Below are 144,179 nucleotides of genomic sequence, written 5' to 3'. Positions count from 1 at the left end.
ACCCAAATCAACAAAATTGTTAGGATCAGAAAATGAAGGAGAAGAACAAGTATTTGAATTTCGGGGATTTTCCCAAGCCTTTGCATGAACGTTGAGACTTGGTTTTTTCCCATTTTTATTAGTTAAACCTGAAGAGGGAAACCCATTTTCAACCACCTCTGAGAACGATAAACAACGAGTCTGGGGCGCAGAATCAGCCCAGGTAACATTAAAATCACTTCGGGTATTACCCAGCCGTGATTCCAATGTAGGCCGAGGCTGACCGCGAACAGGCAGGTTGTTTGCCGGTCTGACGTGTGAAGACGAAAAAGAGGAAGGAGGAGAAGAAACTTTTCTGGAAACTTTGGGGTTTTTCCTAGAAGCAACAATTTTTGCCCTAACGGGACAATCTAGAGAATTCGAGGAATGATTACCTGCGCAATTCGCACACTTAAAAAATTCTGTTTTTGGCTTATCACCACCAAAAAGGCATTTAGATTTTTCATGATCGAATGAGCCGCAAAACATGCATCTGGCATTCATTCTACAATTTTTAGTGCCATGACAAAAAGCTTGACAACGACGACATTGCGTAATATTTTGAAGAAAATTGGTAGAAGATTTACGAAAAGGTTCGAATTTGACTCGACAATGAAACATAAGACGAGCCTTTTCAAGAATTTGCAAATTATTAACCTGATCCTTTTTAAAATGGATCAAATAAAGTTCAGGAGCAAAACCAACACTACTGGTATTATTCGTGTTGGTTCTTTTCCTCATTTGAATTACTTGAATTGGAGAAAAACCTAACAAAGAATTTAATTCAGCTGTGATCTCATCCGGTGTCTGATCGCCAGTGAGACCACGAAGTACAACTTCAAATGGACGATCACTTCTAGTGTCGTACGTAAAAAATTGGTGTTTTTTATTATTCAAATAATTTAAAACCTTTTGAAAATCATTAAAAGATTCCGCCAATATACGAGCAGTTCCCCTTCGACCGATCTGAAAAGAAATCTTCACATCCTTGACGGAAGTGACGATTTCTTTTCGAAAGGCATTGAAGTCAGGAATCGTGACCGTTATTGGTGGAATCTTTTCGTTTTTAAGAGTATAAGAAGAAGAAGGTTTCTTAGTACTCTTATCAGAATTAAATATGAATATTTCCTCATCACCGATGTTATGAAGGACATCTAATGAATTGGAAATTTCAACTTTTTTGGCAGATGGCCCTGGATTAGGTTCAGCAATCCGTTTTCTCCCGGCCCTTGAGCCGGCCGAAGACTTCCCCATGCTGGAAAGAAAAGAGAAAAATATGAATAAAAGAAAATAAAAATAATTATAGCACTGAAAAGTGCTGATTGAAAAACAGGTAAGGAAAAAATAAATAATGTAAAAATGTTCCTGCAGGTACACAGCAACGATACGATGCTCCGGCGTACGTGTTGACGGCTCAACGGTACAGATGGAAGTGGAAGAGAGAACTCGTGTTTAGTTAATGCACTTCATACTTTATTTTCTCTTGAACTATTTACACTTTTTTACTATCACTTCTTCCACTTCTTAATCGACGAGCAACGCTGGTTGCTGCTTCCTTCTGGTGGCCTTGATGCAGCCCACTGCTGGCTGGCTCTCTTTCTTAGCCGCTCTCTGCTCTCTCGGGACGATGTTGCTCGCGCGACGGTTGGATCAAAACTCACCCGACAGTTTTTTTTTTCCGGGATTTTAAGCATCTATGGCTTATTCATCCCATAACTCACCCGACAGGAGCGTGACCGCTTCTTTTTATAGCGCTCACTACTCGGGCGTCGCGCATTGGATTTTCTCCGTTCTCGATGTTTCTCCTGTTCTTCAGTCCGCTGGGTGGACTGAACAAGTTTAATCTTTTATTTTTTAAAATTTCTAATCTGTATTCTAAATTATGAACCTGAATTAAAAAATTGAGCTTTGGATCTGTATCCGAATTTCCATTCGATTTCGAATCTTATTTCACATCTGAATTTTATGAGCCAAGTTTTAGAGTCTACGTTTATGAACCTTCAAATTATTTATATATTGTAGTTAAAGTTTAATCTGAATTCACTATTTAAATAATTTATTAATAATCTGTATTGTGGGTCTAAAAAGAACATGAATTTCAAATGATCTGAATCTGAGTTTTCAATTTAGGACTGCCATTTCGAAGCTTTAACTGTTGAATTTTAACTTAATTCTTGTTTAAGAACTTTAAATTTGAAGGTTAAACAATATTTCTTTGCCACAACTATTATCAAAATATTGAAAATGCATATGATCTTCAAAAACATGGTTCAAATTTGATATGAAATGCAAAACCAAATTTGAAGCCAAACTTCAAAGCAGCTTTTCATTTTGAGTTTCTTATGATTATTCGAACTGTGCCAAAATTTTTAACTAGAGATGAGTTTCTTGGGTTTTGCATTAGTTTTTAGTCAAGACTGTTACTCTTTATTAACATTACTCTATTGTCATAAATTGGTTCTGAATTAAAAGCTGTCTTGCACGAAAGGTGTGTATGTCAATAATTTGCCAAGGGAGTCGAGCGTCTAGGTCTTGTGATTTAGCTCAGTTGGCAAGTAAATTGCTTCCTGGGCCGATGTCAGTGAGCTCGAGCCCAAGAGTAAACATCGATCACATTTGTACTGGATAAGTTTTTCAATGACTGTCCGCCAATTGCATCGTTGGTATAAGGCGTGAATGACAGAAAGATGTTAAAACGACTATAATCGAGGGAGAGGTTAAACCAAGGTTGCCGAAGTCACAGAAAAATCTGTTATTTCACAGAATGTTGAGCAAATTTTCATCACAGAATCTGTGTCACAGAACACAGAATTTTGAAATATTCACAGATTTTACAGAATTTTTAAATTTTAATTTATTTTTTTAATTGTGATTTTTTGGCCACTATCAAGTTTAGATTTCTTACTTTGAATAAGAACAATATGATAAGATTGGTAATGGTAGTTGATGTTGCCCAACTAAAATGTGAAAAAGACCCAATTTATCATGAATTTTCTTCGAAATTCAAGGAAATAGCATCACCAGAAAACTATCACAGAATTTTTGGGTAAAATCACCAGAAATTCAAAATTTATTTTCTCAAAACACAGAATTTTTTTTGGCAACCTTGGGTTAAACCCTTAACCCACTCTCCGTTCTGTCCCTACGGTTAGTTTTTATGCATGGTATGCATTTTCAAGCAAAAATATCATAGAAAAAATTTTGTCACCAAACCCCCCTCCTCTCCAATAAGGCAGTTCTCCTTCGGCCCTGATAGGGGTAATATAGTGATTATCTGTTTCAATGTTCAAATGTAGTTTCAAATGGACATCATTGAGCAACTAGAAGTTCCAAAAAAACCCTGTTTCCTTACCTCTCCAATGCTGGCAATGTTGATGAAACATAAATTCAAATTAAATTTACATAATTCCATCAACTTGTTTTCGCCAGGAGGAAGAAACATGGTCCGGAAACATCGTCACTTGTCGCAAATCACCGGCATCAGTCTGTCGAAAGACTGCACAATTGTGTCAAATAGCACTTGTACTGTCAGAGTCTTACCATTTAACGTCAGTCACTTTTCCGGACTTGTTTCTGCCTCCTGGCGCAAATCAAAAACCAAGTCCGAGCCCATTTAAGGCTTTTCTGTCGGCCTCGGTGTCGGTCTTTGTGTCGTCAGGGCCTTAAAGATGAAAGCCTTCGAAAATGAAAGAAAAACATCAGCTTGATTCCAGTCCGTCCGTCCATCCGAATCGTTTTCCATCCCAAAACGAAAAACAAGTCCCACCCGGAGAGAACTTTCTGTTTATAGTTGGTGGTTTTGTGTAGGGGAAGGATCTTTTCCATTTTTTTTTTTCGTTTTCTCTCGTCAGAATCATCCCGCCACCATTCGGAGTCATGATTATTTTCATTACATCAGCTGTGACTCGTTGTAGTAGTTGCTCGGTTAGATTTTCCCGCCCTCAGCCTAGGACTTACAAACAGTCTAGGGCTAGGATGCTTTGAACCACTTGGAGACAACAACCCGAAAGACTTTGTTCTATTTTCCAGGATGTTTCACCGTAAGTTATGGAGCTTGTAATTCTCAGAAGTAGAAAGAAAAATTAGGAAAAGAGGGTGGGACAGAAACGACATAACAGCAGCCACCAAGTCTATGTCTCTCTTTCTCCAGATAGTACGGAGATATTTCAGCCTTTCGAGATTGTACAGGAGTCAGCCAGCCGAGGCGAGCAAAAAGTTGGTGCATGTTCATTTTCGCAGTTTTCCATGTCTTCGGGGGTTGGAAACTGTTTTTCCGTCCTGTCGCCTGTTATGAGTGGGCTGATTTTGTGTTTTGTGTTTCGCTAGCTGGATTTTCCGAAAGGTGTTTGGGTTTTTGAATTCATGGGTTCTCGTTCTAATGAGCGCCTCCCCGAACTAACTTCGCTTCGAAACTCACCTCCCACATCCCTTTTCTGTGGCTTGAGGTTTTAGTAATGATTACAACCGGGAAGGATGCGCGTGGTTTTGTTGAAAATAGAATATATTTAGCACCACGTGAACAAGGTTGGTAGCGGTAATAAAACCTAGAAGGTATTGCTCTTTTGACAGCGGCAAATGTGAGGCAGTACATTGTATGTAAATATAATTTATGACATCGTGTTCCTTGCTGTTTTTCTTAATTAAAGACAGATGTTCAAAATAAACGGTGCGTAAATTTTGAATGCATTATGATTGTTGTTAACTGTCCACTGGTCTAAATAATCGAATGAATTATCTTTGTTGATAATGAAGAGTAAACTGGGTTTTAACAAAATGTTTTGTTACCCTCTTTAACCTAAGTTTTTTTTTGTTTCGCTGTAAAATTCGTAGAAGCTTTGTTTTATGATTACAAACAAATTTTGTTCTATGAAAAACTTTATAAATGAGGAAACTTACTTACTTACTTAATGATCCCGCGCCGATTCTCCGGTGCATAGGGCCGTGGTAAAAGGCCTCCACTGTCCACTGTCTTCACCTGGTCCCAGTTCGGATTTCAGCGCTAAACTAGGCTTCGCCGCCACGAGTTTCTGGGTCTGCCTCTTCTTCGACGTCCTTCTGTATTTCAATCTAGCGCCTCTCAGCAAATCTCGTTTTCATCTTTTCGCAGCGTGTGCCCAATCCATCTCCACTTACGTTCCCGAATCTCAATTTCTAGCGCCCTTTGATGATACCGGCGATGTAGTTCCTCATTCGAGATTCAGTTGCCAGACCACCAAGCGCGGATGATATTCCGCAGTCAACGGCTTTCAAATAATGGGTGATACGGTCAAAATTTGGTCAATATCAACTTGACGTATTTCTTTCAATTTTGCATTTAAAAAACCTGAACACCCCTAATTTTGAAGCTGTGTGTGTGTAGAATGCTGCTCCTATTTTAATTTTGAAATTCACTCTTCATTTGTCAAAACGCCGTCCTACGAACAAGAGCAGCGTTACCAGATTTTGCTCGCGCATCGCGATAAATGTAATTAAAGTGTTTGGGGAACGTTTGTCGACAGCCGGAAAGTTTGGATCGGGTGGAAATCGAAAACCGGAAGCCGCTGAGACGACAAAGAGAGTTGCCGGTAGTTTCAAGCGAAACCCTAACCTCTCTCTCCAAGATGCCGCATATAAACTGGGTGTATCGTCGACAACCGTGCATCGAGCTAAAAAACGAGCCGGACTATCGACTTACAAGAAGGTTGTGACTCCAAATCACGATTATAAACAAAATACGACGGCCAAAGCGTGCTCCCGGAGGCTTTACACGACGATGCTGACGAAGTTTGACTGCGTAGTAATGGACGACGAAACCTACGTCAAAGCCGACTACAAGCAGCTTTTGGGACAGGAATTTTATACGGCAAAAGGAAGGGGAAAGGTAGCAGATATTTTCAAGCACATGAAACTGCCAAAGTTCGTGAAGAAATATCTGGTTTAGCAAGCCATCTGTACCTGTAGCTTGAAAAGCAGCAACCAACCAAGAATTTTACGTGAAAGAGTTTTTGAATAAACGTCTGCTGTCTTTCCTGAAGAAACACGGTTGTTCCGTACTGTTTTGGCCGGATTTGGCATCTTACCATTATGGTAAAAAGACCATGGAGTGGTACGCCGCCAACAACGTGCAGGTGGTTCCCAAGGACAAGAACCCTTCCAACACGCCAGAGCTCCGCCCAATTGAGAAATACTGGGCTATTGTCAAGCGGAACCTAAAGAAGACCAAAAAAACTGCTAAGGACGATCAGCAGTTCAAGGCAAACTGGCTTTCTGCGGCGAAGAAGTTGGACAAGGTGGCTGTACAAGGTGACCCGGCAATTCGAATTTGGAAAAGCGGAAGCCTAACTGAATATTTTTCCTGAATTTTATACTAATTAAACTTGAAAAATAAATTTAATTTGATTTTTTAAATAAACAATTTCATCGATTTATACGCGTTTTCCCTTGACCAAATTTTGACCGTATCACCCCTTATTGGATATTCCATCCCAGAAACAAGAAAATAAAAACAATCACAGTGCCGTAGAGAAGAGAGAATCGAACTCACATCACCATTTTTATATCGTCTAGCCAATCCGACATCTAAACCAATGTACTACATCATTAGATGTAGGACAAGGGATATTTATCCTAGGCTTTCTGCCACCGATCAATCACAAAAAAACGCACAACGGTGGCTTCCTGGCTTTTGGCTTTCTTTCAAGTTACATCATTGCTCTGCGAAGTAGTTCCACCTCCTCATGGTGCAGAGTGGAAACGTGTCTACATTAACCTGCAGATGTACGGCCGAAAAAACTTCACCCCTTCCCCCATGAAGCATGAAGACCCTTGCAAACGTATTCGGATTTGAACAAGGGAACATTTATTGGAAAACTACTCCTTGCTGAACCGTACCGATGTACCTGGAAGGCTGGCGGATCGTTAAGTCACCCCAGTCCCAAACGGTTGCCTGTGGAGCACTAGGACACACCCCACAGTATCCCAGCCCTTGATGCGCTAAGCAGGTCACTGCATGGCGCAGTGGAACCTTTACTTACCTCGCGACTCTTGGGATCAAATATGAACTCTAATCACAAAAATAAAACGCGGATGGAAGCGAATGAGTTGGAGAAGGGCGTCTGTTGGCCAGGAGCGGGCTAAGGTGCTCGACGGTTAGGCATCTTGCCGAGCCGATGAGGACACCTGTAGACAGTTGAGAGAGCGGAGACCTCTTCGCTCAAGTCCAGCAGGCAGTCGAGGAACTCCTAAGCTCTCCGGAGCTTTAGGACCCTGAGACTCCTGCTGAGCTAACGGTCGCTATGGCGGGCGTGCAGGACCTTGTGGACTGTGTTAGAAAGAAGTTTAACATACACAAGGAAGTGCGGGAGAAACTCGCCAACGTAATGTTTGTTAAGGCGAACCGAGCGGTGGTGAGCCTGCTCACCGCACCGGAGTGCCAGAAGAATGCACGTGAAGACGTGGTGACCCCTCTAGGGTTGGATACCATTCAACCAAAAAAGGTCAGCGTCTGCGAGGAGGAGTTTGCTGGAAAAGGCAAGAGAAAGAGAGGGTCTCCAGGAGATCCGGGCGAAAAAGAAGTCGATGGGAAAGGTCAAGTTCCCGAAGCGCCAACTGGGTGGCAAACGGTTGAGCGCAATTCCGGCGAAAGCCAAACCCAAGTTGAAGCCCAAACCCAACCGGATCAGCGACAAGAGGGAGGCGCTGGTGGTGAAGGCACCGGAAGGTTCCTATTCCGATGTCCTCTGCTAGATGAGGACAAGCAATAGGCTGGTGGGCTTAGGAGGGGATGTCAGGAGAATCAGCCGAACACGTTCCGGCGAAAAGATCCTCGTACTCCGACGTGGTTCAACGCTGAAAAGCGCGGAGTATAGTGCGCTTACCCAGGAAATAGTTGACGAAGCTGCGAAAATCCGAGCCCTGAGCACCAAGGTTAAAACCTCGACGAGATAGCCACGGATGTTGAGGTCAAGGATGCGCTGAAGGATCTGTGTAAGCGGGAGCGAGTCCATCATTGACGTCACTTTCAGTAGTCCGGGCTGGACGTGCGACTGGAGGGTAAGCGATGCGTTCACCGATAGCGGCGGGTAGAAGAGGTACGACAACAAGAGGTACGCTTCGACCGGAACGTCTTCGGAAAAGGGGTAGGCTTAAAAGCGGCACGTTATCCAAAAAAAAAAAAATGAAAATTGTACCTAGGGGAAATCGCGGACCAGCGTACTAGCTGCCTACGGGCTGGACGACATATGCAGAGAGCGAGGTCCCGGTCAGCGATAGCGGAGCGAAGAATGCCCAACGCAATTGCGAGGTCTACCTTCTGCAGGGCAATCAAGACGAGCAAAAAGGCAAGATTCAAGCAACTCTGCGAGGACGCCAATGACAGCCCCTGGGGCGACGCTTACAGGATTGTCATTCCCACAGCACGGGGAAGTTACATGGCCGAGGGCCGAGTTACGAATGTGATACGAGTTAAGAGGAGCAGATTTCGCTGGAGGAACTGCGCGACATTGCTATGTCCCTCCAGTTGAACAAAGCTCCGGGTCCGGATGGCATCCCTAATGTAGCAGTGAAGGTCACGCTCATGGAACATCCTGAAATGTTCCGGTCATCAATGCAACAGTACGTGGATGAGAGGGTCTTACCAGACGTGTGGAAGCCCCAGCGATTGGTGCTCCTGCCAAAACCGGGAAAGCCACCAGGTGACCCATCAGCATATCGCCCGTTATGTCTTCTAGATACTGCAGGAAAGGTGCTAGAGGAGGTGGTCCTCAGCAGGAACCACCACTACACCGGAAGTGTGAACGGCCTACCCGATAAACAGCTCAGTTTTCGGAAAGGTGGATACCATTCGACGTGTCATCGACAGACGAAGCCAGACTGAAGAAAAGGAGTGGAGACCGGTTTTGCACAGTGGTCACCCTCGACGATAAGAACGCCTTTAACAGCATCAGTTGAGCAGCTATTGAGTCATCGCTCATCAATATAAGGATTCTGGCATATATCTGTAGGATGGTGGAGTGTTACTTCCGTAACCGTCAACTACAGTATATGACCAGCGAGGGACTGGAAACAGTGAGAGTTTCGGCAGGGGTTCCACAAGGATCGATACTTGGACCAGTATTGAGGAACTTTGACTTGTGGGACGACGATGTGGTTCTCCTGGCATCGGGTCCATCAACCGGAGAGGTCCAGCTATTCGCCACAGTAGCGATTGAGAAGGTGGAAAGTTGGATGCGCTCCAAGAGCTTCCGTCTGGCTTACCACAAGAACGAAATGATGCTGATCACTAACCTGGTTCCAGCACAATCAGGGACGATTGCAGCTGAACCGTGATTAATCGAATCCAAGCGTGCGATCAAGTACCTGGGGGTGATGATCGACGACCTGCTGAGCTTTACGGCCCACGCCGACTACGCCTGTTAAAGTGCGGCGATCCGCTGCAGCAAAAGGAGGTTCCTGACGAGTGTGGCTTCGTCCATTTTGCGGTACGGAGCGGCAGCCTGGAAGGCAGCCTTGAGCAGGCAGTGTAATCTGCAAAAGCTCTGCAGTGTGTAGCGGCTGATGAACCTGCGAGTAATCAGCGCGTACCGAACGGTGTTCTCGGTAGCTGCTGATGTTGTGGCCGGGGTCATGCCCATCTCGGTCTTGATAGAGGAAGATATCTACTGCTACGAGCACAGGCACATGCTCGATGTGCGGAAACATGCCAGAGAGGAGTTGATGTTCAACTGGCAGCACCAGTGGGACAGCTCGGAACGTGGCCGGTGGACCCATCGCTTGATCACTAATGTCGAATTCTGAAGGGATCGGAGACATGGAGAGGTAGATTTCTGCATAACACAGATCTTGACTGGTCACGCATGCTTCTTGCAGTACCACCATTCGGTTTGGACACGTGGCCTCGCTATTCTGCCCAACCTGCGGTAACACAGTAGAGACACCAGAGCACGTAGTGTTCAACTTTCCGAGGTTTGAAGGGGTACGCGCTAACATGCTTGCCGCCTGCGGACCAGACACGGCAGCCGACAACATCGTGCGGAGAATGTGTAAGGATGCCAATACTTCGCGCGTGGTCAGCGATGGGTTCGACCGGATCATGACTGCCCTGCAGAGGATCTGAAACCAGCACCAGTCCGTGACTGGTTTAGGGTGACTCCTACGTCGGGGAGCATCTGAGTAGCGTGCGTCCGAACCTGGTAGTGAAGCATACAAAGATAAGACTCTACCTTCTGCGTATGCCGAGCTGCCAGGTACGTCGCGCGTCTGTGTGTAGGATATCTCCGACGCTACCGTGACGGAGTATCCGAGTCGAACGCGTTTTCTGCGACAGAGACTGTGTGGAAAAGACAAGACCTTATCCGCAGTCGAACTCGTAGGGGGAGAGTGTTCACGTCGCGGAATACTCTCAGGAAGAGTGGTCTCACGTCGCCGTTGGATGATCCACTCGAGTCGGGTAGGATGACATTACCGTCGAGATTCATCAGAGTCGCAAGCGTTAAAGACCCATACGTGTGCTGTGACAGGCGCGAGTCCAGGGTAAGCTGCTCTCGATTCGGCACACGGCGGGCAAAAAGCCTAGATCGGCCAGCACCAAAGTTGCTAGCCAAAAGGAGGAAGACTGGAGCACGGTCGGAGTGCAATGTCCTTTCGGCTGGGGCATTCGATTAATGTGCGTCCGATCCTAGCAGTTAAGCATACAAAGATTAGACTTTACCTTCTACGTATGCCGAGCTGTTAGGTACGTCGTGAACGTTGTGTAGGATACCTCCACCGCCGCGGGGTATCTAAGTAAAACGCGCTCCCTACGACGGAAGCTGCGGGGATAAGACTATAAGAACTAGTAGGGGGAAGAGTATTTACGTCGTGAAATACTTTGGGTTAGGGTTACTTCACGTCTGTGTAGGATGACGTCTTCGCCGAGAATCATCCGAGTAGTTTTGTAAGGACCCGGACGTGTGCTGTGACAGGCACGTGCCCAGGATAAGCTACTCTCGATTCGCACACGGACGCGCAAAGAGGAGAAGGCCTCGAGCCAAACCAAACGGAGCCAAGATCTCGAGTCGTTAGAGGAGAGGTCATTGGTCTCTAGAGTGGTCTCGAAAAGAGGCGGAGCGCACGATAGCCAAGCAAGCCTCGAGTTACAAGTAAAGGCCGAACCTCGAGTCGTCAGAGGAGAGGTCCTTAGTCTTGAATCGTACCAAGAGGCAGGGATAAATATGCTGGAGTTTTGACTTTAATTTGAGTAAGCCGATAAGCGCTTAAGCGCGGACTCCCATCTCCGGTTACAGCCTTAGATGCAGGTCCGGATAGGAATTATGACCAGAGGCCACAGGAAGAGTATCTAGAGTCGACCAATTGCACCCATGGACCCAGGGAAGCAAACTAGGGGACGCGGTTGCTCGCCGTGCCTTGGAATGCAATCCGTAAAAAGGATTTACCACCTGGGGGATCAACTAACAAAAAATAAATAAATAAATAACTGGCTGAAACTTGAAAATGTGTATGTATAATCCATCCAACGACCCCCTGAGCTGCCAGGTATGTTATGCAAAAGAGCCAATGTTATTCTACTTGATTAACATTGTTCAATCGCGGGTGCTGGTGGTGTTAGCTCTATTGAAATTCCAGTAACCCATTTCAGAATGGCAACTGCACATCCCGAGGCTACTTTCATTGCCAATAATAACTGGCTGAAACTTGAAAATGCATTTTAAATTTTGTTTTTCTAAAGCTAAAAATCCGTCACAAATGATGCATAATGAGAACCCCCCTCCTTGAGCAGTACAAGTACCATTAATCGGGGCACGATGAGCAATTTCTGACGTAGAAGCTAGCAGTGAGTTCAACTCGAAGAAACCAACTGAATTATAGAGCTACAGCTTGACTTGTTTCATCCCACGATTTTGCCTTTTGATAAGTTGTCGGAGAGATAATGAGAGGTCTGTTGGACCCATGGAATTGGAGGAATATTGTTCATCAGGTTATGTCGTGAGATGGAACACTATGTAAATAATTTAAAAAAAAATCAGTAAATATATTTTACAATAACCATAAAATTTACACATGGTGTACCTCAGAAGCCACATTATCATTCGAAGTTATTCTAAGACAGTCTACCAAATGCTGCCAAGCTATTAAGTTTCGTGGGCTTACGTATTATGTAATCAATATCTTTCCATTGCAGTTGTGTAGCTAAGCAATTGAAGGGTGATACGGTCAAAATTTGGTCAAGGGAAAACGCGTGTAAATCGGGGAAATCGTTAATTTAAAAAATCGAATTTAATTTCTTTTTCAAGTTTAATTAGTATAAAATTCAGGAAAAATATTCAGTTAGGCTTCCGCTTTTCCAAATCCGAATTACCGGGCCTTACGCTAAACCCCTGCCATCAGATTTTGTACAGCCACCTTGTCCACCTTCTTCGCCGCAGAAAGCCAGTTTGCCTTGAACTGCTGCTCGTCCTTAGCAGTTTTTTTTGTCTTCTTTAGGTTCCGCTTGACAATAGCACATTATTTCTCAATTGGGCGGAGCTCTGGCGTGTTGGGAGGGTTCTTGTCCTTGGGAACCACCGGCACGTTGTTGGCGGCGTACCACTCCGTAGCCTTTTTACCGTAATGGCAAGATGCCAAATCCGGCCAAAACAGTACGGAACAACCGTGTTTCTTCAGGAAAGGCAGTAGACGTTTATGCAAACACTCTTTCACGTAAATTTCTTGGTTGACAGTCCCGGAAGCTATGAAAATGCTGTTTTTCAAGCCACAGGTACAGTTGGCTTACCAAACCAGATATTTCTTCGCGAACTTTGACAGTTTCATGTGCTTGAAAATATCTTATACCGTTCCCCTTCCTTCTGCCGTATAAAACTCCTGTCCCGGAAGCTGTTTGTAGTTGGCTTTGACGTAGGTTTCGTCGTCCATTACCACTTCGTCACATTTACTACTTCGTCAGCATCGTCGTGTACAGCCTCCGGGATCGCGCTTTGGCCGTCGTATTTTGTTTATCATCGCGATTTGGAATCACTACCTTCTTATAAGTCGATAGTCCGGCTCGTTTTTTGGCTCGATGCACGGTTGTAGACGATACACCCAGCTTATTTGCGGCATCTCGGAGAGAGAGGTTAGGGTTTCGCTTGAAACTACCGGCAACTCTCTTTGTCGCCTCAGCGGCTTCCGGTTTTCGATTTCCCCCCTTCCTGGCTGTCGACAAACGTTTCCCAAATACTTTGATTACATTTGTAACGGTTGATTTGGCAACTTTTCACGATTTTGCCAGCTTTGCGTGCGAGTAGCTCGGATTTTCGCTATGCGCGAGCAAAATTTTGATACGCTGCTCTCTTCCTTGGACGGCATTTTGACAACTGAAGAGTGAATTCCAAAATCAAAATAGAAGCAACATTCTACACACACACCTTTAAAATGAGGGGTGTTCAGGTTTTTTAAATGCAAAATTGAAAGAAATACGTCAAGTTGGTATTGACCAAATTTTGACCGTATCACCCTTTAAAGCACATAACAATAGTGAAAGGTTAAATGCAGTTTACATTATTTCTAAAATGTTTTGTTCATGTCTTATTACACAGGCACAAATAAATAAGATATTCATCTATCCCTTGTTTAGAAATGGCCAAGAGATCAGTGAACACCCTCTTGAAAAGGCTTTGACTGCATTTGAAGCCAAACGCACGACCCTCATTATGTCACTTCAAAGAATTTCTACGAACTATCGATAAATCACTTGGGACCGGAGTTTCGGTTTACTGGCTCATTTAGTCATCAAATCAACTGACCAAATCCTATCAATTATCTTCGGCCTAACTAAGGTGCACCAACATAACACACGCACACATGTATACGTAGATAAAGTACAGTCATTAGCTAAGCAAAAATTATCTAGCAGCAAAAAGTAGGTACCCATAGGAAATCGATAAAAAAAAGGGCGTATGGAAATCAACCATCCTCAAATAATCAGGCTCAGGCTGGCCAACGGTATGGAAAAGTGCACACCTAATGAAGCTAAAAGTGCAAACCTCAAATTTGTTTCAGGATGTATGGCGTGTGCTGCTGGAGATGTATGGCTCTCGTGTGTGTAAGTTTGTTTATGTGTTCGTATGTATGTATATATGTGTGTGTTGGTGGTTCGTTACCCTACTTATATTGATATGTAGGTAGCGTTTTACAGTTTTAGGGGGTCGCATAGTCCAAACCGCCGCATCGGGCCAATCGCATTATAAAATATATGACCCGGCACAAATTCACCTCTCGATAAGCGCTTAATGTTGCGGACAAAATTGGACAGCTCCCTGCCATCGACCGAACTTTGTGTGAATTTTCCGTGATTTGCTAGTTTTTCCTGGAGGGGAATTTCCGGTGCAAAGGTTTCGGATGCACTTTCTGGTAGCAGCTTCCGGGCTTCCGGGGTACCGAAAACGTTTGTTGCTATCCGGAGACGAAAGCTCGCTATAATTTAGTGCAAAAGCTAGCAAAACCCAAAAAAAAGTCAAATTCTCCTCGTGTGGAAAGGGATAGCAAAACGAGGAAATCACCCATCAGCCCAAATGATTTACAAACCCGGAGATAAGGGAGAAAGATTTAATATCATTAGCAAATGAATGCTTCCCAGGGGAATTTTTGAAGAGTGTGATTTGTTGGATGTCACTGTGACCCAAAAGTGGCCCATAGATCGGGTTCAATTAAAATAATAGGTGTCTGCTGCTCAACACCGATAAATCATGGGATGGTCATGATTTTTTTTTATTTAGAGGCTATAAATTACATCAGCTGGTTGGAAGCGAACAAACACCCAAGTTGGATACGCCATTTTCTAGAAGCAGGAGCTTTGAAAAACACTTCTGATGCAGCTGAGCCATCGTTCATGCCTTTTTAGGCTTGGACGGTGATAATTTTACAATTATCTTTTCTTCGAATGGCTCGTAATAATTCAGTTATGATGCGGCTTGTAACTTTCTTCGGGTGCATTCAAATAACACAATTTCTTTGGGGACCCTCAATATATTTTTGGAATCTTAAATTTTGCATTATTATTATTTTTAATGGACACACCCTGAAAGCCCAGGAACACACTCCAGCGAGGAGTGTGTTAATTTGACACTCCTCGCTTAAAACCGCTATATCTCTCTTGTTTCTCAACCGATTTTTACAAAATTTATTGCATTGGAAACCTCGTAACGTAGGTCAAATATATTTTCCATACAATATTTACCTCCAACACTTCAGTTTTACGTTATGCAAAGTCTAAGAAAAAAAATCTGAAAAAAAAACATGCTACGGTATGCTCAAAACAATTTCACTTACTGTCCAAGAAAGCTGAAGTTTTATACATATAAATTATAAAGGAAATCTTGTGTTTAAATACATACTCAAAATTCCGTGCAAAGTTGAATTTAAGTGCAAGAAAATCTGAGAAATTACAAATTGAAAAAAAGTTTGAAAAACAGCTTTCTTTGGAAATTCGTCAAAAATTCTGTTATTCGTATTTTCAAAATCTAAATGCGCAAAAATGTGCCAAATAACGTCAATTTCCAATTTTGTTTTTAGAATTTATCTAGTATAACTCAAAAAATTTGAACGATTCATTGATTTCAATCAATTGAAATCTTACCACTTTTTTACAGTTTTGTAGTCATGATCTTAAAAAATTGCAAAAAAATATATAGGGTGAGTGCTTCTACTTTGGACCTAGAGCCTACTTTACTCCTAAAATGCCGAAAATTGTAAATAAGTCATTTTTGTTGCGTAGGATAAACATGCTGCTATGTGCACAATGAACTCTTATTCTTCCTGAATCCCTCCATACCGCTTTTTGCCATAAAAAGTCTTTCTGATAAAATTTTCAACGTTTTTAAAAATGTGCCTCCTATTCAGTGAAAAATTAGACAGCTCAATTAGTGGGACGCGTTTTTAGAAATCAGAAAGAATAAGGAAAAACCACGTTTTTTTAGTATCCAAGCCAATGTTTTAAGGGTAATTACTTTCACTGTGGAGAATATGAACAAGACTACCTATTTTTACTAAAATCAAAGAAAATCAATGGAAAACCCGGAAAATTTGTAAAGGGTCCAAATATAGGAGACTTTGACTTTGATGTTCCATTTTTAGACCTAACATCACAAACACTTAGTTTGAATACCAAACAAATCAACAAAAGTGCGAATTTTTAATTGAGGCATAATTCCGAACCAATATCGAACATTACTTACATTTTTTGTTAGCTTCACGCAAATAAACTACAAGTTAGTTAACATAAAAAAGTTAAGCTATTGTTTTGCTAATAGAGCTGACGGGGAGTAAAAGTGTTTAAAATATTCATAACAGAAATGTAAGTTTTTTTAGTCGTTTAAAAGCTGTAATACTTTTTTTCTGATAATATTTGATAGAAGTTTACAATTTTAATGATTTTTTTTTTAATTTTCGAAAAATCATACTTTTTATAAGAATTTTAGTTATAGGTCCAATTAAAGGTACCAGTACAGTTCCAAAACAGGAACAGTAGGTTCAAAGATGGAAATTTTGATCATCAGTATCTTTGCTAATCTTTCAATAATGGCGAAACCTATGTTGAAAATTCTCATTGAAACTGGTAGATAAGATCATGAACTATAAATAAATTTCTTGAAAGATATAAAGTTCCCGTTTGTTTATGAGAAAAATATGATTCTTAAAAAACCACTGCTTAAAGGGTCCAAAGTAGGGCAACTAACCCTACTTATGTGCAACGTTTAGCAACTTACTTAAGCTTTCTTGGACACTAAGTGAATTTTTTTTAACATTCTGTAGCTGATAAACAGTCTTTTTTCCAAAGCATGATTTTTTCGGATTTTTTCTTAGACTTTGAATAAAGAAGAACTGAAGTGTTGGAGGTGAATTTTATCTGAAAAACATATTTGGGTTACATTACGAGGTTTCCAATACTATACATTTTGTAAAAGTCGTTTAAGAAACAAGAGAGATACATTGGTTTTTATCTGGAGTATTAAATTGACACTCCTGGGACTGCAACGGGTAAAACATTCAGGGAGGGATGAGGGTTGATATAGCATAACTAGCTGACCCGGTAAACTTCGTTTTACCTTCTTATGTATAAATTGTAATAAATGTTTGATTTCATCTACACGCTCTTAAATTCATCGTGCTCGCGAATCGATTCTTATGGAAATCGTAACAAATAAAGTTGAATTTGTATTGGGACCACCTTCCATAAAAAGTGAGATTCTTGAAAGTATTATACAAACCATTTCTGACCCAAAAAACCCTCGCATACCAAATTTCACTTCATTCCGACCGTCCATTCATACGTGATGTTGTTACAAAGAAAATGCCTCCATTTTTATATATAAGATTAAACTTTGATTATTTTGCATCAGTAGACTTTCATTATAGAATTCATCATACTTGATCGAGGATTTTTAACGTAAACCTGATTGTTCAACTACGCAAAATACGCAACTGCTTTTAACATAACTTGTACGAATAAAACACGTCTTAAAGGATTTTTTGTTGGTGAACATCACGTTCAACTTACATGAATTTTTAATGAGTTTAATTTGTTGATGAAAGCTACGTGAAATGTGTTTAACATAAAAAGGATCAGGCCTGTGCGAAGGACCTGTCCATGGTTATTTTTTGAAATTCAAATTTCACTGCCAAAATAACAATACCAAAAATACACAATAATAAAGGGAATGAATTTCTTTAATCATTTTCTTACTCATGACCATCACAAAAACTAGAAAAAAAAAATGAAAACTCAACTGATATTGTTCAAAATAAATGTGAAACAAAAGTTTCAAATCATTGCTATTTTCGGTAAGCTAATAATAAGTAATTCAATATAATGATTCTTATTCTGGACTAGATTTATTCAGTCAATATTTTCAAAATGCTGAAAACGAGTGAGAATCAAAATTTTAAACAAGAATTAAAAATTTTGGACATAAGAAGCAGTGCAAAGAAATAGAATACATTGAGTATAACACCAGAATTAAAAAGAAATTTAGTTCGTGTTTTAGAACAAATTTTAAGAAATGGTCAGAAATTAACCATGGTGATGAATGCATAAGCAAAATGATAATAATCTTAATTGTTGTTAATATTAATTAACATTTCTTTTCTTTTTTTTCAAAAGAAAGAAATAGTTAAAAAATTTATCCATTTTATAATAAATTTGAAATAATGTTTTTATCACAATTTAAAATATGAATTTTCAATAAGGAAAAATATCCATTTTGAACTTAAGAGAATTTATTTTAAAAACATTGATAATGATTGAAATGAATTTGATTTTGAGAGTGCCAGTGAGCAAAGTCCAATTATCACAATGAAAAGCTACAAAAGTTTGTTTTTTTTTTTTCATTTCGTCAGAATTTATTAAAAGTTTTTTTTAACTTCCAAGCGCAATGATAGTTTAAAACTTTCAACTCTGAAAATGTTTTTGCCTTCTATTGAAATATTGGGTCCCGGAATGGATAAATTGTATATACTAAGTTTTTCTTTTCAAATACATGTCTAGATTTATAGGCTTTCAAGAAGATATTTGCTGAACACAAAACTTTAGAGTTGAAAAACATAGGCAAACTTATTCAAAATACTTCAAAAATTTTCATTAGTTTGACAATAAAATTTCGTAATTTTTTTTGAAAATGAAAATAAGAAGGCAAAGTTTAATTTATCGGACTTATCGAGGCTGGGTCATTCGGCCGAAAGTCATGAGGCCGAAAGCCATTCGGCAGAAGGTCATTCAGCCGATGGACGTTAGACCGAATGGGCTATCTGGCCGAACAGTCAACTAGGTCGAATAGGTTATTCGGCCGACGGTTATCCAGTCAAATGCTGCTAGGCCGAAAGGATGTTCTACCGAATGGTCACTAGGCCGAATGGTTATTAGGCCAAATGGTCATTTGGCCGAATGGTCACTAGGCCGAATGGTGATAAGGCCGAATGGTCGCAAGGCCGAATGGTCGCCAGGCTGAATGGTCGCAAGGCCGAATAATAGTAAGACCGAATGGATGCTAGGCCGAAAGGTCGTTAGGCCTAATGGTCGTTAGGCCGAATGGATGCTAGGCTGAAAGGTCGTAAGGCCGAATGGTTGTTTAGCCGAAAGGTCGTTGGGCCGAATGGTCATAAGGCTGAATGATCGTCATGAATGGTTGCCAGGTCAACAAGAAATCTTTTACACTTGTCTGCATGCTAGGCCGAATGGACGATAGGCCGAGTGACAATTGGCCGAATGAACGATAGGCCAAATGTTCATAAGGCAGAACGGTCACAAGGCCGAATGATTATTAGACTGAATGGTCGTAATGCCGAATGGACGATAGGCCGAGGTCGCAAAGCCGAATGGTTGAATCCGGCCTCGCATTCGTTCGGCCTGATGACTATTCGGCCTAACGACCGTTCGGCCTAACTACTAATCGACCTAAAATGCAAGAAAGCGATAATATGTCTTATAGGCCTAGCATAAATTCGGCCTAACGACCATTCAGCCTAACAACCACTCGGCCTATTGGCTATTCGCCTTACGACCTTCTAACATCCATTGGGCCTTACGACCATTCGGCCTATCGTCCATTCTGCCTTACGACCTTTCGGCCTTACGACCATTCGGCCTTACGAACATTCGTCCTTACGATCTTACGGCCTTACAACCATTCGGCCGAATCACCATTCGATCTAATGACAATTCGGCCAAATGACCATTCGGCCAAATGACCATTCGGCCAAATGACCATTCGGCCAAACGACCATTTGGCGTAACGACCATTCGGTGTATCGTCCATTCAGCCTGATGTCCATTCGGTCTAATATCAATTCGGCCTAACATCCATTCAGCCAAATAATATTCGGCCAATTTCCCATTCAGCGTATTGTACTATTCAGCCGAACATCCGCCGGCCTTTTAACCCATTCGGCCTAACGATCTTCGGCCTAACATCTTTCGGGCTATCGGCCTTCGGCCGAATGGCCGACCTCCAATGAACAGGAAGACAAAAAGTAGCTTTGTTGAAATGATCCAAATCAGAACTGACAAAAAATAAGTGAAATAGGTTGAGTTAGTTGATAATATTATGATACACGAACGCCACAAACTTGGTAAAGTTATTATAAGGCCGGAACAAATATCGATTTCTTCTTTTGTCATCCCCCCCCCCCCTTTAAAATAAAAAAAAAACTCGAAGAGAGAAATAAAAACAAGTTTGCAGTATTTTATGAAGATTTCGACCAATTTATAAATATCCGAAAGATTTCAACAGTAAAAATAAAATTGTGGAAAAACGGAGCTTTGATTTTATTGAATTTTTTGAAAAAAAATTACTAGATTTGAACTTGATGAGAATAAAAATTCGTTCCACGAGGAAAAATTGGTTTATATGATTAAAAATCAATCAGTTTTGAGTTAAATCAATCATAGATAACTGATTAACTTCCAAATCTACATGTAAAAAAACTGATTCTGAAATTGTTTATTATACTTTGTTTAATTTATGCTTCGAAGTTATCGACGTTTTTTGGTGAGTTTAAGTAATAATCAAACAAATTACCAGTTTTTCATGCTTTTCGAGCTACTTTGGCATTCGCTTCTCTTCAGTGGACTCCCAAATTATATTTTTCATTTTACAATTACAAATTAGATCTAAATTTTAATTCAAACTTACAATTGACTGACCTGTAGGAAATATAGTAAGTGTATAGAAAACTCAGAAAAAATAATAATGAATAAGGTACGACCTAAAAATTGGCAACACTACTAGAGGAGAAGACACGTTGTTGGGAGAAAGAGAAAAAATAAAATGTAGAGTTTCGATGAAGAGGGTAATGGCATCAGAATGGATTTGGGAGAAGAATGAGAGTTATATCGGAGTTTTCAGAGAAGAAAGAGCAGCGCGCATCGGATTCTGTACGGAACGAATAAAGATCAGTTTATAGACGAAATCTGTGGGAGACACACGCGCGACGTAGAAAAAATATCTGCATGCTGGAACGGGAAAAGAAAATGGCTGGAAATTATGCGGGCTGTGGCAAAACTCGAAAGAGAGGATAAAAGATGGCTCCCAAACCTGTCAGTCTCGACATGACCATCGTATAAACTACTTTGGTTTTGCGTTTACATTTGATCGTCAGTTTCTGTGTTGTTATTTAATTTAGGAATATTATTTTGATGACGATGCATGATCGAATACAGTAAAATTCTACAGTTTTTAAATATTTGGAAAGATTAGTATTTTTAACATAACTGAAGAAAGTTCGAAAAAAACGATTTTTTTTCATATAACAAATCTGAAAAACGATTTGATTTTTGCTTTAAAAAAATCACAAATTCAATTTAAATGAAACTTCGTTGAGAATTAGTTCAAAATCTATTATTGCACAAAATTTGGAAAAGTAAACAAATAGAAAACTTTTATCACTTTTTCCGCAGATGTCAAAATGTCTTGGGGTCTTAGAGAAAGTTTATAAAAACCTTTATTTTTATTTTATCCATCCGCTTCTGCTTTACGTGAAATTCATGTGTCAATTATATGAAATAACAGTAGCTAGGTACTACAAAGCACACGTAGAATCGATGTAATGCATCAAAAGCTCAGTTCATGTGAAAAATGGCATAAATGGCATCTATCCAGAAGTTGCCTTTGTTTTTTTAACTTCGAATTTGTTTTCTTTAGTCAATATACACGACTTTTCTTGCACCTTCATAAAAGAAGCGATTCGAGTGTCGTATTCTTAATATGGACATAAATTACCGATGCGTTTTAAAATTTCTGAAAATATTAGAAAAAAGCCAATTATTTGCAGTGTTTTCTTTTTGGAAAAATGAACTTGTTTACAAAAGTTGGAAGGGTCATAAATCATCTATTTATTATATTTTATACTGATGCTGAGCAAAATCACTAGTATGAAAAAATATCACGGGCTTGTGATATAGCTCAGTTGGCAAGTCTGTTGCTTCCTGAGCCGATGTCCGCGAGTTCGAGCCCTAGAGTTAATATCGAACACAGTTGTACCAGATAAGTTTTTCAATATTTGTCGATAAAGTGATAAAGTCGAAAATGCCATAAAGATGGTAGAACGACTATAATTGAAACAATAAAAAATTATGAACAATAGAAGGTGTCCTTTATACAAATCACCTATTCAAATCATATATTTCTTAAACCGTTTCAAAAGTGGGAGTGATCTATGCTAAATATCCATTTATTCAATTTTGGTTGGTGTATCATACATTTCACCAAATATTTAGAAGTTTTTCTTGTTGATCGAATGTTACAATTATTTACTAGGAAGGTGATACGAAGTTGTTTGGACATGAGCAATTCTTTGGAACGAATATCAATTTGCAATCAGCTCAGCATTCTCCCGAAATCAAACTCAAAACAAAACTCATCAACTGCACAATCAAAACACCTCAGTATCAGAAAATTGAACCATCAATAAAACAACTTAGACTTTGTATTTTCCACCCTCCTGTCGCCGTTTGCTCGGAAAACTGCCCTACCAAGAGAGTCTGTTTTGAAACAAAGCACAGTCAAAACAATTAAAGCTTTCGGGCATTTTGCGGAAAGCTTCGAGTTTGAAACTTGTTTTGATGCTTGATGTTTCTCCAACCCAGTTTTGGTTCCTTCATTTATCGAGTGGGTTTGAAAATGTTTTGCTCCGGTCGATGAAACTGGGCTGGTGCTGATGAATCAAGCGGCCAGATTTTGATTGATCCGTAATCGAATGTACATATGTTGCTCTCCAAATCAATGGACTCCGGTATGGGAGTAAATATGCTGATAAGATTGGCATCATAATTGGGGGGAAATTTATCGTTTCAAGTGGAAAAATCGCCTCGATTATTGGGGATTTTCGGTTTTCCGCTTATCGAATCGTTCATTCCGTCATTCGCCAGGGATGAAGTATTATAGATATTAATATAAGATCTTATTGTAAGTATGCGAATGTATGTAGATCATTGAAATGGTGGTTTCAAATTCTGATCTTATCATGTAAAATTTCTAAAAAAAAACTAATTCTAAAGACAAGGTAGGGTCAAATGTCTCTTTGAAAATTTTTAGATATTTTGTTTAAAACGATTCCAAATATGAAAAAATGGACATACAATTTAGTTTAATCTTTAGATACGATTTTAACACTGTTGCTGTGATATTCATTCATCTTATTCGATTTCAAATGAGCAATTATAAATAGCCTCTCACCTGTTTCGACCTATTTTGGCCCAGATTTCACAAGAACCTAATCTCTTTGATGACAAACCCCTTTTTGGAAAAGATCTTGTTATACATCATCTGGCATGGCCGTAGGAACGGGGGGGGGGGGGGGGAGGGGGGGGAGGGCGGTGAGGGGGGGGGGGGTTTGGGGGTTAAACCCCCCTCATGAGGGTCCAAGAAAGCAAAGCGAGGAATTCTACTCTAAACTCAAAATTTTAAATACATAATCAAATTATGATATTAGAGCAAATATATTCAAGAGTAACAATCTAGAGTCTAGACTAAAAACTAATGCCAAAACCTTAAAAACCCATCCCAACTTCAAAATTCTGCTACAGTTTTTCGAAAGTTTCTCACTTGTTCATAGAATAAGGTTATCAATATTTTTCAGCCGAACAAATCCGAACTGTTTTATATAAAAACCTGGCAAAATCCGGCTATTTGATTTTAAAATTGTCGACCAAAATCCAGGCAATACCGGGCAGAACACAGTTTGTTTTTTAAAGGTTTGTTTTAAAAATGAGAATGAGAACAAACCCGACAAAATACGGGCTTCAATGAAATCCGGGCAACCGGGTCAGACCAGATTTTTACCAAATTTTATATGAAATATCCGGGCATATTTATATTATTTCCGGGCAATCTGGCAACCTCATCATAGAAATTCAGGTCTGAATATTAAATTTTAAATTAAAACTATTTTATAGGTTCTGGTTCCATATTCCCATTGCCAAAATTGTATTTCTACATATTTTCGTATCATGTTTAGGATTATTGACTTTCGGTTCGAAATATCATAAGATAGTAGGAATGAAAGGCTGCTTTGAAATCCTGGTTCAAAATTGGTTTTGCATTTCATATCAAATTTAAATCATGTTTTTTGAAAATCAATATTTCAATGAATTCGATATTGATAATTTCATTATTTTGATAATAGTTTTCCGCATAAGACAAAAGAAGAATTTTGTTTTAAATTCCAATTCGAAGTTCTCAAACTTTATTCCAACACAAAATTTAAATATTTTATGTTTATAAGTGGCGACCTAAAATTAAATCAGATTCAGTTTCATCATTTGAAATTCATATTTCAATTCAGATTCACAACACAGATTTGAAATAAATAAATGAAAAAATAAATTGAGATTAATCCAGTGATACAGAATTTAAATAATAGATTCATGAATAATGGCTCTAAAACTTGACTCATAAAATTCTGATCTGGAATTAAGATTCGAAAATCATATTTTTTTACATTTTCGTTTAGAAATTCGGAAACAGATTCATAGTTCAATTTTTAAATTCAGATTTAAAATTTAAGAAAATACTTAACTTGTGAATGAGTTTTTCAATCTACATAAAATTTTTGTGGAATTCAAGAGAACTTAAATTTTTTTTGTTAATTTCCAAATTTAAACTTTTTTAATCAGTATTAGATTTCACACACAACTCAGCGAAAAATTACACATATAAAGTAGAATTTGAGTAAATTTTCTTTGTTTTGTTTAATGCTAAATATCTCATATTATATTAAAAAAATCGTCCTCAGAATTTTCATTATGGAATTGATTCTTTATGAAAAATAATTTCTGTTAAAAAACGTGTAGCGGATCTTCACCTAAAAAATCTGCATAAAATTCTATTTTGTTCTTCGATGTATTGTTTAACATTATTGATATTATTTTTTTTAGCTAAATTTTAATCTAAATAATAAATTTTATTCAAGTTTGTATCAAGCAAATTTTATCCAAAAATGATTTATCCTTTACGGTTTTTTTTTGGAAAATTTTCTTTATATTCTTCAAAGGTTAGAATCTTGGAATTTGCAAATGAGTTTGAAAGATTGAGCTTGTTTGATTTGAGCATAGAATTAGTTTATTTTAATAAATTGAAGGCAAGCCTAAAAAACTTGTTTTATGCTCAAAACAAATAACTTTGATCTACCAGACTCTTAAAAAAATTCCAAAAAATTAACCATCGATGAAAGCAAATTTATTATCTTGTTTTCAAAAGTTTCGTAAAAAAAAGCTCACCTTTTAGGCTATGGACCAGTTTTCTTAAGTAACGATATAATACAAAAACTATACTAAAGTCATAAATTGCCATCGATCTTACAGTATTTAGATAAGAAAAACATCATAAGTCTTGTGAGTTGCTTAATTTCACTTAGTTTTTTTTTATTTCGAACCACTGCACAGTGGTGCAGAACATCAATCTAGCTGTACGAAATTAATAGCGCCCAGGGATGAAGAGGTAGACATTTGATGTCTTCAGCAACATTGTTCAGTTTTACGAGGAGCATATTCTAGTATTAAAATTTTTTCCGAGGGGTCCAACGATAGCGAGATAAAAATGCTAACTTTTTTGTTTTTCAAATTAGGGATTTGATGTCTTCGACAAAGTTGTTTACCTGATCAAAATACATAATTTTGTTGAATATGTCAAAGTCCTATCACATCACCCTGAGGAGTTACAGTCAAAGTAAAAAAAATCTATTGAAAAAACAGTTTTTTGAACCTGACACGTTGTAGGTTGGATAAAATTGTTCGCTGTCTTTGAAACAAAGTTGTAACAAGCCACGATCTACATTTGTCTCATACATTATGATGGGTTTAGAAGTTGCTGAAGCTCTATAGAAAGCATTTAGGGTATTTTATTGGCAATTTTGGAAGGCTCGTCCATCGAAAAGTGCACATTTTCGCAACACCCCCTTTTTTGTGATTATTTTTGATGATAAGCGGAACCATTCCCATTAGGAATTAGTGCGGAAATCGGTGGAACTAGTAGAGATTTGAATTATTGAAAATACGCATTTTATGAAAAAGTTACCTATTTTACTTATAGAAAAAAAACGTTAAAACATTTAATTGATTAATAAAATGTTGCAGTTTTCTTTAATATATTTTGTTTTATTAAAAAGCATTTAAATTCTATTCAAATTTATGACTCAACGAAAAGACAAAAGCGAATTGATTGTAAGATTGGTTACTTGGATACAGTTACTTGGAACCAGTTGAAGCAGTTATATTGTAATGACAAAATTCTATTATTCATTAAAATAATATCAAATACTAATTTAGTGCTCTACCAAATTTAACAGATAAGTTCCATTTGTTTTTTTAGGTTTAAATGATTTGAAAATCGAATTTCAATGTCTTTTAATCAAACCAACTATATAAAAGAAAACTTTATTAACCCTCCAAAGCTGTTCGGGTCAATATGACCCGAAGCGCACATTTCAAACATCTTTATCATCATTCCAATATACTGATGAACTGGAAATTTTGACAAACCAAGTGTGTTCTATGAAAATAATGATAAAATCAACGACAAAAAACTAAAATTTGAGTTTTGAAAATCGGTTCATTGGGAAATGAAATACAGCTAAGCAAAGCCAACATTGGATATCGTATTTTTAAAGTAAGATTTTTTTCTACCGGAAGATCTGTCATAGCGGTCAAAACTTTCATTGGACCCTAACATAACAATGCATTGTCGGATAGATGGATTCTTGACGATTTCAAACATCAATGAAACAGTTAAATGCAGAAAAGCTGTCAGAAGTTATGAGTATTTTAAAAATATAATTGATTTTTCGGACTTTTTACTGTCTGAACCAGTTTCTGATAACCTGGTAATATATATCGACTTTATTTTTAAATGTTGAGTATTTAGAATAAATTACCTACACAATGAATATAATATCATCAAAATCGGTTAACATTTACATCCAGGAGAACGAAATCAAACTACAACTCAAATTTCCCCGAAACGAATATTTAGCGAACGGCTTTGGAAGGTTAATCAATTAAACGTTTTTTTCTATAAGTAAAATAGGTAACTTTTTCATAAAATGTGTATTTTCAATCATTCAAATCTCTACTAGTTCCACCGATTTCCGCACTAATTTCTAATGGGAATGGTTCCGCTTATCATCAAAAATAATCACAAAAAAGGGGGTGTTGCGAAAATGTGCACTTTTCGATGGACGAGCCTTCCAAAATTGCCAATAAAATACACTAAATGCTTTCTATAGAGCTTCAGCAACTTCTAAACCCATCATAATGTATGAGCCAAATGTAGATCGTGGCTTGTTACAACTTTGTTTCAAAGACAGCGAACAATTTTATCCAACCTACAACGTGTCAGGTTCAAAAAACTGTTTTTTCAATAGATTTTTTTTACTTTGACTGTAACTCCTCAGGGTGATGTGATAGGACTTTGACATATTCAACAAACTTATGTATTTTGATCAGATAAACTCGAAGACATTAAAGCCCTAATTTGAAAAACAAAAAAGTTAGCATTTTTATCTCGCTATCGTTGGACCCCTCGGAAAAATTTTAATACTAGAATATGCTCCTTGTAAAACTGAACAATGTTGCTGAAAACATCAAATGTCTACCTCTTCATCGCTGGGCGCTATTAATTTCGTACAGCTAGATTGATGTTCTGCACCACTGTGCACTGTGTTCTGTAGGAGACCACGTGGCATTTGCTCGGCAGACTGAAATGCAAATGCTGTTCGCACGCATACCAATGTACCTCCGATTCATGGTTCCCAAATAGCGATTTTTGCATTTTCAATGCTTGGATATGACTTTTAGTTTGTCGAATCACTTATGTTCTCCAACTTATTTCGAAGCTTAAGTTGATAGAAACGGTTTTATCATACAACCCAATTAGTATAAAAACATTTGTGCGTAGTTTTAAATAAATTTTTAGGGAACACATCAGCCCAAAAATACCTCTTTAATGAACATGTGTTCTTTCCAACTTCCAACACTGGTGGTGTATTTCGATTGAAGTTGCATGTCAAGAAAAGGAACGAAATTAGTTTTAAATTTTTATTCGAAATTTATATAAATATTCATTCTTTTGTCTTTCTAGTACTTTTTAATTTTTTTCCGAGTTTAACTGTAGACATGAGTATTTATTACAAATTTTTCAAATGAATGTCCGCGTTTGATCGCATGTGAATTTAACAGTTGCACTTGAAAGGTGAGTTCATCCGATTTTCATACGGTGATTTCCAACATAATTGCCTTGGATGCAGATCGAAAAAATTAACTACTTTAACAAGGTACAAACAATCAAAAAATTCGGTATGCACAGATTTGAAACAAATTTTTCTCTTTGCAATGAAAATATATTCAATTTTTTTTAGCTCAATTTGGACCTGAAAAACATGAAAAGACATGTTGGCATGCCAAGAAAAGGACCATGCCAAAATAGGGGTCACTTACCCTAACGAGAACTTAAAAATGAATAATCTCAGGGTTCTTCCTACGGCCCTGTCATCTGGTAATACCATCATGTTGAAAATAATTTTGACCAAATATTCGCTTCGTCGAATAGTTTTTTTTTTAACAATTCGGAGCTGGGAGACCGTTTTTTTTGTACAACAGATGCTTAAATTTAATTATCCAAGCATTTTTTAAATTGTTGTCATTCATTCGTTTTATGGGTTCAAGTATTGAGTTTAACGTTCATTATTCAAAACAATGATAGACAAAAAGAAAATCAAAAATTCGGTATTCGGTCGATGGCCGTTATAATTTTACGTCTAATTATATACTTCAGTTTTGTTCATCCATTTTAACGCAAATCTGCACAAAAAATTAAATAATTCGTAGAACAGAATTGGAGGCTGATTTAAAAAAAATAAAATCTTTCTGTTTGTTGACAACATCGTTGTCCCCTCTTTTGAATGTGGAACATTAATGCCAAATTTCTTGTGATGTGTTTTTCATATTTTTCTTATATTTTCGATTTTCTCTTTTTAAAACAAACATACACATATCGAATTTCAGTAAAATTTTATGTTTCTTTAAAAAAATCGAATTTACTCAACGCGTTTATCTTTCAAAGATGTGATGGCTAGCGTCTTACAAAAACTTAAATCACCCGCCCACAGAAAGAGCACAATGTCTGCTGTGACCGAGGTTCGATCTCATCACCGCTGGTCTAGATGACATGGACGCTATCCTTTAGGCCACGGTCCGCGGATGTGTGTTTTTAAAGTCGAAAACAGGACCAGATTCTACACGGGAAGAATAAAAACATTTCATTTGTGGTGTGGGCTTTGATAAAAAAAGATGTATTTAGGTATAGTTTGTCCTATTTTAAAGGTTACATGAATCTCTTCCCGATGTTTCTGGGATTTAGCCCTGTCTCCAATCAAAGTCTTCCGCTCGTAAATGTTGCTTATCAACGCATGAGTGGCACCTGGTTAACATGGTTTTCGGATACTAACCAGTAATCATTCTTTTGTAGCCCTGAGAGGTGATAAGTCAACTGTTTATCATAAATCCCGCGAATATGGAAGGTTCGGTCCAGAAGCCCAGCTACTTTCCCCAGTACGTGGTCGCTCTCATAGGTGCGTAGTATGTACATCGAATAGTCAAACAAACCTTATCGACAACATCAACGAAAACAGCTACCAGGAAAAGTGGATATTGAATAACATCAAATATTGTGATGGTGGCTTCTTCCAGCAACCATGGCCGCTTTTTCGATAGGAACCAGCTTCGGATGGAGTGCTCCGGCTGAGGTTAAACTGGTGGACCACAACGAGGGCAGGTTTCCGATCGGGGCAGACGAGTTTGCCTGGACAGTAGCCGTGATGCCTCTCGGCGGGGCCATCATTAGCATTCCGGTGGGGCTGCTGGTGCATGTTTTCGGGGCTCGGCGGACCTTGCTCATATTTGTGACTCCATGTGCCGTTGGTAAGATTGCGATTGCTGGGGGAAAAAGAACTTGGTATTTTCTTCTACATTATACGCAGTTTTGCTGTAAATCTAGAATGTGTTTTTTGAGATTGTTTAGAATTTCATCTTTTGTCTCTGATTCAACCATTTGGTTCAAAAGTTTTTTTTTCACCCGATTAAATATTATTTCAAGTTTTAATATCATTACTAAAATCCTCTGCCTCAATAATTTAGATTTTTCTTGTAGAAATAATTTAATAAACGGTGTCCAAATATTGCATAATGTCAAAAACTGAAGTAGTAAAGTGTTAAAGTTCTTACTAAACGTAACATTTTCAGTAAAATTAACGGATTTGCCTGAGTGAAAAATATATCAGAACAATGAAAGTACAATTTATTACAATTACCATACATTTGAATAAGGAAGTAGAAACGACATTATGTGAGTCTAATCAGACCACCAGATAGTTGTCAAAAAAGTTATTTTGATGGAATGGGGAGACGGTGTGCAGTACTTGACTGGATGGTTAGAACTTTTTCATCTATTCAACCAACAAAAATCTTTTTTTTTTCAGAGCTTTGAAAAAGTCGAATGATTTTTATGAAATCCCGTCTTTGAATAACTTTAACCAGATTTGTTCTGCTAATTTCCGGAAAGTGATTTTTAAATAAACGCTGCAAGTTGCAGGGTAAATATTTTGTTGGTTGGTTAGAATAATGGAGACGGATCATGTGGATGAAAGTTACAACAGAAAGCATGGTTTTTTTTTATAATGCTTTGAATGATGGACAAGAAGAGGTGATGAATTAGAAGCAATGGGCAACACGAGGGTTCCAACAATCAGAGAAAAATGCTGCGCTCAGTCACGATCATGACTATTCATTCTGCGTACAAGAATTAGCTACATTTATGTGAAAATGATGCTTTTTAAAAAGAAAATAGAATAGAATAGAAACACCAAAAACAAAAAAGTTCTATGAAAATTAAAATAAATACTTTACGTATTATTATATCCAATATATCCAACTCAAAAAGCAAACGAGCCAGATAAGCAACCCAATATCCTTGGATCAAAAATTTTCCAATTTTCTCAAAAAACTGGACCCTTTTTTAAGAGGGAGAAATAAAGTGTCGGAGTAAAAATAAAAGTAATTGGAACTTTACTTGGCCTTACTCAAATCAATATTTAATATCCTGCATAAGTTGCCCATAAGTACAATAACATGTAAAGTAAACCGAAGCTTCAGATCTTGAGCATAAGTTTCAAATGAAACAAACAGGAAAAACGAAAAGCTTTAAAAAAAACCTCAAAAATTTCCTCTAAGCGCAAATAGTTTTATATTGATTGATTTTTTTTTATTGAATGACTTTAAACAAAACCATTAACAATTAATATTTTAATATTTTAATTTTTAAAGAATTAATAAGTTCCTATGTTCTTATCTTCTTATCCATTATTCTTTGCTTTTTAAATATTTATTCCATATTCAAATGTTTTAAACTATTGGTATTAAAAACAATTAATAAAACACACCAAAACTTCAACAGACTGCATAACAAAAAATTAAATGAAAGATATTTCTGAAAAACTTTTAGAGCTTTCTACTTTTTCCGGACCCATAACTAAATAAACAAAAAGTGCTCTCACATGAACCAATGGTAAGGATAACGGTGAGGCTTGGGTAACCGAAACTAGGATTCCCGGGTTCAAATGCGTGCATTTGTTCAATTTATTTTGAAGCAATTTGTATTCACCTTCGGATCTTTTGACAAAAGATTTATTTCCTTTGAATTCAAAATTTTTTGACGTTTTTTGAGATTATTGACATATTCGATTTATGACGCTCTCTGGAGCCATGATTATAAATGTAAAAGTTTATATTGCAACATCTTGGATTCACATGAGACAGTTCTAATTGAATTGCTTAACACATCCAGTGGATGATTACTGGCTGACAGCTTCAATTACTCTCTGGAGCCACGATTATCGCGCTTCATCGTTTGCAGCCACTTTGATTTTTCGCGTTATTCAGCATAGGGTTTTTGAGTTGAAAGTTGATTATTAAAAACGACTCTCACTACCCTTGAATTAATTTTGAAGCACAAAGATCGTTCCCAAAAATTTATAATGTAAATTAATAAGTTAGCATTCAAACAACGCGAGCTTCAAAACTTAGTTCAATTACCTACCTACCTACCTAAGGGTCCAGCGCCGATTGACCGGCGCATAGGGCTGAGATAAAAGATCTCCACTGCTGGCGATCCGGAGCCAGCGTCTTCACTTGCTGCCAGCCAAGGTTCTCGTCAACTGTGCGGATTTCAGCGGCTAGACTTCGCCGCCACGAGCTTTTGGGCCTGCCTCTTCTTCGATGCCCATCTGGATTCCAGTCAAGCGCCTCTCTGCAAATCTCGTTTTCATCTCTTCGCAGCGTGTGCCCAATCCATCTCCACTTACGTTCCCGAATCTCGATTTCTAGCGCCTTTTGATGACACCGGCGATGAAGTTCAACGTTTGAGATCCAGTTGCCAGGCCACCAAGCGCGGATGATGTTCCGCAGGCACCGATTCACAAAAACTTGCAGTTTTCGCGTCGTCACCGCATATGTGCACCAAGTCTCACACCCGTACAGCAATACGGATTTGACGTTTGAGTTGAAGATTCGGATCTTAGTTCGTAGAGAGATCTGGCGTGACCGCCAGATGTTTCGGAGACTCGCAAACGCAAATCGGGCTTTTCTGATCCGGGTTTCGATGTCCTTCTTGGTATCACCATCAGGCGTAATCTGGCTACCAAGATACTGGAAGCACTCCACTGTCTCAACCTGTTGTCCAGCTACCACGAAATTGGAACGATTTTCTGTATTGATTTCCATCGACTTGGTCTTTCCGACATTGATTTTGAGACCTGCTGCCTTGGAGCTTTCGGTGAGGTCGTCGAGTTTGCTCTGCATGTCTTGTTGTGTTTGGGCGAGCAAAACAATATCGTCTGCCAGGTCAAGGTCGTTCAGTTGCTCCATGGTTGAAGGATTCCACGGCAATCCTCGGTTTGGTCTACAGTCAATCGATCCAGTCAAGATCTCATCCATTACGATGAGAAAAAGCAGCGGTGACAAAATACATCCTTGTCTCACTCCAGCAGTTACCGGGATTGGTTCGGACAAGACACCGTCGTGTAAGACCTTGCACGAAAATGCCTCGTACTGTGCTTCGATGAGATGGACTAGTTTCTCTGGGACCCCTCGTCGTCTAAGAGCAGCCCAGATGTTTTCGTGGTTCAGTCGGTCAAATGCTTTTTCGAAATCAACGAACACCAGCAGAAGAGAGTCCTGGAATTCGTTGATTTGTTCCAGTATTATTCGTAGCGTTGTGATGTGGTCCACACATGATCGTCCGGATCGGAATCCAGCTTGTTGCCGTCGGAGTGTAGCGTCGATTTTCTCCTGGATCCTGTTCAGGATCACTTTGCAGAGTACTTTAAGGGTTGTACAGATCAAAGTTATGCCACGCCAGTTACCGCACTCTGTTAGGTCTCCTTTCTTTGGGACCTTTACGAGGATACCCTGCATCCAGTCGGCCGGGAATGTTGCAGTATCCCAAATGTCAGCGAAAAGACGGTGCAACATTTGTGCTGACAAGGCAGGGTCGGCTTTGAGCATTTCAGCAGGAATGCAATCGATTCCAGGCGCTTTGTTGGATTTCATGTCCTTGATTGCCGCTTCTATTTCAGCCAGCGTGGGCGCTTCCGAGTTGACGCCATTAATGCGACTTACTGTGGGCGCCTCGAGCTGCGGGTTCTGTTGGCCATTGCTATTTGTAACTCGGAAAAGTTGATCAAAATGCTCAGTCCAACGCTTGAGCTGATCTGTTCGATCTGTCAGCAGCTGACCTGCTCGGTTTTTCAGCGGCATTCTTGCATTAGTCCTTGCACCACTAAGGCGGCGAGAAATATCATATAATAATCGGATATCTCCAATGGCGGCGGCTCTTTCTCCCTCTTCGGCTAGGGAGTTTGTCCAGGCTCTCTTGTCTCGTCTACAAGCTCGTTTAACTGCCTTTTCCAGCTCCGCATATCGTAAGCGGGCGGCTGCTTTGGCTGACCCGGTACATGCCTGCTCAATTCCGACTTTCGCCTTTCTCCGATCATCGATCATCCTCCAGGTTTCATCCGACATCCATTCACTTCGTCTTCCACAAACTTTACCGAGAGTACCATGGCTCGTCGTGATAAAGGCATTCTTGATTCCACACCACTGTTCTTCGACTGTTCCGTCTGTCGGCAGTTCCGAGGCTCGGGATTCTAGCTGTTCAACGTATGCCCTTTTCACCTCTGGATTCTCCAACCGGCGGACGTCGTATCGACACCCGACTTTCTCCTCGCGCCGTTGGACACGCGCAACCCTCAGTCGTATCTCGCCAAGGACGAGGTGATGGTCGGATGCAATGTCTGCGCTTCGTTTGTTGCGGACATCAAGAAGGCTCCTTCTCCATTTTCGACTGATGCAGATGTGGTCAATTTGATTTTCTGTTCGGCCATCTCGGGATACCCAAGTGACCTTATGTGCTGGTCGATGGGGGAAGAGCGATCCACCGATCACCATGTTGTTGTTGCCACAAAATTCTACAAACAGCTCTCCGTTTTCGCTCATCTGTCCTAGACCATGGCGCCCCATGATGCGCTCAAAGTCCTGATTATCGGAGCCAATCTTTGCGTTGAAGTCGCCTAAGTGGATTTGAATGTCACCCTTCGGAATTCTCTCAACCACGCTGTTCAATTGACTGTAAAACTGCTCTTTCTCCTGCAAATCGGCAACGTCAGTTGGCGCATAACACTGGACCATTGTAAGGTTTCTAACCCGTGTTCTGAATCTGGCTACGATTATTCTTTCGTTTATCGGTTCCCATCTTATGAGGGCCGCATGGGCCTGCGGGCTTAACAGGAAACCAACTCCTCGTTCCCGAGTAGCATGTTCTCCTCGTATGCCAGAGTAAAGCAGTACTTGCCCGGACTGTGTCTTGTGTTCTCCAGTGTTAGGCCAACGGACTTCGCTCAGTCCCAATATCTCTAGCTTGAGGCGGCTAGCTTCTCTAGCAAGTTGAGCCAGCTTTCCTGGCTGGGCAAGGGTCAACTTAGTTCAATTGCATAAAAGGAATTCTCATAACATCTTCTCGCGATTTGTTTAATATTCATCGTTATTCGCCTAAAATTTTTAACTTATTGAGTGGCATTATGACAGACTATTTTCATCAGCTGAACCAGTTCTTAACATTCTTCATCTGCAAGATTTCACTGCGTTCCATATGCCACAAATATTTTGAACCTAAATTTTCAAAGTAAGGAACCATCTGGAGGCGATCAAAGTTCAGCCAACGTTGAAGGACCACAAATGTTTAAAAATATACACCTAAAAGTGTTAATGGAACAGACAGACAGCATCTTTAGAAATGTTGAATAATGTTTGTTTCGTGAAATACTGATGGTGGCGCATCTTGCCCGCTGTGCGCATTTTATAGCCAGTTCCCCTACAAGGTGTATGGCGTGCATCAATCAAAAGCACTTAACACTTAAGCACTTAAGCACGAAACGTTTGGACAACTGGCAAATCTGTTTATTGTTATTAAAACTCACCGAAAAACGACGATAATTTCGAGGGACAAACAATTTCGGTGATAAAACTTAAATCCAAAAAAAAAAAAAACAAAATTTAAAAAATCTTCCAAATTTGAAACACAGGTTATACTGCAGAAAAATTGCAGATAGGTATATCAATGAATAAGTTCAGAATAAGCATAATGTTTGAACTTGGCTAAATAAAAGAAAAAAATGTCATATTTTGCTTCCAACAAGAGTTTGTTAATAACTGATTTAGCTATGTCATAAACAAAAATTGATTGGTTTCAAAGATTTACATATTTTTCTTAGATTTATAAAAGTTTAACTATGGTAAAATCCGTTTGAACTTGTCCCGGTGTAGGTATCTGAATTGAAATGAAGATTGAAATTAAAAATTAAAGCATGAGAAGTTTTTAGAACTGTTACCTTTCTCGGCGCAAAAATCATCATTTTAAAGTTTTGTGAGATGTTTACATGAAAATTTTCGGAAAATGTTCATACCACCGTCGAAGCATGAACAGATTTTTTTTCAATCTAATCAATTTTTGAAAACCAGTTTTTCGATCGATTGTTAATGAGCAGATAAGGTCAGTAAGTTTTTTACTTGAAAATTCTTAAAAGGACCCTCAGCACAAAAAAGAGGAAAGTTGATGTAATTCAGTCGAATGACAAAAGTTTAAACTTATTTTTTCCTTTTAAAAAACCATTCTTATCCTTGATTCATTGGGTTACAGCTTATTCATATGAATTAAGTTTCCACTTCTTGCTTAAACAAATAAAAATATAGTAATTTGAGCATAAAAAGTCGTCCGATTTCATTCCATGACAAGTGCTGTTTGGCATCACTTCAATTAGTAATGTGTCATGTCTTCAAGTTTAGTATATGTATTGTGGAAAAAAAATATCAACATGATTTTAACATGGGAAGGTATCTGGGTACGAGATATGTTTCTATGATTGTTACAAGCCTTTCTGCATTGCAGTGCAAAAAAGAGAGGGACATAAGGAGTTCCATGTTAATTGCGTTGTATAGCTTGAAAACTTATTAACCAATCAGTGCTTCCATACAAGTGTGTTGGCATAAATAATTTGAGACCTGTCCTTTTTTCTGGGTGGAGTCGGAAAAAAGAAGGCAAGTCTTTGTTCATAATAAATTTTGCATAATATTAAAACTTATCAGACAAATAAAGCGAAATGTGGCCTCAATTAGATAATAAAAATTATTTTAAAGTATTTCGTGAGCACTTCTAGCATTGGAAGAGGGAAGGAAGTTCCATATCATTAAAACATACATTTTGATGTCATTATTAACTGAAGCTCATTAAAACAGATTAAAATTTTCAGATCCTGAAAAGCAAATTTAGAGATAAATTTTAAGAAAGTATTATTAAATCATCTTTGTGCTGGAATTTGAAACTCCGATTTTAGCTCTCTTTCAAATGAGTTTGCTTCTAGATTATGGTGAAATTTGATTTGAAATGCAGCCTTAGAAATAAAAGTTAATTTCAAGCACACCGGGTCAGCTAGTTTATTATAACATTTTTAAAATTTTCAAATAATGAGTTAGAAATGAGGAAAACCATACTATTTATCTTTTATTATTTCATTTAATTAATCATCTCCATAAGAAGTTTTGAAAGTGAAGAAAAAGAAGTGGACCATGATACCCCACTCTCCCTTACCAATAACGATTTGGTGTCAGGATTTACGAAGAAGCACTTATAAACTATAAATTTGAGAGCAACTATTGATGATAAATTTGCATTTCTTTTTATTAGTTAACTTTTTCTGAAAACTTAAAATGAAAAAAATTTCTTGCGGTTAATTTGAACTCCAAGTACTTAGTATTTTTTCAGCAACCTAAAGTCTATTGATGAACTATTCTACTGTGCTACGAACAACTTAGCTGCTTTCGAAAAATTCCTACTCCACAGGTTGGGCCTTCATCAGCTGGGCCGTGAACGGAGGAATGCTTCTGTTCGGTCGACTGCTGACCGGATTTTCCGTTGGAGCCTTTGCCATGGCCGTTCCCATCTATCTGGCCGAAATGGCATCGAAAGAGATCCGCGGCACGGTCGGTTCCTTTTTCCAGCAGATGATAAATTTGGGAATACTTTATGCTTACGGGCTGGCGGCCCTGTTGAACACCTTCCAGCTGAGTGTTCTGTGCGGCCTGGTACCGGTGGTGTTTGGAGTCCTGTTCTTCTTCATGCCGGACAGTCCGACGCATTTGGTAAGTGATCTGAGGCATTAAATACCGAATCAATTTGTGTCTGTGTGTGAGGTGAGAGAGACAGAAACAAGCTCAGTCCGTTTGTTCGCGGTCAGGTATTACGGATTAATGAACGGAAAGCCGTCGAGGCCATCAAATGGCTCCGAGGTCCGAAGTTCGATGCCACCAAGGAAGTCAATGAAATACGGGCCTTGCAGCAACATGTCACTGCAGCAGCGGAACAACAACGCAACCAATCCGAGGAGCTTCATCCGTCCTCGAGCGACCATCAATGCCAGTTGCCGTTTGATAAACGATCCTCCGGGTGCTGCTGCTGCGAGTCCTTCACGCATCCGGCCACTATTCGAGCCTTGGCCATCATGTTGGGTCTCATGTTTTTGCTGCAGATGTCCGGCTTCAGCTCGCTGCTCTTCTACTCGACTTCCATTTTCGGGGTGAGTGTCAACCGAGAGCAATTAGTGTTGCAACAAACTAATGGATTGGCGGTAAGAATTAAGCAGTAGGGTGATGTTGACTTGTGATCTCCGGTGATGAAGGTGTAAATTGAATAGTATCCTGTGTTGATTCCCGGGTAGCTGGAATATTGACATTTCACAGCATTTTTTGTACTGCAAGATAGAGATTTTACATATTTAAGAATTTTACCAACTTTGCAAATTTGCACTTTTGGAGAAGGTTTTAGTCAAAAATGGAAATAAAAACATTAAAATGACAATTCAGATTTTTATTAGTTAATTTTTATATTTATTCAGAGTGGATTTTATCCAGCGAGAATTGATCATGCTTTATCGAGCCGTTTTTTTTTAATATCTCTTGCTGCATGTTTTGTTCTAAAACTATAGTTAACTATTGTAAAATTTAAAACTAATATTTCAAAACACAGATGAAAAAATTAAAAAAATGAATTTTAAAAAAACCTCTGATCAGGTAAAAATTATCCAGGATGAAAATTTATTATTTGAATAATCTTAATTGTTAATAATTAGGCTGGAACCAATGTCAATTTCTTCTTTTATCACCCTCCCCCCCTTTGAAATTTCCATAAATCCCTAAGGGGGAAATAAATAAAATTTGTAGAAATTTATGTAAGTTTCGATAAAAAGTTCCAATATCTGAAAGATTACAAAACCAAAAAACAAATTTAAGAAGATGGGAGTTATTTCACCTTTTGTTTTCTTGATTCTTGATTTAAGAGAGCCAGTGATCTAAATGAAAGATAAAACCTTTTCTTTCAACAAAATTCTCCCTTTTATCAAAATAATAGACAATAAAAAGTTCATTTTTGAAGTGCAAAATAACAACTTTATATATTAATTATACATCATGATCAATCATACTGACAAAGGACATGTCATGTCGCGAATGATCGATAAGAAACTGATATTAAAAGTAAAAATAATAAATTCCATGGTTTGCGATAAACATTGAAAGCTTAAAGCAAAAACGAATTAAGTCTAAAATTTCTTCTTTGAATCATTTTTCGAACTTTTTAAAGTTTAATTAAAACATCACGACCAAGTAAAAAAACATGATTTCACATGAGTCCTAAGTGGAAAATGATCGATTTTGAGTTAATAATCCCACACAATTTCTCATATTTCAAACTATATTTGGTGATTTATAAGATTTTTAGAAATTTTTTTACATACTTTAGCTTTTGAAAGAAAAATACAGATTTTCAAAAAAATATATGTGAAATGACAAAACACAGCAACTCAAAAGCGTGTTTTCTCGAAATTAGCTTTCATGCACTTATACCACTTTGGTTCCGAAGGGCCTCATCCAATAAAAAAAGAAAAGCTTATAAATTTTCAATAGCAGGTTAAAAAGTTTATAATTCCAAGCTCTGAAGATTTTGTCACTTTCAATTGAAATACTGGGTCCTGGAAACTACCGTAAACTGGGGCACAATGCAACACTTTTGAACTTCATTGGCTTCTCGTGCTCCTACTTTGGACCTAGAGTCTACACCAAGACATTGATCGATAAACAGTCCCTATTACAAATTAGTACAAAAACAATTCAAACTAAACAAAAGTTTGAGCAAAACTTCGATTCAACTATCTTTCTTACTATCAATGATATTTGCCTCATTTGAAAATGTATACCTGAATATCAACCTGATAACTTTGTGATACTTTTTCAAAATTAAATATTTTCTTTCTAGGTCAAAATATATTCTTAAAACACTATCATTCAACTTATTGTTGTAATAAAAAATATTAATATTATTCAAAAAAAATCGCTTCTTAAGTAAGTTTGAAAATTTCATGGTTGAAACAGATATCGAATAATATCCAATTTTATTATGAACTGATTCAAAGCAACAATCCGATTTATCGTTTCTGCTGTTCAATGATTTTGATTTATTTATGTTAGTATGTATAGAGATCCTTCATTTTTACGAATCATTTAAATAAGTCCATGTCAAGTTTTTTTTTTATTAATTTGGAAAACGTTATTGTTTGTTATTGCAGCAGTTTCATTATTTTTAGCTGAGCCAATTAGGGTTTATGTTGTTTGTTGTTTCGATTATAGTCGTTTTACCATCTTTATGGCATTCGCGACTTTATCACGTTGCAGTTGGCGAATTGTTATTGAAAAACTATCCGGTTCAACTGTGTTCGATGTTTACTCTTGGGCTCGAACTCGCGGACATCGGCTCAGGAGACAACAGACTTGCCAACTGAGCTATATCACAAGCCCAATTAGGGTTTATGAAATTAACCAAGTAAACTATCATTTGTAGAAACTGTACTTACGAATTAAACAATAATAACATCGTTGTGGAAAAAAAACTTAGGTGATAGAGTTTTGAAATGCCAATGTTTCACGATAATATTTTTTATATCTATCTTTAATCATTATAATTATCATGTTCTTTATTTATCAGATTCGTTTTTTGTGATTTTCCTAAAGTTATGAATCGTTAAAACTGAGAAACCAAAACAATCAATACGCATTTGCAAAAACAAACTAACGTTGAACGCTTTTCCACTATTCTCCTTAAATAAGGTTTTGCATTTAAAACATTAACATGATTCGGGAAAATTCTCTGAATCACAGAAAATGATAACTCAAACAAACATTTTCTCTCAAGACAAAACTTAACACTAGCCTCACCAAAATTTGAATAACAAGTAAAACACCACTTTTTCGGATAAATTTTAAAAAAATGAAATCGAAGCAAAAACTTTAACTAGAATAACACCATCAGTAACAAAACCATTACTTAACTGAGAACAGATAAGATAAAAACAATCCTTGCTTTCGACTAATCTCGACAATAACTCACCTCGCCTAACATGCTTATGCAATTATGTTTAAAAAAAAAACAAAAAATATATTTTTAATAATAAGTTTTCTACCCATACTTGACAAAACCATTCGATTCATAAAAGAGAATAATCCGTCGGTCCAAGTAAATGAAGTTTTTTATCGATTCAATATATTCAAGTATCAATACTTTTTGAGTCGATATCATATTTTCATATTGCCTCCCAAACAAAAGACAATTTTTTGCATAACTCGAGAACCCATCAAGCAAATGGTACCAAATTTGGCATGGGGTGGTATTTGGGAACGAGAAATATTTCTATGAATAAAAGGTACCCCTCCCTCCTCTCCGTGGGGCGATAGGAAGGGGGGAGGGGGGTTACCTTACAATTTTTCATATAACTCGAAAACTAATCAAGATATTGAAACCAAATTTGGCACGGGAAGATATATGGATACGGAAAATATTTCAACGATTATTTGAGACTCCTCCTTCTTTCCAGTATAAAGGGGGAGGGGCCTCTTTCATATTTTTTAACATAACTCAAAAACTAATAGAGCAAATGGAACCAAATTTGGCATGGGATGGTAGTTGGATACGAAAAATATTTCTATGATTATTTGAGACCCCTCTCTCTTTCCAGTAGGGAGATATAAAGGGGGGAAGGGGCCTCTTTTATAATTTTTTACATAACTCAAAAACTAATTAAGCAAATGGAACCAAATTTGGCAAGGGCGGGTATTTGAGAACGTGAAATGTTCTAATGAATGTTTGAGACCCCTTCTTTCTTCCAGCGGGGAGAAAGGAAAGAAGGAGGGGAGTTTCATACAATTTTTACTGCATAACTCAAGAACTACACTACTTTCCACAACACAACACTTCCTCACTTAAAAACAAATAATTCTCACTGAACACCAATAATTTTAGATACTTCTTTCGGATAATTTCACAAAAATTGTTCTTTTCATCACTTTTTAAAACCTTCACACTGGCCTGCTTTTTTTAAATCCCTACCCTGCAGTTTTTTGCTATAAAAAGTCTTTCTGATCAAATTCAAAATGTTTTAAAAAAAGTACTTCTTTGTCAGTGATAAATCAGTTAGCTTAATAAGTGGGGCGTTTCGACACTGTTTTGATTTGAAAGGAAAACACTACAATCTGTTTCTTCAAGTTGAAAAACTTGATTCTGATCAATTCTGATAAAATTCACTTTTTTCAACTTGCTGCATAAATATATAATTGAAACAAAAATTACAAAAATCACTCTAACTGCCTTCTCAACTGTTTTTGGATAGTGCCGTTTCACTACTAAATCGAAATGAAGTCTTCGAATGAAATATTTGTCATAGTTTAGGCTTTAAGAAAATCCGTTTTCAAAAGAAATCGGCCGAAGTGGACCAAAGTTTTTTGATGAAAAACTGGTTTTTCATGTTCCTCCCGAACAAAATGTCTCAAAATCCCATACAAACTCTAGGTTTGTTGAGCGACCCCTTCCCGTGATCCGATCTGGCCTAAATTTGGCATGAGACCTTAAACTATGCCTAGGATCAATTTAAGCCTGCAGCGCATAACATTTCACAAGCTTGAAATTTCTCATATATATTTGGGGTAGTGTACTGTCCAATTAGGATTGCGCACTCAATACTTTCAAATAAACAAATTAAAAAATAAACTAGAGACACTTATCTCTTTTCAAAAACGCTTAAAATCACTCTCATCTTTATATTATTAGCACAACCAAAAAAGTTTACTTTTTTTGAGCGGTTAACCAAGCACAAATAACAACACTAGCATAAGCGTGACGTTAAAATATTTTTGTCGATTATTATAAATGATTTAAAATCCAAATGACAAAGTATGCATTTCAATGACATTTTAATATTATTTAATACCTATACACCTTGACATGAATAGGGTTACCATATCTCGCAATGCTAAAAAGAGTACAATGAAAAAAAAATTCTAGAGAGTAAGGAAAATTCTATAAATTAACAGAGTTATTTAAAGTCATTCAAATACTGCCAATTTGTTGGAAGCAATAGGTATGACTAAGCATTCAAGATTGCCTGCTTTTTCAGCAGGTTGCTCAGGTTTCGAAGAAAAAAGCCCGGATTTATCCAAAATCTACAAAAAATCCAAACCAAAACAATATTTTTTCTTATATTTCTTTTACAACTTTTCTTTACATAATTTATGACGTGCAAACAGTTTTTGGAAATATCAAATTTGAATTGAACATCGGTGTTGTGACTCAGTATAAAATATTTTTTTCATGTGTACATTTTTCAGCCTGGATTTTGGTCAGATTTTCCCGGATATTGCTCGGATTTTAGTTGAAAATTTTAAATATCCAATGCCCGGATTTTGCCAGGTTTTTTTTAAACAAAAGAAAAAAAGTCAGTGATTGAATATTCCTCTTAGGATTATTCGAAGGAAAAGAAGTATCTGATGCTTTGCTGACAATCCACACCAAACCCGATAAAATATAAAATGATTTCAAGAAGAGATTTTAGACGCGTATATTTCCTTTGAACAAATAACATGATAGATTTGTGCGCTACGAAGCATTTCAACCTGTTTTTTTTGTGCTCTTGGTTTTTTTTCTTTATTTTGTATGAGCAAATCCACTGCGACCAATTTATTTGATCTATTGTGGAATAACCCATTTTAATATTTGTCTGATTACGCCGTACTGTCATCATTAATTGAGATGTCAGTTGTAGACGAAATCGAGACATAATTCCAGTTTAAGATGTTGTTCTTTATGAATCCCACCACCTGGCCTTCATCTTCAAATATCATCGGGTGTTAGGATTCGCTTACCAAGACATTTTAGTCGATGATTTAGTCGAAGATATACTTTTGGTTAACTGTTCGAAGAGTTATTGCATACTCAAAGGCGTTTATTGCGCTCACTGTAAATTACGGTTCATAGATACCTTCATGAATACGGGATTTTTAGGTAAGATATTGACAATTTTTGAAAGTTGTATTTCTTTCGTAATTCTTGTGTAAAATGTGGTAAACAAACTTCATATATTGAAACAAACAAGTTAATTTTTCTGATTAAATAGATCTCATAAAAAAGAGTACATTTCGTGAAATTTCACAAAAAGAAGAGTACGCCCATTTTTTGACTGAAAAAGAGTACATGTACTCTTAAAAGAGTACGTATGGTAACCCTAGACATGAACCAAACCAAATATCTTGAAAAAAGACACTCTACGCTTTTGAACGAAAATTAAGGTACTGGAAATAGTTGCTGAATGATTTTATAAAAAACGTGATAAAATCAGAACAATAACCGTGAGAAAATGGAGCGTGTATTTGACGAGCATTGAAAAAATCGAACAGTGATAAAATAGAAAAACTACTGTATATGGATGTAAATTTAGCACATGAGGGTTTTGAGGTAAGACGAATCGATCCATATTGTGAAATTATGAGTTAAAAGTTAATGCGTAGGATCGATGAGGAAAATTTTTGCACAATTATTCATAGGGAATTTTGGATAATTAAGAAAATAATGCAGCGAAAAAGGATCATTGTCAAAACCAGCCACAGTTTTCACGGCATTATCGTGGAAATTATACGGGTAAACGTAAGTATTGAAAAAACAGGTTTGGGAAAGAGACTTTGTTATTAGGGGTGATTTATTACCGTATGGAAATCCCGGTAATCGTTGCAATAAGATTAAGAACCACTGACAATCATCAAAAGCCTGGCCATCAAACTAATGACTACCTAAATGTGGAACCACTTCAACGTTAAGCCATTCCTACACCTCACCACCCTCTGTCATCGGAGCAAATGTCAGCAGAACTTCCGCTAAGAAGACGAGATAAGCAAGTGATCGATCGTTAACTAGAGCGCCGTCGGATAATAAACCCGAATATACTAAGCGTCGATGTGCCTAACCAGTGATTGAAGCGGTGTGAGAATATCGACAGTAGCATCAGCTGAATGTAGGTATTTTCTTTAAGATTATTCGACGGTAGAATTCAACACAATACCTTTCTTCAAAGATTGCTGTGGACAACGACAAGGCAAAGGGGAAATATCAACATAATTGCACGTGGAGAAACCTGCTGAGCTAATTCAACTCAGGTCAAGAAGCGAGCAGGTAAACAAAAATCCACTTTCCAACGTTTAAATCGTCAGAACTGAAATTATGACCCCTCCCTTCAAGGTCTCATCCGTTCATCACCGAGAAACCTCAAGAAGGATTTTCCAGCTTAGAACTGCGTTGGCAGATAATAGCACGTAGTCTTTTCACACATAATAGCAGTGGATCCTAAAAGAAAATCGAGCATAGCGAGAGGTAACTAACTGGATCATTTTCTTCAAACGTGATTCCTAAAATGCGATTCCCTATTTAGCGGTGTATATCATCACTGAGCGGCGTGACGTCATTACTCGTCGAAGCACGAGCACCAGTACAGCAACAAAGCCCTCCAGAAGAGGTATGACGTCATCGTATTGGTTAGGTTGGAGTCGTTGGAGTTTACTAACATTCTGTCTGCCTTAAGGGCTTTTATTTAGGTGCCTATTTCCCGGTAGAGATAATCCAGCACCACAATCCTCTCTTGAGGATTTCCACGCACACTCGTTGGGCAATCGGATCGGTCGTCAGAGATCAAGCTTCGCTTTGATGGTTGCGTGAGAGCACACGATTAGAATCCAACGTGCGCAATCGGGGCAGAGAAGCATTCGGAGTCATTCAAGTGAGCGAGGATTGAGGAACCGAGGAACGAGCAAAATAAGTAATCCAACAGGAATTGGGTTGGTGATTGTGTAGGACTTCGTTGGCTCAAGGTTGGTGCATGTAAACAAGCCGAATAGTCACGTGTGGGGAGCTGAAACGAGAGACCGTGCATGAGTGCTAGTGTTGTTTTGAAAACAGCTGGCTTCGAGGATTTCCCAAACCAGTCTTTGCATGCAGACCAAAACAACGGCTAGCAAGGAGGTACTAGATCACCGCATGTGTGTGAAGAGGATTGCATCAGCTGATTTTGGAGAATTCCCGGGGCCCCGTCGAGAGGCGTAACAAGGAGCGAAAGGCATGTTATAGCATTAAGAACAATTAGAAATTAAGATCAATTGCGCTAGAAAATTTAAGCATATCATCATTCGATTATTGTGCATGATTGATTAAGAGCATTATTTAAAATTTTAAGAGCTATTGTGAGCATTTTAATTGCACCATTATGCATAGACTGCAATTCCGATTTAATTAAAGAGTACATGTAGTACCAATGATTTGTAATCGCCTAAATCTTCATTAAATGGTCGTTGACTGGAATAACTTTTGGATTTTAATTCAGTATTGAGAGGAACCGTTACATTGGCGCCCAACTGAATATCCCACGAACAATTTGAATAGTTCGAATCTGATACGAAACTTTTATTCTCGAAAGTACAACTATACTAGCAAATTCATACTCTGTCAAGATTGTAGTGCCGAGTGTTTTGTGGAAACAATGGATATTGTACATCTGGAAGATGACGAGCTTGCATTTGAGCTCGCTCTGAGAAAAGTGAAGGAAACCAAAGGACAGGATCGGGATATCAAACTAGCAAATCTTCGTAAAGCATTGGATAGAGAAATCAACTCAGGTAATGTTGCTACGTCTTCAACTCACTTCATGACAGATGTTGACAACATATACCAGTGTCAAGCGAAAATTCCTATGATTCTCAATCTAGTGGAAGGTGCTATTCGTCAGGAATCTCCAGAGGTCTTGAAAAAGGGTCGTTCCAGGCTGTTACACTATCGTTATCGTTTGTCACTAATTCAAGATAAACTTATTACAGCAAACGCTAGTAAATCGATTGCAAAAGTTGAAGTAGCTCTTACAAAGATTGACGAATTTTTGAAAGGGCAAGCATCGAAAACCGTATTAACCGGCGAAGACCAGGAAATCCTGCCCTGCGAAAAGGACATATTAGACAGATTAAAAAACTCTAAACTTCAGTCCAGCATCAAGGAGGCGGTCATGCTAAGAGATATTCCAGAAGAACAAGCCCACGAGAAGCACGAACGACACCAGCCACTGATTCAACAAGAGCAACCACAGTTTCGTCATAACCAGGAAGAAAATCGAGAGCAGATGCATCGAGAACAGCAGCTTCGTGAGGAATTAAAACGAGAACAGCAACTACGAGCTGAATTACAACAAAAACTAGAGCAGCAACAACGGAACGATGAACAAAGAGATCAAGTGCGACGAGAACGGGAAAGACTGCAAGAACAACATGAAATCCTTAGACAACATCAACATCAGCAACATCAATGGGACCATCAGTTTAAAGAGAGATCTGCAAGGAATCACATCCAACAACAATCATCCGCCTCAGGAGTCTTTATTCCACCCAATCATTTCCAAATATCTCAACTGGAACTTCAACATCAGTTTCAAACATTGCTACAACAAAAGCAACAACAGTTTGAACAATTTGTCCAACTGCAGCAGGAATTTGAAAAATTACAAAAAAGCTTAACTAAAGAACAAGAAAGAAGAGAAAATCTGGAGCGACTGCTTCAACAACAAGTCAATCGGCCACATGAAGCATGGAGTGGAGCGGAACAACCGTTGTGGCAATCGGAGAGAAACCTGGAAACAACTCAGCATAACAGACAAAACGACAATCAATATTTTCAGAAATTTTCCCAACCCGTTCATAAATGGAAGATGGAATACGCAGGAGAGAATAACATCCGGAAGTTAGGCGAGTTTTTGAACGACGTCAAGGTGTATGCTTGGACGGAAGGAGTGGATGACATAACATTATTGCGATCGGTGAAACATCTTCTCAGGGGACCGGCTCAACAGTGGTACACTAGAGCTTACGAGACTTTTGTCAGCTGGGATCACTTTAAGACCGAAATAAAAAGAGAATTCCTACCGCCAAACTATTCGGAAATCCTGAAACAAGACCTTTACCTTCGATTTCAAGGGGTTAACGAGACGTTTACAGCATTCTCTAGGGATTTATTAGCAAACTTCGAAATTATTGAACCGCCTATGCTAGAATCGGAAAAAATGTTCATATTGAAATCGCACCTGAACATTGACTTTGTGCCTATAGCAGCAGCGGCTCAAGTCGGCACAGTCAGCGAACTGGTAAAAGTGTGCAAAGATTTTGAGGTATCGCGTTCATACGCATTAAAAAATCGACCTGTGAACAATCAACGTCCGGTATGGACCAGGCCTTTGAACACCAGCAACCCAAGACAAGCAGTTCCCAACACGTATCAACAGAACTCAGCATATCGACCGAATTTTCCCCGACAACACATCAACATGGTCACAGCAGAAGCTTTTCATCAAAGACAGGAAATGAATCCGGCAGAGTACGACGAAGTCGAGCTGTCAAACGCTGAGCTGGAATTTGGGCAAGGCGTAGCTGATATGTCTCCAACAATTTCAGAAGATGTCAATGCTTTGCAATCAGGAATCAGAATGCCATTTAGGCCAGCGAGACCTGCAGAAGCTCCAAGGGACTTAGAAACACAACCAAATAGAACCTTCACCACACCGATCGTCTGCTGGCAATGTGAAAAGCAAGGCCACACATTCCTAATGTGTCAGAATCCGAAAACTTACATTTTCTGTTTTACTTGTGGAAAGAAGGGCTGCACTACGCGAAACTGCCAAAGCTGTCAAGCGCGATGGAGGCAACTAGCGCCAGATTCTCCAAACGTATATTCGGGAAACGGCTACAGGGAGAACTCTCAATGAGGGAGGAGAGCTCTTCCAACTTTTTTGAAATCCCCAACATTTCTAACGTGCCCTGTTTCCACAAAGTTGAAACACTTATCGTCAATCCCAAAAACACTGACAATCGTCCATACGCTCAAATTTCAATTATGGGTCAAGAGTTCAGAGGTCTCTTGGATAGTGGAGCAACTTGCACACTTATAGGGGGCCAATTAGCGAAAATAGCGGATAAATTCACCTTACAGAAACATCCTGTAAAAGGGGAGATCAGAACGGTCGATAACTCTGCACATCCTATTTCTTTTTACGCGCACATACCAATTACTTACAACCAAAAAACTCATACGTTACCGATATTATTTGTGGAATCGATGCCAACCGCCTTGGTCCTGGGAATGGATTTTTGGAATGTCTTTGGGGTCAAAGCCGTGGTTTGTGGATTGACTACTACAGTAAACAATTCATCGGTAATACAGTCCCTAACAGCAGAACAGAAGGAAAAGTTAAACACAGCTATTTCAAAGTTTCCAACATCACAGAGCAAAGGGAAACTGGGTCAAACCCACCTATATTGCCATCGCATTGATACCGGAACAACCCCGCCATTTAAACAAAAGTATTACCCGATGGCCAAATTCGTTCTCGATGATCTGAACAAGGAAGTGGACAGAATGCTGAAATTGGGTGTTATCGAGGAAGCCATGTGCTGTCCCTGGAACAATGCCACGGTAGCTGTGAAGAAAAAAGACGGGTCGATGAGGTTATGCCTAGACGCTCGCAAGTTGAACTCTGTCATTGTTCAAGAAGCGTACCCAATTCCGCATATTGCGACTATTATGAATAACCTGAGTGGTTCGAAATACTTATCATCCATTGATCTCGAGTCCGCATTCTGGCAGATCCCGCTGGATTCTTCTTCAAAACAAAAAACAGCTTTCACGATACCGCAAAGAGGCCACTATCAATTCACAGTAGTCCCTTTTGGACTGGCCACGGCTAGTCAAGCTCTGTCAAGAGTCATGAACTATTTGTTTATTGACTTAGAGCCAAAGGTCTTCGTCTATCTAGACGACCTAATTTTGGCCACGGAATCGTTTGAAGAACATCTGGAACACCTGGAAGAGATATCCAAACGGCTAGAGAAAGCAGGACTCACAATTAATTCGGAGAAGTCTATTTTCTGTCGTAGAAGCCTCAGTTACCTAGGATACGTGTTAGATGAGAAAGGGTGGCACGTCGACGAGTCAAAAGTAGAAGCCATTAGCAAATTCCCCACTCCAGCGTCGAAGAAGGAGATTCAACGGTTCATCGGCATGTGTGGGTGGTACAGGCGATTCATTAAAGACTTTTCGAAGACAGCTGCTCCACTTACAGAGCTAACGAAATCTAAAATCAAGTTCAAATGGTCTCCAGAATGCGAGCAGGCCTTTCAAGCTTTGAAAACACAGCTAACATCTGCTACCGTACTCGCTACACCAAACTACAAAAAAGCATTCTCCGTAGCGTGTGACGCGAGTGACGTGGCGATTGGGGCAGTTCTCACGCAAGAAGGAGAGTTTGGGGAACGCGTTATCTCGTATTTTTCACAAAAATTATCCCCATCCGAACGAAAATACTCTGTTACGCAGAGGGAATGCTTAGCGGTAATCAGGTCGATTGAAAAGTTTCGAGGTTACCTAGAAGGAACACATTTTACTGTTTACTGTGACCACTCGAGTCTGCTCTACCTAAAAACGATGAAAAATCCTACTCCGCTCTTAGCCAGATGGATTCTCAGGCTCAACGCATACTCCTTCGACATCCGTTACCGCAAGGGATCAGCAAACATTGTTCCAGATTGTCTGAGCAGAATTGAATTAGTGAACGCTATTTCGACCAAAATTGAAACGAAAGATCCCTGGTACAACGAGCTCAAAGGTAAAGTTGAATCAGATGGTGACAACTTTCCTGATTTTCGAGTAGTGGGAGGCAATTTGTATAAGAACTGCGCGGTGTTAGATGAAACGGGAGGTAGATCCCATCGCTGGAAACGGGTGATTCCAGATTCCGAAAGAAGCAACATCATACATCACTTTCACGACATCCCTACAGCAGCCCATCTCGGTTTTGATCGCACCTTACATCGAATTCAAAGGGATTACTACTGGCCTAACATGTCAATAGATGTAAAGAAATATGTACGAGCATGTGATTCCTGCAAGGCAGCGAAAGCCCCGAACGCAACACTCACACCGACCTTAGGAAACTCCAAACCCGCCAAGCTTCCATGGGAGCTTATCTCGATAGACTGGATAGGTCCCATGACTCGATCCAGAAAAGGATTTACCGTTCTTTTAGTAGTCGTGGATTGGATAACAAAGTTTGTCATAGTAGAACCGTTCCGCACCGCCAACGCTCAACAAATGGTTGCCTTTTTGGAAGGCTACGTTTTCCTTCGATTCTCTGTCCCAAGAATTATCGTATCAGACTCTGGTTCTCAGTTTTTATCACACACCTTTCAAGCACTCCTGAAGCGATACAACGTTATCCACATGCGTACAGCATTTTATACGCCTATGTGCAACGCAGCAGAGCGAACTAATCGCACGCTGATCACATGTATTAGATCCTTGCTAGATGCTGACCAGAGAGATTGGGACGTCCACATTCAACAAGTGGTATGCGCGATAAATACAACAAAACAGGAAACCTTAGGCTGCAGTCCGCATTTCTGCAACTTTGGCAGGGATCACATTTTGTTCACCGATGCCTACCCTCAAGCAAACATGAACACAGCAGACGAGGTAACAGCCGCCCACGCAGCGAGAATGAAAATCATTGAAAACATCCATCAATTTGTCTTGGCGCGTATCACCAAAGCACACGAAGACAGCAGAAAACGCTACGATCTAAGGGCCCGTGATAGAGAATTTGCAGTCGGCGATATCGTATGGAGACGCTCATTTGAGCAATCCTCGGCAGCGGATCATCGTACGAAGAAATTGGGACCAAAATTCTTGCCTAGCATCGTGAGACAAAAACACGGAGTCAACAATTATTTGCTAGAAGACATTAAGACCTCTAAAACCGGAATGTACCATGCAAAAGACATAAAAGCAGATTAAAAGTCGATTTCACAGCTATGAACGCAATTATCAGCCGACCAGAACTCAAAAATGAAAAGATTATTAAGCAATTAAATCCTAACAAAAAGACTCACAATTTAAAAAGGAAGCTCTATTTTTAAGTTTTAAAGAAACTCCACAAAATTATGCTCACAGATTAAAAACACCCTCAATTTAAAAAGCACAAATTAAGATTATCGAATAGAATGTTAAGCACGCTACTATCATCATGAAGAACGAGAATTAATCAATAATACCAGATTCTCATAATATGCTATAGAAAATGATATGATATAGGATACAATTTTAAGAAGTTTCTGCGCAGAAAAGTTCCGATTTCAATTTTGTCACCAGTCATGGGTGAGGGGAACAACACATAATGCAGTGATTAAGGATATACTATGATGGAGATAAGCCGAATTCGAGTTCCAGAGAAAGGATAATTTGTCGAACGGCAGTACTATAAATACTATCATAAGGAAGCCTAAGCTACAGCGAAATTTTTGGGAATCGGTTTAAATTCCCAAAAATTTCTTTTCGAGTAAAAGTGGAGTTGTATTACCGTATGGAAATCCCGGTAATCGTTGCAATAAGATTAAGAACCACTGACAATCATCAAAAGCCTGGCCATCAAACTAATGACTACCTAAATGTGGAACCACTTCAACGTTAAGCCATTCCTACACCTCACCACCCTCTGTCATCGGAGCAAATGTCAGCAGAACTTCCGCTAAGAAGACGAGATAAGCAAGTGATCGATCGTTAACTAGAGCGCCGTCGGATAATAAACCCGAATATACTAAGTGTCGATGTGCCTAACCAGTGATTGAAGCGGTGTGAGAATATCGACAGTAGCATCAGCTGAATGTAGGTATTTTCTTTAAGATTATTCGACGGTAGAATTCAACACAATACCTTTCTTCAAAGATTGCTGTGGACAACGACAAGGCAAAGGGGAAATATCAACATAATTGCACGTGGAGAAACCTGCTGAGCTAATTCAACTCAGGTCAAGAAGCGAGCAGGTAAACAAAAATCCACTTTCCAACGTTTAAATCGTCAGAACTGAAATTATGACCCCTCCCTTCAAGGTCTCATCCGTTCATCACCGAGAAACCTCAAGAAGGATTTTCCAGCTTAGAACTGCGTTGGCAGATAATAGCACGTAGTCTTTTCACACATAATAGCAGTGGATCCTAAAAGAAAATCGAGCATAGCGAGAGGTAACTAACTGGATCATTTTCTTCAAACGTGATTCCTAAAATGCGATTCCCTATTTAGCGGTGTATATCATCACTGAGCGGCGTGACGTCATTACTCGTCGAAGCACGAGCACCAGTACAGCAACAAAGCCCTCCAGAAGAGGTATGACGTCATCGTATTGGTTAGGTTGGAGTCGTTGGAGTTTACTAACATTCTGTCTGCCTTAAGGGCTTTTATTTAGGTGCCTATTTCCCGGTAGAGATAATCCAGCACCACAATCCTCTCTTGAGGATTTCCACGCACACTCGTTGGGCAATCGGATCGGTCGTCAGAGATCAAGCTTCGCTTTGATGGTTGCGTGAGAGCACACGATTAGAATCCAACGTGCGCAATCGGGGCAGAGAAGCATTCGGAGTCATTCAAGTGAGCGAGGATTGAGGAACCGAGGAACGAGCAAAATAAGTAATCCAACAGGAATTGGGTTGGTGATTGTGTAGGACTTCGTTGGCTCAAGGTTGGTGCATGTAAACAAGCCGAATAGTCACGTGTGGGGAGCTGAAACGAGAGACCGTGCATGAGTGCTAGTGTTGTTTTGAAAACAGCTGGCTTCGAGGATTTCCCAAACCAGTCTTTGCATGCAGACCAAAACAACGGCTAGCAAGGAGGTACTAGATCACCGCATGTGTGTGAAGAGGATTGCATCAGCTGATTTTGGAGAATTCCCGGGGCCCCGTCGAGAGGCGTAACAAGGAGCGAAAGGCATGTTATAGCATTAAGAACAATTAGAAATTAAGATCAATTGCGCTAGAAAATTTAAGCATATCATCATTCGATTATTGTGCATGATTGATTAAGAGCATTATTTAAAATTTTAAGAGCTATTGTGAGCATTTTAATTGCACCATTATGCATAGACTGCAATTCCGATTTAATTAAAGAGTACATGTAGTACCAATGATTTGTAATCGCCTAAATCTTCATTAAATGGTCGTTGACTGGAATAACTTTTGGATTTTAATTCAGTATTGAGAGGAACCGTTACAGATTTTCCAACTTTTCAAAACAATACTTTTAATGAAATGGTATTTTTTATTCAGTGTATTTTGCGTTTTAGGAAAAACATAATCTTTTTGAATCGCATTTTTATAAAAGCTTGCGTAAGTTTGATTTAATCTTTGATTTTCCTTACTTGCAACACTGAAATATTTTTTTTATCAAATTCAATCATCAACTATGGGTTTTGAATAATTTGTCTTCTGTACGAAATAGATTTTATGTCCTCGAAATTTTTTTTTCAATTTGTTTTTCAAACTCTAGATATTACAGCGGATTTAATCAAACCTTCAATATAAAATTAAGAATGGAAATGTTAATTATGATAATTTCAAACCAACAAGTATAAACAATCTTTAATCATCGTTAATTTCTGATCTGATCTGGAATTCATTTGAGGATAAAGATTTTTTATTGTATTCTTTAAAAAATATAATTCGCATTCGTTTCTGGTGTTTTAGAAATATTGATTGAAAACTTGTTAGCTAGACTGCTTTAGATTTATTTTCAACCAAATTGCCAGTCCAAAATAAAGAGCATCATTTCAAATATTTTTCTATGGCTTACCGGATTTAATGTGCATTTTTGGTTTTTTTTTTTCTAGCAAAATTTTAATTTCATCGTGTCAATCGTTTTGATAGACTGAGAAAATTGGAGTTTCCATAGATCGTTAGCCTCGTCAAGTACTAGACACGAAATTTTCAATTTTTCTCCTTGTTTATCTCAAGGGAATGTTTCTGATTCGAAACTTCCCAGGTGTCCGCTAATGAGTTCGTTTTGCTGTCTATTAGGATTTTTTTTAAAATATCTCCCCAAAAGCAGTCTAAATATTTTGCGCACAATTTGACAACCATATTTTGAATATTCCACCGATGGGAAGCTTTTCCATTTTGTAATTATGTATTCAGGCCTATTTATAAGTCCTATCCTCTATTCATATTTTAGGATAGTGCTCCCGCATTCTTTTTACTGCATGGAATCAATAAACTTCACTTTTATTCAAATTTTGGCTCACTATTGGATCTTCTAAGTCTTTTTTGTAGCGATTTACCATGTGAAATTTGGTGGAATAGATGATTTTTAGCTGTTTTTGGATCTTCCACTGGGAATATTCTGGATTTTTCTCATTCCTGCCCAAAAAATGTTGTCGATGAACTTTAATATTGGACGATATCTCAAATAGCACTTAAAAAATCGTCACTAAATTTTGTAGACGTACACATTACATCCATTTCCATTTCCATCCATGTATTCAAAAGTTAATCACAAAACAAAGTGTTGTATTTTTTTTCGAAAACACTCCTTACTGGACGTATATGTTTTATTGATGAATCAAGATTAGGGGTTTAGAGATAAATTTTTCCTTATCATTTATTTGAAACGGGTCAATCAAAAGGGTTTAAGGAGATAAAGTTCGATAAGGTTGAAAAATGAAAACCGTCACGTTGCATAGCCCTATACGGTCAAACATCAAACAGATCTAACACTTTCCTGTTTCACCAAAAGAGAGAGGTCACATCTAGCTAACTCCGTTCCAGAAAGGTACAACTTTTGTTGCAGTAGAAAACTTTTAATTCCGGCATCATGTTGTCCAATTTTACGAGGCACAAGCTAATGAACACTGCGCTCTAAATTCGATTTTGCTGCTTTGGTGATGGCGTTAGCTTACATGTTGTTGTTTCTCTATTTTTTTTTGCATGCTTGCATCACACCTTCTCATCCATGTGCTGGGCTGTGCTGTGCCTGTGAATGCCGGCAAGGAAGTACAAGTGATCATCGATCCGGAACTGGCTACCATAATCGCCGGAGCCATGCAAGTGCCGGGAACGTTGATGTCATCGCTAGTCGTGGACCGAGTAGGGCGCAGGATGCTGCTGTTGGCATCCGGTAGTATCATGTTTGTCAGTTTCCTGGTGCTCGGAGTTTACCTGCTGCTGTTGAGCCGGGATCAGGTGGACGAACTTGGCTGGCTTCCGCTGACCACTCTCAGCCTGTACGTCACCTTCTACTCCCTCGGCTTTGGGCCCATCCCTTGGCTGATGCTCGGAGAGTTGTTCAGTCCGGACGTGAAAGGACCTGCCAGTTCGTTGGCTAACATGACCAATTTCGCCATGTCCTTTGCCATGGCACGGCTCTTTCCGGAGCTCCGGGATGCCGTCGGTATTGGAACGACTTTAATCATATTCGCTGGCTGTTGCCTGCTAGCGGTGGTATTTGTGGCCTTTCTAGTTCCGGAAACCAACGGGAAATCGCTTAACGAAATTCAACGAATGCTGGCAGGTACAAGGTCTTGCAGGGGGCTTGCTGGTGGAATTTGCCGCAACCGAAATTGACAACGTGGCCGTGATGACGATGCTGTTGTGCGGAGTATCCTTCTCAGTAGCAGCAGCAGATCTAGCTGAACACAGGACACAATTTTAAAATTAAAATCAATCGTTGAGCACCTATTACCATTTATCATATGCTTGGTGAGATGACAAGAGTGGGTGATTGCTGATGAAATTCTACGTGGAATTATCGATTAATCTATACTTACTTATAAAAATATGAAAAAAAAAACTAAATATTCGTAGTCCTTAATTTTTCTTCCAAATTTCATTATTTATTTGAGAAATCAAAAATAATAGTTTTATTTAAATAATAAAAGCTTTGAAAACACCTTAAAGTGTTATATGAAATGTTCCAAGTTTGATCAAGTACAAAGGGCAATATTATTCGAGCTTGAGTAAACTATTGACACTGTGATGACATAAAAGGCCATCTTATCAAATATGCTTGATGACCTCCTTCGACAATTTGTATAAGCAAATTTTACGTGAAGCAACAGAATATACATTCCACAGATTTTTTTCAGATATATCTAGACATTTTATTTCTAAAAAAATCAACCAAGAACTGTGAAATCCAGGCAGAATTCAGATTTCATAAAAAAAATAATCTCGGAGAGAGTGAAAGATTATCAATTTATTATTGCAATCCTTCAGAATTTAAAGATTTGTAGAAATATTTAAACAGTTGATTTAGAGTTACCCAGACAACCATTTGGTGGGAATTACGAATTTGCATCACAAATATACGTGCAAACCCAAGCAACCAAAAGTCACATATTTACTTTAATGAAGGCATTGAAAGTTACATATTGGCTGGCAAAGAGAATCAACTGCCTAATTCCCTTTAGTGAACTTTATGTACTCATTAATGAACTTGAAAGTTGCAAAAGTGAATAATATGTACGTTGTATGTGACTTGTTCTGCCCAATTCCCATTCGTATACTATATGTACTCATTAACGAACTTAAAAGCTGCAAAGTTGATCTATATGTACGTTATACGGGACTTAAGTCACATAAAGGGCACAAAAGTGCTCAAACGGGTATTGATAAGTCACAAAAAGTGCATCGATGTGCTTTCAAAATCAAATCACCTCTTCGAGTTTTAGTTTCAGTTATAACAACATCTAGGTGTGGTCTCGTGGAAGCGTGTTCGATTCTCACCACGTAGGTCGGGGTTCGATCCTCAAGCCGGGCATGTTTTTGCCTTTCTTTCAGAAAGGTATAGTTATCGGTCGATTTGGGAGATCATTAATTATGGGTCTTAGATATATCTTTATAGGTACCTATCGAATCAGTTCGTCGAGTTCAGATGATGTCTGTGTATTTGTGTGTATTGGTGTGACTTTTTGTAAAAATTTTTTGCACGTTTTTGCGAAACTGGGCAGTACAATAAAAATGATTTTTATCTTGAAAAAAATGATTTTTTTTCTTCTTCGTCCTATAAAAGAAAGAAAAAAAAACAAAATAGTTTGAAAATTAAATTTTCATAGTAATTATCATCAAATCATCACTCCAAAAAACGTGTCAATTTGGCTTGCTAGCCACATCCAGCAATCACTAATCAAGATGATCGAAAACATGGCGCGGAAAGCGCTGGGTACGCATTTACTCCGTGTAATTCCCCTTAAGGAAAACAGAGGGCGCCACTGATCGAACGTCATGCATAATATTATTGACAAATGGATGTCAGTCATTCATAGATGACAAAATTCTAGTTTTATCATTTGAAAGAATTATTTTTAAGTTTACCAGTCCACCTTTAGGAAGAACCGGAACCAAAAATTAATTCTGGGTTAGAAACCCAAAATCAAAGATCATGTAAAGGAATTGCTGCAAGGGGTACAACCCCGAAATCGAATAAATCAAGCCTAAGGACTAGACCCTCACATCGCATATTTCTATAGTGATTGCAAGTCCCACCCTGCGCCCAACCATAGATTCTCAAGCACAAATTTCTCTGTGAAGGGGAAAACGACACGAGGACACGGGGACGCGGACGATGCCTGCACACCATCTCATCTTCGCTCTCACGTGCGTTCGTGCTCAGGAAGCTTTTTCCTAAGAACAAACGACAGGAGAGAATTTCGCCCGTGGAAGCAAATTGAATCCAATAAGACAAATTTTCTCGAGCTTTAAGCTCTCGGGCTAGTTTGTTGTTCCCTTTTCTCTTTTTCTCTTGAGAAGCTTTTCGTTCGCATTGAGAAACCTGTGCAATTGTTGCGTTGTTGTTGTTGGGGTTGGTGTCTAGAAAAGACGATGACGAATTGCTGAAGCCAATGGAAGATAACAACCAAACAGTAGCGCCACCAAATCCTCCATAGTAAAGTTTAAATTATTTAGGATTTTTTTGGAACATGCATATAAGGCTAATAAGCTTCTAATAATAAAGACAAAATTGAAGAAATAGAGAAAAACTGTACGAATTAACCATTTAGGCCAGGTTGACCAAATACAAAATTGACGAATTTGACAATATTGACAAGATTGACAAAATTTTTAAAAATTGCGAAAGTAGACAAAACTGACAAAATTGTAAAAATTGACAAATCTCAAAAATTGACAAAAATGACAAAATTCACAAAATTGGCAGAATTGAGAAAATTGAAAAGATTGACAAAATTGAAAAGATAGACAAAATTGAAAAAAATTGACAAAATTGACAAAATTTACTTGATTGATAAAATTGACAAAACTGACCAAATTGACAGAATTGACGAATTTGACAAATGACAAAACCGACAAAATTTACAAGATTGACAAAGTTGACAAAATAAACAAAATTTATAAAATTCAAAAAATAACAAATAAATAACAAAATTGCCAAATTAACAAAAATAACAAAATTGACCAATTTCACAAAATTGAAAAAACTGAAAAATTTGACAGGAATGTCAAAATAGACAAGGATGACAAAAATGACGAAATTGACAAAAATGATAAAATTGACTAAATTGACCAACTTGACAAAACTAACAAAATTGACAAAACTGACAAAATCGACGATATCGACAAGATGGACAAAATTTAAAAAATTGCAAAGGTCGACAAAACTGACAAAATTTTAAAAATTGACAAAACTGAAAAATTTGACAAAATTCACAAAATTGACAAAATTGAAAAAAATTGACAAAATTCACCAAATTGGCAGATTTGAGCAAATTGAAGAGATTGACAAAATTGAAAAAAACTGACAAAATTGACAAAATTTACTTGATTGACAAAATTGACAAAACTGATCAAATTGACAAAATTGACGAAATTGACAAAAATGACTAAACCAACAAAATTGACAAGATTGACAAAGTTGACAAAATGAACAAAATTTTAAAAATTAAAAAAAAATGAATAATAGACAAAATTTCCAAATTAACAAAAATGACAAAATTGACAAAACTGAGAAATTTGACAAGAATGACAAAATAGACAAGGTTAACAAGGTTGGCAAAATGCACAAAATTTACAAAATTCAAAAAAAAAATAAATAATTGACAATTTAACAAAAATGACAAAATCGACAAAATTCACAGAATTGCCAAACTGAGAATTTAAACAAGAATGACAAAATAGACAAGGTTGAAAAAAATGACCGAAAAGCTCAAACAAAATTGACTATAAAAAATCGACAAAACCAAAAAAAAATCGAAAAATAGACAAAATTGAAAAAAAATAAACATAACTGACCAAATTGACCAGATTTCCAAATTTGAAAAAAATGACAAAATCGGCAAAATTCACAAAATTCGTAAAATTTACAAAATTAACAAAACTGACAAAATTGTCAGAATTGAATGACAAAATTGAAAGAATTGACAAAGTCTACAAAATTGACAATGCTGACCGAATTGACAAAATTGACGAAATTGACAAAAATGACAAAATTGACAAACATGACAAAATTGACAAAATCGACAAAATTCACAAAATAGACAAAACTTACAAAATTTAAAGAATAGATAAAACTAACTAAATTAACAAGATCGACAAAATTTTAAAAGTTTGACAAAATTAACAAAACGGACAAGATTGACAAAATGGACAAGATCGACAAAATTAAACAAATATGACAAACTCGAAAAACAAAATCACAAAATTTACATAATTGACATATTTGACAAAACTGAAAAATCTGACAGAATTGACAAAACTAACAAAATTTACTAGATTGACTAATATGACAAAATTGACAAAGTTGACAAAATTGACAAAATTAACAGAATTGACAAGATTGACAAAAATTGATTAAATTGTCAAAACTGACGGAATTGGGGGCCGTTTAGATACCAAAAATGACAAATTGACAAGAATGACAAAATTGATGAACTTGGAAAAAACGACAAAATTAACAAAACTGACTCATTCGAAGAAATTGATGAAATTGCCATAATTGACAAAATTGACAAGAAAAAAAACTGACAAAATTGAAAAAAAAAAACAAAAAATAGACAAAATTGAAAAAACAGACAAAATTTCAAAAAAACCAAAACTTCCAAATTTGCCATTTTTGAAAAAGTTGACAAAGTTGATAGAATTGACAAAGTCGACAAAATTTGCATATTTCATAAAACACAATTAAATAGAAAATAGATTAAACTTACAAAATTTAAAAGTCTGACAAAATTGACAAAACGGACAAGATTGACAAAATTTACAAAATTCATAAAACTAAACAAAAATCACAAAATCGACAAAATTCGCTAAATTTACAGAATTGACATATCTGACAAAACTGACAAATATGACAGAATTGACAAAATTGACCAGATTGATAGATTTGACAAAACTAACAAAATTTACAAGATTGACAAGAATGACCAAATTTTCCAAATTGACAAAATTGACAAGATTGACAAAACTGATAAACTTGTCAAAATCGACGAAGTTGACGAGATTAACAAAATTGTGAAAATTTACAAGATTGACAAATTAATAAAAATGACTAAATTTATATAACCGACAAATTCTTACTTAACTTAACTTAATGATCCCGCGCCGATCCTCCGGTGCATAGGGCCGTGGTAAAAGACCTCCACTGTTGACGATCCGGAGCCAGCGTCTTCACCTGGTCCCAGTCAAGATTCTCGTCGACAGTTCGGATTTCAGCGGCTAGGCTTCGCCGCCACGAATTTCTGGGTCTGCCTCTTCTTCGATGACCTTCTGGATTCCAATCTAGCGCCTCACTGCAAATCTCGTTTTCATCTCTTCGCAGCGTGTGCCCAATCCATCTCCACTTACGTTCCCGAATCTCGATTTCTAGCGCCTTTTGATGACACCGGCGATGTAGTTCCTCATTCGAGATCCAGTTGCCAGGCCACCAAGCGCGGATGATATTCCGCAGGCAGCGGTTTACAAATACTTGCAGTTTTCGCGTCGTTACCGCATATGTGCACCAAGTTTCGCACCCGTACAGCAATACGGATTTGACGTTTGAGTTGAAGATTCGGATTTTTGTTCGTAGAGAGATCTGGCGTGACCGCCAGAGGTTTCGGAGACTCGCAAACGCAAATCGGGCCTTTCTGATCCGTGTTTCGATGTCTTTTCTGGTACCACCATCAGGCGTAATCTGGCTACCAAGATACTGGAAGCACTCCACTTTCTCAACTTGTTGCCCAGCTACCATGAAACTGGAGGGATTTCCTGTGTTGATCTCCATCGACTTGGTCTTTCCGACATTGACTTTGAGACCTGCTGCCTTGGAACTTTCGGTGAGGTCGTCGAGTTTGCTCTGCATATCTGGTTGTGTTTGGGCGAGCAAAACAATATCGTCAGCCAGGTCAAGGTCGTTCAGTTGCTCCATTGTTGAAGGATTCCACGGCAATCCTCGGTTCGGTGCACAGTCAATCGATCCAATCAGAATCGCATCCATTACGATTAGAAAAAGTAGCGGTGATAGAATACATCCTTGTCTCACTCCAGCAGTTACCGGGATTGGTTCGGACAAGACACCGTCGTGCAAGACCTTGCACGAAAATGCCTCATACTGTACTTCGATGAGATGGACTAGTTTCTCTGGGACCCCTCGTCGCCTTAGAGCCGCCCAGATGTTTTCATGGTTAAGTCGGTCGAATGCTTTTTCGAAATCAACGAACACCAGCAGAAGAGAGTCCTGGAATTCGTTGATTTGTTCCAGTATGATTCGTAGCGTTGTGATGTGGTCCACACATGATCGTCGAGATCGGAATCCAGCTTGTTGCCGTCGGAGTGTAGCGTCTATTTTCTCCTGGATCCTGTTCAGAATCACTTTGCAGAGTACTTTGAGGGTTGTACAGATCAACGTTATGCCTCGCCAGTTACCGCACTCTGTCAGGTCTCCTTTCTTCGGGACCTTTACGAGGATACCCTGCATCCAGTCGGCCGGGAATGTTGCAGTATCCCAGATGTCAGCGAAAAGACGGTGCAACATTTGTGCTGATAGGGCAGGGTCGGCTTTCAGCATTTCAGCAGGGATGCAATCGATCCCAGGTGCTTTGTTGGATTTCATGTTTTTGATTGCCGCTTCTATTTCAGCCAGCGAAGGCGCTTCCGAGTTGACGCCATTTATGCGACTTACTGTTGGCGCTTCGAGCTGCAGATTCTGTTGGCCATCGCTATTCGTGACTCGGAAGAGTTGTTCGAAGTGCTCAGTCCATCGTTTGAGCTGATCTGTTCGATCGGTCAATAACTGACCTGCTCGGTCTTTTAGCGGCATTCTTGCATTAGTCCTTGCACCACTGAGGCGGCTAGAAATGTCATAAATTCGTCATAATCGACAAATTCGACAGAATTTAAAAAAAAAAGTCATAAAATTGAAAGAAAATTACAATTCTGAAGAAACGGCAATATATGACGAAATGAACAGCCATTTAGGCCATTCTTTGAGTAATGTAGAGTAGAGAAAAACAATCATGATTTGATGACCAGTCCAGCCAGCGGCCATACCGAAACCAATGTGAAACATACGGTGTAAATACGGAAATTACATTTCTAAATTCTATTTCATGATGCTGAAAGCATAGGGCCTTAACTCTCACATCGTAGTATTTCTATAGTGATTGAAAGTCTCATCCTTCGCCAAACGATAGATTCTCAAGCACAAATTTCTCTGAGAAGGGGAAAAAGACACGGGGACCAGCGTTGCCACATTTAAATCTGTATTTTCGAGGCAAAAAATCTTTTTAATCTGTATAAAATCTCAAAAATCTGTATTGAAATCTGTATTTAAAATTATGATTCCGGATACTAACGAACGCTGCCCTACGATCAACTTTTTATATTGCGTAGCACACTAAATTCAGCTACGACCCTGATAACTTTGGACTGCGGAATATCAAATAAGTTTTAATCATGTTATTTTGATACACGTAAATCGCTTTTTGGTTTAACTTTGTTCGAATTACAACGAGTGCAAATTTTTTAAGAAATCACATTTTCACACAACGGGCAATATTAGATCATGAAAAGTTTTGAGTCGATAACTTTCGTTAAATATAAAATAGAACTGTGTCCTACCTCGATTTAACAATCAATTCGGATTATAAAATTGTGGCAAAAATCTCCATTGTAAACCATTTTCTGGACTAAGTTGTATTCACAGTATACTGCGAGAAAAATGTCGACAGTCGCTGAATTATGTCAATGGTATTAAACTAGCATTGAAACTTGAAAGTTACATTTCGTGTATTTAGACTGATCTTGACTATGATTCTCAAAAACATAGGTTACAAAACTGTTTTCAAATTCTTGCTTGTCGTGGTAAGCGATGTAATGTTACGGTCCCGATTTTTGATTTTGAAGATTTTTCAAATTTGCGGATATGACAATTAATGTTGGCTTGAACTGTGGACCATTGAAACGAATTATTATCGATTGATCGATCTATTCAAAATATCTTGAATTTTTTTGATTTGCCGAAAATCTGTATAAAATCAGTATGAATTTCCAATTATCTGTAATCTGTATATACAGATTCTTGGTTGCTAAACTTCTAAAAAATCTGTATGATTACTGAAAAATCTGTATATGTGGTAACGCTGACGGGGACGCGGACGATGTATGCACATCCTCTCATATTCTCACGTGCCGTTTGTGCTCAGGAAGCTTTTTTCTAAGCACAAACGACAGGAGAGAATTTCGCCCGTGGAAGCAAATTGAATCCAATAAGACAAATTTTCTTGAGCTTTAAGCTCTCGGGCTAGTTTGTTGTTCCCTTTTCTCTTTTTCTCTTGAGAAACTTTTCGTTCGCATTGAGAAACCTGTACAATTGTTGCGTTGTTGTTGTTGGGGTTGGTGTCTAGAAAAGACGATGACGAATTGCTGAAGCTGAAGCCAATGGAAGATAACAACCAAACAGTAGCGCCACCAAATCCTCCATAGTAAAGCTGAAAGCATTTGGGAATTTTTGTTTTGATTATTCATATAGATCCTAGATCCGAATTAATCATTTGGACCAGGATGACCAAAAAACAAAAATTGACAAAATAAACAAAATCGACAAAATCGACAAAATTCACAAAATTGACAAAACTTACAAAATGGGCAAGATTGACAAAATTGACAAAATTGAAATAACGGACAAAATCGAAAAAAAATCACAAAATTTGCAAAATTGACAAAATTGTCTGAATTGACCAAACGGACAAAACTTACAAGATTGACAAAAAAAACAAAATTGACAAAAGTGACAAAACTGAAAAAATAAAAACTCCATTTAATACACTTAACAGTCGATTCTAGCCTTCATTACAGTCTATAAATTATATTTGGACACACATGACACAAAATAATAAATATATGATAGATTTATAAATTCTGAGTAATGATTGAAGTGCTTCGAACGAATTAATTTGAATGAATTTAAAAAATTAAGATTCAAAATTTTTTATAGGATAAAAGTATTTTGAAATAATTATAATTTTCACATAAAGAATAACATAATTGTAAACTAATTGAATATTTTTGAATGATTGAATTCTGGAATATCTTGTACGATCCCGTTTCTATGACATTATAATATTTGAATTAATTCATAGGAAACCAGCATTTGCAACGGTAAGTGGAACCGAAGGTTGTAAAAACTTATGCTCGTAAATATTTAATATATTTGTCTTATAAAATTATCAATATACTACAAGATGAGTTGATCCTAGTATCACATTACTTTTTTTCGATAAGATTTTATTTCCCCTATCCAGTATGATAACAGATCGGTATCAATTTTAGGAAAGGGCGAATGCTGTTTCGAGAAAATTGCGTTTAAAGTTTGACAGTTCCATAAGCTAGGTCTAAGAATGTACTTTTCACCCAGCTAATAACTCTATTTGTTTGCATTTGGCGCATACGCTCTTTGGAAAAATCGAACGAGATGTTAAAAATAAATGGAAAATCACGTTGCATACTCAAAGGCGGTTTTCTCTTCACACCACGAGCTTTTAGCGACGCTTGTGTGTATATTTATTTCGCCTTTAGTTATGCATGTAAACAGATACTTAAGGACCGTTCTAAAACAGGTAATTGAATTTGAATATGAATTTAATCGACCAAGTTTATTCAACTATTACAAGATTGACAACATTTTCTTTTTCAAAAATAAATAAATTTCCATTTATTGATTTGAAAAAGAAAAAATGGTCAAAGCGACATAATCGACAAAAATTAAAATTATACTCTTCATTTTTAGACCTCTTCTAATTTATAGATATAAGATCATAATGTCATAGAAACGGACTCATACAAGATATTCCAGAATTCAATCATTCAAAAATGTTCAATTAGTTTACAATTATGTTATTCTTCATGTAAAAATTATAATTATATCAAAAAACTGTTATCTTTTAAAAAATTTTAAATCTTAATTTTTTAAATTCTTTAAGGATTTACTACGTTCGAAATGATTTAATCATATTCAGAGTTTATAAATCTATCATTAATTTATTATTTTGTGTCATGTGTATCCAAATATAGTTTATAGACCGAAAGAAAGGCTACAATCCACTGTTAAGTGTATTAAATCGGGTTTTTTCAATAAGTAATTTTGTACTTGAGTGACCATTCTGACGCGATATATGTAGGAAATGTAGGAGAGAAGCAATTGAGCAATATGTAGAGTTTGAAATCCGGCACGTGGCAGCATGGCGGCACCGGTACAGAACACAGTAAATAATCGAGAGAAGGTTATATGAAGCGAAGCCAACGGTTCAGTTGAGATAGAGAGAGATTTTTTTTTGCTCATTTTGCGATTTTCCGGAAGCTGAATTAAGAGGCCGCTGGAAGCTGAATAGAAGATCATTAAGACTTGTTTTGGAACTTGAAAGTATCAATAAGAACTTAAATTTTGAGCTGCATAGAACATACTTCATATCAATGATGGGGCTGAGTAAGCGTGTTTGTACCTGTTTTATGGGACTTTAGGTTGCTTGGGAATATACGTGTAAACATATCGTATATAATGCAGCAAAACCAGAACATACGTATCATTTTGGAGGCCATATAGGTATGTACATTAGCGGCTAGCGCACATATTCTTGATTTGGATTTTATTGTTGTAATAAAATCCTACAATGCATTTAAATACGATAAAGAACATGCATGGACCATACATTGTAGGTGCAGATATACGAAAATGAGTTAACGATATAGGGTAAGTGAGCCTTAACTTGGCATGATCCTAATCATGGCATGCCAAAATGCATTTTGGTAATTTTCATGTCAAACATACGCCTAAAAATGAAAAAAAATTAAACATAAAAGGAAATCGCATATGACAACATTCTACATAGCATTTGTCCACAATTGAATCCAAATTACTGCGTAATAATTTTTTTTCGCATGACAAACTGCAAAAAAAATTATGATCTACGGAAAAAAAAATCTAAAATGAACCTACCTTGCTAGTGCATCTGTCATCTTCGGATTGATTTTAAAAACACACTTCCGTATGGAAAAATCACTAAAAATTACCGTTGGTTGCAGCAAAACATGGCAAAAATATAAAATTATAACTTACTCCAAACAACGTAAATTTTCTATCTAGAATTCTATTAATAAACATATTTTTTGCCTAATCTTGGCATGCTATTCCACAAATAGAAGTATATATGTATGTGTGAAAACGACATCGGCCGACGGTGCACAGTGGTCTGGAAATTGAAAAGCTGGTCAAAAGTAAAATGAATGGTTGAAATAAATTAAAAATATCATGAATGTATTTTGGACTATCATCAATTTATTTATCTCTCAAGCCGACTCAAGCGTATTTGGCATCTTAGTTGGAACTGTAATGATACAATTTGAGCTGCTCTTTAATGGTAAATTTCGAGAACTTTTCTTCTCAATAAAATTTACCTCTCAATAAATTAATTTACCGGATCCGAATCCGAATTGATATCTTGGATCTCAATGTTGAAGTTACTATATCCATACCCAAAAAATTCCACATTAGGAAATGAGGTTTACCGTATTTTGATTTAATTTGATTTGTATTGAAGATGAATATTCGCTGCATATGTGTCGCTTTGAAATGAATTGTTATAAAGCTCAAATTATGACACTCTAAAATTATGTTTATTTAAAAAAATAATTGCACTTCAATGTTGAAATACTATGATGTAACGAACTTGAAATTTTATTGTTTGCAATTTCATGTGAAATCAAAAATAATATTTTGACCAAGTTTGTTTTTTATTATAGATCACTGTGCATCAGCAGGAGGTGATGACGTTTGTTCTCTGTAGGAAAGTAACATGCGAAAGAAGCGCTGCCGAGTTTGGGTGATGATTTTGCATGAGTGCGAGTGGGATGCAGCTTGAATTTGACCCAGCTTTTTAATTTGCTGTTCGCTTCCATTGCCTATAGTTTCCAAACGAATGAGTGAGATGCAATCTATTTCTATCAGGTTGGCTGGAGTGAGCGAAAGTTTGTCTTGTTTTGCTATCCCAGTGTACGCAAACGATTGCTAGAAAATTCCTAAGGGCGACATTTTAAATATGTATGATTCAAAAAATCGTTCGCTGACTTCAGTTTTAGCTTAAGCTTGCTTCTTGCCTCGATCATCATGGTTTTTAAAATGTCGGTCCTCCTTTTATGGGAGGGGAATAAAAAAATATGAACATTTACAATCTTATGTTAACCTGTTAACTTCAATGGAAACAGATCTATCATAATTGCATGTTAAAGATTTAGCAAACGATTTGTTTGCTTGGTTAACGAACATATTTATGTTAACCAATGCAATAGTTTGGAACTTATAATAGAAATTATAAACACACAAAACCTGAAATAAACAAGTAAAGCTTTTTTACGTAAGATTATAATTCTACATGCAAATATCAATTATAAAAATTGATTGACATTTCGTACTTCCGACTTTTTGAAAACAATACTGAACATTGATGTGCTTCCTTCCGGGATATTTTCAATGAATTCGTGGAGGCTGTTGTTGTATTAGTGAGGCAAGTTTTTCCTGGAGACGGCCAATTTAAGGAACTCATAAAGGGCCAAAATTCGGCGCGGAGGCTACAATAAGGAGCATTTCAATCAATAGTTTGATCAGGTATATATCAAATTATCAACCGCTTTCAAGCAAGGACATATTTTTATTGCATTTCAGGCTTGTAAGCAATCATTTTTGTCGAAGGACTTCTGAAGGTACACATTACAGGATGCCTACAATCATGGGAAATCTAGTCAACCATGCCTTATGGGCCAAGATTGGGTACATTTACCCTAATCAGGAAATTTAAATACGACTTCTGGTTGTCTGGGTATGAGAATTGTAAGAGGAAAAAAAATAGATTTTTGTAAGATCGTTTAACCCTAATCTGTTCTAGAGTTGTTTACCCATTAGAATTCTTGGAGTGTAAATTTGACACTCCTGATTATAACCGTTGTAGGGGAACATGCTTTATTATGCCCCACCTAAGAGAATTGCTGATTTGCTATGTACTCCACGTACATATGGTGTAAAAAACGAATTTACTCGTTGAAGAAAAGTGTTTTCCACAATTGATTATGTTTTTTTATAACCTTTTCAAATGTATTTAGTTGATTAAAAAACCTCATTATCAAAACCATATTCAAAGCCACAGAACAGAGGCATACGTACTAAGGAGGATACTCATTTTCTCTCATATTCCAATAGATAGGAGTCTGAAAAATATCTGCAAAAGAGCTGACATTTGTTTTGAATACGTTAGAGTTATTTTTATGTTTAAATTTCTAACAAGTTTTGAGAAAATGTTTTTGTAATAATAGTAGTCAAAATAGCCGATTTCCGAAACCAGGCGGGCTAACCGATACCTTCATATATGTTTTCGCCTATGTTTCAGTTTCACTTGCAATATTTTTGTATACTCTCAGAACAGGCCCGTGCGAAGGACTCGTCCATGGGGGGGGGGTTTTCAAAATTCAAAATTTAGCTTAAAATAATAACAATACCAAAAATACACATTAAACATGGAAATACATTTCTAACATTATTTTCTTACTCAGACAGAACAGCTCAAAATTTTCAAAACAAATCACAATGAAAGTTTCAAATCAATGATATTTTTGATAAGTCATTGATAATTTTTTCAAAATGATGTTCCTTATCTTGGACTAGGAATTTGCTTCAAAATAATTTCTAAGCAGTCCAGTTTTCAAAAAGGAAATAAATATTTCCCAAACACAGATTTAAAAAAATGAATTCTTAAATAAACGTCCGAGGTAATAAATTAACCATGATAAATTGTTAGTAAAATTGGTAAAATGATAATAACTGTTATTTATCCCAATTAACATTTCTTTCCTACATTTTCAACTGGAGGGTAAATTGAAAAATTCCGCTGCAGTGTTTATAATTTAAAAAAAACAATCGCGAGTTGAAATGTGATTTTTTGATGAGGAAAAAATTTAAATGTTTATGTTTTTAGAACACATAAACTCAGATTTGAAAAACATTGATAAACTTATCAAAAATATTTCTTCAAATTTAAAAAGCTTGACTTTAAAATTCGGTAAGTTAATTTAAAAAATAATAAAAAAATGTACCTACTATAAATTTCATAAAATTCGGTAAATTCATTTGAAAATTAAAACAAAATATGAAAATAAAAAGATAAGTTTTTTTAACATTTCAGAAAAAAATTTCAATAAACACGTCTTACCATTAGAAAAAACTTATTTAAAGAATTTAATTAATAACTCAAGAACCAGCATTTTGGTGTTTATGTTTTAATGGTTGATTTAGTAGATTTGAGCGTCCTAAACTCGAATCTTTTGTCAAATTTGGACCATCACATTTAGTTTTGAATTTTAAAAAGTGTCAATTTTAAGTGAAGTCAGTCATTGATAACTGGTTACTATTAAACCTGCATTTATGAGGAAATCTGATTCTGATTTCGTTATTAAGAATACTTCATTCAATTAAGGAATAATATTTTGATGATGAACAGTGATTAAAAATTTGGAAAGATGTTTTTTGACATTACTGCAAAGAGTTAAAAAAAATTGATTTCATTCACAATTTTTTTGGAACTTGCGAAACGATTAGATTTGGGAACTTCCTTAAATAATTTTAACCTATTTTGAACAGTTATTTCAATAACAAAAGCTGACATAAAAATTGCATATTTACATTCAGGGCACTAAAGTTAGTCAAATTTACGTTTTAAATTCATTGCAGCTCGAAAAATGAAAATTTTGTGGACTTGTGTAATTTTTCGAAACATTTTCAAAGGTGATATTGAGTATTTAGAAAATGAATAAACACAAAATAAAAATTAGACAGAAATTTGTTACTTGAAGAATACTTCATATCAACATAACATTTTTGATGACATAAATGATTTTTTTTTCAATAAAAATTTTCAGTAATAGGATATTAGATTTAAGATTTGTTTAGTAAATTCTGTTGACCATCGTGAGAGGTAACCGTTGGTATCAAACTTGTCGGTGTATAAAATTAGTATTCGATTTATTAATTTTGAGGTAAAAATGGTTCGTTTCAAACTCTATTCTTGGTTAGTTACACTTCTTAGTAAAAAAAACCCATTCTAAAGACGAGTAGGGTTTTTGTATTTCTAATTTAGAGTTTCAATACAAAAATCTCAAGCCTTGGGTGATTTTGGAGTTAATTCCGCCGGAGGTGAGCCAAATTTTTGACTTGCTTGTTAACATTTATTTTTAAACACCTTTATGGTCAAATAGTTTTCCGATACTCTGCATAAATTTGACTTGGAAAAAATCTCCATGGGGGGGGGGTTTAAACCCTAAACCCCCCCCCCCCCCCCCCCCCCCGTTCGCACGGCCTTGTCTCAGAGCAATCCTGGTGATTGAACCTAAAAAAAAAAGATTTTGATTAAAAAAATAAAATTCTATTAAAACAAACTCTGTTTTATTCGATACAATGTATTTGAGCTTGATTAAAAAAAAAAAAATTTGAAAAAAAGGATTTATTTTTTGAATTAAAAAAAAACTTGGAATCAAAGAATCAAAGTAATTTCCCTTTGGTTGGCTAGTAAACAAACGAAAATTCCTTTGTCCTAAAAAGATTTTTCGCTGCGTGTAATTTAATTGAAAGTGGTAGAAACCGGTTTCAAGTATACGTCAAACTTGAAATTTTGGCGAAATTTCAGACATCATTAGTTTTTTGGAATAAAACATAGTTAGAGATGCCAAATGGACATGGCCTTTGTATAGAAAAAATCCATGCCAAGTTTCAAAAGCGGTTTATCCTCAAACTGCACCGATTAGATATGTTGATCTTTCAGACATTTCGTCAGCCCCGGTTGTATGCGTGTATTTCCCAATTTGCGCATTTAGGAACACTGTCCCCTTAAATTTTTAGACACTTTGACTGGAAAGATAATCAAAAAGTACTTATCAAAATATAAATAAAATTAAAAGTAGCTATTTTTGGGCTGAATTAATGCTTTAAAAATTGTTCTTAACTTTTTGTTCACTTTAAATGAAAATTGACCATTTTGCAATATTATTGCTAATTTCAGCATATTACGATTGGCGCGTTATAGCGAGCACATGAGCGTGATAAAACATACCCTGATGTTCAATGCGAAATTCCATTCGCAATCTATTTAATAGCTAGTAATTATCTGCTGTAGAAAAATTCATAATAGCTTCATCGAAAGCAGAATTAACCCACATGACAATTGACAGGTAATTTCACGATTTCAGACTTAAATCCAAAAAAAAGGATTAGATTAAAGTTCTTGGAGATTCAGATTTAAGTGTTCAAGAGTATAGTTCCAAACCTCAAATCAGATTTTATTCGAAACCACAATTCAGTGTCTATAATTGAAATGAAAATATCGAATTAAGATTTAAGAAACATATTACACATGGAATCCAAATACAAAATTGAGAATCAAAGTTACATTAAGAATCAAAGTTGTAGTAATTTTTCATAACTGCAAAATACGGAAAACGATGTTACATTTTTCTTTTATTACATTTTATTAAAAATTTTAAATTGTCAAACAGTATAAAATTTGAAATTAAGAATAAAATTAGGATTCTCATCGAATTAAATATTACAGTCAAAAACATTTGTCAATTTTTTTTTTTAAATGTTACAAAAGTTACATTTTAGAACCTAAACTCAGAATGGAGATAAAATGTTCAAAATACAAAATCAGTTGACATAGAAAATTACTTAAGGATTCCGAATGAGTTCAATACCTTGAATAAAGATCTCGAATTTTCAAACCTCAGAAAAACCTTGAAAACGAAGAAAAGTCACAGAACCTGACAATATCAATGAATTGAATCGCAATTGTAAAATCTAGAAGAAAATCAAAAGAAAAGCATTGAAATTTTATTTGTTTAGAAAATCTATGAAATTTGAAATTCAACTATGAGGATGTTTTTCTGAAGAAAATGATTTTAGAATGGTCAATTGAAAACGATGTGCTCGGTTCAGGATATTAACATCGGTAGAGGAACACACCATTTTTTTTTATTTTACACGGAACACGGTCGAAATAACTTTACATTTATAATGTTTTTCTCCAATTTCTTCAGATTTATTTTAAATTTTAATATAGTCGGAACCAACCCACATGAAAGTTTACTAGAACGTCTACTAGTTTATGCAAGAAACATGAACCTCTCCATAAGTCGCATGTTTATAGTATTAATAAAAAAAACTGCAAAACTTTCAAGTTAATGCTTTATACCTTGTTATTGTTTAAGAAACGGAAATGGGAGATGATTCTTTATTCTTCCTTTTAATCTGTACTGATTCTACGTAGAGTCGATTATCCGGTGCCTCAATTATCTGTGTATTTTTACTCAATCATCTGTTCAAATATTTTTTCGTGATTATTAAAATTGTAAAAAAACAGAAACCATTAATTTTGCTCTCATTTTAAATAGAATGAAATTGTAACAAAAAAAAAGTTTTTCAACAAATTATTAAGTGGTGGACCCACATTTGACAAAAAATCGCTTTTTCCAAAATGGATCATCGCCATCACAGAATGAAGAATCAATATTGAGATTTGGATCACTCACAATTTCTTCACCATTCATCACATCAATCTGAACTTCTTCTCTTGAACGGTGTTACATCGAAATCTGTCGCTCTGAATGGCAATTTTTATGATAATTTTTGAATAACACATTCAGTTGAATCAAAAGTTACGAGAGGTACGAAAACATTTGACTTGAACTGAAAAAGGCGAATTATATAGAATTTTGGGAGGATCATTGGAACAATATGTTTTCACTCTACCATCAGTCTATGACTTTCTGACTACAGGAATAACCAAATTGAAAAATGGAACAAATGATTTATTCATGTTTTGGAATCAGAATCTCATGATTTTAACCTTCCAAAGCCGTTCGCAAGATATCCGTTTCGGGGAAATTTTAGTTGTAGTTTGATTTCGTTCTCCTGGCTGTAAATGTTAACCGATTTTTATGTTATTATATTCATTGTGTAGGTAATTTACTCTAATTACTCAACATTTCAAAATAGAGTCGATATGTTTTACCAGGTTACCAGAAACTGGTTCAGAAAGAAAAAAGTCCGAAAAATCAATTTTATTTTTAAAATACTCATAACTTCTGACAGCTTTTCAGTATTTAACTGTTTCATTGATGTTTGAAATCGTCAAGAATCCATCTATCTGACAATGTATAGATATGTTGGGGTCTAATGAAAATTTTGACCGCTATCACAGATCTTCGGTAGAAAAAAATCTTACTTTCAAAATACGACATCAAATTTTGGCTTTGCTTAGCTGTTTTTTATTTCCTTATGAACCGATTTTCAAAACTCAAATTTTAATATTTTGGCGTTAACTTGATTATAATTTTCATAGAACATACTTGGTCTGTCAAAATTACCAGTTCATCAGTATATCGGAATGATGATAAAGATGTTTGAAATGTGCGCTTCGGGTCATATTGACCCGAACAGCTTTGGAGGGTTAAGAAACAAAATTATCAAAATTGAGAAATATTATTTTCATTTGCAAACAATCGTGAAATATTTTTTCGGCCGTAATCCTGGACCCAACCGATTAAACTTATCAAAAATTAAACACATGTTGGTTTTATCTTGAAGAACTCACTATAAAATTTTAACAATGGGCATTACGTTATTTCCAAGATACCTGTGTCAATTCCAATGATAAAAGTCTAATTTTCATAGAGCTGATGTATCTCAAGTCGCAAATATGGATTTCAAATTTTGTGAGATAATTGTTTGTAAGATGATCCATCATTTGAAGAAAAAGTTAACATATTAAAAGAGTATAATTTTATGAAAGCTCAAAGTTGAAATTTCAATGCGCATGCATCTCATTTCTATTGAATTTAGAACGTTACTGTCACAGTACTTTTAACCAGAGCAGACATTTTTCAAGCATCATAGTTGACATGGTTGCTGATTTTCCTTCATCGTCACGTTTCAAATCTCATATGACTACTAGTCAAGCTTCAAGGGACTGGAAAAGCTTGACTATCGTCATGGATTTCTGTTCACGTGACGGATGTTATTTTTCAAACGACGGTCGTCAAGCAAGTTGGCGGCGTCGGTTCAACGCATTTTATGTATGATTCGAAAAATTTTGTGTATTTGGATTGCTTGTTGGGCGATTTACCAGTGTCAAAAACAAATAAAATTCGGATTCAAAAAATACTACCAATTGCGGAATTACAATATTGTCAAGGAATTTTTATATAGATAATTATGAAAGGCAATTTTTTTGCGCATAGTCGATATTGTCCTTCTAGTCCCTAGCGAATTCTCATCGGTCGTGACAGTTGATGTTACGTTCGAAAATGTCCCGGTCCCGAACTATCCTGGACTGATCTTCTAAAACTGAAACGATGATCGTTGTTTTCAGATTTTTTTTCAGCCACGAACATAAAGAAACTTGTGTTTTTCGGCGTCGTCTTATATTTTTTTTTATCTGAACATTATTTCGTCACAGTCAAAAAGACGACGACAGGCTGAAGGCGACTATGATTATTCCGACGCTTCATTTGACTAAAGGTTGAGACAAGATTGTTTGCTTGGTTACTCATTTGAAGGCGTCTGTTATGAATGCGACTGCTTTAACTTTTTCACAGTCACAGTTTTATGACAGATGACGGTGAATTTTGTATGCTCTGCTTTTAACAAATGTGTCACCATGGGACCCATAAAGAAAACTATGAAAACTGAACCTTACAATACACAGATTTTCAAGTTGAAATGTGTAAATACAACACACAGTAAAAATCAGATGTTAAAACACAATCCGAATTGAGCAAAATTGATTCAAAATCGGGCTTAGACATAACGGGACACCCTTTAATTGAATCGTGGCTCTCAAACCCTAAATTTTGGATCTACTCAAAACCCTTGCAAGCAGCTCATTAAATACTTCTCAAAAGCACTAAATACAACCGAAAAGGATAACTCCAATGTTTAATTGCCAAAAATACTTTTCGTTTGATCAAATGTAGGACAAAATCATAAAGCCAAGAGTTTTATTGCAATTTTCCTTTCTAATGCATCCCTACAGGGATCTGCTTCATTGAAATCATTCCCAGAACAGTATTCAGAATTTAGTAAGCAAGTTCAAACTACAAACATCCTTGAGCCATTCATTCGCCGCTCATTCGCTGCTCTCTTCAGACACCCTTACTTGAGCACTTGAAACTCGAGTTGCAAAGCATAAGTCTGATTTGAATTTATTATCCAATTACATGTATTATTTTATGCGGCTGCTGCCGGCTTTCATCCGAAATGTTGTTCCCCATATCTACATTAACCCATGTTCTCGCTACTCTAGCAGAACTAAACATCTCGCCCGGTGCCCCAGTCAGGCAGTAGCAGTGTAGTGTAACTGGAGCACAAAATTGCATCCGAAAGTGATATCTTGGGGGAACCTCGAAGAGTTGCCCAGACTGCCCTGCTCCCGGAATAGGAAGCAAAAATGTACGGTTGGTGGATCTGGATAAGTAGATATGGAAAGTAATGGACTAAGTAGAAGGATGCGGTATTTTTGTGGCAAAAAAAAACAACTTTGAGAAAAGTTTGAAAGTTTGTAAAATTAACTGAATTAGACATGAATAAGTTGAAAATCATATGATGATAGTTCAAACGAGCTTTATACCGAAAGTAAACCTGAATCGATCTAACTTTTAACAGGATTTTCTTCAAAAGCGGAAATAAAAAAAAAAGCGAAAACAGTTTCACAGCTACTCACACTTATTTCCCGCCACACGAGCTGGTGGTGCAGTTTTCAACTCATAGGAATTATTAAAAGCGAACAAAAACGTTTTACTCAAAGCTATTGTTTTTTGTCGGAATGGAAAGTAACAAACGTGTAGCGGTGTTTTTTCACTGACATTATTGCTAGCAGATTTAAATTTTCAGTTTTGAATTCTAACTAACAGGTAAATCTGCTTCCTTATAAATAGTTTTAATTACTTAGTGAGAATGTAAGTTCCAGATGAAGATAGATATTAGAAGATATTGTTACTATTTTATTTTAATACTATTAGAATAGATTAGATTAGAAATTTTAATATAAGTATTTTTTTTATTGAAGGGGGCAGAAGGATATCGTGGGCTAATATGGGCAAACGTCAGCCTCTTCGGATATCTCAGAGATGTGTAGAGATTAATATCTCAATCTTACTATCTAAGACGTCGCTCTGCGAATGCATATTTTTATATACATACTAGCAGACCCGGTAAACTTCGTCTTACCATTTTAAACTTGGCGTCTATTTCAATTTTTTTTTTTCACTGTTTGACTTAAAAAAAGCATCAAATCTTGAGTTGTTAATCGTCTCGCTTTCTTGAACATGTCCTAGTTTTTAAACATATCCATCTTTTCCGTTTGCTCGTATTGGCCTGCTCAATTATATTGGAATCAAATCGAGGAATTTTAACTCAATTCTACGGGTCTTTTAACTGATTATTCAAAAAATATCTCCAATAAATTTTACATACATCTTACATGAATCCTTTTCATTTACATTTCTTTGATTTGGATGCTTTGAATATTGCCGAATGATATCAGGTATCAGCTTCCCGTTGCAAATTCGATTTTTTCAGCATTCAACGTTACCATCAAACTTGGCAAACTTCATGCTAAAAAAAATCCACTCTTTATAACTTGTTCCATAAATAACATATGTTGATTATATCTATGTTTCATTTATTGTATACAATTTAATTGATTGACTCCGCTTTGCTCGAGTTCACTTTAAGCTTTAAATCGAAATAAAAAGTTTCTCATTTATTGGAGTTTATTGCATATGAAACTTTATGGAAGAAGAATTTTGAATATCGGGACAATTTTTGGAGTGTTTACTCAATATTCTGCCTAGCGCAGCACTTTTAGCTCCCAAGTAGCTTTTGATGGTAGATTTTTTAGAACTGAAGAAATAAAAACATAAGAGATGACTTTTTTCAAACCATTTTCAAGCAGCTTAACTTTCCTCACATTTGGAAGCAGTGGTTATATTTTCATCAAAATCATGTCCAAAAAAAGGTTCGCGCTTTTTTTTAGCAAAAATGCTAATTAAATCAAGAAGTTAATATTCAAAGAAATTTAATTTGGTTTTGAAAGGAGAGAAGATATGATTAAATTTTTTGTTATTCAACCGAATTAAAGCATTTTTATCTTCTTTTTTATCCTTAAATACATACCTGCCAATTTAAACCATTGTTGTCTGATTTAAATTTTCCTAAACAGTGTTGAAGGTGATTTGCGATTCTGTTTAAGATTATGTGATATTTTCAAGATTCAATAAGATTTAATTGGAACGCAGGTTATAAAAAATTCAAAACATAAAAAAGAACTAATCTTTCAAGGCTACGATAGTTTCATGAGTTCATTTTTTTTTCTGGAAATTTTCATTTAAATTTACCTCGACATTTAAAAATTTTAAATATCCGTTCAGATTGAACACTCGGGATACCCTATCTGACTATTTTAGAGAAAAACTGGAATATGTTTCATGACTTAAAGGCGCATTGCCACTTGTTTCACCGTGTGAAATGACAGGAGTAAATGTTATTTTCAACACTTTTAGGTCATAACAAAATCTTATCAAAAAAAAAAAAATCAGCTTCTGCTATAAAAAAATTATGCTTCTGGAATATCAATCACGAAAAAAAATGCCAACAAAAAATCGGATCTAAAGTCTCACCTACGTAACCAAAATATGTTAAACAAAAACACACATTTATGTTAAGTACGTACTTGAATTCTGTGTAAACAAACAGGGAACCTGTAAACAGTTTTTTGGTGAAAGATTTAAAAAAAGTTAAGATTATTTAGTCAGATTGTTTATTTGGGCCCAACCATTTATAAATTTAGAAATCATGTATACATTTTTTGTAAATGTTGAACGTTTGCACTTCTTTGCATTCGGCCTTCAAATGAACATCAATCTTATATAATCCATTTTAAAGGACAGGCTCTTGTTCAGTTCATGTGACTGTTAATTTGCAACGGATTTTGTAGTTGTTCTATAAATTTAATGGCGCATGATACAACTTCTGTGAAGTACATTTGTACATGTTTGAAAAATATTTCTAGTGGATTATAAACCAAGTCTTTCCACTTTTCTTTTTTCAAATGTCCGCAAAGAGTCATACCATTATTTCATACGCATCAGTACTAAATTCATATTATTTAGACAACAATTCCTTCTTGAAATAACACGAATTGATGTTTATTTTTTTCAAATCGATTGAATGGTTTTGATTTGATCGGCAAAATATTAATCTGGGTCACATCTGGGCGTCATTCATTACTACATATGTGCTGTACAAATGATCAAGGAATCAAGAAGAAAAAACACATCTAGGCTTCATGTGGTCACCACATGCATCGAAATTATGCTTGGTTGAGAAATGCGCGCCCAAATATTTCCACTAAACAGTATGCTATGCCATAGTTACTAACCTCCTACGACGTTTGCTTGCGACGCCTCGACCTTGGAGACGAAAAACAAACCGCCCGCCCGGCGCCCAAAGTAAAGAAAATCTCGAAAAAATTGAAGGCCATGACTTTAATTTGATTCAATTTATCACAAATTTAATGATTACGGACAATTAATGTGACTTTTTGTTGTTTTTATTCGATATAAACCGATTCGCATGCCCACAGAATATTCTAAAAATAATTTCATTTGAATCGGCTGGGTCATTTCGGAGGAGTAGTACTACAAACACCGTTACAAGAGAATTTTATATAATAGATTTTGTTGTCATGTGTACGCGTCATATGCTGCTTTTATTTAACTTCTTTAAATATATGAATTTGCCCTTTAAATTCAACTCAAGCGTCCACGTCAAGCGTCTATTTGTATCGGTTGGAAGCTTAACGTTCAAAACAAAAATTTTCATCTTTGCTTATGATCATAGTTTTGCCTTGCTTTTTTAAACGGAATAAAAATTGTTTATGAAGTATCAACAAATCACTTAAACGTAACAAATTTACAAATATTAGCTTTTGGGAAATCATGGGCCACTTACTATGTAGAATCACAGGCCACCATCTTGGTTTTACACACATTCGTGACTTTAAATACATTTCCCCTGTTTTTTAGTAGGGGAGATTTGGGACACATGACCCCTTTTTATTATGTTCATCATAACTTTTTGTGAAAATTTGGCAACTGTCCGTCTTTTGCATTTTCTGACAACGAGTAATTTTAAGTTTAAATGCTCCAAAAGTTAGAACGATATGTGAACTCGTTGATGAACTAGACGCATTTTTATGAGGCTGAAAAAATTGTTGTATCATTTAAGTTACAGAAGACTTGATCCTTTATTCAGGGTGCTCTGACCCTAGGCAAAAATCTACGAAAATCTGAAAATAAAAGTTCTGTTGATTATTTTTTGCCATATTAGTTCTTATTTGACAGTTTGTACAGGGTCCGGCAATTGAACTGCTACATTACTTCAACAGTTATTATTCACACGAAACAGTATTGAACGAACTCTCATCGCTTTGTTTACATTAAGTCTTAGCTAACATTGGATGTAAGTGTTACTTTTGTTATCAGGTGTTATCCGGAAATATGGATCTCGAACAGAAACGTTGCGCTGTGGTTGACTTGTTCCTAGCTGATAAACGGCTGGAAAACATAGTTCGTGAGCTGTCCGATATAGGTGTGTGCATAAGTTTTGTATGGTGGGGGACGCCGGCCTACTTTGGTGACACCTGCCATGACGAAGATCGTCAAAAAGCGCCTTAGGGACCATTCAAACATTACGTAACGCGTTTAGGGGGGGCGGGGGGAGGGTGCATTGCAGTTTGTTACGGTTTGTGAATTTGAGGGGTTGCAGATGACCGAAAATTGCGTTACGTAATATTTGAACGGCCCCTTAAGAGAAATCCTCGTCGTAGTGCCACTAAATTGGCAGAGGATCTCAACATATCAGATCGAAGTCTCCGTCGGATCCTGAAAGATGAACTTCAGACCAAGCTCTATAAGATCCAAAAGGTTCAAGAGCTTACGGTAAAGTAGAAACAAGAACGGGTAAAAAGAGCGAAGGCGCTGCTGAAGAGGTGCGCGGAAAAAAGGTTGAAGAATATCGTGTTTGTCGACGAGAAACTCTTCACCGTACAGCAATTCGCAAATAACCAGAACGACAGAGTTTGGTTGCCAGACAGATCACGAAGCCATGCAGACCAACATCGGTGATGGTTTGGGCCGGAATCACCCGTGATGGCCGGATTCCGCTGGATTTTGTCCCTGAAGGAGTGAAGATCAACATATCGGTAACTAGTTCTACAGAATGTCGTCGAACCGTGGGCACGTCGACATTTTGGTTCCAGGGATTGGGTTTTCTAACAGGACCCGGCGCCGGCCCAACTTTGGATTGCGCAACATTTTCCAGGGTTCATTTCGAGCTCCGAGTGGCCGGCGAGTTCGCCAGACCTGAACCCTATGGACTTCGTTGTTTGGAGTATATTAGAGGCCGAAGTCTGCTCTAAGAAACATGAAGGTGTGGAGGTCCTGAAGCATCATCTCGTGGCAGTCTTAGATAAAATACCACAAGAACACCTGCGGGCCTCATACGATGCGTTCCTCGATCGTCTGCGGCAAGTGGTTAAACTCAAGGGCGAAGATGTCGAACTTTACCAGTGAATTTTGAGAAAGTAACTTGTGTTCAAGAGAAATTGAATGAATTTAAAATAAAAAGTTGTTGTTTTGATCAATTTATATGTTTATTTCAATGTAGCACTGCAATTGCCGGACCCTGTATTTTTAAAAGCTTCTGAAAATATTTTAAAATCATTTAAATATTTCTGCACTTTTTGACAAAACATCGAAACAAAAACATTTCATTTTAGAATAATGGTTTAAAATCGATTTTCAACTTTCCCAAGGAATTCAAGTTTTTTTGAGTTCTACAGAAAAAGTTATAGAGGTTTTCAATTTGTTTACTTTTTCCCATTTTAAATTAAGTTTTAAACCAAATTGAATTTTAGATATTTTAAGTGCCTAAATTCAATCGTTTTGCATGTTTGAACAAATGTTATTTAATGAATCCAATTTTTTTTAACTTTTTTCAGTAATGTCAAAGATACTCGTAATGGCATCTTTCCAATTTTAAAACTTAAAACTTAACCAGATTAAAAACGGTAGAATTCAAATTTTTAAAGATCATGCATCATCATCTTTTAAATACTATTCCCTTATTGAATTAAATAGGTATAATAAATAAATTCAGAATCAGATTTTTTCTCAACACACATTTGTTGTTTAAACAGTTATAAATGCTTGATTTAACCTTAAACTGATACATTATAAAGCTTATAGACTCCGTATCGCCAAAATGCAAGGTGAAAATAAAATTTGAAAAAAAAAAATGATTCGAGTACAGGACGCTTAACTCTACCAAATCAGTCATGGAATCATAAGCACCAAAATGCTTTTCTTTTAAGTTTGCTATAAAATTCTATAAATAAGTTTTTAAAACATTTACACGAGTTCAGTGAAAAAAAAATCCTTCTTTGCTGTGTTCATACTTGATTTTTATTTACAAATAAATTTACCGAATTTTACGAAATAATTTTCATAAGTTTGTTTTCGTTTTTCTTATTCTGAATTTTAATGTTCTGCAAACATAATCTTCTTGGAAGCCTTCGAAACTAAATTTTCAATAAGAAACACAAATTCAAGATAAACACCAGAATTTTTTTTTATCAATCCATCAATTGAAATAAATTAAAGAAATGTTTAATAAGATGAATAAAAAAAAAACAATCATTATCATTTTTCAAAAAAAAAAAAAATTGAGAAATATTTATCCTGATCTTATATTTATTTGAAAATTCCGATTTTTTAAAAATCTGTATTACATTTTATTTTTTTGTATTTCAGTGCAATAATTTTTATATCTAAACCTTTTTTCGAAATTTTGATTTGTATTCTTTTTCTGGTGTTTCGGAAACATTGATTTCAATTTTAAAACTAGACTGCTTAGACTCTAGAACTGGGATGCGAAAGAGATACTTGAAAGTAACCCGCCTTTGAGATATCTTGATTAAATTCTGGTGGGTATGACTGATCGTCAAGAATTTTCCTAATTGACTGAATATAGCTGATTTGACCGTGGTGAAGTGCATAAACTAATTGTATAACTGTTAGTTATTTCCACTGCCTCAGTAGTGCAAAAATAAAAGAATGAATAAAAGTTTATCACCGTTACTTTTTATATGATTTTAATTTAATGTATTTTTCAGTTAGTGAAAGAACTTAAATTTATTTTTAAATTTACGTAACGTTTCGGGTTACTCTGAGGGAACATCTGATAATGGGTGAAGAAAAATAAGCCGAAACGTTAAGCCTAGTCCACACTCGGCAATTTGAACTGTGATTTCGGTTGCTAAGATTTGTTTATGTTTACATCTTGGTTGTTGAAGGTCTGCCATACTTTTCGAAAGACTTGAGGCGTGCATCTCATTAAATGTAAATATAAACAAGTTTCAGTAACTGAAATCGCAGTCCAAGTTGCCTTGTGTGGACTAGGCTTTACGAAATTTTAAAAAAAAAGTTGTTTCACCCACCGAAAAAAAAACAATAAATAAAACTGTATAAAAAGGGTAGTGGAATTATATCCTGTCTAAAGTTACTCTCATTGCATTTAGCTATCTACCAATACATTTAATTTAAGAGCGACATTAGTTTGATTATTAAAGAGTTCATAAACGATTACGACTTTTCGAAAACTTGTCACTTGAAAATTCTATTTGTAGCTTTAGAACGGAGCAATAGCAGACTCCTTCATCCGAAGCATACTTTTCGGATTTTTTCTTTGACGAAATACTTAAGTTTTGTAGGTGAGTAATGTTTGAGAACATATAACGAGGTGTCCAAAACTTTAAATTTAACCGGCCTGGAAAGAAGATAGATATATTGGATGAGGGTTAACGCCTAAGGCCGATTACATAGTGAGAGCGATGCGATGTGAATTGGCGAACGCGGCCAATGTGAACCTGAGCGGCGGAACAAATTGAAATCTGCTTCGCCGCGTTGAGTGTGTTAGGTTTAAGCGATTCACATACCTACATTTTCATCAAATGTGGTTTGCCGCATTGAATCGCATTCGCCGGTTCGCATCGCATCGCACTCACTATGTCATCGGTCTAACGGATACATTCGCTTTCAGCTAAAATTTGCATTGGAACTTTTTTTTACGCAATATGTCCTTTTTAATATTGCAGTTTCCAGTTAACTTTACTGTTAAGCGTTTATGTAAGAAAAAGTGGGTTCATTTCAACGACAGCTATTCACATTTAGGCACATGTATGAACTCTATATTAACATTCATGCTTGTGTTTTTTTTCAGTGTAAAGTATATTCAGACATATTTGCTTTTTTGTATATTTGAGAGGATTTAGAAACTACATTTACAAAACTTTGAATTAAAAAATGCTGATAGGTTAAAATTGAACAAATAAAGACATTTAAATAAGAGAGATAAGTGGAACTGAATTGAATGCCTTATCTCAAAGGATATTAATCAAAATCAGGCAAATCTAACACAAATTACAGTTGTCGAGTACGCAAAAAGCAAATCTTAGGAACAGCCTTGAAATCATAGAAATTGCTGACAATATTCCCAGAGACAATTGATCAATCAAGTTTAAAAGGTTCGTTCATAAAAATGGCTTGAAATATATAAAATTCATATCAGTGTGAACAATGTCACAATAAAAAATTCTTTTTTCGCATTCATTAATGTCGTGTATTTAAAGAACCAGGTAACCTCAATTCTGGAAAAGTTTTCCTTCACTTACGGAAACGAAAAATTCACTTACATGTCACTGAACAATACTTTGATTTATAATGTAACATTAGACTGAGTCGATTTGGGGTCGCTTTTGAAATTCTCAAACCCTGGACCTTAAAAAGCTTCGTTTTGGTCCAATACTAATCCTTGATTTTTTTGGCAGAATTTTGAAGTAACATTTACATGAGTAAATTTGAATTTTTAGAAGTATATGGGAAAATTTAATATTTTGTACTGAAAAATCAACATCCTTTTGTTTCGTCTTTGGAACCGAGCCAGCTGATGGTTTTTGTGCCAATTTATAAATTTCCTTAAGAAAATTTTCCGTTGAACAATTTTGTTGAAGACCGTAACTTCGTATCTTAATAGGCTAAAAAGCTGTTTAACAGGGGTATATCTTTTCGCAATGAAAAACAAAATGTTCATTTGACATCACTGCTGGAGCCTCATTTAGTATTGCATAAAAAGTAGTCATGCTATATCTAGCTAGGCACCCACCAGTGGTGTCAACTGATTTTATTGTTTATCAATACCAAAAGACATACCCCTGTTAAACATCTTATAACTTTTTTGCCTAATAAGATAAGAAGTTACGGATAAAGTTGTTCAATGGAAAATTTTCTTTAATTGACACAAAACCCTTCAACTGGCTCGGTTCCGGAGAAGAAACAAATGGATGTTGATTTTTCAGTACAAAATATTTAATTTTCCCATACAAACCTAAAAGTTCAAATTTACTCCAAAAAATTATGGATGAGTTTTGAACCAAAACGAAGCTTTTAAGACCCCATGATTTGAGAATTTCTAAAATGATCCCAAATCGACTCACTTTAACGTAACATATCAAAGAAATGCACAATTGTTGTTAAGTCGCTTTGAAGTTAATTGATAGGTCGCTAATAACACCCATGGGACAATCTGATTTTCATTTCGCTCAAATTTCGTTTACTTAGTCATATGTGTGCAACGAATGCCCATGCTGAAGTTGTTACATGCCTTTTTTCATTTAAAGGGAGTTCGAATCAAAAAGTGACTAAACTGAATTGCGTGTAAATCTATTATTTATTTATTTAAAAAAATCAAAGTATCTTTCTTTTGAAGTTCAGTATGTATAAAAGACAGAAAATATGGTCGGTTAAGATTCCGGTTCGCGGTTTTCTTAACTAACGCCCAATTTTCTTTTCAATTGGGCGAGGTTTTGGAGTGTAGGGAGGGATCTTATCCCTGGGCACAACCTTAATGTTTACAGCGGCATACCACTCCATGGCCTTTGTCGCGCGAAAATATCGCTTTCCAAGCCACGGATACAGATAGCTTGCCGAACGAGAAATTTCTTGGCAAACTTTGATAGTTTAATAAGCTTAAAAATGTCTGTCACCTTTCCCCTTCCAGTTGCTGTATAATACTCTTGTCCAGGAAGCTGTCTGAAGTCTGCCTTGGCGTAGGATTTGTCGTCCATTACCACACAATCAAATTTTGCCAACAATGTCGTATACAGCTTCCGCGAACTTGATTTTGGTGTTAGGTTTTGCTTAACGTTGCGATTTGAAGTCACAACCTTCTTATATTATTACTTCTGTTCGTCACTTCGGCTCCCGGCTTTCGGTTTCCCTCATGTCCATGCTTCCTAGTTGTCAACAAACGTTTCCCGAACACTTTTAGGTATTAATTAGGTGACAATTGATTTTGCCCCATTCAACAATTTTGCTATTTCTGCGTGCGTGTTTGGATTTTCACAGAGGATTGAACCAGCTGTCAAATCGCATACAAACGCACCGTACCAAATGTTTGGTACCAGAACGTCAGTGTGGTTCCCAAAATTAAACACTTCACCCCATAACAGACTCGAAATAGGGTAACATTTTGGTTACCAAACGCATCTGTTGTTGTCATACTGCAGATTAAGAATCAATTTTAACAAGGATTATGTTGAAAATTCTGCATTTTGTGCCCAACCATAATTTATTAATGTTACCAAAGATCCCTTTGATTGACATTCCCGAGCCGCAGATATCATTTTAAGGATTATTAAAAAAATTGTCTCTGGTTGAAATTGATGCAATGAAGACGGCCATGTTGCCCATATACGAGTTTCACTCGTTTCAATTTTCTTCTTCCTGCGGGTTTCTTGGCTGAAAACTTGGTACGGAAATGTTTGCTTTCTTCAACCTCTTGGATTTTCACAACGCAAATTTTGATTCGTAGCTCCTCTTGCATAACTACGATCTAATGTCAAAATCCAATCCAATCCAACACTCACATACATCTACAAAATGAGCGGTGTTCAGGTTTTTTATACGCATGATTAGAAGACGAATTGAAGATGACCGCTTTTTCATTCGAACACCCTTTAAATCATGCTTGTCCAACACCTCGCAAACAGAACAGAGCAGAGAACGAATTACACTTTTATCATTTCGGTTTCCGAGTGCACTGCTCAGCCGATCAACGTTCACTTATCTTTTTGCCGAGTGCGCCCGATTGCGGTTGCTCTGACGGTCGGGTGGACGTCGCTCGCTCTAAAGAAAAGAGAAGGAGCTGGCTAGAAAATTGTGCTCTAGCTACGCTGCTGACCCAGCAAACATTTTTGTAGGTATATTTCTCAACAACTTTGTTATACGTTTCATATACATTACAAAATGATCGTATGAAACTCTAAAAAACAGCATTTACCTACCAAAGTGGAGGCAATATCCATACATAGTAAGAATGCAAGAGAGTACAAGTTTTTTCTCTCAGCGCATGCGAACCGTTGCCAGCGACAATATTTGCTGCTTCTGTCATTGGGCAATTCTTGCAAATACACCATCTAATTTTTATCAATCTGGTTGCACTGATGGTCGCAGAGAGAACATCAAAGCTGTTCTCTCACTTGTCCCACGCGGGAGAAAAAATTGAACGAAATCGTCTTCAAAATCTGCAAACATGGCGGACTTTTTATCATATCCGATTTAAACCATTTATTACGAGTTCGCGTGCCGATTTTTACGACCTTTTACTTGCGTTATTTGGAATTACGATTTCAATAACGTTTTCAATGACTTGAGATATCATATTAATGCGATTTCATGTTTGCTGGGGAGTAGCTCAGTGTATCAAGCCAGAAAGGTTTCAATGCAGGAATGTTTTCTTCAGAAATGCCGTTATGCAGAGCGGAACAGAGCATCAGTCGAAGAGGTCCAATGTAGGTTTATGTATGAACTATTTTTGTAGGTAGCCGGGTAGGGCACTTTCTGGCAAGTTATTTAAAAAACATGGGGAGAACCGGGTAGATAATCTGAAATTTTCCATTCCAAAAACCGAGCAATATCCGTCCAAATCTGAGGAAATTCCAGACATTTATCTAGTGAAGAAAAACGACTTACCTTTTTTGTCGCAACACATCAGCAGTGTTAAATTTATGTTTAAAGCATACGAAGGAAAGTTTTGGTTTGATTTTATATGAAACAAACTTTCACAAATCCAATTTTCAACAAAAAATTTTAAACTGAATTCGATTTTCTTGTTTCATTTTCCAAATAATGTGGATAAAACTGGGTAAAATCCAAGTAGTTTTTTCACAATGTCCGGGCATCCGCAAATTGCTGTATACTTAGGTTTATGTACTTTAAATATACGTACGTTAATTTTGTAATAATTTACAAAAGCAGCAATTCGCAAAGTAACATTTACTAAAATTATCCAAAAATCTTTGTCTATTATACAAACCGTGAAAATTACGCAGGGATCTGGGACAAATTTTAGTAATAAAACTGCAAAACTTTCACAAATCGTAAAATTTAGGATTTATCTTCCTTTACCGCTACGCTTTTGATATTTTTCGACCGAAGAAAGCTTTCGTAGCTAATCATTGGTCCTGGTGCAGAGCATCAATCTACAGGAACTCGCTCAGGAATGACCAGATAGGTGTTTTGGGCAAAGTTGTTAATTCGCATATTTTGATATAAAATTTAAAGTCGAGAGATTCAAAAATAGCGCGATAATAACAATAACTTTTTGTAAATCATTTTTCAAGTATTTTTTTTTATTAAACCGTATCTCCTTGCGTAAAGATTGTAGCACTTTGACATGTTAAACAAAGTTGTGTATTTTATTGAGATAAATAACTTTGTAGAAAAAATTTAAGCTCTAAAATGCTTAACAAGAAAGTTATGATTTATATCACGCTATTGTTGAACCTCTAAACTTTATTTTTCATATAAAAATATGCGCTATATTATACAGAGCAATGTTGTCGAAGACACCAGCATTCTATCTTAACTACCTTTGGCGTTATTAATTTAGTTCCGTTAGATTTATGTTCTGCATTGTGAATTCTGACGCACTTCGAAACATCGATCCAGACGCAACCGATGAAGACAAACCGAGTTTTCTGTAAAGCTTCTGCAAGTGCAAACGAATTTATCTGCACCGAGAACGCACTTCATCAGTTTGCTTGCTTATCTTGCCCACACTTGGGTGGACGCTTGGTCGCTCTGGAGCAGGGCCGGATTAAGCCATCGGGGGGCCCGGGGCAATTTTTCTCGGGGGGCCCCTGTAATTCGTTTTTTTTTTCAAATGCTATCCCAGAAAATACAAAACCTTTTAAACGTGTGAAAAAACTAGAGATGAGTTCAGTATACTATCTTCAAATTGGCTGCGTAGAAAATAGTTTTAGTTATATTCAAATGCAAATTGCTAATTAATCACGTGCAAACATTGTGGAAGAGTTTAGAAATTTCTTAGAAATGAAAATTCTGATTTAAGCTGCAAAATGCAAAACCTAATTCTCTTTTTTAAGCTTATCGTCAACTAAAATCCTCTCATTTAAAAAAATGACCGGATAGGTATTTCAAAAATGATTTTCATATCATTATTGATCTTTTGATTTGTGCTTATTCGGGAAATATTTACCTAGTGACAATTAGGAAGTATCATGAAGATTTTGAACATGGAAAACAAATTTAAAAACAAATTAAATCCACATTTCTTAGAGATACAGATATAAGTGTTTAAGAATTCAAAACTTTAAACCACGTTTTATTGAGATTCAAATCTTAGTGTCTCAAATCTAAATCATAATTTCAAACCAAGTTTTGAAAAACAAAATATGAATTAAATGAAAAAAAAAAAGAGATATAAAGTTACAATCAGAGCAAAAGCAGAAATTGCACCAAATGTGAATTTCAATTCTATGTCTTTGAAACACAAAAAAAAATCTATTCATGAGATGTTTTTGAATATGATTCTCATCAGATAAATTTTTTTTTATCAAATTGTTATTCTAAATGTGGCGAAAGTTTCACTCGATGCCCTCAAAACCAAAGGGGGATTATTGCAAAAATGGTCGGTTGAAAAAAAAAATTAGGAATAAAGATTAAATGTTGAAAAAACACAGAATCAGTTATCATCCAAAAAAAATCAGATGATAAGGAATCCAAATGAGTTTAGTACCTTAAACAAAAATCCAGAAATTTCAAATTTCAAAAAAATTATGAAACTGAACTTCAGTAACTGAAAAACCAGCACAAGACTTGAAAATCTCAATGAATTGAATCTGGAAAAAGATGAGATTAGAATCATAGAAATATTCATATTAAGAAAATCACTTTATGATACTAGCAACTCAACAATCAGATCGTTTTTATGATAATTTGAGAATGATCATTCAGAAAATGATATACTGAATTCAGGATATTCACTTCAGTAGATGATAAAATTTTGGTTAAGTCAGTTGAAAATGTTCCAATACAAATTTCAAGCCTAAGACAGCAATTGGGAGGGAAATTCAATAAAGAAACCCTGTACTGTCGATTGGTCCAATTTAAGCATCTACAGTTTTTTTTTAAGATTTTAATTTTAAAAAATAGGGAGGAAAAAGGGTTTAGAATTTATTAACCAACGAAAATTTCAATAATAATGATTGAAAGGTGAAAAGTTATTATAATACGCGGTATTAACCCGGATACTGCCCGGGTAAAATTCTGAAATGTTTTGCATAAAGCGAATTAGCTGCTATTTTAGTGCAGTAAACCATAACTTGGAAACTTAACGTAACAACAAACATTTTTGTTGTGCAAGACGTTTGAATGTGATGAAAATAAGGAGATATTTTTTTTTTTATTTTTTTACCTGTTCTGTACACAATATCGTAACTTATATATTTCGATAAAAAAAATGGAAATTTAAGGTGTTTTGCCTTATAATCTTCTTAATTTTTTTTCGTATTCGGTTTGGTCCAGAAGAAATTGATATTTTGTTTGCAAAATGTGGAAGAGCTCCTTCATTGCTTACTCTAGGGGGCCTCCTTAACTTTTTTAAGACAAAAACTAATCAAGATATTATTTCTCGGTTGCCCTTTAGTTTTTATATTTCAAGTTTTCTTTCCCATGTTCTAGTTTTGATATCTTTTCATGGATTTGTAGTATGATTGTAGAATGATTAAAGTAATGTTAAAACTTTTTTCCCTCGGGGGGCCCCCCTAAGCCGGGGGGCCCGGGGCAATTGCCCCTTTTGCCCCCCCTTTAATCCGGCCTTGCTCTGGAGGTAACTGAGCATGTTTTAAAGATTCTCAGAGAGCACAGCGAAAAAAATACACGCTCTTACTCTGAACGGGCTAATCTGAGGAGCGATGCTTTAAATTTTAAATAAATAAATTTAAATAAAGTTTAAATAATAGCTGGATAGTTTAATATTTCGTTCACTCCAAAAGGAAGATGCATGTATTCAACTTGTTTTCCAAAACTTCATTTTGTTATCAGACAAAGTTATTCAGACAGTTTCTCTCTACCATAATCTTACAGGTGTTTTTCTCCAAACCGGGTCAAACAAATCCTTTCGATTAGATAATCATCGAAAATGAATGTTTTCTTCCCAACTCATATGAGTAGCTCAGTAAAGAAAGTAAGGTATAAAAGATGATCATTCTTACGGCAACCGATTGTCTGCCCTTGCGGCCAAATTGCACTGTCACTGAAAAGTTTAGCTGCAGCTGCCAAAAATCGAGCGAACAACCACCATTCAACCATATCGCGCCAAACTCGAATAAAGCCAATTCAGCGATATTTTTCTAGAAACTATAGATGGCACCCGCATTTTCGAAAAAGCGTAGGAAGCACCTTCTCGTAAGACAACTGGCTCCATGTGACCCATATGTGCTGCTGGTTGCCATTTGACTTTCGCACAAGTACTTAGCTACTAGAAGGAGTAAAATGCTGGAGATGCATTTTCCTGTCGATGTCGGTTCTCTTGAAAACACGTTCTTCGGGTGGTTTACTGCACATTCAGTGCAAATAAGTTTGGTGTTTGGAATGAGACATTTTCCGAAAATCTATTCCCTTCATCAGCAAGTAAGCTGTTGTGGGCCCGGCAAGATTTAGACCACGAGCTGCGATAAAATGTCGACCTCGCAAAAGTTTAACTTCTGCATCGTAAATATTGCAAAAGGATGAAATCATTGCATTTTCATTAGAGTTTGTGTAACGTGGTGACATCGCGAACAAAATTCAAAACATCTTCTAATATTCAGGGAGCTCTTCGTAGCTTTGCCTGTTTGAAGCCATGGAACTTTAAGGCGCCTAACTTCAAAACACAAATCTCATGCATCATCCATAAACCATCTCCCGCGTTGAAAACATGCATGCTGCTGTACTTCTGCATCTTCACTCAGTGTGAATCATGAGTAGCATGACTTCCGGAAGCCATCCGGTAATTAATTATCCGTATATTGCCAAAGCATTCCCAAACACCACAGAATACTACATCATAAACCACACCGTGATAGGACGAGTCTAGAATTGGATAACTTTGAAAGTAATTATAGTGTTCGTAAAATTGTTCGAAGAAACTATACTCATCTCAAGCAGGTTTCAATCAAAGTTATTTTTTATTTTAAAATTAATTGAATCCAATTCATATTTTCCCTCCGTAAAAATGTCCCTACGGGGAGTTTGATACAAAACAAGGATCTTTATAAAATTTGAAGATGAAAAACCCAGTACGTAGTACCACATTGTTTGATATTTGATTTGTTTTATCTAGGTCTTATTATTTCAAGACTCTGTTGACGCGTACCATCAACTGGAGTCTAGACAACCAGCCCGGAATTAGCTGGGCTGCAATCGGGCGATGCATGTCGGAAATGAAGGATTATGAGATTGCATTCGGAAGATGTGGAGATGCCAAGATGTTGAGGATTCCAAACGTCAGCTGGTCGCCGCAAAACATCCTGTAATTAAATTCATGTTCCTGGAGCAATCTCGTCAGCTTAGCCAGCCAGATTGCCCTGATACTGATGAACATATTTTCCGGAATATCGATCGATTTGGGGGACCTTATGGGTTATGAATTAAATCGGAGCTTCGGAATGGTAGCAGGTTAGGGAACTTATGTTGTGTTCATCAAAATTAAACTAGAATCAATTATGATCAATATCTTAAAAAAAAATTGGTTCGGAAGCATCATTCCTCTCGCTTTTGAAATGGGGGCTCCCATTTAAAATTAATAAAAAAAAACCTCATATCAATTGTTTTTTTTTCTGATTAAAGTATTTTAAAGGCATTCGACGAGATAACTTTTAAGGTAGAAAGCTTAAAATTTTGTTTAATATATAGCTGTGGAGTATGGTGGGGTAAAAGTACGACCTTAGTGCTATCCTATTTAAAAAAAATTACAGTTGTTTTTACAAAAAAAAAAAAAAACAAGAACAGCATTTGATTTTTTAGACTTTTATCTTTCTTCTAAAAAATTACGAAGGTAATCGATTGACGCATTTGATAGCAGTAGTGAAAAATGCCTAACTGCTACCGAAACGTACTCTTACCCCACCTTTGAGGCAAAAGTTCGAATGATGTGGGGTAGAAGTACGACCATTCCAAATTCCACAATTCTGTATGAAGTCAAGAGAAAAACTATTTTATATCAATCTTTGCTCACAGCAGCAGCTTATGTGTTCGCTTCTAATACAAATCCTACGCATGGGCGATCAACCTGCGTGAATTTGAAGTTCTTGATAAATTGTGCTTATCCAACAGTCTAAGAAGTCCAGTTCTCATCGTATTTGGGCAATTTTTCGCGCGAGGAACTCTTGGTCGGAACACAAACATGCGCTGATGTTCCCAGTGCATTTTTGAAAAAAAGGAAAACTTTTCGTTCAGATTTACTTTAGTGAGCCCTGTATATCATTCGTACTTTTGCCCCATTCACAGTTCGTACTTTGCCCCTTCAAGGTCTCTCGTGATTCCCAGTTTATTGTGCAAACCAGAGACATGTCAATGAAATTCTTTCTTCAGTATTTGATAGTGGTTGAAAACAACTAAACAGGCACATTAAAACTTTCATTGAAAGCCAGAATTTCGATTGCTCATTTATGCAAAAATGCAACTTTACCTCATTTTTTAGAGTATTTCAAACTTCTATGAAAAAAAATAATGTCTGGATAAAGGCAGTCCACATCATCATCAATCCACGCCAGAGTTTTGAATTTTACTGTTCTCGGTTTGTGATCATTTCAAAACGTACTTTTACCCTACTCGTACTTTTACCCCACCTTACTCTATAGATGAAGATGCTCGGTATGAATACACCTTAGCCACCCTGCCCAGCAAGAAAAATTCGTGTAATTTTACATCGAAAACAATGCACGAAATCGGAATATCGATTTTTATGTAAGATAATGCATTTTTTCTAAGAATTTAATGCACCAAATCAATGCACGAAATCAGATGACAAAGGCCTGCGTATAAAAATGCACAGGGATGTAAATTTTAAAATTTAGTATCGTTAATTTTAGAAAGTTTTGTTAAATATTCAGGTTTTTACTGCCTATGAATTAATGCACTGCATGTATAATTTTTTTTTCACATATCGTACACTGTGGTAACTTTAACAACTTGTTTTCATTAATAACACTAGTTTACAAAATTTTAAAAAAATCGTGAACTTTATTAACTGACCAACATTTTTAATGTAAAATCGGGCGCTGAATCCGAAAATGAAATTTAAAAAAATCTCAGTAGAACCGTTTTTAAGTTATGCTCCAAATATGAAATTTCGAAAAAATTAAAAAAGTTCTTGTACTTAGATTAAAATATCTCGGACGGCATAACAGTAATTTGAAATCCCTCTTTTGCATATTGAAGGTGAATAAGTTTTCTATCGATCATCTGAATACTGTTTTTGCGTTTGACCAACAGTATTGCTGATATTAGTGACTTTATGAGAAAAAAAATTATAAAAAACGCATTTTTTAGAAAAAAATTTGGTTTCAACGAAAGTTTTAGACTCGATGATAGCATTTAAAAAATCTGATTTTCTTTTGCGCTTGAATGTCAATTCAAAACAAAGATTTCAAGTGGTTATTTATCAAAATCGGTTGAAAATTGAAGAAGTTTTGGCTACTTTACCATAACTGAAATTTTTGGAGTTTTTAATATTTTAAAGAACCGCAGTACACTTATCATAGTATAGGAAGAATGAAACATGATTAATCTCACTCGCTCCAAGTCAAAATTATTTATTAGCTTACCAGAAGATCACATGCCAAGTTTCTAGAAGATCTGACCATAGGGAAGGGTTTCTTAATTCTCAAACGTGAATAAAATTTTGAGGTATTTTGCCCGGAAGGAACGAAAAATACTAGTTTTTCATCAATAACTTTTTTCGTCACTAGCTGATTGTTTTTTATGGTTGATTTTCTTAAAGTCTAAGTTGAGACAAATATTTCACCCGATTACAGTCTCTATTGGATTTGAAACAGAAAAGTTATTGCGGTTCAAAGGCCGCAAATTTTGTCGAACACGCAATGAGTACTTTTTACGCATTGCGTTTTATACGACAATTTTCGACCAAAATACAATCTTTGAACCGCAATAACTTTTCTGTTTCAAATCCAATCGAATTACAGTCTTCGGGTGAAATATTTGTCTCAACTTGGGCTTTAAGAAAATCAACCATAAAAAACAATCAGCTAGTGATGAAAAAAGTTATTGATGAAAAACCAGTATTTTTCGTTCCTTCCGGGCAAAATATCTCAAAATTTTATTCACGTTTGAGACTCAAGCAACCCCCCCTATGGTCAGATCTTCCTGAAACTTGGCATGTGATCTTCTGGTAAGCTAATATATAATTTTGACTTGGAGCGAGCGAGATTTATCATGTTTCATTCTTCCTATACTATGATAAGGGAACATCCATAAATGACGTAGCTTTTTTTTGAGTTTTTATACGCCCCCCTCCCCCCTCGTAGCATTTCGTCACAAAGTCATAGACCCCCCCTAGATAATAACGTAGCTTTAATAACACCCCCCCCCCCCCATTTTTAAAAATCGGTTTTTAATTTTTACTTTTATTATCAGCATTTTGCAAGAATAATACAAAAAATAACAAAAAAAGGGAAAGAAGTTATAAATGGAAGTTTAAAAAAGCATATCAATCAGTCAAAAAAAAAATCAAGCTACCTTTCAACAAATAGGATAGCTAGTAAGTATTCAATCAGTTGCGGCGGTCCAAATTATCTTCATTCGGGATTCCAATGAAATCGTTGGGCAGCTTTCCTCCATCGTCTGTTCTCTCTATCGTCCTCCGGAGTGATGACCAGCACTTCGTATCCTCTTTTGCCTACAATTCGATTTGGACGAATCTTTCTATCCGAGGCTGGGGCCTTGTAGATTTTGCTATGCTCCTTTTGGAGAACATTTGAAGCAAAATATAAATTGCATTTCTTGCATGTACGCTCCTTGATACGCTTGAAAACAGTCGGGCAGTAGTAATCAAAAGCTACATGTTCAGACTGGATTGAATTAGGCATAATTTTGCTCAATTTTGATTTTTTTTTTCGATATTTAATTAAAGCTACGTAGCTTTACTTGAACCCCTACCCCCCCTCTCGTCACACATCGTCACACAAAGTCAAATTCTCCCCCTCCCCCTCAAATGCTACGTCATTTATGGATGTTCCCTAAGTGTACTGCGGTTCGTTAAAATATTAAAAACTGCAAAAATTACAGTTATGGTAAAGTAGCCATAACTTCTTCAATTTTCAACCGATTTTGATAAATAACCACTTGAAATCTTTGTTTTGAATTGACATTTAAGCGCAAAAGAAAATCAGATTTTTAAATGCTACCATTGAGTCTAAAACTTTCGTTGAAACCAATTTTTTTCTAAAAAAATGCGTTTTTTATAATTTTTTTTCACATAAAGTCACTAATATCAGCAATACTGTTGGTCAAACGCAAAAACAGTATTCAGATGATCGATAGAAAACTTATTCACCTTCAATATGAAAAAGAGAGATTTCGAATTACTATTATGCCGTCCGAGATATTTTAATCTAAGTACAAGAACTTTTTTAATTTTTTCGAAATTTCATATTTGGAGCATAACTCATAAACGGTTCTACTGAGATTTTTTTAAATTTCATTTTCGGATTCAGCGCCCAATTTCACATTGGAAATGACCTTCAGTTTACTGAGTTCAAAAATGCTGTAAACTAGTGTAATTAAATATTTTGAAAACGGATCCCGAGCAGGCTTTGATGCCCAAATTGATAACAAACTGAGACAGACAATTAAGCTTCATTGAAGCCTCATTGAGGCATCCTTAATTTCTAAAAAAATATGAATAATCACCTGACAAAAACTATAAGTTCTAAAAAAACCTTCAACAATTTCCGATTAAAGTGTCAAATAAAGTGTAAATAAGTGTAAATAAAAAAACAAGTAACAAAAATTGTACCATGAAAATAAAAAAAAATTGAGAAACTTTAAACGTTTTTCATTATTTTAGCAAAAATTTATGTGATTAAGTACAAACCTCGCTCGATTTTGGCGACATTTAGGCATGCATCGATTTTGGCACATGTGCCAGAATCAAACGTTTTAGTGAAACTACATTACCTAATATTGTAAAAAGAGCCATCCTGTCTCCTTTCTATCACTTCACTAGAAGGAGGCAGTAGTACCAAATATTCACAGAAACATTCAATGTGCTCAAATACCCTCCATAGCCAAATTTCATTCGATTTGCTGGGTACATTCCTGAGTCATCTCCCCTTTCTCCGAATATCTCTGCTGGAAGAAGAGAGGGGTCTGAAATAATCATAGAACTGTTTCTCGTATTACACTACCCTCCCATGTCAAATTTGGTTCCATTAGCTTGATTAGTTCTTCAGTTATGTAAAAAATGTAAGTTAGGCCCCGTCCTCTCTTTCTATCTTCCCACTGAAAGGAGGGAGGGGTACCAAATATTCCTCATACCCAAGTACCCACCCATGCCAAGTTTGGTTTGATTTGCTTGATCAGTTCTCGAATTATAAAGGCTCATTACTTTCATATGAGAGACCCCCTCTCCCTTTCAGGAATAGGGAAGGGTCCCAAACTATTATGGAAACCTTCTCCGACTTCCAACTCCTTCATATGTAAAGTTTCACGCAAATCGGTTCAGTAGTTTCCGAGTCTATAGCGAACAGACAGACATACAGGCAGAAATCCATTTGTATGTATATAGATATCCGGGCAAACCCGGTTAAAATCGGCCAATCTAGTAACCTTAACTTAGAACAGTTTTTTTTTATGCAGTACCTAATATAAGTTTATATTAGACTAGCTGACCCGGTGTGCTTTGCTACACCTTTCAAAATCAAATCATATTTTCAAAAATTAATCACATTTTTTTTGTTTTACGGGCATAACTTTAAATCAAATTATAACATAATTCATAAGCAACCGCTATAAAGCGAATTGCAACACAAAGATACATAACTTAAACTAATATTCTGAATCTTGCTCTATGAATTTGTGTTAAAGATCTGATAATTTTAATCTGTCTGGAGGGTCTCAAATTATTCGTACGCAAACAATCTAACTTATAAAATATGGTTGTTTTTGCTTGATATCCTCTGGATTTATGCAAAACTGATAAAAGAGCCCCCTGTCTTTTCCTTCACCCCCTGCTGAATGGAGGTGGTGGTCTTTAATAATCATACCCATTTTTTTCGTTCCCAAAAATCCTCTTATATCAGATATAGTTCCATTGGTTAATAAGTTTTTAATCTTTACAACAAAATTTATATGGAGCGCCCTCCTTTCTTCACTGTAAAGCGTAAGGGTCTATAACAATCGTAGAAACATATCTCGTAACCAACTACCTTTCCATGTCATATTTGTTTCCATTTGTTGGCTTCGTTAGCATAAATTGAGAACTTATGCTAACAAAATTGTATTGAGCTCACCTCCCTTCTCCCATGTACCTACACACTGAAAGGAAAATGGTGTGTCAGATAATCATAGAATCATATCAAAATGATTTTCCATGTTTTGTTATGTCCATTTCTCGGATATTGAAAAAAAAAAAAATTAAATGTAAGCCTCCTTTTCTCTTCCTATACATCCAATTCTATCATCCTTCTCCAAGAATGGAATTGTTTCACATAGAAAAAGTATTTTTCGTACTTAAATACTTTTTGATGCAAAATTTGATTTCATCGCTCGATTAATTCTCGAGTTCTGCTAAAAAATTCTATAGAAGCCCCCCTTTCCCCCTTTATTATATCTTTCCGCTGAAAGAAAGAGCTTCAATTTATAATAGAAACATTTCTCGTATCCAAATACCCGCACATGCCAAATATGGTTCAATTTTCTCGATCAACGTTCCAGTTATACTGAAAATTGTAAAGAAGACCTCTCCTCCCCCTTTTCATCCACCTCTTTGAAGGAGTGAGGGATGCCAAATATTCATAGAAGCATTTCTCATACCCAAATATCGTTCCATGCCAAATTTGGTTCCATTTGCTGTTATAGTTCTTGAGTTATGCAGTAAAAATTGTATGAAATTCCCCTCCCTCTATCCTTTCTCCCCGCTGGAAGAAGGAAGGGTTCTGAAACAATCATTAGAACATGTCACGTTCCCAAATACCCGCCCATGCCAAATTTGGTTCAATTTACTTAATTAGTTTTTAAGTTATGTAAAAAATTATAAAAGAAGCTCCCCCCCTTTATATCTCCCTACTGGAAAGAGGGAGGGGTCACAAATAATCATAGAAATATTTTTTTGTATCCAAATACCCTCCCATGCCAAATTTGGTTCCATTTGCTTTATTAGTTTTTGAGTTAAGTAAAAAAATATGAAAGAGGCCCCCTCCCTCTTTCTACAGGAAAGAGGGAGGGGTCTCAAATAATCATTGAAATATTTTTCGTATCCAAAAGGCTTCCCGTGCCAATTTTGGTTCCAATATCTTGATTAGTTTTCGAGTTATTTGAAAAATTGTAAAGTAGCCCCCCTTCCTCCTTCGTATCACCCCACTGAGAGGAGGGAGGGGTACCCAATATTCATAAAAATATTCCTCGTTCCCAAATACCACCTCATGCCAAATTTGATACTATTTACATGATGAGTTTTCGAGTTATGCATAAAATTGTCTTTTGTTTGGGAGGCCCCTCCCCCCCTTCATGAGAGAGGGAGGGGTCTCAAACCATAATAGGAACCTTCCCCGGCCTCCAATACTCCCACCTACCAAATTTCACGCAAATCGGTTCAGTAGTTTCCGAGTCTATAGGGAACAGACAGACAGACAGACAGACAGACAGACAGACAGACAGACAGACAGACAGACAGAAATTCATTTTTATATATATAGATTTTTTTGTTAATGTCGAAACCATGCCCTAAAGAAAAGAATGAGTACGCAGTTAAAGAAATTTTTAGAAACAAATTTCAAACAACGCATAAAGTTGTTGGTATTTTAAATATAAAAAATAATTCAATGTTTGCATACATACCTTATTCTATTTTGGCATTACTTCCGAACAAATTTTATTGCAGTTATGGTCTAAGTTTTTGCTAATTTTAGCTTATTTTTCGTTATATTTTATCAGGTTTTTTTTTGTTTTATATGTATAATATTTTTGGCATATTTAAATTTTTTGTTATTCTGCGTCGTTTTTCAGTATTTTTTTTTATTTTTAGGCCGTATACGTTTTTAAATTTTATCAAATTTTTGTCATTTTTAAGTTCTCTATGCAAATTTTATTGTTTTGTTATTGTTGTAATATTTTATGAACATTCAAGAACGTTATACCACATTTATGCTGTTTGTTATATTGCTCCTGTAAATGCGAAAAATATTAGGTAATGTAAATTCAATAAAACGTTTGATTGAATTGGGTTGTAGAACTTTTTTTTTATTCATGTGTCCAAAACGAAGTTTTTAAAGTAAGTTTCATAAAAATAATCATAAAAGGTTTTTTGAAAGCCTTAAATACGGTTTAAAATTTGCTGATAAATTTTGATGAAACCATATTCTAGTTCTAGAAATTTTTTCAATGTTCCTTAGTAGATTATTGTTTTTCAAATTTTATATTTCTCTTAATTTTGTTATAGCTTTTGTAACGCTGAAAGAACTAGAATAAAATTTTAATAAATTATCGGTTGCTTTTATTTTTCTAACTCTTAAAAGTTAATGAAATTGAACTTTGGACTTGGTGTGAAATTATTTTCTGTATCTCCATATGTTTCAACTCATTATGCTGGGTTATTCAATGTGAGAAAAAATCCTTATTAAAATCCAATGATTCACGATGAAAGCTAACCTTTTTCGTAAGACTTACAAAATTTTTGTTTTTGTATTTGAACTTAAAAATAAAATCGTTTCCTTTTCCTAACAAACATAAGTGCCATAAGCCATATAACAGCCTGTCACTGATCCTTGGATATAAACATCTTACATGCACTCATCCGAAAAGGAAACGTTAGCCTTAGCGGAGATCGGGTACCCAACCCCGGTGGATGCTTTGGTGATGCAGACTGAGTTAGGGAGCTTCGTACGCGTCTGTTCTCCATGTTAGGGGCGGCGTGCGGAGTGCAACAACGTCCTGGTGGTGTTCGGGACCCAAAACAGCAACATCACGACGGTCCTCCTAGGAGATAGTGGGGTTAGCTGCGGGCCTTGCGAGCCTGTGACTACAAAAAAATATAAGCAACGAACAACGAACAACAAATTTCGGATGGAAATCGGCAAAGACCCACGCGACGAAAAGGGACTAGCGATTGGAAACTTGGAACATGGAACTGTCGATATCTAAATTTTGTGGGCACTACCCACGTGCTCTCCAACGAATTGAAGAGCCGCAAATTCGACATGATGATAGATGAAATATTTCGCCACCTCCAAACGAATGGCCGTACGTAGTACCTTTTTCCAGCATCGCCTCCAGACAGCCATCAACAGTGCTGTGGATAACGTCATCGGCTATGTGGAGTGAACTCAACGGAACGACTGGTTCGACGAGGAGTGTAGGAGGGTGATGGCCGATGAGAATGCCGCGCAAGCGGCAGTAGTGCAAAGAGGCACCCGTCGAAATGTGGAAAATCACCGACAGCGGAAGAGGCAGCGAGTTCGAATTTTCCAGGAGAAAAAGCGCCGCCTGGAGGAGGAGGAGCTCGAGGAGCTGGAGCAGCTGCATCTTTCCCAAGAAACACGATAGGTCTATCAGAAACTCAACGCATCCCGCAAAGGCTTCGTGCCGCATGCCGAAATGTGCCGGGATAAGGACGGGGGCTGACAGACAATCGTGAGGTGATCACAAGGTGGAAGCAGCACTTCGATGAACACCTGAACGGCGCACATGCAGGAGCTCAAGACGGTGGGTGAAGGTACATCGCCGGCATAGCCAACGACGTAGAGTAGCCACTCCCAACGATGAGTGAAGTTAAGGAAGCCATTCGCCAGCTGAATAGAAACAAGTCGGCTGGGAAGGATGGTATCGCAGCTGAACTCATCAAAATGGGCCCGGACAAGTTGGCGAATTGTCTACACCGGTTGATAGTCCGGATCTGAGACATAGAACAGCTACCGGAGGAGTGGAAGGAGGGGGTAATTTGTCCCATCTACAAGAAGGGCGACAATGTGAGAACTACCGAACGATCACTGTCCTCAATGCCGCCTACAAAGTGTTGTCCCGAATCCTACTCCACCGCCTAACGCCACAAGCAAACAGATTCGTGGGAAGTCAACAAGCCGGCTTCATGGAGGGTCGGTCAACGACGGACCAGATATTTACATTAAGGTAAATCCTCCAAAACTGCCGTGAACACCAAGTCCCTACGCATCATCTATTACTCGACTTCAAAGCCGCATATGACACAATCGACCGTAACGAGCTATGGAAAATCATGGACGAGAACGACTTTCCCGGGAAGCTGATCAGACTGATCAAGGCGACGATGGATGGAACGCAGTGATGAATTGTCAGGTGAATCTTCGAGTTCATTCGAATCGCGCAGGGGGCTTCGACAAGGTGATGGTATATCCTGCATGATGTTCAACGTGGCGCTAGAAGGTGTTATTCGACGAGCGATGGGCGAAATGCGGGGCACGATCAACAGATCCAGTCAACTTATCTGCTTTTCTGATGACATGGATATAGTCGGCAGATCATCTGCGGCGGTGGAAGAGATCTACCGCAAACTGAAACGCGAAGCAGGAAGACATGGGCTTATCATTAATACGTTCAAGATGAAGTACATGCTGGCCTGCGGATCCGAGACCGACCGAACCCGCTTGTCCAGCAATAACAAGGTCACAGTCGACGACGACGAGGTGGAGATAGTTGAAGACTTTGTCTATCTCGGCGCGCTGGTGACCGCAGACAATGACACCAGGCGTGAGATCCGGAGGTGAATTATCAGCGGAAGTCGTGCCTACTAGGGACTCTACAAGCAACTGCGGTCGAGAAGACTTAGCCCTCGCACGAAGTACGAGTACCTGTATATGACACTCATTAGACCGGTTGTTCTCTACGGGCACCAAACATGGATACTGCTTAAGGAGGACCTGCGTACACTCGGAGTATTCGAGCGACGAGTGTTAAGAACCATCTTTGGCGGCGTACAGGAGGACGGAGTGTGGAGGCGAAGGATGAACCACGAGCTCGTGCGACTCTACGGCGAACCCAGTATCCAGAAAGTGGTGAAGGTTGGCCGGATACGCTGGGCGGGACATGTTGCGAGAATGCCGGACGACGCTACGAATCCGGTAGGAACAAGACGTGCGGGGGCGCAACGAGCGAGGTGGTTAGACCAAGTGGAACGTGATCTGGCGAACGTGGGGTGTCCGAGAAATTCGAGAACGGTTGCCATGAACCGAGTGAATTTTTGGGAATTATGTTCGTCAAGCTATGTCGTGAAACGGAATACTATGTAAATAAATATAAATAAATGAATAAAAATATAAAAATAATCATGAAAGGTTTTTGGAAGCCTTGAATACAATTCAAAATCTATTGATGAGCTTTGATGAAAAAAAAAAAAATGTTTTTTCTAAATTTTTTACTTGATTTTTGTTGAGTAATTTATGGGTTTTTAAATTTTTTTCCGAATATTGCCCAAATTTTTGGTCGTCGAACAAATAATCATATTGACCATAGTGACCTTATGTGCTGGTCGATGGCGGAAAAGCGATCCACCGATCACCATGTTGTTGTTGCCACATAATTCTACAAACAGCTCTCCGCTTGCGCTCATTTGTCCTATGATGAGCTCGAGGTGCGTTGAAGTCGCCAAAGTGGATTTGAATGTCACCCTTTGGAATTTTCTCAACCACGCTATTCAGTTGGGTGTAAAATTGCTCTTTCTCCTGCAAATCGGCAACGTCAGTTGGCGCATAACACTGGATTACTGTAAGGTTTCTAACCCGTGTTCTAAATCTGGCTACGATTATTCATTCGTTTATCGGTTCCCATTTAATGAGGAACCCGAGTAGCGTGTTCTCCTCGTATGCCAGAGTTAAGTAGGACTTGCCCGGACTAAGTCTTGTGTTTTCTAGTGTTTGACCAACAGACTTCGCTTAGTCCCAAAATTTCTATAAAAGTACATAACTTTCATTAACCATTCCATAGTAGTACATAATGTCGGAACTTTAGAATAATTTATCGAACCGATGTGTACTTATTTTTGTATAGGAAGAATTAAACATGATAAGCTTACCAGAATAATGAAAATTGACTCAAGCAACCCTTCCCCATGGTCAGATCGTGCTGAAATTTGGCCTATGACCTTCTGGTAAGCTTATAATCCATGGGTGGCCAAACCATGGCCCACGTTGAACTTATTGTGGCCCGCGAAGCTTTTTTCAGAATTGAATGTTTATTTCTTCATCATTAATAAATCGACTATATCAAGCAGAAAATAATCACTTTTAAGTTCATCAATTTTTACAACATTTTACATATTGTTTGTACTTCGCATTCACGTATTATGCAATAAATATTTGTTATTAAGTTACTTCATACAAGTCGTATTGAAAGTGGCTTCCACTTTTCTGGTAGCGTTGAGAGTCTTCAAACGAAAACTAGTGTAATTTTGATGAGTTTGGTAGGCGTCAGGAAGATATGCTCATAAATTACGAAAGAACTCGAATAACTCAGTAGACTAAAATGGTAATGAGAAAGTTAAAAAGTATTTATTTTTATTTTAAGCTAAAAATTCACCTTTTTTCAAAATCACTTAAAAGATTTTAACAAAATTTCAATTTAGTATTTTTTAGACTTTGTAGTCCGATATTTCATTTATCAGCTTCGATTGAAACAATTCAAAAGGAAAACTCAATCTCGAAATAATTGAAATCTAGTTTGTAAAATGATCACCTTATATTGTGATCACACCATTATCAGAGATATATTGATACAAAACTTCTACTTTTTGTAATTCGAATTCTATTTTCGAAACTTTGTTTACCAACAAAAATTATTCAGCTTGTTAAAATTGATTTAAAAAATATAAAAACTCTGCACTTTATTTGTACTTAACATCAACAGAAAAAGGTCACATTTTTTTTAAAATTAAATCGAAATTTTAGTTTAAGTAACGTATTTTTAATAAACGTGCAATGATTTTAAACTAATAGACAGTGACAGTGATCGCAAATTAATGTGCTTTGTTTTTGTTAGAAAATTCATTTTCTCTCAAAGTTAGTGATAAACAAGCTCCACCAAAGATAACTTGACAAGCATGATGACTGATATAAAGTTTACCTCAGATTGTGGAGCATTTTTATCTGTCAATTCACCAAAAATTAAGGGAGAAAATAATTTAGAAAATCTAAAATTAGCGGCCAAAACAGTGGTCATATTTATAAAACCATATTCTGCAATCAAAATATTCAGTTAGGTAAAGTTAATCTTTATTTCAACTTGAACTAATTTGGACTTATGTACATATTACGAAGAAGGGGGACTTTTATAAAAATGTATTTTTTCATAGTAATTTGCTTTATCTTTTTTTTTTAATTTCAAAAAGGTAAACTGACAATGATAATTTGAAAAAGTCTTTTTTTTCCTTTTAATGAACTACTTTCTCACTTATTGAATTTAAATTTGATCAAATGAGAAATTTTAAACGATCATTAAAATTTTAAACTTTTTGATTAGGTATGAGCAAGTTTTGAAAGTTTTCCAAAGAACAACACAAGAAGAGTTTTTTTATGTTATTTTTTATTATTATAATTTGAGAGCGTTAGAAAATTTAATCTCAAATGCAAAAAGCTTAGGAGGGGGATTTTGTTTTTAACAATCCCGTTCTGCTGAGTGATCTATATGGGATGAATAAGCCCAGAATGTATAAAATCTTCAAAAACGCTGTGTGTGAAGTATTGTCGAGAAAATTAAATTTAAATCATAACCCATGTATTGAGCCTGAATTGGAAGGTATAATCTTGTCTGTTAGCTCGTTAAAAGTATATTAAACATTATAAATTTATGATCAAATAAAGAAGAACTGGTAAAAATCTGTACTGAATCTCAATTTGTTTGCGTTTAATACTAAAGAAAAAATTGTTGTGTGGCCCGCAAGCAAGTCTCAATTCTAAAACAGGCGGTTGAAAATCTTGGCCACCCCTGTTATAATCAAATTAAGCTTGAAGCGAGGGAGTATACTAAGATTAGTACACTGCGGTTTTTTTTAATTTAAAATGAGCAATTATTGGCATTTTGTTCTAAAACGATAATATTATTCAATGTTCGGTTGCTTGATTAATGTCGCTTTTTCTTCCTTCTCATAAAAAATACTTCGTACAGCATTCCGGAAACCCAAAACCGATCAATATTTTTGGTTCATTTAATTTTTTTTATTGATTTGACTGAGTCGAATCGACCTTCCAGTGTGTTTCAGTAAAAATCGAAATCGCTAGGCATTGCGACGGAGGCGCTCCAAAAAAGTTTATCTGTCCGTCTCTGAACTGTTATTATTATTTTTACGATTTGTAATTTCATAACGTTTTCATTTCGTGGATGAACTCAACAATGTTCGCCCCCAGTTTAATTTATGGGCATCATGTTCACTTGGTACCTTGCTGCTGTTTTGTTGAGCATTTTTATCCGCTCGACTAATTTTGTTTTCCTCGAAATACCATTCCAAAACGATCGCTGCCAAAAGCCAGATGCTTCGATTATCATTTTGGCGCGCCTTTGACTTGAGAAGAGCCTTTGAACTTTTATATAGTAGCTATTAAATTGACCCAAACAGGCTTCCGAAAAGTACTGCATTGCGACGACAGTTTTTTCTTCGCCGAACAAACTGTCTCGGTTTCCTTTAACCGCTCGGTTCGCTGCTGTACAGTCGGTATCGAATCAAAAAGCTTCGGCATCATCACACACGTTCGGGAACGAAGACTGTATCTGAACAATCGGCTCAAAGCTTGCGCTGCCGAAAATGTTGTGCTTAAAGCTGTAGCGTACCGAACCGACAGTTCGGTTTTTATTCCTTCATGCCTCCTGTTTCTAAAATAATTTCATCTTAACTGTCGGCTGTAGGGCGTGACAGTTTTGGGCATGACTGTCACGGATGACTGTCATACTTATACCGTACCCATGCCCGGTCGTATGCTGCTGCTCGCTTCGAATAGATCGAACGAACCATCTATTCGAACTGAGTAGCCGCATACAACTAGGCGTAACGCAATGTGTGGTGCCGGTGAAGGTTAGGCGAAAATCGTTATTGTCTTAACCAATCGTAAAATTTACTACTTTAACTTTTTTTTCTAAGAATCATAGCCTTAGAAATATTAAACTCGCGGGAAATGTGGGTTTAAATAGAACCTATTTTTGTGCGATTTGAAAAGAGACTTGATCGTTATCATTTTTCTCTAAAATTTGTATAAGTATTAAAAAAAAAAAATTAGGTACCTAATCATTTAAGGGTGAAAATCTCAAAGTGAAATCCTAATTTGAACTTAAATCTGTATTGAATCTCAATCTGAAATTTAAATCTAAACCTGATACCTAAAATAAGAAATCTGAAAGCAGAATTTGAATCTGAATCTGAATATAAAATCCTACTCCGAAATCTGAATCTGAATCCTGGACATAAAATTTGAACCTGGGATCTCGATGTGAAATCTGAATCTGAAATCTCAATCTTAAATATGAATCTGGCCAGAGATTTCTGACGCTTTCAAAATTATGTATTTTCGGAAAATAGGTTCATTTCCAGTTTTTCATGATGTGAATTCCACTTAGCTGTAGTTTTTGACCATTGCTTGTCTAATAATCGCAATTAGTATGGATTGTTAAATTAACATGATTTGAAATATTCTGCGCAAAAAGAAATTAAATTAATGGTTGGTTTTGGTTTTATGCTGAATTTAATAAACCACGTCTTAAGGCGGAATTGGATTTTAAAGGATAAAAGAAATTAAATTTTTGATCTTTCCATAAAGTTCCAATTGAAAACATACATGTACACTGTTTTTTTCAATTATTTTTCCAATAATATACGTAACGTGTCAAATTGTGGGATTCAATTGTTTTTTTAAAGAGAACCTTTTAAAAAATTTTATTCTAAATTTATTGATACACTTCTATCAGGTATCAGGTCAGATAACAAGCTGGTGTAAATTTCAGATTGTCAGAATTTTATCTTCATATTTATTTATTTTTTTTTTTGGTTGGATGGAAATATTAACTTTCGAGAATATATGAAGAACGAACAAAACATTTTTTGTAAATCGATTGAATTTATAAAAGTTTAACACTAGAGATGGTACCAACGCAAAACATGGATTATTTTTATTATTTTTTCACATAACAGAGAGGTAAATTTTAGTGTGAATACTAGTATGTAATGGTAATTTATTTTATTTGCTTATGAACACTACATTCCTTAATATCAAAAATTGTATTCAATATTCGTCGATATAACTGTTACGCTTCTCCAAAAGATTTCATTCTGAAGTCTTTAAAAGTCAAGTCGAGGATAGGTTTCGATCTACATACGATTTCGATCAAGAATAAGCAGTTAAATTTTTGAATCACACCAGTAATTTATGCCCACAAATAGCTCACATTTTTTGGAACATGGTACAGACATTTTTCAATATGCTCAAATTTATCTATTTAGAACATGGCACAGTCTTTCTTCAATAATTGCTCAAATATATCTAATGAATTTCTATCCTATGTTAGCTTGAATCTCATAACAAGTGTATAATGTACTTTCATTTATTAATTCAAAATAAGATATTTCTTACTCAGCTCATAAGGCGATGATTTTTTGACTCCTTGGTATGCAAAACACGAAAATCAACTTTTGATTAAAATTTTCTCGCAGGGAAAATTATAGCATCGCAGATTGAAGTTTTATCAAAATAAATAGAAATAAATTCATAACGAAAATGGGTAAAAAAAAAAAATAATCTGAAATAAGAATCTAAAATCTAAAATCTGAATCTGAAATCTGAAATCGGAATCTGAATTCTGCTTCTAAAATTTGAATCTAAAATCTCAATTTGAAATCTAAATCTGAAATCTAAATCTGAATCTGAAATCTGAATCTGAAATCTGAATCTGAAATCTGAATCTGAAATCTGAAATCTGAATCTGAAATCTGAATCTGAAATCTGAATCTGAAATCTGAATCTGAAATCTGAATCTGAAATCTGAATCTGAAATCTGAATCTGAAATCTGAATCTGAAATCTGAATCTGAAATCTGAATCTGAAATCTGAATCTGAAATCTGAATCTGAAATCTGAATCTGAAATCTGAATCTGAAATCTGAATCTGAAATCTGAATCTGAAATCTGAATCTGAAATCTGAATCTGAAATCTGAATCTGAAATCTGAATCTGAAATCTGAATCTGAATCTGAAATCTGAATCTGAAATCTGAATCTGAAATCTGAATCTGAAATCTGAATCTGAAATCTGAATCTGAAATCTGAATCTGAAATCTGAATCTGAAATCTGAATCTGAAATCTGAATCTGAAATCTGAATCTGAAATCTGAATCTGAAATCTGAATCTGAAATCTGAATCTGAAATCTGAACTGAATCTGAAATCTGAATCTGAAATCTGAATCTGAAATCTGAATCTGAAATCCGAATCTGCAATCTGAATCTGAAATCTGAATCTGAATCTGAAATCTGAATGTGAAATCTGAATTTGAAATCTGAATCTGAAATCTGAATCTGAAGTCTGAATATGATCGAATATGATCCCTAAATCTAAATCTGAAATCTCAATCTGAAATCTGAGTCTGAAATCTGAATTTGAAATTTGAATTTGAAACTTAATGCCTTAACCTGATTCTGAAATCCAAATTTGAATCTAAAATCTGAAATCTTGACCTGAAATAGGAATCAGAAATCTGAATTTGTATCTGAAATCTGAAATCTCATATTTCAATCTGAAATCTTGAACTTAATGCTCTTATACGAAACCCAATTTCAGGTTGGAAAACAACACGCATCAATGCGCGTCGACCAACTAATAACGTAAGGATAGCCAGCCGCAGTAGCTAGCTTACGCTCAAGCAGAAGGAAAGCTCATACGTTCGTTAATTCGAAATTAACTCAGTCCGAGCGTAGATGACTATCCAAAACGAATCTCGGCTACAGTCGGACGAAATAAGCAATACTGTCATGAAAAATTCAACGCATTGAAAACTGTCACGAAGATATTCTCAAAACTGTCACGGAGCTTAAAAAGCTTTCATACCCACGAAAAAACTTTCGCATGAAGTGAAACAAGCCATCGTTGTACATCGCACGAACGCTCCTTTTAAAACTGTCGGGGAAGAAATATTCGGAAAGCTTTCATCGGGGTGTATGCTCGACGTTCGCAAGAATACTGTCGTTCGGCAGTACTTTTCGAAAGCCTGGACCCAAAAAATTTCTTTGGTATTAAATCAATGAACCTGTGAATATTGCTATTGAATGTTTATTTTTGTTGTAATGATATTTTATTTTCATTCGAGTTTAAACATCTAACACAAAATAAAACAGTGATCAGACTTTAAGAAAAAAAAAGTCATTTTTTTTCTATTGTTCCGTAATTTTATTGCAAAATTTGGCAACATCTCTATGAGTTTAAGGCTAATTGAATATTGTATAGAAATATTAATCTATCTAAAAGCAGAATAAAAAACAACGCTCATTAAACGTTATTTTCCCTAGCATCACATCATTTGCGCTAGATCATTGTGTTTGTCACAGAAATTGAATTCTGTTCCGCATAATTACCATGAAATTCGAAGCGGGGTAAATTTTTATTATTATTGATAATTATTATTGTTATTATTATTATATTCACTTCCAGATCCCAGGTCTGATGCTAATTTTCTCCAGTACGCATTTCGTACATCACAATGATTGTCGAAAGTGAGAAGCAAAACCTGATGCCGAGCCGAAACAAGTGGCTGAATCAGTCCCACAGCAAAATTGATTGTTACCATTAACCCTTTAAGAGGATTTGCGTGTTTTGAATTATTAATCGTGTAGGAATTAACTTGTGGCGTGTGTTTTGTAATTATGGATACTCTCACTTTAATGAGCAGAATAAAACTCAAAACGAAAAAAAAATTCTATTATGCCATCAGTTCTAACAAGGATAGACAGGCGTAATTTTCGTTCATTGATTGCAGGAACCCCATTCGACCCGAAAAAAGCCATTAACGTTGGTGTCCGATTGATAAACTGCTCCCAATTTCCCGTGAAATCCACCCCAAACCCAAAGTCAAACATGGCAGCTCAAAATGGGGGGCGGAGTGGAGCCAAAAAACTGCATCAAGTCATTGTTCATTTGTTTTAAAACCTCGCTCTGTGTTTCTTTGACATACACACATTTTCTACCCAGAATGCAGGAAATAAAATTAAGTTCTGCTAGAATGGACAAACGGCTCGGCGCGGCGTTTGTGTACACCTCATTGACAATTTGTGGGTCACTTTTCTACTCCCTCGATGCTTCAACTCGCGAAACCAAAGGACAAAAAGCAAACATAATTTATTGAATGGCTCTGCAAATGGAAGAGGGAAATCATTCTTCATCCGTGTTTGGCACATATTTTTTGCACGTTCGCCCGGTTTTTATTGCATTCCAACTTGGAAGACTACAACTGTAACGGTCCAGAAAATGCGTTTGGTGGTTGAATGTGTTTGCCATTGTTTCGGTGAAATTACAGAGTAAAATTTCATATTGTTTAATTGTGTATTTTTCATAATTTATTATATTTACAAATTCTCTCAATTTGAAGTGGAAACTTCAACAAGCAGAAAAGAGCCAGCGTAACATTGAACTTGAACATTAGAATGATTTCTCAAAAAAAAAAGTAAAAGTCAAATATTTTTTCTTTATTTCATTTCTCATTTGTGATATAGCTCAGTTGGCTAGACAGTTGCTCCCTTAGCCAATGCCCAAGAGTAGACATCAAAAACAATTGTAACGGATTAGCTTTTCAATAACTGTCCGACAACTACCATAAAGATGTTTTTATGTGTAATGCACCAAACCGAATAGCAACAGTTTTACTAGCGACACTTTTCACTAGCGAGATTCCTGTCATTCGCAGGTTTGAAATTTTTTTTTAAATGTTTTTGTCCGCCATTTTGATTGTTCCGGTTAACTGCCGGAAGTTCGCTTGCAGAGCTGCAATTTTTTTGAAAGTAAGCAAATATTATTACCATTCATAGTGATTACTTTATTCATACTGCTTGAAGTTCTAGAAAACTAGGAATGAAAATGAAAATCCGTATTAAAATGTTTGATATAACAGGTAGGAAAGGACCTTGAAATAATTATTAAAATAATTTCATTGCCAAATTTTCCCCACATTTTTGGCTAAACAAATTATCAAAAAATTTTACAATACCTAGCCATATTTTGAATATTTGATCTCGAATTTTTCAAAATAAAAGCCGAGCAAATATTAGCAGCATTAGTTTATAATTTGTAAAAAAAAATTCTATAGGAAAGTGACTTAAGCACTTAAAATTTTCATTTTTTTTTTATCAAACACGTCAACAGGCAGCGTTCGATTTTTTTTAAAGCAATATCCAAAAAAACAATTTGGATAAAACAAGCACAGAAAAATAATCTCTAATTTAGACCTTAGTTTGCTTCACTTGTCCACTATACTTTGAAAACTCGGGCAGTTGTTGTGGGCATGTCCCAATAAATTCGGGGATTCTGGAATGCATAACCAACAAAAAAGTAGGGTAAGTGAGCCCTATTTTGGCATGGTCCTTTTCTTGGCATGCCAACATGTCTTTTCATGTTTTTCTGGTCCAAATTGAGCTAAAAAAATTTTGAATATATTTTCATTGCAAAGAGAATAATTTGTTTCAAATCTGTGCATACCGAATTTTTTGATTGTTTGTACTTTTATAAAGAAGTTAATTTTTTTCGATCTGCATCCGAGGAAATTATGTTGGAAATCACCGTATGAAAATCAGATGAACTCACCTTTCTAGTGCAACTGTTAAATTCACATGCGATTTCAAACGCGGACATTCATTTGAAAAATTTGCAATAAATACTCATGCTTACAGTTAAACTCGGCAAAAAATCAAAAAATTCTAGAAAGACTAAAGAGTGAATATTTATTTAGGTTTTAAATAAAAATTTAAAACTAATTTTGTTCCTTTTCTTGGCATGCAACTTCAATCGAAATACACCACCAGTATTGGAAGCTGGAAAAAAACATGTTCATTAAAGAGGTATTTTTGTGCTGATGTTTTCCCTTAAACTTCATTTAAAACTACGCACAAATGTTTTCATACTAATTGGGTTGTATGATAAGATAGGCTTGCCAGATACTTTAAAAAAAAGCGGGACATTTCACGAAGAAAAAGCGGGACACAGCCGAAAAAAGCGGGACATTTAAGAAAATCCTTAAAAAAGCTTTATTGTGTAGCCAAACTTATAATTTTATCATCGGCGAAGTTGTTCAAAGAAAGTACACAAAGGGTTTTTTAAACGCAGATTGATTTAACCAATTTTTCTACATGACTTCTATTTACACGGTTTTTTTTTGCCATATGCATTGTTATTTTCCACGGTTTTCGAGAATTAACACGTTATTTGAGAAAAAATATTTCAAGTCGTACATGAAAACGGCGGATATGATATCGTAAAAAAAAATCTGTGTGTAATTTGTTTAAAAATTTGTTTGTTTGGTAATTTATTTAGAAACTTGAAAACTCAAGAAAACTTCCATCAGCTTTCATCTTTATATACTTTGGACTATTGAGTAGAAAAAGGTGGTGTATAATATAACGCAATTTAACTAAGATTCCAGCACAAACATTAATCTGTTTAATTCTATAATCTATAATCATTTGGAGGCAACTTGAACAATATTTTCTTCATACATTGGTTGAACTTGCTTCAAAAGCACTTAACTGAATCCAAATCTTACTGTAATGCTAGAGCTTTAGTATTCTGTATTGCCTTAAAAAAATATAAAAAAGGTGCTTATTTTTAGAAAAACCGAGCAACATTTCAGGTTTTTTAACAGGCTACAAGACCAAGTTTAAGTTTCATAAGTGGCCTGAAGATTCTCATAAATCATTCAGTGTTACTTGAGAAAGATGTATTTCAAAGATTTTATGTTCATCACAGAATTCAAAATTTTTGCTAACAGAAAGTAACAGCGAAATTTTGCTAAGTGGAGCCCCGAAAGTTTTGTATGTAGTCAGCTAACTTAGTAAATTCTTACCAAGAAAAAAAGCGGGACATTTTGAGGAAAAAGCGGGACAGCGGGACATTCAACAAAAAAGCGGGACATGTCCCGCTTTTGCGGGACGGATGGCAACCCTATGATAAGACCGTTGCTATCAACTTAAGCTTCGAAAAAAGTTGGAGAACATAAGTGATTTGACTAACTAAAAATCATATTAAAGCATTTTAAATGCAAAAATCGCTATTTGGGAACCATGATTCGAAGGTACATTGGTATGCGTGCGAACAGCATTTGCATTGCAGTCTGCCGAGCAAAAGCCACGTGGTCTCCTACAGAACACAGTGGTTCAAAATATTGAAAAAAAAAACTAAGTTAAATTAAGCATCTCACAAGACTTAAGATGTTTTTCTTATCTAAAAATATTTAGATCGATGGCAATTTATGACTTTAGTATATAAAATACATAATTAATTGAGTTTTGGAATCGTTTGCTATTGCTTGGGAACCATATACCTACTCAGATTTAATATTTTGGAATTTTGTTTTTTTTCATGGAAACATAAGTTCAGGAAAATATCGTTTGCTTTCCAATTATTCCTTAAAATATTTGATGTGAGTCGAATTAAAAAAAACTGTTTTAGCAAGGTTCACATTCTAACATCTATTTGGCGTGTCAAACCACTGCGCAACGCCCCGGGCATTCGAGATGGCTCTTGCTAGAAGCTCATAATCTCAGCTAACAAATTCAAAAGGGCAAAATTTTTAAATACCATTCATGGAATTTTTCAATTTCTTACTTATTTCTTACATTCTCTTCTTATGAAGCCAAACTCCACAATATGAAACAGTTGTTTGATAGTAAAAATAACCCTATGTGACGCAATCGTATTGCGGAATTTCTGGACCTCCGACTTTTTGAAATGAAAGCTTATTTTGTGCTTCCCTTCCAACCAAATTTCATCAATGTTTTCAAAAGCCTTTTAGTTGTATAAGTGAAGCCCGGTGTTCCATCGTCGCATAGAACTTTATGCTCAGCTGACGTCATTCTGTCAGTGGCCATATATTCAGAATAGCCAACGATTCTGTTAACTGTCAATTGAGCATTGTTGGTAAAGATCTATCGCACTTTGCTGGTGGTCAAGAATCGGATCATCGAAACGGCAAACAATTGGTACGGCGGCCAAGTAATTGGAGCACCGCAGTGAGTACTTTGCATGCATTTTGCTCACATTAATGAAAGTTCCATAGGGAAAACATATTTTGTTGAACTCTAAGCAAGTTAGCAAGTAAATTCTTCAAAGGATGTTATATGGTGCACTCAACAGAAAGGTAGGAATGTCGAAAAAAAGGGTAAACCATGCCTTAGGTGCCAAGGTCGGGTACATTTACCCTTATACATCACTTTTTCTTATTTATTGAATAGAGAAATATTTCAGGAGTTTCCAGCGAATCAAACATTATGTTCTGAAAAGGAAGTTTTTATACTCATTTAAAAAAAATGTAACGACTAAAGCATGGATCACTACAAATCTGGACGCATTAAAACGGGTCTTTCTTGGAGCTATGTAAACGAAATAAAATTAATTTAATATGTTCATTGACACGTGCGGCGAGATGAAACGCTAGGTAGAAGAATTTGTAAAGGCATGAAGAATAGGCGGATAGGCAAGCATCAGATGAGCTTCGTAGGATAAAGTTTGGATAGGTGTTGAAACTGTAAGTCTAGGGCATTTTTTATTGGAAAGCATGGAAGTGTGGTGGTACGCCTTTGCCGTACAACAGACCACTCTGTATAGGAAGCGTGATCGACTTTTGATCAACACATTCCTAAACACAGCAGGCCAGTTGGATTGTGTACTGTCAATACACAGTCAGGCAAAAACGTAGCACCACACCGACTTACATGTGCTTTCTTAGATGCGCACCCATCGCAACCCATCTAAAAGCACATGTAAGTCGGTGTGGTGCTACGTTTTTGCCTAACTGTGTATTGACAGTACACAATCCAACTGGCCTGCTGTGTTTAGGAATGTGTTGATCAAAAGTCGATCACGCTTCCTATACAGAGTGGTCTGTTGTACGGCAAAGGCGTACCACCACACTTCCATGCTTTCCAATAAAAAATGCCCTAGACTTACAGTTTCAACACCTATCCAAACTTTATCCTACGAAGCTCATCTGATGCTTGCCTATCCGCCTATTCTTCATGCCTTTACAAATTCTTCTACCTAGCGTTTCATCTCGCCGCACGTGTCAATGAACATATTAAATTAATAAATTTATCGGCGATTAAAACTTATCATCAAACGAAATAAAAATGTTTTGTACTTGAAATGTAGGGTTTTTATTGCACTTTAAAGGAAAAATAATAAAAAAAAATATTCCGATTTTGTTTTGATGAATTTTCGAACTTTTGGTTGAGTATCACTCATTATAGTTTGAACACCCTATTCGCTGACCTCAGCGGCCATTTTGTTCCACAATCTCTTCATCTCTGTTGCTTCCCGAGTCGTCCTACCATTCTTCTTCATCTTCTGCTTGACAATTGCCCAAAATTTTTCGATAGGGCGGAATTGAGGGCAGTTGGGTGGGTTGATGTCCTTTTCGACAAAATCCACCCGTTGGCCCAATACCACTGTAGAACCTCCTAGCTGTAGTGGCTGCTTGCCAAATCTGGCGAAAACTTAACTAGTCCTTTGTGAGATCTAATGTACGAAAAAAAAAGTTTTTCAGGCATTCCTCCTTGTAAATTTCGGAGTCCATGGTCTTGTTTTTCACAAAAACCGGAATTTTTCGTCCGCAGCTGCAAATACCTTGCCAGATCAAACACTTTCTTGCACACTTATCAGCAAAAACGAATTTGAAGTTGCCGGGGACATCACCATGACCAGTGCAGTGCACCACTGCAGTGGCTTTACCTAATTTTTGGCCAGAAAGCTGCCAAAAATCCATCATCACGTACGTACGTATCCATCATCATCCATGAGGATGCACCCGTCGAACTTCGTTGGAATCTTCTTGTATAACTTGCGGGCACGTCCTTTGGCTACTAAATTCTGCTTCAATGTGCGGTTTGGTTGCTTACTGGTCCGATAGGATCGTATTCCTTCGCGTAGACGAATTCTGCTGACGGTGCACCGGTCGGCGTTGAATTTCTTGGCCATGTCATAGTCCGACTACCCTGTGTTTTCCTTGATCGTTCTCAACACCTTCAAATGCAGTTTCTGATTCTTAGGTCCACTATAACGCTTGGTATGAACCTGCCGATCTATAGTACGCATCTCACGGAAACGTTTGAGAACGCTACACACGGTTGATTTGACCATTTTTAACGATTTCGCGATTTTTGAACCCGACCACGTCGGGTTTTTGACGTGGGTGTTCAAAATTTATTTTCATCTCGCGGCTTCCATCACGTGTAACTTTTATGAAACAAAACGAATCGTAATGAAATTTTCAGCACTGGTAGAAGAAACATTCCTCTACAAAGTGCTGCCAAAACATTCTAGATCCGACAACTAGGAGCACTATGGTTAAATAAATAGTGCGTCCAGATTTGTAGTGATCCATGCTTTATTACGGAGGATTGGTTAACTTTTCTTACATTTATCGATTTAAAAAAAAAAATAAGAAATTATCAGTTTTTGAAATTGAATATGCGAGAATATGAAAATGTGAAGAAATGGGAGAAAAACATTTAAAACTCCTTTAAAGTTGTAAGTTTTCTCGGGCATGGTTGGAAGAAACTAATAAAGCCCTGCAATCTGGAATGCTTATTTTATAAGCATTAGTATGAGTATGAAGAATGCAAAATTAATGTTAGTTTTTTATCATTATTCAAATTTGCGTTGATTTTCACTCAGAACCGCTTCAAGTTAAAAAAAAAGAAGCTGTAGTCGACTGAATAGGATCAATCGGCAAAACTAAATCCAAGATACCAACTTCATACTTTTGATTCTGATGTACATTTTTTAAATTTTTGTATACTAAAGGAAATTCCCTGACAGCAGCACATTATTCTATAAATGACCATTCTCAAATCAGTATTATAAAAAAAAAACGCTCACATAGTTGAATAGCGAATTTCAATGAGCTTTTCTCTAAAGATGATTATTTCTTTATTTTCCCCTTTTACTATTTCAAATTTATAATTCTGTGTCTTGAAAATTTAATATCAATTCTTAATTATTGTTTTTAAGGTAACTTTTCACATTAAGAAGCACTTTTGACAAAAACTTTTTTCTTATTTTTTAAACTTTTTTTTTGAAATAATCAATGATTTTTAATTTAATCCATTTTTAAAGTTTTAATCCGCATAATATTTTTCAAATTTCTACACATTACATGAATCTGATTTTTTTTATGTTTTGAAGATATGAAAGCTAAATGAACATTTGGATTTGAATAATAATTATTGAAATTCCTGCTTTCTTACGTCCTTACCGAAATAATTAGTCATCTTGATACTAGTATTTTGATATTGGAACTCTTTTTTTTTTTTCAAGGAATTAAACAGCAAGCTGTCATTCTTCCTTAAAGTGGAACTCATTTACGAGCGGAATCTGAATCTGAATTTTTAACAATACTTAGATCATTTTGAACCAGAATTTTGAACCTGGATTCAAAATTTTGAATTTTCCATTTGTTTTGGGATTTCAATGCGTTTTCTGAAATGTACATAGAAATTTAAGCCAAAATTGAAATCATTTTCAGGGCCCTTTATCAATCCATAATTTTAATTCGGATGTTTTTGGTTTCAATGATGGGTCTTTATTTCAATTATGTATTTCTTATCCGATTTGCGAATCTTAATAAAAAAAATCAAATGTTGAATCTGCATCGCCATTTTAAGCTTTGTTATGTTTAAATTTTGTTTAAGAATTAAGTTCATGAATTTCGAATCCGAATATGAATCAAAACTCAAAATGATTTCTAAGTTTTTTTTTAATACATATACAGTACCGTTCATAATTGTATAGAAATTGGAAGCACGCGCACTGTCACTTTGACTTTGAACTTCCGTAACTTTTTACTCTGATGATATTTAATGATTCAAATTTTTGCGTTAGATAGAACAACTATTACACTATTATATCACAAAATTTAAGCTTTCTGGAGTTTGTGTGGCCTGAGAAACAGTAATTCTACGAAAATCGGACTTTTAGGGCTTTTCTCATTCAAACTGCAATATCTCAGAAACAACGCTACATTTTTTATTGAAATTTTGCAGAGTGATTGTTGAAATATAAAGCTAGCATGTCTGAAGTTTTCAAAAAGTTCTATCGATGAGATCAAAAGCTACGCGAGGTGCTATATTTTAGGCATGAACCTAGAAATGCGATTTCTATAGAATTTTGGACGAATGTTTCCATAGGAAAATCATATTCTCTGTTTAACAACCAGGAAATCTATTTCAACCAAAAAATCAAAACAATATCGCGAGATTCTGATTTCAAAACAAAAATGGATCATTTATTCCGTTTTTTTCTTTTCTTCATTGCTTTAATCAGACATTTTTTGTCTGATTGGTGAATGGAAACGATATTGTTCACATGAATCGTCCAAAATTCTATAGAAATCGCATTTCTAGGTTCATGCCTGAAATATTGCACCTCGCGTAACTTTTGATCTTATCGATAGAACTTTTTGAAAACTTCAGACATGCTAGCTTTATATTTCAACAATCACTCTGCAAAATGTCAAGAAAAACTGTAGCGTAGTTTCAGAGATATTGCAGTTTGAATGAAAAAAGTCCGAAAAGTCCGATTTTCATAGAATTACTGTATATCAGGCCACACAAATTCCAGAAAGCTTAAATTTTGTGATATAATAGTGTGATAGTTGTTCTATCTAACGCAAAAAATTGGATCAAAAAATATCATCAGAGTAAAAAGTTATGGAAGTTCAAAGTCGTAGTGACAGTGACAGTGCACGTGTTTCCAATTTCTATCAATTATGAACGGTACTGTAAGATTTTTTTTTAACTAAATGTTAAAAATTCACTTTAATTTCAAAAACCATGAATAAAATTTTGAAGGAAATTTAAAACCAAATTCAATCAACGATTTCTAACACAGTTTTTCATTTAAATTTTTAATGATTAATCGAAACGAAAATCAGGAATCCTAAATTGGACACATAAACCGTAATATGAAAACACAAATACAATTTCGATTTTGATGATATGGAACCAGAATCTCTGGAATGAGCTCAATGTTATTTAAAATTTATTATTCAGAAATGAATAAATATCTTTAATGAGAAAATTTGGAAAAACTCTAGCTGAATACTCAATTTGGGAATAGTTTTCGCGATTTTTCCATCAGTTCTGAGTCAAGATTGTTGCTATCGAATAATTTACTCCATCATCAAAATATGATAAACATTCACAAATTTCGATTGTAGAGTAGAATACCACGCTTGTTTTTGATTGACCTTCATGGGTGACCCCCCCCCCTTTCCTTCCTTTGCTTTCGATGAAGTCGATACCAAAGGATTTATAATTAAATTAAAATAGTATTAATATCTACCATTAAATTTTTCTAAACCAGAGGTCAATTTTCGAAATTTAACATGATTTTTTCACTGCTCCTAATGTACAAGTTTTAACAATTTTTAATAAATAGAGGAAAGGTTAAACGCCGCAGCCTGTAACGTAGAGGATAGCCTTCAAGTATCCTAAGCCAGCGGGTATGAGATCGAGTCCCGGTCACGGCATACATAGTATACTTTCTGTGGGTTGGTGGTTTTAGCATTTGTAAGATGCTAGCCATCATATCTCCGGAAGATGTACGCTTAAAGTTAAGAAAAAGAAACTTCTTTGAGAAAACATCAAGTTCCATTGAGATCCTGTATGTGTTTGTGTTGTTCGTTACCTCGTTACCTCGGTACCTCGTTACTTCGTAACCTCGTTTCAAAAGTTAAACATTACTGCCACAGATTCAGGCCAATTCATAAATGTTATGAAACTGTTATTGAACGCTTTTCATTGACCTAGAAACGATCCAGCAGCAATAATAGTTACCGAAACTAGAGCAAACCAGCAGCAGGGTTTCCAATCTCTTAACAAGCGTGTTGTTCCACATTTTCTAGATTGAGAGTTTCGATTTTGCCGAGAAACGGAAACCACTTTACTCCGACTGGCTGGGATGGAATGGAAACTCGTGGTACCTCTACTCTCATACACAAGATGGACATCATGCAGGGCGGAAATGAATTTCCCCTTCCCACACTTAACAATATACATGTAGAAGTGTGCCTGAGTCAAGGATGTTGGATGTGGGAAACTGTGTCTCGGTTTGGATGAGGATTCTTTTCGAATGACGTTTCTCCAAGATGATTTTGAGCACGATTCGAAGACGTTTTGGAAGGAGAAGGGATTAAAATCCAAGCTGCGAAATGGTGACACAAATTAACAAAAGATTTGGGACATGTGCACGTGTGGGATTCCGATGTTCCACATCGATATGGTTGGTATTTAAGCATTGGTTTGACAAGATTCTGTTGCTTGATAACTTTATTGGGAAAACTGGTAAAGATGGTAAAGATGCAGATTTAGGGATTTCGTCTTTGAAAATACAGTAGATTTGTATATTTAACTGGATCGATTTTAGATCATTCTTGAATTTATCAAACCATGGTGTCTTAAAAGCTTCGTTTTGGTTCAAAACTCATCCATGATTTTTTTCAGAGTTTTCAAGTAATATTTCCATGAGAAAATTCGAACTTTTCAGTTTGTATGGGAAAATTTAATATTTTGTATTAAAAAATCAGTTTTGTTTCTTCTGTGGAACCGAGCCTGCTTATGGTTATCGTGCTAATATATGATTTTTTTAAATAAAATATTCCGTTGAACAACATTGCTGAAGGCCCTTACTTAGTATCTTATTGAGCGAAAAGTACTAAGCTGTTTAACAGGGGTATAGTTTCGGGGTATTTTTAAGCAAACACTGTTTCGCATGCATCAAAAGCCAAGATGAAAACTAAGTTTTCAGTTTTATAAAATTAAATTATTTTTTGTTTGTTAAAAAACAGTGATTGAAAAATTTGTTTAAGTTGGATTTTTACAATCTGTTTCACTGATGTTTCGGCTTAAAAAAAAATCGAAGCAGATCTGGTGTCACTAACCATAACAAGTGTCCTCGAAAGGGATTGAAACGGCAATTAATTTTCGAAATTTTCCTTTTACGACCCAATAGTGAGTAAACAAAATGTAAAATATTTCAGCCATTCGAATTCCGGCAGCTCAGTCATGCTGCCCAAACTGCAGTATCTGGTGAAATGCGCATCGGTTCGAATTCGGGCAGGCACCATTTGTAGAGTTCAGTTCGGTATTTCCCAAAAGCATTTGATGCTGCGGAATATAGCACCTAAGCTGCTGGATAATAGAATGAGTTTATTTCCTGGCTTTTTTTTCACAATTCCTTTCGCAGAATTTGTTTTGATTATATTTTTGTAAAATCCTGCTGACCCAGCGGTGCGGCACAGAGGCCATAACTCATCAACTCCGCGCTAACGTCCAGGCAAAACTACAATGTGTCGCATCTCGACGCTACCAGATGCAGTCTTGTTGTCATCGCATTAGGGTGATTCATGAGAAATTATTCTATGGAAAATCCCTTTGAATTTTTAGTGCCAAAAATCGGTTGAATTCGAAGAGATTTGCAAGAGAATAATTTCTATTAAAAATGTTGCTTTCTTTCTTTGATTTCGTGTAGTAAAAAGACTTGAAAATTTTCTATTGCATAGCTTATCATAAACCTTAATAAAGTTTTGCTTGGTGACTCAGCTTTTGAAGTCCTTTAAAAATATACTTCAATATCAATAAAAGTTTGATCGGCTAGCTTTAGATTGTGGAGATTTATTAAATTATTATTATCTGACTACTTGCCAGATAAGTCTTCAGATTTTCTTCAAAATATCAAACTTGGTAAATTTTTGCGTCCTAAAATCACATGATTTTTTGACTGTCTATCTATCTGTTTGTCTCGTCTTTTTTTTTAGTTGGTAACCGCAGGTGGTAAATCCCGGCTTACGGTTGTATTCCAAGGCACGGTGAGTCACCGAGTCCCAACAGTTTGCTACTCTCTCCTTGTGTAAATCCTCCTCCGTAAACTCCTCTTGAAGCCGCAGACCTAGTATCCACGATCGTCACTATGTGACCCATATTCGGGTGACGGGTGTATTTTCTGGGAGGCCCCGTCCCATCAAAAACGTGTGACGCCCTCTTACTCGTGTTAGTTGCTCAGTTTAGCCACACGTTGCAAAGCTAAGAGCTCTCCATCTTCACTTTCTTGCTTCGAGAATTTTTTTGGGGTGTCCAATAAAACTACTAAAATGAGCGTGGTGGTGAACGTGTTAACACACCATGCTTCAATAGTGTGAGGTCTATTCGCGCTCTTGCGCTCCAAGGCAATGCTTTTAGAAGAGACCACTTGCAGCAAAATCTCTCATCCTTACGACTCGACGTCTGAATTCTCCTCTAACGACTCGAGAAACTCCTCGCAATGACTCGAGAATCCAACAAAAACCTCTCCTCTTCGCGGTTCGAGGCCTGATCTCTCCTCTTACGACTCGAGATCCGACTCCTCCTCGCATCGACTCTAGGTTGACGTACACATACCTCTCCTTTTCACGACTCAAGGCTCGATCTCTCCTCTAGCAACTCGAGACCTGACTTCTCTCGTAGAGACTCAAGGTAACCACTCCTCTTGTTGGTTAGAGGCCTGATCTCTCCTCTTGTGAATCGAGACCTGACCTCTTATCATAAAGATTTGGGGTTGACCACACAAACCTCTCTTCCTGAAGGCTTGAGACCTGACCTCTCCTTTAACGACTCGAAGCCTGACATTTAAACTCGAGGTTTGCCACCTTCATGCCCGTCGTGTGCTGATCGAGAGCAGCTTATCCTAGACTCGCGTCTGTCACAGTACACGCGCGGAACTTAACGCATTTACTCGCATGATTTCCGACGAAGACGTCTGCCTACTACGACTCGAGGGTGAGCCGGCGTCGGGAGCCACTTTACCCGTGGGTATTCTTCGTTCGTGGAATAACCATTTCCCAACAATTTCCATTGCGAGAAGGTCAAGTTTTATCCTCGCAGCTTCGGTCGATGGAAACCGCACTACTCGGATACTCTCCGAAGGTTGAGCATACTACGCACAAACACGGCTTGTCCATGGCATCCACTACGCGGAAGATGTTGCCTTTTCTGTGAAGCATCAAGCCGTGAGGTCGGACGCACACTACTCGACAGCCCCTCGTCAATGGCGTAAGTCTACTCCGAAGGTTGTCAGGTCTTCTTTTATCCCCTTGCCTGGCAATCCTAGGACCGACTCTCCCTACCCGTGGGAATCCCCGACGGTGGTAAACCCTCTTCCCGCTACGAGGAAAATATTGTCTTATGCCCGCAGTTTTCCCCTTAGGAAGTGGCACTACTCGGATACTCCCCGGCGATGGGTTATCCTACCCACGTTCGCGGCGCACCCATGATCTCCATTACGCAGAAGATTATGCCTTATGTTTGTAGCTTCGATCAAGGGACCGGACGCACACTACACAGATGCCTCCCGGCGATGGAGTCCTACACCATTCGCGGACAGCTATTGACTTCAGCTCCTCTACAGGGCAGTCATGATTAGGGTGAACATATCGCTGACCAACGCCAAGCGTTGAAGTCCATACACACACTCTGCACCACGTTTGTCTGCTGTCGTTTCGGACCCACAGTCGGCAAGTATGTTGGTACGTACCTATGTGGTTCATCTGTAGGTGGGGACAAAAGTACTCTTGCAAGAGTGTGAGAAGTTTTTTCAATGTTTTAATTGCTACGTCACAAACGTTCATGATACAACGAACTTACACTAAAGTTTTTGGTTGTCCCCACCTGTAGATAAACCACATAGGGTACGTACCACCGTAAACCTCAGACAGGCAAACACAACGTTTTTGGGTGTTTCCTCTTCGTCACTCAAAACGGTCGAAGCCACATGTCCTAACCGGTAGTGGTACTTCATGACGCATCCATGACCAGTCAGATATTGCGTCATATGGAAGTCCGCATCACCGTGTCTTCTTCCAATCCAGCCCCTGAAATGCGGGATCAGACGATGGATCTGCTACCAGTTGGACATCGAGTCCTCATTGACGAGATCTCGTACATCGGGCGTATCTTCATTGTCTTAACTAGACATCCTCCTCCTCCTCCATCTTCCAGCCTAGATGGGTATGACGTCACCCAATACTCAGGCGGCTTCGGACGGTCCGGTATCCACTGATAACCCGCAGCTTGATTTGTCTCTGCAGGTTACACTGTCTTCCCAGGGCCTGCCTCCAGTTCGCTGCTCCGTACCGCAAGATTGAGGTAGGCACGCTTGACTGTATCATCCTCTTGCTACTGCGGATTGCCGAGGAGTTCAACATAATCCGTATGAGTGCGACCTTGACCATTGGGGTGAGATTAGGTTGGTGATCGGCATCATCTCGCTTTTATGGTAGGCTAGACGCGGTTGTTTGGAGTGCATCCAGCTTTTCACTATCTGGATAGCAACTGTGGCAAGTAGCGGTACCTTCGCTGTCGAGGAGCCTTTCGTCAAAAGGCCTACATCATTCTCAAATCCTACGAGTACAGCTCTCAATGGGAGGCTCATTCGAATGAGCTCGTCATACGCGATGTTCCACAGAACCGGGCCAAGTATTGACCTATGTGGCAAACCCGCCAGAACCTCTTGTGTTCGAAAGCCCTCACCGGTCATATACTTTAAATGGCGATTGTGTGTCTTGTCTGTCTTGTCTGTCTCGTCTGTCTTGTCTGTCTCATCTATCTCTTCTGTCTTGTCTGTCTTGTCTGTCTTGTCTGTCTTGTCTGTCTTGTCTGTCTTGTCTGTCTTGTCTGTCTTGTCTGTCTTGTCTGTCTTGTCTGTCTTGTCTGTCTTGTCTGTCTTGTCTGTCTTGTCTGTCTTGTCTGTCTTGTCTGTCTTGTCTGTCTTGTCTGTCTTGTCTGTCTTGTCTGTCTTGTCTGTCTTGTCTGTCTTGTCTGTCTTGTCTGTCTTGTCTGTCTTGTCTGTCTTGTCTGTCTTGTCTGTCTTGCCTGTCTTGTCTGTCTTGTCTGTCTTGTCTGTCTTGTCTGTCTTGTCTGTCTTGTCTGTCTTGTCTGTCTTGTCTGTCTTGTCTGTCTTGTCTGTCTTGTCTGTCTTGTCTGTCTTGTCTGTCTTGTCTGTCTTGTCTGTCTTGTCTGTCTTGTCTGTCTTGTCTGTCTTGTCTGTCTTGTCTGTCTTGTCTGTCTTGTCTGTCTTGTCTGTCTTGTCTGTCTTGTCTGTCTTGTCTGTCTTGTCTGTCTTGTCTGTCTTGTCTGTCTTGTCTGTCTTGTCTGTCTTGTCTGTCTTGTCTGTCTTGTCTGTCTTGTCTGTCTTGTCTGTCTTGTCTGTCTTGTCTGTCTTGTCTGTCTTGTCTGTCTTGTCTGTCTTGTCTGTCTTGTCTGTCTTGTCTGTCTTGTCTGTCTTGTCTGTCTTGTCTGTCTTGTCTGTCTTGTCTGTCTTGTCTGTCTTGTCTGTCTTGTCTGTCTTGTCTGTCTTGTCTGTCTTGTCTGTCTTGTCTGTCTTGTCTGTCTTGTCTGTCTTGTCTGTCTTGTCTGTCTTGTCTGTCTTGTCTGTCTTGTCTGTCTTGTCTGTCTTGTCTGTCTTGTCTGTCTTGTCTGTCTTGTCTGTCTTGTCTGTCTTGTCTGTCTTGTCTGTCTTGTCTGTCTTGTCTGTCTTGTCTGTCTTGTCTGTCTTGTCTGTCTTGTCTGTCTTGTCTGTCTTGTCTGTCTTGTCTGTCTTGTCTGTCTTGTCTGTCTTGTCTGTCTTGTCTGTCTTGTCTGTCTTGTCTGTCTTGTCTGTCTTGTCTGTCTTGTCTGTCTTGTCTGTCTTGTCTGTCTTGTCTGTCTTGTCTGTCTTGTCTGTCTTGTCTGTCTTGTCTGTCTTGTCTGTCTTGTCTGTCTTGTCTGTCTTGTCTGTCTTGTCTGTCTTGTCTGTCTTGTCTGTCTTGTCTGTCTTGTCTGTCTTGTCTGTCTTGTCTGTCTTGTCTGTCTTGTCTGTCTTGTCTGTCTTGTCTGTCTTGTCTGTCTTGTCTGTCTTGTCTGTCTTGTCTGTCTTGTCTGTCTTGTCTGTCTTGTCTGTCTTGTCTGTCTTGTCTGTCTTGTCTGTCTTGTCTGTCTTGTCTGTCTTGTCTGTCTTGTCTGTCTTGTCTGTCTTGTCTGTCTTGTCTGTCTTGTCTGTCTTGTCTGTCTTGTCTGTCTTGTCTGTCTTGTCTGTCTTGTCTGTCTTGTCTGTCTTGTCTGTCTTGTCTGTCTTGTCTGTCTTGTCTGTCTTGTCTGTCTTGTCTGTCTTGTCTGTCTTGTCTGTCTTGTCTGTCTTGTCTGTCTTGTCTGTCTTGTCTGTCTTGTCTGTCTTGTCTGTCTTGTCTGTCTTGTCTGTCTTGTCTGTCTTGTCTGTCTTGTCTGTCTTGTCTGTCTTGTCTGTCTTGTCTGTCTTGTCTGTCTTGTCTGTCTTGTCTGTCTTGTCTGTCTTGTCTGTCTTGTCTGTCTTGTCTGTCTTGTCTGTCTTGTCTGTCTTGTCTGTCTTGTCTGTCTTGTCTGTCTTGTCTGTCTTGTCTGTCTTGTCTGTCTTGTCTGTCTTGTCTGTCTTGTCTGTCTTGTCTGTCTTGTCTGTCTTGTCTGTCTTGTCTGTCTTGTCTGTCTTGTCTGTCTTGTCTGTCTTGTCTGTCTTGTCTGTCTAGTCTGTCTTGTCTGTCTTGTCTGTCTTGTCTGTCTTTAATAGTTTATTCATTTTTAATACTTGAAAAACTCCTTAAACTGTCTGTCTTTCTAGCTTCTTTGTTCTACATTCCAAACAGCTTCAAAACTCTATCCCTCTGGAAGTGGATGACCAAGTCATCAACTGGTAATGTAAAAAATTTCAAAAGAAATTTGGAAATCCTTGAGTTTGGCTGAAAAAGCTGTTCACTGTAGCCACAGCTCTCTCAAACTTTGGAATTTAAAAAAGCGTAGCTTCGGGCTCGAATATCTCTTAACTCGCCTACATGAGCCTTAAATATTTTACTTTTAAGAAGTTGTTAAAAATTCAAAACTGCGCAATTTAAAAAAAATGTAAAAGAATTGCCTTTTTTATTTAAAGGATGGTAAGCCATTTTAATTGAACAGCATTTCAAAAATTTTCATTAAAAATCGTTTTACGAATACGGAAATCTTATGACCAATACCACCCTAAAGATCCGCGCTATCAGTCGCTGACCTGGAATAACGAATGGTCCAGTGTGTTTATGTAACCATGTGATTGTATATTTTACGACACCGCTCCGGAGTTTTATGTGTATGTTTGTATGTTCGTTCTGGCTTCCCATTTTTTTTTGCACTGCTAGTAATTGAAAACGAACAGTAGGTAAGGATCAATGGAGCCCTAGCTAGCTAGCCGAGCACCATCAAGGGTCCCGCAGCAAAAACGTCTGATGACAGAGCTCGGGAAAGTGGAAAACTAAAATTCTAAGCGCCCTCGAAGCCGTGGCAATCAAGCGCAAAAATATGAAATACCGGTAGATTTCTCTGGGCTGAAAAAAAACGCTTTAATTTCCCACGCGAATTAGTCTTTGGTCCTGTGAAAATGGAGCCATTCAGAGGTGTCCGCAAAAAGTAGCAACACAAGTACACAATTCCTGCTGCAGACTTTTTGCCCGGCCAGTAGTAGTGACCAAGTTTTGTCTCTCTATACATTCAAAAGGTCATTCCGGATCCGGCTGCAGTTTACTGAGAAGTCTGTTTTGCGGGTTTTGCATATTCAACTTTTCCGGTTTTTCTTTCCCAGCACCAAATACTCGTTGTCGCCATTGCTTGATGGCATGCAAATTTATTCATAATTCGATGTACACAAGCTAATGTGGGAATATAAACAAAATGACCGGAAGTCTGGAGAGGCTGTGCAATGGGAGGACTCAATGGGAATTCCGGCGAGGAAAAGAAATTAATGTATGCAAATCGCTTCGGTAGCATCAGGTGTAATTAGCTAGCTTATGCAAGCGTGCCGGGGTTTTTTTTTTTAAATCATTCAAAACAAAACCGGGCCCTGTTGTCTGTTCAGTGATTAATCCTTGAAAACTGAGAGTGGGAGCGCAGTTTATCAGTTTTGCTGTTACCAGGGTTCAGAAGGTTGATGAAAAAAGTGGGAATTTCTCAATTATCCACAAATGCAACCATTTGCATATTTTGATCGATACAGGAAAAAACTAAATTGGAATTCTTCTCTCAGCTAGGAATGATTAAACTGGTTTGACTTTTTGCGGTTTTTATTTAATGGCAAAATCGTTTGAATTATTGCTTTTTCGCATTTTAGGGTTTTTACTCGGGTGTTATCGACTAGAAAGGGGTTAACCAGGTATTTAATATTTGCATCGTTATTATGAGAGCAATATTTCCTAGCAACTTTTTAGTGCAAATTCTATGTAATTTATAAAGATTATTGGAATTGCATTATGATTTTTTTTAACTTGATTGATTTATGCGTGCAACTTTATCAGCAAGTATCCATGCAATATAATAAACAACAAACTAACATGTTATTGTATTTAAAAAATTGGTTAATTATGTGACTTTGCTTTTAAAACGCGCAAAAAGATAGTCCATGAGTAAAATGTGTTTTTTCAACCTCAGTGAGAATCACATTAATTTTTTTTTACTAATCAAACATGTTAAAATATTTTTTTTAAAAATAATTTATTCATATTCAAAATTTAGAAAACTCCTGAAACTGTCTGTCTTTCTAGCATCTTTGTTCTGAATCCCAAACCAGCTTCAAAATTCTATCTATCATGATCTTCTCAATTTCAATCAATTTCTCAAATCCTCAACATTATTCATCGAGGCAAGCTGACGAAAATAAAATTCCTTAAATCAACTCCTGAATCCCAAGAAAATTGGAAACTCCAGGAGGAGCGACAAAAACTGTGAGAGGTGATTTTCCGATCAATCCTCAAGGTTCGTTACTTTTCTGACATTGCATCAATAGTAGGTAGTGTAGTCGTGTTTCCTTTCGGGTGAAATGCAAAAATAATGCATAAAACGTGACTTTGTAACCAACTGAACTGGTAAAAGGGGAAGGAAAATATGGGTGCATGTAAAAGTGAGGGAAAAGGTGAAGGGAAAAGCTACCAAAACGGGTGAGAAAAATCGAAGTCCTCGAGGCTGCTCTCAATCGGATGACACTATGTAGACTACTGTGGAAAACGAGATTGCAATCACCGTTTTGATGGAGCATGACATATTGATTCGGGGAGCATTTTTTCCAGATGGCTGGCAGACTTCTGAAGCTGTTGCTGAACGGGGATTCAAGAATTTAAATTTTCGTTTTCGTTCGCTGATAACACTAGTTTACAGCGCTTTTGAACTTAGTAAACTGAAGGTCATTTTTAATGTGAAATCGGGCACTGAATCCGAAAATGAAATTCAAAAAATCTCAGTAGAACCGTTTTTGAGTTATGCTCGAAATATGAAGTTCCGCAAAAATAAAAACCCGATTTAACACACTTGACAGTGGATTGTAGCCTTTCTTACAGCCTGTAAATTATATTTGGGTACATATAAAACAAAATGAATTATGAATTATGATTAATGAATTTCATACGCAATTAATACAAAATGAATTTAGGAAATAAAGATTCAAAGTTTTTATTAGGATAAAAGTATTTTTATATAATCATAAATTTCATATAAATAACCTTATTTGCAACTAATTGGAGATTTTTGAATGACTAGATTCTGGAATATCATGTATGATTCCGTTTCTATGACATTATAATCTAACTCAATTTACTCCTTTTGGAGTTACAGCATATGATATCTTCAAAATGGAAGGGGTATAAAAATTAAGAATACAATTTGAAAAAAGATACCTGACCATGTATTTCAAATAATTCAACCTCTCAAGTAGAGGAAACAAATACATAGATAAAATTATTGGATAAAATTTCAATTGCTAGAGTAAAATACGATACCAAAATGTAGAAAATCGGTAGAATAAATTTTGAAAATTAATAATATTGAAAATTTTGAAGCAAAGTATTTTTAATTTTGTTATTTTGAGATTTTTATTCTGTTTTGTTGATTTGGTCTATTTCGTTAATTTTGTTAATTTGGTCATTTTTTTCATTTTGTCAATAATGTCAATTTTATCAATTTTCATGATTTTGTCAGCATTGTTAGTTAGTAAATTTTGTCAATTTAACCAATTTTCTAGATTTTGTCAGTTTTGTCGATTTAAACAATTTTCATGATTTTGTCAACTTTTTCAAATTTGAAAATTCTGTCAATTTTTTTCAAATTTGTCAATCTTGTCAATTTTGTCAGCTTTGTCAATTAAGTGCATTTTGTCGATTTTTTCATTGTCAATTTGGCCAATTTTCTCAATTTTGTCAATTTTCTTCGATTTTGTCAAGTTTGTCAATTTTGTCAATTTGTCAATCATGTCAATTTTGTCAATTTGTGTCAATTTTGTAAATTTCGCCAGTCAATTTTGTCAATTTTTTAAATATAGTGAATTTTGTCGATTTTGTCTTTGTCAATTTTGTGAATTTTGACAATTTGGTCGTTTTGGTCAATTTGGTCAATTTTGTCGATTTTTGTCAGTTCAATCAATCTTGTCAATTTTGTCAATTCAGTGAATTTTGTCGATTTTTTCATCGTCAATTTTGTCAACTCTGCCAATTTTCTTGATTTTGTCAATTTTATAAATATTATCAATTGTTATGATTTTTTCAGCTAAGTGAATTTTGTCAAATCAATGAATTAAGCCAAGTTTGTCAATTTGGTCGATTTGGTCAATTTTGTCAATTTTGTCGATTTTTGTCAGTTTTATCAATTTTGTCAATTTAATGAATTTTTTCGATTTTGTCATCGTTAATTTAGTCATTTTTTCAATTTTGTCAGTTTTATCAATCTTGTCAATTTTGTCAATTAAGTGAATTTTGTCGATTTTGTCATCTCTTTTGTCAATTTTGTTAATTTTTTCAAATTTGTCAATTTTGTCAATTTTGTCGATTTTGTCAATTTTGTCGATTTTGTCAATTTTGTCAATTTTGTCAATTTTGTGAATTTTGTCAATTTTGTCAGTTTTGTCAATTTTGTCAATTTTGTCAATTTTGTCAATTTGCTCAATTTTGTCAATTTTTTCATTTTTGTTAATTTTGTCAGTTTTATCAATCTTGTCAATTCAGTGAATTTTATCTGCCAATTTTCTCGATTTTGTCAATTTTATAAATTTCATCAATGAATTATGTCAAGTTTGTCAATTTCGTCAATTTTGTAAAATTGGTCTATTTAGTCATTTTTTTCAATTTTGTCGATTTTGTCATTTTTGTATTTGGTCAACCTGGCGAAAATGTTTTTTTCTGTTTCTTCAACTTTGTCAATAATGATTATTAGCTTTTTAGCATTATATTCATGTTCCAAAAAAATCCCAAATGCTTCGAACTCTACTATGGAGGGCTTGGTGGCGCTACTGTTTGGTTGTCATCTTCCATTGGCTTCAGCAAGTGAAAGTTCAGATTGACCTCCAAGCCGTCATCGTTTTTCTCTAGACTCCAACCCCAACAACAACAACGCAACGTTAGATCTGAAGAGAGGAAGAGAACAGGGAACAAAAAAACAAGCCCGAGAGCTTAAAGCTCGAGAGGATTCAGTAGCATTTGTCTTATTGGATTCAATTTGCTTCCACGGGCGAAATACTCTCCTGTCGTTGCTGCTTAAGAAAAAGCTTTTTTTTTTATTAATTTCTTAGCGGCCCACCACATTCCCCCATACCAAAAAGCTCATTTGAGCCCCCTGGTAATGGACGCTAACTGTTCTCAGCATGTCTGGTAGCAAACAAGAAAATAACATTAAAAACTAAAACGCGGACAAACTTTAATCATGCTGAGAACGTAAAAAAATATTATTTACTACGAGGAAGTATGAAAAAAACAAAAGAGAATTTTACTCAATGAATCTCAGTGGAAGAAAATTCCTTTGAAGAGATCCATTTTAATGTTTTACAAATTAATTATTTATGAAAATTGTGAATAAATCTAAAGCTAAAACTAAATTATTAGGACTAAATTTACTGCTAAGAAAATTATCAAAATAAAAATAAAAAATTGCTAAATTAGTGGTTGGTTATTGGTTTAGGTTTACTTTGAAGTATTGTATTAGTTTGATCTTGAAAATGTTTCTATTAGAACTGTTTTTTATATCTTCTGGAAGGCTGTTAAACTTCGTAGGACCAATGAAAGAAATTCGACGTTGACTTAGACAGGTAGAAGCTGTGCTGCGCATAAGATGGTGAGATTGACGTAAGCACGAACGGCATGTGAGAAGATGAGAGGACATACATCGTCCGCGTACCCGTGTTGTTTTCCCCTTCTCAGAGCAATCTGTGCCTGAATGTAATGTTGGGCGAAGTTACTATCGCTTTCGTACCATGCAGTGTGGGCATGACGTACTCATCAACGACTTCATCAATTTTGGGGTCGTATCCCTTGGTGAAAACCAGTCTTAAGATTCAAAATTCGGAGTTTCGGTTCCAAAATTTTTGGATGGTTCGGTTGCAAACTGAACCATTAATATGAATAAATTTAACGGTTGGCCGGGAAAATTTTGGTTGTTGTCTTCCTCCCACACGGTTTCTGTCACGATGACATCGAACCTGAGTGGGAGTGAAGCCTGTCTGTTCTCCCTTCCACACATCGACAGATCCATACTTCTAGATGGCAAGCGCGTATCTATGACGTCATTTATAATTTGACGCCATATATACGATAATCTTGATTTTAGTGATTGCTGGTTGTGGCTAGCCAGCCAAATTGACACGTTTTTGGAGTGATGATTTGATGATAACTACTATGAAAATTATTTTTTCAAACTATTTTGTTTTTTTTTTCTTTCTTTTATACATTGAAGAGGGAAAAAAATCAAATTTTTCAAGACGAAAGTCATTTTTATTGTACTTCCCAGTTTCGCAAAAACGTGTGGACAATGTTTACAAAAAATCACACCAGCACACACAAATACACTGACATCGTCTGAACTCGTCGAGCTGCTTCGATAGGTACCTATAAAGGTATATCTAAGACCCATAATTAAGGATCTCCCAAATCGACCGATAACTATACCTTTCTGTAAGAAAGGCAAAAAAGTTCTTGTACTTAGATTCAAATATCTCGGACAGCATAACAGTAATTTGAAATGCCTCTTTTGCATATTGAAGGTGAATAAATTTTCTGTTGATCATCTGAACAACGTTTTTACGTATGATCCACAGTATTGTTGATATTAGTGACTTTATGATAGAAAAAATTATAAAAAAAATAATTTTTTTAAGAGAAAATTTTGTTTCAGTGAAAGTTTAAGACTCGATGGTAGCATTTAAAAATCTAATTTTCTTTTGTCCTTAAATGTCAATTCCAAACAAAGATTTCAAGTGGTTATTTGTTAAAATCGGTTGAAAATTGCAGAAGTTATGACTACTTTACCATATCAGTATTTTTGTAGTTTTTAATAATTTATCGAAGAATGAACCATGATAAATCTCACTCGCTCCAAGTCAAAATAATTTATAAGCTTAACAAAAGGTCACATGCCAAATTTGAGGATGATCTGACCATAGGGAGGGGTTACTTGAGCCTCAAACGTGAATAAAATTTTGAGGTATTTTGCCCGGGAGGAACGAAAAATACTGGTTTTTCTTCAATAACATTTTTCGTCACTAGCCGATTGTTTTTTATGGTTGATTTTCTTAAAGCCTAAGTTGAGACAGATATTTTACTCGAAGACTGTCACTCGATAGGATTTAAAACAGAAAAGTTGTTGCGGTTCAAAGATTGTATTTTGGTCAAAAATTCTCGTATAAAACGCAATGCGTTAAAAGTACTCATTGCGTGTTGGACAAAATTTGCGGCCTTTGAACTGCAATAACTTTTTTACTTCAAGTCCAATCGTGTTGCTGTCTTGGAGTGAAATATTTGTCTCAACTTAAGTGTCGATGTCTATCGACACTCAACCAGTATAATATTCATACGCCAGGTTGGTCTCCTGTAATAGAATGTTAATACATGGGCCCCGGAGAGGCGCAAAATGTGGGTTCATGTCCTACCGGGAGACAAGGCGAATTTTTTTCGCATGTTTTTCAACATCGATTTTCTCTTATCTAGTCCTTGAAATTTCATATAACACAGTTGGATTCATTTCTCTACTAATAAATAATTTTGACTTGGAGCGAGTGAGATTTATCATGTTTCATTCTTCCTATACTATGATAAGTGTACTGCGGTTCGATTAATTATTAAAAACTACAAAAAATACTGTAATGGTAAAGTAGCCATAACTTCTGCAATTTTCAACCGATTTTAACAAATAACCACTTGAAATCTTTGTTTGGAATTGACATTTAAGGACAAAAGAAAATCAGATTTTTTAAATGCTATCAAACTCTCGCTGAAACAAAAAATTCTCTAAAAAAATGCATTTTTTATAATTTTTTCAATCATACACTCACTAATATCAACAATACTGTTGATCATACGCAAAAACGGTGTTCATATTATCGACAGAAAATTTATTCACCTTCAATGTGCAAAAGAGGAATTTCAAATTACTGTTATGCCGTCCGAGATATTCGAATCTAAATACAAGAACTTTTTTTATTTTTCCGAAATTTCATATTTCGAGCATAACTCAAAAACGGTTCTACTGAGATTTTTTTGAATTTTCGGATTCAGCACCCGATTTTACATTAAAAACATTGGTCAGTTAATCAAGTTCACGATTTTTTTCAATTTTGTAAACTAGTGTTATTGATGTAAACGAGACTTTATCAAATGCTTCTTCTATGTCTAGAAATGCTCCTAGACATGATTCTTTCTGTGAAAAACTATTTTCAATATTATGTACTACGTTGTGCAGAAAAGTTAGTGTTGATTTTCCTGCTTGGTATGCATGTTGTGTCGCATTTAGCGGATATGTTGGACAAGGATGTTGGACAAGGCATTCTTGCCTGATATGATGATCAATTTAACATTCGAGTGCTTTTAATAGAAATGAACTAAGACTAATAGGACGGAAGCTTTTGGCTTCGTCGTATGATGATCGTCCCCCTTTAGGGATGAATTTCACTGCTATCTGCCGCCAAAGTCTAGGAATATATCCATGAGCAAAACTGCTTATTATTATTTTTCTTAATATGTGTTTGAAATGATCGAAACCTTTTTGAAGCAAAACTGGAAATAAACCGTCACTTCCAGGAGATTTGTATTGAGCAAAACCATCGATTGCCCATTTGATCGATTCTGTAGTAACTATTTTCCGAGCAAAATGCAGGGAATCTAGACTTCCAGAAAAGAACTCAGGCTCTATCGATGAATCTTGATTAATACAACCTGGAAAGTGAGTATTGAATAGACAACTTAATGTTTCTTCGTCGTTTGATGTATAATCACCACTATGGGTTTTAAGGTATGCAACCTAATAATCTTTTGATTTCGCTAAGACTTTATTTGACCTACTTGCTTCGTGCAAGCTTGAAATGTTTGTGCAGTAGCTCTGCCAACTTGAGCGTTCGGCAGCTCTTGTTGCTTTCCGGTAAGCTTGGCGGGCCAACTTGAAAGCATCAAAACCTTCCGTGCGCCTTCGGTTTCAAGAGCGTCTGCAGTTTTTTCGTAATTTACTGAGATTTGAGTTCCACCATGGTGTACTGTTTTAGTTGAATTTCAACGTTCGTAAGGGACACGCTTCTTCATAAGAATTCAAAATAATTTCGGTGGTTTTTGCAACCACTTCATCCAACTCAGAAGGAGTAGTAATTTCAGGTGTATATCCACGAAATTTAGTAGCAAGATGCTCCAAATATAGGTCCCAATTAGTTGTTCTTGGGTTTCTGAATGTAATTGTTTCTAAAAATTCACCTGAGTGTTCAAAATAGATAAACCTGTGGTCAGAAATCGATTCTTCGTTAGGCACATGCCAATTTGAAATTTCCTGAAAAATTGTTCAAGAACAAAGTGTGATGTCAATCACCTCTTCTTTGTCATACCTAACAAAAGTTGGTTTATTTCCTACATTTAGAATTTCTAAATCAGTGCTGCTTAAATATTCCATTAAATTTGAGCATCTCAGATTGATATCTGAGCTACCCCATACAAAATGATGGGCATTGGCATCACAGCCAATTACAAGAGGTATATTTTGTGATTCACAGAATGAAATGACATTTTTTAAATCATCCGTAGGGGATGATTGTTCTTATGGTGAGTATGCTGAACAGTAGACGTATTTTCTATCAGGCAGCGAAACCTGAACGACGCAAATATCTCTTGTTGTTAGATTGGGTATAAGTGTTGCATTTAAAGAATTGTTTATCAATATACATGCACGAGGCATTATTCGGGCATTAGTCATTCCAATTACACTGAACACAGTAAAGTTTGGTTTGAGCAAGTTCCCTAAGTAAAAAGTTCCATTTCGGAAACAGGGTTCTTGGACCAAGGCGATTGATGCAGTTCCATTAAGGATTAAACGACATAAGTTAAGTGTAGCGGTTCTTTTGTGCTGCAGATTTATCTGTGCAACCTTAATAGAAAGCATTTCTATCAAAGAATTCCACACATATTTCCATCACACACAAGAACCTCTGCACCTTCACATCGACGCATGAAGCGGGGTATCCCATACAGGATGAAAATTTAAAAATCGTGTGTATAATCTGAATCCCACGAGTTGCCAGGAAAAATAAGGCCCTTTGCACCAGTGCCTGGCTATAGTGCAGACCTTAACAACGTTCTGCTTAAGATAGGATTATTATACACCCTCCTACCCCCACTTTGGGGCCCACAGGCACAGAACCACATGGAAGCGGGTGTTTACAAAATTTAGAAGAATTCAACTCGTGCATGCGCATTAATAGCAATAAGCACAATTGGTGAATCCTCCCTGAAGAAAACTTGGCTTGGAATTTCAAAATTCCAAGCCAAGCTTCCCCCGTCCCAATGTTATAGTCGCATTTGAAGAATGAATAACGCATATGGGGAGTAGGTACTGGATGAGTCGCCTTTTACGACGTGGACCAGTATCCCAGCGGTAGTATTCTTTAAGCCGCCACCACACAGCTGGCAATTAGTTCAGTGATAAAAAAGTGAAGGGTGATACAGTCAAAATTTGATCAATATCAACTTGGCGTATTTCTTTCAATTTGCATTTGAAAAACCTGAACACCCCTCATTTTGAAGGTGTGTGTATGTAGAATGTTGCTCCTATTTTGATTTTGGAATTCACTCTACAGTTGTCAAAATGCCGTCCAAGGAAGAAGAGCAGCGTATTTTGCTCGTGCATCTCGAAAATCCGAGCTACTCGCACGCAAAGCTGGCAAAATTGCTAAAAGTTGCCAAATCAACCGTTACAAATGTAATTAAAGTGTTTGGGGAACGTTTGCCGACAGCCAGGAAGTCTGGATCGGGGGGAAATCGAAAACCGGAAGCCGCTGAGACAACAAAAAGAGTTGCTGGTAGTTTCAAGCGAAACCCTAACCCCTTTCTCCGAGATGCCGCAAATAAGCTGGGTGTATCGTCTACAACCGTGCATCAAGCCGAAAACCGAGCCGGACTATCGACTTACAAGAAGGTAGTGACTCCAAATCGCGATGATAAACAAAATACGACGGCCAATGCGCGATCTCGGAGGCTGTACACGACGATGCTGACGAAGTTTGACTGCGTGGTAATGGACGACGAAACCTACGTCAAAGCCGACTACAAGCAGCTTCCGGGACAGGAGTTTTATACGGCAAAAGGAAGGGGAAAGGTAGCAGATATTTTCAAGCACATGAAACTGTCAAAGTTCGCGATGAAATATTTGGTTTGGCAAGCCATCTGTGCCTGTGGCTTGAAAAGCAGCATTTTCATAGCTTCCGGGACTGTTAACCAAGGAATTTACGTGAAAGAGTGTTTGAATAAACGTCTGCTGCCTTTCCTGAGGAAACATGGTTGTTCCGTACTGTTTTGGCCGGATTTGGCATCTTGCCATTACGGTAAAAAGGCCATGGAGTGGTACGCCGCCAACAACGTGCAGGTGGTTCCCGAGGACAAGAACCCTCTTAACACGCCAGAGCTCCGTCCAATTGAGAAATATTGTGCTATTGTCAAGCGGAACCTAAAGAAGACCAAAAACTGCTAAGGACGAGCAGCAGTTCAAAGCAAACTGGTTTTCTGTGGCGAAGAAGGTGGACAAGGTGGCTGTACAAAATCTGATGGCAGGGGTTAAGCGTAAGGCCCGGCTTTTCAGATTTGGAAAAGCGGAAGCCTAACTGAATATTTTTCCTGAATTTAACTACTAATTAAACTTGAAAAATAAATTTAATAGATTTTTTAAATTAACGATTTCATCGATTTACACGCGTTTTCCCTTGACCAAATTTTGACCATCACCCTTTATTTTCGAAATTTGTGTTTCTAACCCTTCCCAACCCCCCCACGCCCATATTCCATTGAGTCAGTTCTTCTTACGGCCCTGACTGATATAATATGTTTTCAACCGAAGTTTTATTTTGAATTTCCAAGAATTTCAATACTAAACATAATCGAATCCATCTAACAGTATAAATGTTGTTTTCTCAATATTTTTTGTCAAATTACACTAGTTTACAAAATTTAAGAAAAATCGTGAACTTGATTGACTGACCAACATTTTTAATGTGAAATCGGGCGCTGAATCCGGAAATGAAATTCAAAAAAATCTCAGTGGAACCGTTGTTGAGTTATGCTCCAAATATGAAATTTCAGAAAAATAAAAAAGGTCTTGTACTTAGATTCAAATATCTCGGACGGCATAACAGTAATTTGAAATCCCTCTTCTGCATATTGAAGGTGAATAAATTTTGAATCGATCATTCCTATACTGTTTTTGCGTATGATGAACAGTATTGTTGATATTAGTGACTTTATGAAAGAAAAAATTATAAAAAACGTATTTTTGGAGAAAATTTTGTTTCAGCGAAAGTTCTAGACCAGATGGTAACATTTAAAAAATCAGAAGATCCCTTCCATCTTATATGTAACTGTCCCTCATTTGCCAGACTACGTTTTCGTACTCTGGGATCTTACGCTATAAGCGAATCTGAGTTTAAAAAATCAAACTTAAAAGACATGCTATCATTCCTTACCGAATGTAGAAAAGAGCTTTAATGCTAATAATCCCTAGTGGATAGGCTTCATGCCATCTTAATTAGATTGAACTTATTTCTTCCTTTTATAGGTTTTTCAGGTTTCTCAGGTAAATGATGAAATCTTGGATAAAAAAAGGCTAGGTACAATTTTCCCGTATGTTTGGATAACGTGCCGCTATTAAGCCTACCCCCATTCTGATACCTGCTAGCTGATCACTGAACTAATCGAATGTAGGTACCACTCTTCCGACATTTTATATTTTCTCATTTTAGAAATCTTGTTTAAAAGAAAAATGTACTTTCTACTTAGATCTAACATTTGGTTGTTATGATAATATAAATCGTATTTCATGTTAAAAAAAAGTCTTAATTTCAATTATCTGTGAATCACGGATTTTTTGCGAAATGTCGTACACAAAGGTCGAGTTCATATGTACATAAATACGAGTCTCTCTTCTTGTCGTTATAAAATCATGCAAGGCATTTAAAAACGATAAAGAAATGGGCAGCACATGGTAGGTGCAGGTATACGAAAATGAGTTGAAATAACATTCTATACGATTTAGTCTGTAAAATAAAATACGACTTCTGGTTGTCTGGGTCAGTCGAGGTTTACTCGTTTTAAATAAAAGCAATGAACTTGTTCGAGCCCAACAAGCTGCAAAACTGAAAATGTTCAAACTTTATTTAAATTGTGATTAGAACAAGTAGAATAGAAAGCTCCACTCAATATTAGTAAAACCGCGGCATCTGGTCACTCTTTGAGAATCTTAAACAACAAATTTTTTAAGGATAGAATGGGGTATCTAGGGCCATTTTTTTTCTTTTCTCCTTAATTTCAATATTTTAGTTGATGAGAATTAAAATGATCAATGGTAGGGTTTTAAATAATTTTAACGTTTTATTTAGCAATAAAATTTAATTTTAATTATATTTTCCTCGTTTCCTGACTATTAAAAAAACTCAATGATTTGGATTTTTAAATATGTCAAATTAAAGTAGCATATGAGGCGTACACAATTTAACTTCATAGGGAAATATATGCAGAGCGAGGAAGATGACAGTTGGATGGAGATCCGAGATATAAATGGTGGCCTACGTTTTTACATGGCTCAAAATCTCTTACAGTTTTTGTGAAAATAATTGTATAATAAAAGTAGTTAAAATAGCCGATTTCCGAACCGGCGGGTTAAATGCGCATATTTATGTTTTGAGCTATATATTATTTACACTTGCAATATTTTGATATTTTTTAATTGAAAATGGTAGAAACGGATGTTAAGCATACGTCAAGGCTGAAATTTTGGTGAAATTTTTTACATAACTAGTTCATTTGCATGAAACATAGTAAGGTATGCCATATGGCCATATGGCCATATTTCATGGTAATCTTTTGTTCATATCGTATTTTTATCGGATCAGTATGAAGTTCTTCTTTTTTCGCCGTAAGATCGTGATTTTAGCGTAGATTTGATGTTTCAAAGATGAAAAGTAAAAAAAAATTATAAGACTAATCTATTTTTCTTGATATAGTTATATAACCTGTCTTGATATGGGCATTCAGAACATGTCTCTTATTTCAATATCTTATCATATACAACCTTGCCAAAAGCTTCAATTTGTGGAATTTCCGATATCCAGATGAATAAGAAAGAAAAACCATTAAAATTTATTTTCACAGAATCTGTACGCACGATAATTAAAGTTCAATATTTTTTAACAAAACTGACAAAAATCTTGTTTGAATTTTTAAATTTTTTTGACTTTATATCACAATCAAATTTCTTCATGTCATGTTTCAATACCGCATTACCCTCAAACTGTACTGATTAGATACGTTGAATCTCCAGCCATATCGTCAATCGGCTGTATGCGCATATTACCCAACATGCGTATTTAGGAACACTTCCACCTACTTAATTTCTACTCTTCCTACTTCTTACCCGGGTACGTAATTCTTATTTCAATAATCTGCAGTTCTGTCGTTCGTTTTGACCCGAATAGAAAACTTTTAAGTTTAATAAAAATTACAAATTACAAATTACAAATTCAAGACTACATAGTTTTTGAAATTCGAGAATAGTAGCAAAATGACACACCGTATTCATAAATTTTTGGAATTATTTCAAATATAATTATTTTTGGGAAGTTTTATGGATTTGTTTTGTTCTGCGCGAACTTTTTAAAGGAAATGGAACTCATAAACCATTGTAAAATAACTTCACCCAAGAAATTTCATGACTGCATCATATTCATTGAAACATATTCTAGATAACATTAGTTTAGAAAGACACTTGGGCTGAATGATAACTCATGTTCCGTTGAAAATGTTCTTAATTTATTAACGAGTATTTTAGTTTGCTAACAATCCTTCACGGTATTCATTTGAAATTTACAACATGCTTAAGATGAATCCCCACTTATCCATTAAAAAATGAATCCTCACATATTCTCGCGTAATGGAATTGTAAATGAAGCAATAACGAAATTAAATATCATTCTTTCAACGGGACCAAAATAAATAAAAAAAAATCGCCAACACCCACCCCAACAGATCGTCAAACCAAACGTTGAGCTGCAAATTGCAAACTTTACAACTCTCGGGGTAGCATCTTCTCCTCAACTGAAGTAAGGTACATCCCATTCGCAAATCGCCCAAAGCCCTCGCGTGATGATGGATGATGAAACCATTCCCACTTCTATTCACAATGGCCACATTAAGGTCATGCTCATTTTGATGTTCACGCGGTCATTACTGCTGTTTGCCATTCGCTTCTAACCTGCCGCACACGCCAGGGATCTTCCGCCCACGACACGTACTGGTCCAGTTCCATTATTGTTATTGCAGAAGCTGAATG

At 36.5% G+C, this 144,179-nt stretch overlaps 1 protein-coding gene across 1 annotated transcript; it reads left to right on the top strand.

Moving 5' to 3' along the window:
- Window positions 1-29,498: 29,498 nt before the first annotated feature.
- Window positions 29,499-93,402, top strand: LOC129741844 (facilitated trehalose transporter Tret1-2 homolog). Its single transcript, XM_055733637.1, has 6 exons — window positions 29,499-29,586; window positions 29,705-29,935; window positions 37,464-37,762; window positions 37,858-38,196; window positions 55,880-56,406; window positions 93,210-93,402. Exons 1-6 carry the CDS (start codon window positions 29,529-29,531, stop codon window positions 93,400-93,402), a joined length of 1,647 nt encoding a protein of 548 aa, XP_055589612.1. The 5' UTR covers window positions 29,499-29,528.
- Window positions 93,403-144,179: the final 50,777 nt, after the last annotated feature.

Source organism: Uranotaenia lowii, chromosome 2 (genome assembly GCF_029784155.1).
Source record: "Uranotaenia lowii strain MFRU-FL chromosome 2, ASM2978415v1, whole genome shotgun sequence".
Classification (NCBI taxonomy): Eukaryota; Metazoa; Arthropoda; class Insecta; order Diptera; family Culicidae; genus Uranotaenia; species Uranotaenia lowii.
Note: the sequence above shows the minus strand (reverse complement) of the source record. Positions and strands in the feature narration are given on the sequence as shown.

Bases quoted from the DNA above. Each gene is read 5' to 3' on its own strand.
- LOC129741844 (XM_055733637.1), top strand. From the start codon at position 29,529: ATGGAAGGTTCGGTCCAGAAGCCCAGCTACTTTCCCCAGTACGTGGTC. The intron at 29,587-29,704 runs GTGCGTAGTATG...GGCTTCTTCCAG, and splicing joins GTACGTGGTCGCTCTCATAG to CAACCATGGCCGCTTTTTCG. The intron at 29,936-37,463 runs GTAAGATTGCGA...CCTACTCCACAG, and splicing joins TGTGACTCCATGTGCCGTTG to GTTGGGCCTTCATCAGCTGG.